The sequence below is a fragment of the Homo sapiens genome, chromosome 8 (assembly GCF_000001405.40).
Source record: "Homo sapiens chromosome 8, GRCh38.p14 Primary Assembly".
Classification (NCBI taxonomy): Eukaryota; Metazoa; Chordata; class Mammalia; order Primates; family Hominidae; genus Homo; species Homo sapiens.
Window position 1 is genome coordinate 142,684,136 of NC_000008.11, and position 135,630 is coordinate 142,819,765.

The window sequence follows — 135,630 nt, forward strand, 5'->3', positions numbered from 1 at the left end:
CACCCTGGTGATAAAAACTGGGAGAAAAAAAGGAAAGCAAGGAAAAAGGATCCAGAATGCTGAGATGGCCAGGGAGGTGGTCTGGAGGCCTGCAGTGCAGAGGCAGGTGCCTCAGTGATAAGAGCGGCTGTCCTCACTGAACAGGACTCAGCCCACTCCAGTGCCCACACAGCAGCCCCTACCCCCTGGTGGAAGGGGGTCCTTCTCCCTGGGGCTTAGGTTCAGAGACACAAGGCAGCGTGCTCCAGGGCTAGGGCCCATCCACATCGGGCTGGGGGTGTCCAGAACAGAGCAAGACAGGACCCTCACACCCTGTTCCCCAGAATTCCTCGCATTGGAATACCTTGGACCAGGTGAGGAGAAGAAGGGCAAGGATGCGGGAGGCCTCTCTGGACTCTCGATGCCAGGGCCAGCCTGAAACCTGTGGCCCCCTTTGACCTCCTGAGCTGTCCCTCAGGTCACGGGGCCTCTGAGCTAAGGGCCTGTGAGGATGCCCCGCCCTGCCCCTCCCTCACACCATGAGGATGGGGCAGGAACCTGCTCTGGCCACGTGGCACATGGGGGACAGAGGTCCTCCCTGTCCTGCTGCCTCCTCAAAGGACAGACGGCTGACCTCTCCAAGGGCAAGGACCAGCCAGGGAGGGCCACCTGCACCAACAGTGCAGGTCGCAGCCCTGGTGCACTCAGGCTCCAGAGGTTGCCTATTCACTCAGGGCCCCACGGCTCCATCTGGACTAGAACCTGCACCTCCCTGTCTTCCCACTTCGCCTCATCTTTAGAAATGATAGAAAAACAAAAAAGAAAAAAGTGCAGAACTCAAATCCCTAAACCCTAGCATAATACCTGCCAGCATTTCATAGCCGTTGGGACGTTTCCTATTGTAATCTAGAAGACACAAAGTTTACCAAGAAGATAAACAAGCAAGGACTGACAATTAGTAATAACAAGATAGCTAACAAAAGGTCCTAGGAAGGGCAGAAGCAAGTGAGGCTCAGGAGGCTGCTTCCAATGGTTGACCAGATACAGTGGAGATCAGAGCCTTGGCTATATTTATGCAACCGGGCAGCTCAGGAGGCTGCTTCCAATGGTTGAGCAGATACAGTGGAGATCAGAGCCTTGGCTATATTTATGCAACCGGGCAGCTCAGGAGGCTGCTTCCAATGGTTGACCAGATACAGTGGAGATCAGAGCCTTGGCTATATTTATGCAACCGGGCAGCTCAGGAGGCTGCTTCCAATGGTTGAGCAGATACAGTGGAGATCAGAGCCTTGGCTATATTTATGCAACCGGGCAGCTCAGGAGGCTGCTTCCAATGGTTGACCAGATACAGTGGAGATCAGAGCCTTGGCTATATTTATGCAACCGGGCAGCTCAGGAGGCTGCTTCCAATGGTTGACCAGATACAGTGGAGATCAGAGCCTTGGCTATATTTATGCAACCGGGCAGCTTGCTCATACATTTTACGCGCATTTTCTTCTATTTGACCTGAGGTGTTTACATAAATGCGACAGGTTTTATTGATTATAGCGCACATTTTCCTTTGTTCAAGCAATAATTAATCTCATGCTAATCTATCATCCATTATTGTATCTGCAAAGGAATCAAGGGAGAGTTTTAATGTATCTAAAGTGTCTCCTGTTTTATGAGACAGTGCATAGAATGAAGAAGTAAAGTTTTGAAGAGTTGCCTCATGATAGGCAAATTTTCCCTATGGGGTCAGTAAGCCAATGGCAGCCTCAACCCCAGCCAATATAAGGCGAATTGCCCGCTTAGCTCTCAGGTAAGTGATGTTATATAATTGTATATTACAGGGCTTTGCCTGTCTTATTGTACATTGACCCCGAACCAGATGTTATTGATACACTGGTAACCATTGGGTTCATGATCCCAAATGAGAGACAAGTTATTTATACCTGATTGAATAGGTGACCACATGGCCATAGGTATCTACTGGGGGTGCAAACCTGTATGGGATGGGAGTTATTAAGGAGGCTGAGTAGGAGGCACTAAGGATGTTAGTTATCTGTTTATTTCTTTTTCTTTTTTTTTTTTGAGACGGAGTCTCGCTCTGTCACCCAGGCTGGAGTGCAGTGGTGCTATCTTGGCTCACTGCAAGCTCCGCCTCCTGGGTTCATGCCATTCTCCTGCCTCAGCTTCCCAAGTAGCTGGGACTACAGGCGCCCGCCACTGCGCCCAGCTAATTTTTTGTATTTTTAGTAGAGACGGGGTTTCACCGTGGTCTCAATCTCCTGAACTCGTGATCCGCCCACCTCGGCCTCCCAAAGTGCTGGGATTACAGGCGTGAGTCTGCGCCTGGCCCCATTATCTGTTTATTTCTAAAACAACAGCTTTAGGTATTATAAGGGTTCACAAGTGTAGGCCATGGTGTCCTTCTCAGGTGCCTGTGGGGACTCATAAGAAACGGGCTTAATCTTGGACAGGTGCACAAGAAGCCAAGTAAATTTGTTTTTCAAAATTTTATTTAAAAATTATAAAATTTTAATCTTGATCATAAGATACAACTTCCATAAGCCTTTCATAACCTTTACAATCTTTATATAGGAGACAGTTAATACTTCAAGAAAACCTTGTTAATTTGACTCAGGGGCCCATATGCTGGTCTTGCTTCAGTGTGCCTTCAACATTAATGATTAATTTATAGAGAAATTGAACTTATTTTATCTTTAAAATCAGCCCTTACAATCTCACGCACCCTCCTCTACCGAGACAGTCCATGGGCCTTGAGGAGTTGAATAGCTTTAATTTCTGTCCCTGTGTTTCAGGAATGCAGTTGATTTTGATTGGCATCTTCTACTGGGCCCAAAGATGGGGCTTTAATTGCTGTCAATGTTTAAAAATTGAGCAGGACTTGGTGTCCTTTTCAGACCCAGCAGTCAAAGCCCTGTAACTCAATGTCACAAGAACTTTAAAAGCACATACAGGAAGATACACAAATGTAATAACTTTAATTTAAAAAATTAAATATCAGCGGGGTGTGGTGGCTCATGCCTGTAATCCCAGTACTTTGGGAAGCCAAGGGGGGACGGATCATGAGGTCAGGAGTTCAAGGCCAGCCTGGCCAATATGGTGAAACCCCATCTCTACTAATAATACAAAAATTAGCTAGGCATGATGGCGTGCACCTGTAGTCCCAGCTACTCAGGAGGCTGAGGCAGAAGAATCACTTGAACCCAGGAGGTGGAGGTTGAAGTGAGCCGAGATTGCGCCACTGCACTCTAGCCTGGGCAACAGAGTGAGACTCTGTCTCAAAAAAAAAAAATTATCCTTTTCCTAAGCAAACCAAATTTAACAATAATGGCATAGGAATTATTTCAATAAAATGTTAAATCTGTTAGGTCATTTACCAAAAGGCAAAAGAAAAGACCTTCTGCAGTGCACAGAACATTATGTTGGAAGAAAACGTTTCCTTAGACCTTTAGGAAAACGTGCCTTTTAAAACGGGAGAAAAAGCCAACAAATGGTGAGATGCAATAAAAGCTGAATTTTCAGTAAAAAAAATTAAAATCTATTATAATTTGTTAAGAGTAAATCAACCCCTTAAGAAAATTTCATTGTTCTAACCAATAATTTAGTGCGTAAGTGTTTTTTTTTACATCAAGCCCAATCTCTAGGAAGAGCAATATAATTTCCCATTACTTATAAACAACTTGATCATATACAAATTTTTGTTTTTTTTTAAAAAAAAAATCCTCTTACTATGACTTATACAGAGCATTCATCACATGCCTGGACTTTGTCTTTTGTCCTGAACATGCTCTTTCTTAATCAGTCATTTTATTTTAGGACTAAACTTAACATACAAGATTCTTTCTCATATAAAATTATTTCTCTTTAAGCTTTCTTAACACAAAAAATACCTCTTTATTTTTATAACTTTCTTTACATCTCTCTTATTTTCTGGTTCTTTTACCTCGTTTTATATATAACCTTTAAATAAGCTTTAAATTAGATAAAACTTGTTCACCTTTTTTTAAAAAGGACACACCTTTTTTTTTTTAGCAAGAATGTTTTCCTACAATATACTTTCATTGGAAAATACCTAAATAGTGAAATATCTATTATTTAATATAACTTTCTATTCTAAATTATGACAAATTTGTCTACAAGTATGTATCACATTACATTTACCTAATTACCTTGTTTACCTAGATTGTTTATGAAAACTGTGATAGTCATGATTTAAAGTTATGAAACCATCACTGCAAAATTATAACTGAGATAGGGAAAAAAGATTTGACTAACTAACTCCAACTTGCTTCTAACCTCCAGGCTGTCCTTGTTCATTCCTGGACTTTGGGAGGAACTTAGTTTATAGTTTAGCTTTGAAACAAACACTATAACAGTCCTTTCTCAAAACAAACTTCCTTACTGCCTGTGCACTAGACTGCCTAAAGCCACAGAATTAGAAGTTATGATAATCTTACTAAATTCAAAATGCAACTATATTCATTAAATCAATATCAATGACTTATTTATTAAAGATTACACAAGCAAATATCATTATGTTTTGGGCCGGGTTTATAGTTTTGTAAACCCTCTGCCAAATTTTGACAACTTATACTATTTGGCAGGGGTAAGTATGAAATTGCTTGATTAATAATTGCAAACAAAAATGTATGCTGACATTTCTAATATTACTTTACCAATAATTTTAAAGCGAGCTCATTTATTAATAATTTTACTTAAGTTATGCAAACTTGAAAAAGCATTTGACTAATCTTTCCTTTTTTCCTGATAAAGTATTTACGTATTAAGTATAAATCATTGATATTGATTTAATGAATATAGCTGCTTTTTGAATTATTTCACTTTGAGCCAATTAATTAGAGCTCTTTTATATATTTTTCATAGTGAAACATTGTGTACACAACACATAAATACAGACATATTAGGCATGCTGATAAAAGTACATCTTATAGATTCATAAAAACCTCTTTTTTCATATCTTAGACTTTCAGATTCTTGATAACCTGTTTCAGAACCCTAGACAGTTGTCAGCTAAATAGCCTTAAATCTGCATATCAGGTGAAAGTCAAATAGCAAAATTTACATTATCAGGTACACAGAGAAAATGTCTGGTGGTGCTAGAGAAAGATTAAAGATGGATGCCAACTCAGTAATAAAATTACAGAAATTTATTGTTGGATTACATAGGAAGACTGATTTTATTTAGATAGAGACTACCTGTTTTTCTTTTTTTAACCAGATATCTGAGCTCTGGGTAGAGCCCACACTGAATCCTGGGTCTCCAAAAAGGGTGAATTATTATGAGGCTAGACAACGTGATGCTTTTACAGTGCACTTAAAAAATAGTTTTAAACAAAGACATTTTTAAGTGTCTAAACTACACTCTTCCTTAAAAACCCCAGAGTAGCCTCTGTGCAGTATCTATTTTAGTCAAACAATCAGGTAATAACAGAATTCAGTCAACTGAGAAGAAAAAAACTTTTGCTAAAAAAAAAAGGCAAGGTCCTAGAGGAGAAAAACAACCAAAAAACAAACACATGAAGACCTTTCAAAGACAAACATACACATATGCGTGCACGCACACACACACACACACACACACGTACATCTTGGATGTTAGCCTTTTAATTAAACTGACTTTTAACCATTGAGCTCTTTTTAAAATAATCCATTTAAATTTCATTACCGTATTTTAGTCAGAAAAAATTGCTGCTATTTCAGAGGTACCAAGTATCAAACCAGAAAGGGCTTGATTTAGGAACCAAACCCACCAAACCCAGGCTCTCATGGTGAAAAGAAAGCAGAGCCTTAGGTATGGAACTACAGCGTGGGGCAACTGCCATTGTTTCAGTTTGGCCTGCTAGCAAAAAAGTGGCCTTGTTCTGTAAATAAAACCCCTTTAGTAGTCAAAATCAAAAATCTTTCCTTTTTTTCTCCTTTTGCTGGCTGTTTTTCTCCCCCAACCATACCACCTTTTGTGTGTGTGTGTGGAGGGGAGGCGGGGGGTGGAATTTAGTCACTTCAGAGGCCTTGTTCCCCATAATTTGGAACTTCCCTTCAGAGTTGATCAAGTTGGATAGAGTTGATTAAACCCAATGGGCAAAAGACTGAAACAACAAGAGAAACAGTAGGAAAAACAGAAACAAACAAACACCAAAAAAAAAAAAAAAACCCTTAAGCAAAACAAACAATGGCACAACTTACATGATCACTGAACACTCTAATGGTAAAAAGAAATTAAGACCAGCTGGTTGTTAACTTTAACTTTAGCCAAGACAAACCCCAATTCAGTTACTTACCCAGGGATGGGTCTCAGGCTGAAGACTGCTCTCCACCATCCTAGAAGCAGGAAAAATCTCATCTTCGCTGTTGGAAGTGAGCTCAAACTCCATAAAGGAGTTACCTGCCTTCCATTATCACGGAAGCAGGAAAACTTCCCTTCCTTGTTGGAAGAAAGTAAAACTCCAAAATAAAGGAGTTGTACACCAAAATAAACTTGAGATCTTGACCAAATTTTGGGAGAGCAGGGATTCTCTGGAGGGGCAGCTCGCAGACCTCAGCAAATTGTCCTATTGATTTGAGCAATAAATTAGTTCATGATGTACCAAGCATCAATACAAGATTTGTCAAAGCTCAGGGGCACCTCCACTCAGAATCCCCCCATGGTTACCAAATATGAACCCAGAAAATTTGAGACAGGTCCCAGTTAATTTAGAAAGTTTAATTTGTCAAGGTTGAGGACACACGCCCATGACACAGACTTAGGAGGTCCTGATGACATATGCCCAAGGTGGTCAGAGCACAGTTTGGTTTTCTGCATTTTAGGGAGTCATGCTGGTTCCGTCTGGAAAGGTGGGACAACTCAAAGCAGGGAGGGGGTTTCCGGGTCACAGGCAGGTGAGAGACAAACAGTGCATTCTTTTGAGTTTCTGATTAGCCTTTCCAAAGCAGGTAATCAGATATGCATTTATCTCAGTGAGCAGAGGGATGACTATGAATACAAGCAGAGGGATGACTATGAGGCAGGTTTGCCCTGAGCAGTTCCCAGCTTGAATTTTCCCTCTACCTTAGTGATTCTGGGGGCCCAAGATATTTTCCTTCCACATAGACATAGAACAAATTATATTATTTCAGATAAAGGCAAAATTATGAAATGAATCATAATGTTTTGGAATACAGACCTGTCCTTGTGTCTCATGAAAGCAGTTTACGTTGTCCCCTTTGCCCAGGTCTAAAGACGAGCCTTCAGTTAACTTGAGTTTTTGTCAGATACTGGTAGAAGTCAGTGCCATCTTTAGATATGTGTGTCCAGGAGTCAAAGCCCTACAACAGGTTATTAACTAAGCACAAGCATTGGTTAATAACTCTTGATAAGGACAGCTTCAAGGGGGCTGAGGGAATCCTTTAACTGATTTTTCTTCCAATATATAATTTTCAGGCTGGAGGTGGTGATACTGGACTTCATGGTCTGCCAGAAAGTTCTAGAAAGAGTCTATGACCTTGCAGAGATTAATTTCTATAGGCTTAATAAGCCCCAGCAATAAGACTAAATCAGAGACTAAATTTAAGATTTTGATTTTGAGGATATTTCTCTAAGATGTTAAAAGGCTCAAAACATTTTATTAACATAAAATCACAGGTCATTGTAATAGTTATACACTTAACCAAGAGTAATAATCATAAAGACTTTAACAAGCAATAGAGAAAGTCACATGGAGGTAAAAACCTTAACCCTTTTAACTTTCAGTTTTTTTGCAATCATAAAGCTAATAAAGACAGTATAGGAATTATCGTGAAAAAAACATAAAATCTTGTTTTTTTTTAAGCCAGCTAATAAAAAGGCAGGGAAAACCTTCTGCAGTGAGACCGCTTCTTCTTACAGGAAGCCCATTTAGATAACCTGGAAGACAAACTTGAGGAAAGAAGTGCTTGAATGCAATCAGACACAGGAACAGTGTTTAAGGTTATGAGCATATGTGACCCTTAGGAACAGCATGAGAAGTTTTCTGATTACACTGAAAATTTAGACACAGCAAGAAAAGCCAAGAATATAAAATCAAGTTATACTAGAAGAAAACATTGCTTTTCTAGACCTTCAAGATAAAACTTTAGCATCAGGTCATTCCAACAGTTAAAACTGGAGGAAAAAAGGGGTGCAGGAGCTGACAAAAAATGCTGAAGGAGAAGGTCATCATCTCAGGCCTGCTCAAGGGGGAAAAAGCTGAAAGCAGTGAGACAGAAAAAATGGAATGTCGGAAATATGGATCTGAGAAGTTTAGAAGAGAAACGGGGTATAAAATTGAAAGTAAAATTTCTTGTAACTTCATTCACAGCAAATCAGTACCTCAAGAAAACTTTGTTTTAACGTAGGCGACCAATTTTTAGAAAGACTGTTATAAATGGCTTCCTTTCAATTATAACCAACTTAATCATATACAAAATTCCTTTCATAAATTCCCCTTCACGAACTTTATCCCAGTGTACACAGACCATCTTAGATGTGCTTGGACTTTCTGCCTTGCCCTAACCTTCTCTCTTTCCTAAATAATCATTTAGTCATTAATGACTAATAACTAATAATAATAGTCATATTAATGGCTAATGACTAATAATCATTAGTCATTTTACTTTAGGACAAAAATTTACCACACGAGATCCTTTTTCATACATTATTTGCTATTCTTTATAACCTTCCTTACCAAAAATACATCTTCATATCCATAACTTTTATTCACATCTCTCGCTCCCCTACTTACTGGCTCCTTTCTACCTTGCTTCATAAGTAACTATTTTCAAGTTCATCATTTGAATTGACCTTTAGATAACTTCTGAATTAGACAAAATTATTTTTCTTCTCAATAAGACTAGTTCCTGGGAGGCTTTTGGCCTCCAATGCTGCCCAGAGACATGCTGAATTAAATAACCCAAAGAAAGAAAATCACCAGGAGAAGGAAAATGGCAGGCATAAACTTCAGAGCATGCAAGCTCAGGATGACGGGCATCACTAGTGAGGCACAGACAGCAAATATGCAGCCAATGAAGGGGACGAGGGAGACCCAGCAGGACATGCTGGCAAATATCCCTCTGAGTCTCAAATGGGCTTTCCACTGGGGTGGCACTGCAGCCCTGGGACCCGAAAGGCTGAAGAGCCCCATGTAACAGGATGGTGGCTGACCTGGAGGATCCCCGGCTCCAGGCTCCCCAGCAGACAGAACCCAAAGGATCCCACACCTCTGGGTGAGGTCCACTAACCCCTAGTCCCTAGGGGAACATAAAGGAGCATGAGCATCCCTGTGTGTCCCAAGGCTTGGAAGGCTGAGCACATTGCATACAGGAAACCAGAGCGGGAAGGGAAGGGAAGGGACAGCTAAGCGCACTCGCTCATCCGTGAGTGGGAAAACTGAGGAAGCAAGAGATCCTGCACTGTTTGCCAGATGTTAGCACTTTATAGATAAGACCCTTCCACAATTCTAGAAACATGTTTCCCATAGCATAAACTTTTCTTAATTGGAAATGACCCAGACATCCAACACGCAATCCAAGGAAAGCTGTGGACCAAAGTTTTGGTAAAGTAGTCTTTAAGGAAGTTTGGTTTAAAAAAAAAAAAAACCTTTTCATCATTTTTTTCTTCAGTTTTAAATGAGTTTTTAATGTATACATTTTAGCCAGAACTGGCTGAACTGTACAAGAAAAGACAATCTCCAGGTAGCCTTGAATTAGTAATACCAAAAACAGTGAGTCTCACCTCAACACCGTGAGATAAGCAGAGTTGCCACTCGGCAGCAGATTAGTAACAGCAGATCCAAAGCAGGCAGAAAAGAACAGAGAGAAACACATAAAGAACATTAGAATCCGCCACTGGAAGGTGGAAACCTCTGGACCAGCCATTTGGGGCTGCCCCAAGGCTGCAGTACAGCAAAGCAATGAGCTGGGAAATGATGAGAAGTAGAGCTTTCCCATCCCCAGCAGAGGGCACAAGGTGGATTAGTTCAGATCATGTACTGACAAACATCTTGCAAAGAGACTTCCATTGTTCCAGATATACCCCAGGGCATCTAACCTTGTGGGCTGAGCCTCTAACCTGAGTTTCTAGGCGAGCATCCTTGTCTAAGCATGACATAGGATGCCAAGAAGGACCCCATTTACCAGAGGTGGCCAACTGGTGCTGCAGACAAAACTTCCCCAGCACATAGTCTCATCTTATGGTCCCTTAGTGCATCGCCAGAAAGATGTTGCTGGAAGAGGGTTTTTCAGTCTTGCACAGGAAGGAATTCAGGTGAGTCACAGAGTGCAGTGAGAAGAGATCATTTATTGAAAGCTACTCAGATGCAGAGTAGGGCATCCTCAGAAAACAAGAGGAGGAACGCATTGTCTTTGTTTTAAACTCCTCTCATGTAGGGGTCTTATCTATGTAAAAGCTAAGTTAAGTCTATGTGTGGGTGGGTTGACAGCGTGACAAAACTTATTACTTTGTTGATTTAAAGTAAACTATCCTTGGGATTTTAGTGAGTAAGTACATCAAAGCATGATTCTAATTATTTTAAAAGCACATATTGTTATTAGATATTGGCGCATTTGGACATTTTGTTGCTGTAGGAGTTAGTCCTTGCAGGCATTACTAAACTCCCTCCTTAGCTGTCAACACCTGTGACCATGGGCTGTGACTGGCAAGGAATTGCCTTGCTTGTTTTAAAATGGAATTGGCTTTAAAATGGCGTCACTCTGGCTCTCCTACACTCCTGTTTCTCTAGTAATCCCATCAAAAGCAATGTACAAATTCAATGGGATCCCTATCAAAATTTCAGTGGTATTTCTCACAGAAATAGAAGAAAGATCTGGCTGGACACGTTTGCTTACGCCTGTAATCCCAACAATTTGGGATGCCGAGGTGGGTGGATCACCTGAGGTGAAGAGTTCAAGACCAGCCTGGCCAACATGGCAAAATCCCAACTCTACTAAATACACAAAAGTTAGCCGGGCATGGTAGCACACGCCTGTAGTCTCAAGCTACTCAGGAGGCTGAGGTGGTAGAATCCCTTGAACCCGGGAAGCAGAGGTTGCAGTAAGCCAAGATTGTGCCACTGCACTGCAGCCTGGGCAACAAAGTGAGACTCCATCCCTCCCCATCAAAAAAGAGAGAAAAGAAAAAAAATCCAAAATCGGCATGGAACCACAAAAAAAAAAAAAAAAAATAGCCAAGGCAATTTTGAAAAAGAAAAACAACGGTGGAGGCATCACACTTCTGGATTTGAAACAATGTTATAAAGGTGTATAATATGGTTTGCCCTGCCTTTCTCTGGCAAAGACAGACTGTGAGGTCTACATGGCTAATTTCCAAGCAGCCACATGCCCTGCAGACATGAACTCCTAGCAGGGAGCTCAGAGGCCTGCTTGGCTTTAGCTGGGCTCCGAACACACAGCAGCCCTTGAAGGCTCCTCCCTCTGCTCTCCCTCTGCTCTCCTTCTGCTCCTCCCTCTCCTCTCCTTCTGCTATTGCCTCTGCTGCAGAAGCCACAGGCTCCCCTAACGTCCTCCTGCCCCCTGCTCTGGAATATACTCTCACCGTTTGATGGACTTTGCTGGGCTGCTCCTCCTCTTGGTAGAATGGTTCTCTGACATCAAGACATGAGAGGCATTTCTGGTTTGAAGGCTATCTGATGCTGTTTCCTGGTAAGGAAGTCGTAAGTTGCTATTGTCTTCCAGAGGCATTTGAGGAGCAGCTGCAACACACCAGAGGTCCCTGCTGGGTGGCAGTGCTGGCCTCTGCCAAGGGTTCCCAGGCAGCAAGTGTCCTGATAGCAGACATTCCTAACCACATCTGGACGACTGGCTCAGGAGGCCTGCATGAAGCTGCATGCACCACCTCTTGAAAATACATTCATGCTTTTATTGGTTCAGGGACCCATTTGAATTCAGAATAGCAAGGGCGGTGTATTCCTCAATGGGGAATGTTGTGTCTCCAGATCTCTCATAGGTCCACATGGCTCTGCTTCTTGTTTAGCAAAGGGCTCAGTAAGAGATAATAATTTGCTTCTCTCTGTTTGAGGGACATTCCCGGTTATACTGGCACAGGCATTCCAGAGAAGTCCCCAGACCGGACTGGGCCTTGCATTTGGCCAGGCTCTGTTGGGTGTTTGGGCGAATACAGCCCAGTGCTACTCTGAGCAGGCCATCAGCATGACGGCATCCACATCTCTACTAACTCACTCTCATGGTTAGCTAGTCCAAGTCCCGCCACTCCTCATGCCAGGAAATTCAAATATCCCTGTGCCAAATGGCACATGTTTACCTAACCACATTCTCCTAAAGTTATGCCTGGCTGGACTGCAACAGTGGGTGGAAAAGAAGGAAATGTGCCTTTAGACCAATGGGGTGTACTACAGTATCCCACCTGCAACCCTTACCTCCCGCTTGTTGAGTTACCTGGACAGTCTTTACAATATGAGGTATAGCTGAAGAAATGCAGCATACTGCACTGTTGAACCCTGCACATCTGCTGTCAGCCTCCACAAATAATCTCTCAGACAGGATGGTTAAAAATAAAATCAAGGTCAGGTGGAGTGGCTCACGCCTGTAATCCCTATACTTTGGGAGGCTGAGGCAGACGGATCATTTGAGGTCAGGAGTTCGAGACCAGACTGGTCAACATGGTAAACCCTGTCTCTACTAAAAATACTAAAATTAGCCAGGCATGGTGGCTCATGCCTGTAATCCCAGCTACTCGGGAAGCTGAGGCAGGAGAACCACTTGGACCTGGGAGGCAGAGGTTGCAGTGAGCCGAGATCATGCCACTGCACTCCAGCTTTGGTGAAAGAACAAGACTCTGTCTCAAAAAAATTAAAAAAAAAAATCAGTGGGAATCAATTCCTCCACTTCAGCCTTTTCCTTGAGAGTAGTGAGGTCTGGCGCCCTCCTGAAGTTGTGCAGGGCTCAACGTCGATTACAGAGGAAAGTCTGGACCATCCAGAATATTCCAACACAGCATTCATGAATTAACCACAGAGGGAAGACTTTGTTCATATTCCTTGAAAAATTACTCCCAAGATCCATTGTAATGAGCCTTTTTGGCATCATATATGAACCATATAACTTCTGGGTCATTGCCATGGCATTTGTAAATTGTCATGGTGCTGATGTGGTGTCTTATGAGAATGTATTATAATTAGCATATAATGAGCAATGAGGGCAACTAGAAGTCACTTATGTCACCATCTTGGTCCTAGCTGGTTTGGGCCAGTTTCTTTGTTATATCCTGTTTTGATCACAGGGTCATGATCAAGGCTCGGAAAACAAGTCCTGCTGATATCATACCTCACAACTATTTCGGGATTGGTCAGCAACTCAAATATTGTCTTCTGTTAAGCAATGTCTGTTAAACGGGAAAATGGACGAGAGACATAAATAGAGAGATCACAGGAAAATGCAAATATCCACTAGCCATATCAAACATATCAAACCATATCAAGTGCTCAAGCTCACTTATAATTTAAAAATGCAAATTAAAAATACACCCGGATACTATTTTCATTTTCATCTGTCACATTGGTGAAAATCCAAAGAGTAAATAAGAGGACATTCTTTCTGACACCACCATGAAAACAAGCACTCACTCCTCAATGACAAAATTGTCCAAAGACCAGATAGAGCAACTGGGCAATACTCATATAAACTGCAAATATATTTAACTTTTGTCCCTTGATCTCATTTCTGGAAAGCTGTGGTATAATGGTATATGTAAGGAATGACATTAGGGACAATTGCAGCGTCATGTATATGAAAGTTGACTTCATAAATTGAGTTATTCTGGTCATACCCGACTAAGTCAAGGCAGAGGGCCAGAGGAAAACCACTCAGGCAGACAGCACCTGCTCCAAGAACCATCTGCAAGCCCAAGTGCTGAAACGCCTGCTGCAACTTTACAATCAGGTGCACCTAACAGCTGCTGGAACGACCTGCCGTGACTCAAAGACAAGGTCTACCTACTGTGTCACTCACCCATCAGAGCCTGCCAGCTCCCCAAACCTCTACCAGGGCCCACAAGTTTTCTTTCTAAACAATAGGTAACATTTCTTAAATAAAACTTTCAACCTTCTCTTTGTTCGTCAGACACACCAAACACATTTCTGGTCTGTGTACGCCCAGAATTACAATTCTGTGATTCCTGAATAAAACGTTTAGAGATTCATCCTATAATGTATTTGACTTTGACATGTGAGATATAAAAACACTGTGAACAACACAAATGTTCATTCAAGGAGGCTATTTAAATTAACTATGGTACATCCAGGCCATGGAATATGATGCAACTTGTATTAGTCCTTTCTCCCATTGCTATAAAGAAATACCTGAGGCTGGGCAATTTATAAAGAGAAGAGGTTTAATTGTCTCACAGTTCCACAGGCTGTGCAGGAAGCATGGTGCTGGCTTCTGGGGAGGCCTCAGGAAACTTACAATCATGATGGAAGGCAAAGGGGAAGCGGGCACCTCTTACGTGGCCTGAGCAGGAGGAAGAAAGGGAGTTGCCTACACACTTTTAAAAAAAACAGATCTCGTGAGAACTCCATCACAAGAACAGCACCAAAGGGATAGTGCTAAACCATTCATGAAGGACCACCCCTATGATCCAATCACCTCCCACCAGGCCCCACCCCCAACACTGGGGATTACAATTCAACATGAGATTTGGGTGGGGACACAGATCCAAACTATATCACAACTGTAAAAAAAAAAAAAAGACAAAGAAGAAAGCAAAGAAAGGAAAAGAGTGTGAAATTCCTGCTCCTGCCTGTGTTAACAGAGGGCCTCTATACAGAGGGTTGAGAGGAGAAAGCAGGGTGGAGAACACCACCTGTGGATTGCCCTTTGGGGCCTACTCACATGGGCCCAATTTCTCGTAAAACTAGTATTTAGGGTTTCTTTTGAATAAACATAGAAATTGGCCCACCCTGTCTTAAAACTTGGGAAAGTTACATTTGTCTTATCTGAGCTCCTTTCTCAGGAAACCAACCATCGGGCCTCCCAGACAGTATCAAGGCGCTGAAACTCAGTAGGTCCTTGAGGCCAGACCCCTCACCAGTCATGACTGCCTAGCTGCCTCCTCACTCTCCCTAATTCCTGTTTTCCCACACAGGGTGACATTTCTTCCCTGCTCTGGAAACTTCTAATTTTAGTGGGCTGAGGAGAGGGATTTGTGACTGAGCGCCCATCTCTGGGCTGTAGCACTTGAATGAGGCCTTCTTCCCTGGCACTGCTGTTGGTGATTGGCTTTCTGTGCAGGGCAGGGGGCCTAGATGACAACCCTGATGTTTGGGTAGCACTGTCACTGTGAGAGGCATGGAAATCCTCCAGTTCTTAGTCTTCTTGGAGGAAGGAATTCAGACAAGAGATGCCTAGCAAGAGGTATAGGGTTAAGTAACCTTTATTTAAAGAGTCAGGATCTCAGAGAGACAAGACAGAACCTGCCACTCAGGAGATAGAGCCAAAAGCTAGTGACTTAGGAGGAATTCTTTTCTTTCTCTTTTTTTTTTTATTTTTTTGAGACAGAGTCTCGCTCTGTGGCCCAGGCTGGAGTGCAGTGGCGCGATCTCGGCTCACTGCAAGCTCCACCTCCCGGGTTCACGCCATTCTCCTGCCTCAGCCTCCCGAGTAGCTGGGACTACAGGCGCCAGGAGGAATTCTTATTTGAGCTTTTAGTTAAGGAAAACAGTACAGCTTGAAAGAGGAACTGCTCAAAAGAATGAGTCAGTCGCTACTCACGCTGGGGAGACCCTCTTGATGAGAGTTTTACAGGATTACTCACGAACGGCCCAGGCAGGGGCCTTACTAGTAAGCACGTTTTGGGAAGTCCTCAGGGCACGCAGGCACCGTGACCTCACACACTAGTGCGCTGGAGTGTGTCATTAGCATCTGGAATCTCTCCCCAGGGATGTGGTTTTTGTTTTTTTTTTTTTTTTTGGTATTATAATGAGCTAAAAGCTATTCAGGGGCGAGTTATCAGAGGTGAGCCCGTGCTCTTCAGCGGAGAAGATCCCCTACCTGGCCGCCGGCCACTTTCTGTGGGCCGTGGGGTCCTCAAGGAGACGGCCCTTGGGCTCAGGGGCTGCGTTTCCACACGCGCCTTTCCCAGGGCTCCCGCGCCCGTTCCTGCCTGGCCGCCGGCCGCTCCAACAGCAGCACAAGGCGGGACTCAGAACCGGCGTTCAGGGCCGCCAGCGGCCGCGAGGCCCTGAGATGAGGCTCCAAAGACCCCGACAGGCCCCGGCGGGTGGGAGGCGCGCGCCCCGGGGCGGGCGGGGCTCCCCCTACCGGCCAGACCCGGGGAGAGGCGCGCGGAGGCTGCGAAGGTTCCAGAAGGGCGGGGAGGGGGCGCCGCGCGCTGACCCTCCCTGGGCACCGCTGGGGACGATGGCGCTGCTCGCCTTGCTGCTGGTCGTGGCCCTACCGCGGGTGTGGACAGACGCCAACCTGACTGCGAGACAACGAGATCCAGAGGACTCCCAGCGAACGGGTGAGCCTGGCTCGCCCTCCACAGCCACGGGCCGAGAGGACAGGGCCGGGCGGCGTCTGCCTGGCACCGCGTGGCCACCGCCCCGACCAGGCCGTGAGAACGGAGCGTTCAGGCGGCCCGTGGCGCCTGGAAGCCTCTGGGGAGCCTCGCCTCGTGCGGCTTCCACCAGGGCGGCGGGGCAGCCTGAGCCCGGCCCTTCCCCAGCCCTTGCCCCGCTCCGGCCGCGCTTCCCCGGGAGCCCTCAGGCTGCAGGCTCCCGCCGGCCTGGCCTCCGGGGGCTTCACGGGCTGAGAACCGTTCAAGCTGCGGGAGGAGGGCCGGCTCCTCCTGCAGAGCTAGGCCAGGCCCAACCCAGACCCAAGGGAGAACTCCTTTGAGGGAGTCGGGGGGCAGGACCTGGGAGGTGGGTGGACCTGGGAGGTGGGCGGGAGGGCACGTGGGAGCAGACCCAAGCCCCAGGGTCACTTCCACAGCCGTCGGCCGGGAGATGCCAGGGCCCGTGGGTGCCGCGTGGCCGACCTGGGGTCAGGGTGCTGCGGCCGAGTGGGGGTGCGCTGTGCGCTCATGTTGTGTGCTTGGATGTGGGAGGACGGGGGAGCCCCCAGGAGAGAAGAAAAATCACTCAGAATGTAAAGAAGTCCGGGGGCTGGGCAATTTATAAAGAAGAGAGGTGGAATTGGCTCACAGTTCCACAGGCTGTCCAGGAAGCGTGGTGCTGGCTTCTGGGGAGGCCTCAGGGCACTTACAATCATGGGGGAAGGCGAAGGGGAAGCGGGCAGCTCTTACGTGGCCGGAGACCCCTCCTGCTTTCTCCCCATGCGGCTCACTCGAGTCATGTGGCCCCAGCCACTGCTCAGGGGGAGAAGGATGGGGACCCGCCGAGTTTGTGCTGGTCGGATGCCGGCTGTGTTCATCAGATAGGCACGGAGAACTGGAACATTCTGCTTTCTTTTTTATTCCTCCTTTCAGACGAGGGTGACAATAGAGTGTGGTGTCATGTTTGTGAGAGAGAAAACACTTTCGAGTGCCAGAACCCAAGGAGGTGCAAATGGACAGAGCCATACTGCGTTATAGCGGCCGTGAGTGAGTATCTTCGCTCTTGTTGGGGACCCAAAGGCAGGTGAACAGAGGGCTTTCAGGAATCAGGGCTGTCTAGTTTTCCTCAATGGGGAATAACTAATAGAAAGTAGCCTTTTTTTTTTTTTATTTTCTGAGACGGAGTCAGGCTGGAGTGCAGTGGTGTGATCTCGGCTCACTGCAACCTCGCCTTCCGGGTTCAAGCGATTCTCCTGCCTCAGCCTCCAGAGTAGCTGGTATTATGGATGCGCGCCACCACACTGGCTAATTTTTTATTTTTAGTAGAGGTGGGGTTTCACCATGTTGGTCAGGCTGGTCTCGAACTCCTGACCTCAGGTGACCCACCCGCCCTCGGCCCCCCAAAGTGCTGGGATTACAAGCGTAAGCCACCGCGCCCTGCCTTTTTTTCCCTTTAAAATGTGAAGAGCAAAGTCCTCAGAGGCCAGAGAGAGGTGTAGGAACTGTGCTAGTGTAAGGCAGTGCCTGCTACAGTGGGTCCAGATGAAATACTGGGAGGTAGGAAGAAAATCTGGATTTCATATCATCCATTTTTAAATGAAAAATTAAGCTTTAATAGTGTTAAATGCGCCACAGAGAACAGTGTCTATGTCACTCTTACAAGAGATGCACAAAACCAAGGTGTACAGCCTTCAAGTGTGTTCTCAAAGGAGGGTGCATGCCTTAAAAATTGTGGAGACCACTGCTCTGTCATCTGTGATTCCCCTGAAAACCTCTGGGTACATGAAGCCCTCCCCAAGGGGAATCTGGACACCCAGCACATTCTGCCCACAGGGAGATCTTCAGGGCTCGTGAATTCTGATTCCGCCCAGCAGTCACTCTCCAGCCCTTCGGTATCCACGAAGTTGGTGGGGTGCTGAGGTGATGCTTCAGACTCAGTGTGGCCCACATCGACTTTATAACTTAATATGGCAAAATGATTTGTACAGTGATGTATAAGATGAAGTGTGGTCATGAGACAAGACCCCCAGCTCAGAGTCGAGCCAGGCCCACCAAGAGGCCAGCTCCACACCCTGGGTGATGGCCAGAATGGCTGGGAGTCATGTGTCTGTCTGTGGTCACAAAGGCCTGAGCCAACCCTGTGTTTGAGAAGTTGAGACCTGTTTGTTCCCAAACAGCAACCCCTAGACCCGCATTCCCAGTGCATATGGACAGGCCATACCACGCAGAAGCCAGCCCTTCCCTGAAGCAGCATTCAACACACAGGCCTGGCCCTCGTCCTCCCGACTCCCCCTTGGTGCCCCAGTTGACTGTGCACCTTTGAGCAGGGCCGCCAGGGGTGAGGCTTTGACCCAGACAGAAGGGCCTCGGTGTCAGGCATTGGAATTGCGTGATTGCCTTCTCTCGGTCTTTATTTCCTATTAGAAATATTTCCACGTTTTTTCATGGTTGCGAAGCAGTGCTCCGCTGGTTGTGCAGCGATGGAGAGACCCAAGCCAGAGGAGAAGCGGTTTCTCCTGGAAGAGCCCATGCCCTTCTTTTACCTCAAGTGTTGTAAAATTCGCTACTGCAATTTAGAGGGGCCACCTATCAACTCATCAGTGTTCAAAGAATATGCTGGGAGCATGGGTGAGAGCTGTGGTGGGCTGTGGCTGGCCATCCTCCTGCTGCTGGCCTCCATTGCAGCCGGCCTCAGCCTGTCTTGAGCCACGGGACTGCCACAGACTGAGCCTTCCGGAGCATGGACTCGCTCCAGACCGTTGTCACCTGTTGCATTAAACTTGTTTTCTGTTGATTACCTCTTGGTTTGACTTCCCAGGGTCTTGGGATGGGAGAGTGGGGATCAGGTGCAGTTGGCTCTTAACCCTCAAGGGTTCTTTAACTCACATTCAGAGGAAGTCCAGATCTCCTGAGTAGTGATTTTGGTGACAAGTTTTTCTCTTTGAAATCAAACCTTGTAACTCATTTATTGCTGATGGCCACTCTTTTCCTTGACTCCCCTCTGCCTCTGAGGGCTTCAGTATTGATGGGGAGGGAGGCCTAAGTACCACTCATGGAGAGTATGTGCTGAGATGCTTCCGACCTTTCAGGTGACGCAGGAACACTGGGGGAGTCTGAATGATTGGGGTGAAGACATCCCTGGAGTGAAGGACTCCTCAGCATGGGGGGCAGTGGGGCACACGTTAGGGCTGCCCCCATTCCAGTGGTGGAGGCGCTGTGGATGGCTGCTTTTCCTCAACCTTTCCTACCAGATTCCAGGAGGCAGAAGATAACTAATTGTGTTGAAGAAACTTAGACTTCACCCACCAGCTGGCACAGGTGCACAGATTCATAAATTCCCACACGTGTGTGTTCAACATCTGAAACTTAGGCCAAGTAGAGAGCATCAGGGTAAATGGCGTTCATTTCTCTGTTAAGATGCAGCCATCCATGGGGAGCTGAGAAATCAGACTCAAAGTTCCACCAAAAACAAATACAAGGGGACTTCAAAAGTTCACGAAAAAATTGAATTAAAAGATAAAAATTAAAAAATGTTTTATTTCTCAGCATGAGCTCCATCAAGGTCGAGACGCTTCTGCAAGTAATGGTACCAGCCATTCAGTTCATCCCTAAAGAATTGGGCACCCTGGGAATTTAACCATGCCACTTCAGTCTTTGTGACGTTATTAACTGAAGAAAAGTGGGTGCCCTTTAAAGATTTTTTAAAATTATAAAACAGAAGTAACCAAATCAGGCCTGGAAGGTGTATGCCTAGTGATTTCCCATTGAAACTCTCACAAAACTGGCCTTGTTTGATGAGAGGAATGAGCAGGAGCATTGTCATGGTGGAGAAGGGCTCTCTGGTGAAGCTTTCCGGGGTGACGATTTCCTGGGTGTTTTCCTGCTAAATCGTTGGCTGACTTTCTCTATACACTCTCATAATAAGATGTTACTGTTCTTTGGCCCTCCAGAAAGTCAATAAGCAAGATGCCTTGAGCATTCACAAAACGGTTGCCACGACCTTTGCCCTTGACATGTCTGCTTTTACTCTGATGGGACCACGCCCACCTCTAGGTAGTCATTGCTTTGCTTGTGCTTTGCCTTCAGGAGTGTACTGGTTAAGCCACATTTCATCTCCGGCTATAATTATATGAAGAAATGCTTCAGGATCTTGATTCCACTTGTTTAAAATGGCCATAGAACGCTTTTCTCTTATCTGCAGCTGAGCTGGGAGAAAGTTTTGGCACCCACCGAGTGGACAGTTTACTCAACTTTAATTTCAGTCAGAATTGTGTAAGCTGAACACCTTGGGATACCTACAGCGTTGGCTATTGTTTCTGCTGCTATTAATCAGTCCTCTTAAATTAGGGCACAAACAAGATGAATTGTTTCCTCACAGACTGATGTGGCTGGCCTGCTGCTGTGGACTTCCTCTCCAACATCATCTCTTCTCTTCTTCCAATGAGTTATCCACTTACTTAAATTGCTGATTTCTTTGAGGCATTGTCCCTATAAACTTTCAATAAATCATCAATGATTTCACCATGTTTCCAGCCAAGCTTCACCATCAATTGCATGTTTGTTCTGGTTTCAATTTTAGCAGAATTCATGTGTCTGATAGGAGCTCTGTTCAAACTGTTGTCTTATACTTCTTAGGGCCTCAAACTAGATCCTGTTCGGACGTGTTTTCACAAGTTAGTACAAGTTTATTTTGTTGCAAAACAATTTGAAATTCATGCATTCTTTTTCCCAATATGCATTTTCCATGAACATTCTAAAGATCACTCATCCTTCCTCCCCATGTTGTCTATTCAATGTCAGGGAGGATGTGACCCCACCCACTGCTCACCTTTGTCTCCCTTCTGTCCCCACCATCCTGGCCAGCCACTGCCTGGTCTAATACCAGAGGCTGCTGGGTGGGGAAGCCTGGGGAACCTTCCAGATAGAGTTTCTTCGCTATTCCTGAGGCATGGGGAAAAGGCTCATCTCAGTCACATCTGAACACTTCGAACCTGAGGCCAAAGTCCATTCTAGGGGCAGTGGGCAAGGAGGGTCCCAGCAACTCAGGACCAGATAGGACCACCAGCACCTGTCAGGCTCTGCCTGTGTGTCCATCTTTTTGCCCGTCACAGGCTGGTGTTCACATCCTGCCATTCACACCAGCACCCAGAAACAGTAGCCCCAGCTGCTTCCAATTCGCAGCCCTGGGCTTGAGTTTGGGGAGCATTACTTTCATTAAGGCAGGCAAAAGTGGGAACTTCATTCAGAAAGAGCAAGTGAGGTAGGAGGTCAGCCACATGAGAGAGTTTCCATGGCAGCCTTCCATTAGAGTCTCTTCAAATGAAGGATGTAATCTGTGATGTAAAATCATAGCAAGTCAAGAAATGTGAATACGGAAAAATTCGAAATTGGGAACTGCTGGGTCTCTGGTAACACTAGGAGCACTCCCAATTACTTGAGTAAGGGAGATAGAAAATTATTGCAGGGTTAGGAATTAGAATGGATCAAGGAGTTTGCTGTCTCCAGTGTGATAGATGCTCTTTCTAGAAAAGTCACCATGGATGGAAGACAGAACGGAGGGTAGTGTCTAGAAAAGAACAAGGTTCAACACAGATGCTCCATTATGAATGTAAAAGCTCAAGTATTGTTGACCAAAGGTTAAGAGTCAGTCTAGAGTGAGGGATTGGAGAAGCAGGAGATGGTGGCCCAGCTGGTCAGGGAAGGTCCTTACACAGGCAGAATAGTCTAGGGGACAGATCCAAGGCCGAGACACTGACAAGGAGAACAGACACTTCTATCAACATGGAAGAGCAATAGGCAAGAATACAGAGAAAGATCATGTATAGGAAGAGGCCAGGAAGTTGAAAGAATTATCCCCAGCAGTCACATTTTCTCTGTGAAACAGAATACGGTGGTGTCTGCTCAGAGAATGAGGGTACAAATAAGGTTGGACTTTGAGTGCCATGATGGAAGCTTAGGACTATCCCCAAAGGTAAGAGAGAAGGGATATCTTAGGGGACATAACATAGGATAGCCCAGCATTGTGGAGGTCATGGCTAAGACAGGGCATTAAACATTTGCAGAGACCTGCAAGAGTTCGGTAGTGGATTTTCCCCAGCAGCAGCCCATGTTTATGAGGGGGAAAGGCAGATAACAAAAGTACATCTGGGTGTGAGCTAGTTCAGAAGGTCACGATGGAAAGAGAGCAGTTGAGTGATGAACTATGGGAACTTCACTGAATGGAGAAGTCAAAGTAAGGTTAGAAATATCAGTTTTGAAGCAGTACCAAGGCCAGAGGCTATAGATGGCACAGAAACACAGAGCAGATATTGGCAATCCCATGATTAAGAGAGTAGGAAAGAAGGAGATTACAACCACTAAAAATAACCAGAACTTAGTACACAATAAATGAAGGCTCAAAACTAATGGGGAAAGAATGGATTATTGAATAAATGATATTGCTAAAATAGGCTACTGTGTTACTACTAGATCAGGTGTGTGAGTAATGGAAATCCCCACATCATAATGACTTAAACAACACAAGAATGTGTATTTCTTGCTCTTGTAAATGAAGTGAGCAAGTAAGCAGCCCAGGGCTGTGGGCCACTGCTGGAAGGACCCCTTTTCACGTGCCACCACAGCTCGGAGCACACACGGGGAAAGGGGAATGGATGGGTTCCATAAGACCAGCATTGTTTTCAGAATTATAAATTCTCCAAAATATATATGCATGTATATATCATCACCTATGTGTAGGCTTTAAAAACAAAGAAAATTGAAAATTTGAGGTTCCACTTTGAGTCCGGAAAGCAGTCTTCTAAGAATAAGTATGTCAGGGTTTCCAAGAGCTGCTGGTAGCCTGATGGCTGGACTCAGAGGATCACATGAAGACACACTGGAAAGTATCTTGAACATGGGTTTCATGTCTTGATCTCTGAAAACAGAAAACGACCCTCCTGTAATACACATGAAGTAATTCATAAATTTCCAAACAGCTAGACTTTCTGAAAGCTCTGCTTGGTCAAACAAACATGTCCAGGTCTCTGAAATGCCTTTCTATCTCAAGCACTAAAAAACTATTACTGACTAAATTCTTTTATGGTCAAACACAAAACTGATACTATAAAACAGAAACAGCACAAGAAAGGAAATTAGAAGCCATCATAATTGTGAACAAAAGATAAATAAAATATTGGCTAATCAAATCCAAGTGTATGAAAATACTAATACATTATGATAAGTACAATTTATCCCAGAAATGCGAGAACAATAAAAATCTTAGGAAAAGATACCACTCACCATAGCAAGAGAATACGCAATAATAACCAAATGATAATCAACGTTCAGTTATAACATTTTAAAAATCCTGGATACCTAAGAATAGAAGGCAATTTCAATATTTTGAAAAAAGTTACTTACCAGAAACCTCAAGCAAACACCATACTTAGTGGTGAAGCATTAGAAGTGTTCTATCTAAGTGCAAAAACATGATAAGCCTATACATTGTTACCACTGCAATAAAACATTAAAGTGGAGAATTTAGTCATGTAGTATAAGAAAAATAAAGAGTATAGAAACTTGTTCCCAACAATCTGCCCCATTAGATAGCCACCTATAACAGAAGACCTTAGACTAATTAATTTGTAAAGAACAGAAATTTATTGCTCACAGTTCTGGCGGTGGAGAAGTCAAAGATCAAGATGCCAACAGATTTGATGTCTGGTGAAGGCCTGTTCCTCATAGATGGCACCTTCTATGTGTCTCTGGAAAGACCTAAAGAGGCAAAGACATTCCCTTCAGTCTCTTTCATAAAGGCATGAATCACATTCATGAGGGGTGCCTCCCAAAGGGATGCATCTCTTTTTTTTTTTTTTTTTTTTGACATGAAGTCTCGCTCTTGTCACCCAGGCTGGAGTGCAGTGGCGAGATCTTGGCCCACTGCAGCCTCCTCCTCCTCCTGGGTTCAAGCTATTCTCCTGCCTCAGCCTCCTGAGTAGACAGAATTACAGGCACCTGCCACCACACCCACCTAATTTTTGTACTTTTAGTAGAGACAGGGTTTTGCCATATTGGCGAGGCTGGTCTCAAACTCCTGACCTAAGGTGATCCGCCTGCCTCGGCCTTCCAAAGTGCTGGGATTACAGGTGTGAGCCACCACGTCTGGCTGGGTTGCACCTCTTAATACCAACACAATGGTGATTAGGTTTCAATATGAATTTTGGAGGGACACAAACATTGTACCACACCATTCTGCCCCTGCCCGTCCCCAAACTCATGTCTTTCTGACATTTAAAATAAATTCATTCCATCTCAAAACTCTTAACTTCAGTTAAGTCTTAACGTAGTTCCAGCATCAAAAGTCTAAAATCCAAAGTCTTATCTAAATATCACGTAAAACAGATATGGATGAAACTCAAGGTAAGATTTATTCTGAGGCAAATTTGTCTCCAGCCATGAACGTGCAAAATCAAACAAGTGACATGCTTCCAAAATACAATGGTGGGACAGGCGTAAGATAAACATGCTTATTTCAACATAGAGAAATAGGAAGGAAGGAATGACAGGCCCTGATCAAGTCCAAAACCCAACAGGGCAAACATTAAATCTTAAGTCTCCAAAATATTTTTTAATCCATGCCCCACATTCTGGACACACTGGGGTGGGGCTTGAACCCCCAAGGTTTTTGGCAGCCCTGCAGCCCTCCCTCCTGGCTTTGCTATATGCACCTCTCACAGGCTGGAGTTGCCTGCTGGTGGCTCTACTGGTCTGGGGTCTTCAGGGCAGCCCTGCTTTTATGATGCCACTGAGTAATGCTCTCTCCAGTGACCCCTGCCACACCTGTGGCTGTTTTCTGCCTCTGTCCTACGTCTGTCTGAGGCATCCTTTGAAATCTAGGTGGAGGCAACCACATCCCTCCAAAGCCCGTGTGGAAATGATACCGTACAGATGCTGCCGAGGTTTACCGCATATGCCTTCCAGAGGGGCACTCTGAACTGGTCCTGGGCCTGCTTGAGCCAGAGCTGTAACAGCCAATGCAGGCCCAAAACTGGAATCCTGAGAGCAAAGCCTTGAAATCATTCTGCTCCCAAGACCCTGGTGTTCTGGACCTGTGGTGGATGAGACATCCATGAATGTAGGGTCCAGCCCCACAGGGTCGGTGGGTTTTCTCTCATGTGTGGAGATGAGAGAGTGTGGAAATAAAGACACAAGACAAAGGGATAAAAGACAGCTGGGCCTGGGGGACCACTACCACCAAGACGTGGAAACCAGTAGTGGCCCCGAATGCCAGGCTGCACTGATATTTATTGGATACAAGACAAAGCAGCAGGATAAGGAGTGTGAACCATCTCCAATGATAGGTAAGGTCACGTGGGTCACGTGTCCACTGGACAGGGGGCCCTTTCCTGCCTGGCAGCCGAGGCAGAGAAAGAGAGGAGAGAGAGAGAGAGAGACAGCTTACGCCATTATTTCTGCTTATCAGAGACTTTTAGTACTTTCACTAATTTGCTACTGCTATCTAAAAGGCAGAGCCAGGGATACAGGATGGAACATGAAGGCGGACTAGGAGCATGACCACTGAAGCACAGCATCACAGGGAGATGGTTAGGCCTCCAGATAACTGCGGGCGAGCCTGACTGATGTCAGGCCCTCCACAAGAGGTGGAGGAGTAGAGTCTTCTCTAAACTCCCCTGGGGAAAGGGAGACTCCCTTTCCCGGTCTGCTAAGTGGCGGGTATTTTTCCTTGACACTGATGCTACCGCTAGACCAAGGTCCACTTGGCAGCAGGCGTCTTCCCAGACGCTGGCGTTACTGCTAGACCAAGGAGCCCTCTGGTGGCCCTGTCCGGGCATAACAGAAGGCTCGCACTCTTGTCTTCTGGTCACTTCTCACTATGCCCCCTCAGCTCCTATCTCTGTACGGCCTGGTTTTTCCTAGGTTATGATTGTAGAGCAAGGATTATTATAATATTGGAAAAAAGAGTAATTACCACAAACTAATGATTAATGATATTCATATATAATCATATCTATGATCTATATATAGTATAACTATTCTCATATATTGTATTATACTGGAACAGCTCGTGCCCTCGGTCTCTTGCCTTGGCACTTGGGTGGCTTGCTGCCCAAACATGAAAGTCTCAGAAATGCCCTCAAGATCATTCCTCCATTGTCTTAATAAATAACACACAGTTTCCTTCTGTCCATACTAATCTCGTTATCAAACATTTGCTTGACCACACCTTTGGTGTCTCTCCTGGACACACTTTCACATTCTTTACAATATTGTCAGGCTCAGAATTTTCCAAATATTCAAGTTTTGCTTCCCTTTTGATGATAAATTCTGTCTTTAATTCATGACTCTCTTCTTGCATTTCACTAAAAGCAGTCAAGAGAAGCTGTGCCACACCCTGAACACTTTGCTAAGAGATTTCTTCTGCCAAATATTCTACCTTGTTGCTGATAACTTATTCCTTCTACGAAAGGCTAGAACATGAACACAATTCAGCCACAATTTGCCACTTAGTAACAAGGATTGCCTTTCCTTCAGTTTCTGATAATCTGTCCCTCATTTCTGTCTGGTACTTCATAAGAATGGCCTTTACTGTCCATGTTTATACCCAGATTTTGATCATGACCACTTGGATAATCTCCAAGAAGACTGAGGATTTTCTCTATAGCTCTCCTCTTCTTCTGAGCCCTCACCAGATTAGCCAATGTTTGATTAGAGCCTGTTCCTCACAGATGACACCTTCTATGTGTACTCATGTGGCAGAAGGAGCTAGAATGCTCCTTTCAATCTCTTTTATAACAGCATTAATCCCATTTATGAGGATGGAACTTTCATGATCTAATTACTTCCCAAAGGGCCCCACCTCTTAATACCAACGCAATGGAGATTAGACTGCAACATTTTGGAGGGACATGACATTCAGACTATAGTAATAGCTTAAAACTCTTCTATTATAAAACACTTCATCTGATTCTCTGGCTGTTCAGGTTTTAAAAAAATTAAAATTAAAAAAACACTTTTAAATCCTGAATGAAAAAATATCTTAAATCCTTTCCCACTCTATGCCAAGTTAACACGAACATTTCAGAGGCCAAAAATAAAATGGGAACTGGATCATGATTCAACATGGTAGTTAAGTCAGGAGGCTGAAAGCTTCCTTGAGAATGCTTGCTTTTGTCTAATTATCTTGTGCCACATGTAGGGGATAAGAGACAAGGCAACGGATGTCCATAAGATAGGAAGTTAAAATAAAAAAAACACATAAATTAGGAGCTTAGGAAGGGATATATCTTAAATACTGAACTAGGAAGAAAGACACACTCTGCACAACCCTGTCTGCCTCACTATTGGCTCTGCATGAGGTACAAATAGGAAGAGAAGTTTCACCTCAGAATCCAGAAACTTCCAGAGTACAGGGTTTGTATTTATATTACTAGTTAAATATACTAAACTCTAAACCAAGAAACAAATGTAAGGTAATAATGGATTGGTTTCACTCTATAGATGCCTGGAAATCAAAGGAAAATTCTCTCTGAAGGGATAGACTCTGAGTCCAGAAATCATAGAATTCTCACAGATACTATCTCCATAAATCTGCTATAAATCAAAATTTACAAAAGAAAAATAAAAACAAGAAGCAATGAGTGAGTAGAATTAGAGCATAAAAGGTTTTAAACATTGGAAAAAATAGATACCAAATACAAAATAAGTTTCCTTAAAGAAATAAAAGATCAGCTGGGCATGGTGGCTCATACCTGTAATCCCAGCACTTTGGGAGGCCGAGTCGGGAAGATCGCTTGAGCCCAGGAGTTAGAGACAAGCCTGGGCAACACAGGAAGACCCCAACTTTGTTTTATAAAAATAAAATAACTTTAAAGAAAGAAAAAACATCATAGAAAGCATCAGGAAAGAATACAATACCATCAGAAAAATATTGGGCAGACTTGACCCCCCCAAAATTAAAAAAAAGTCTAAAGAGAACATCCAGAAGTAAAAAAATATATAACCATCATATGTTAAAACTCAAGGGATAAATTAAATAACAGATTAGACACAGATGAAGAGAGAATAAGAAACTGGAACATGAGCTGAAGAAACTACTCAAATGTGACCCAGAGATAATAAGAGTTGGAAAATACAAAGAATAAACTAGAAGACAGGGAGAATAGAATTAGACAGTCTGATATAGAAATAAGCAGAATTTCAGAAGAAGAGAGTACAGACAATATTTGAAGAAATAACAATGAGTGGTTTTTCCAAAATTGATTAAAGACATGAATACTCAGATAAAGTAATCATATTGAGGCACATTCAGAGTATCACTTCAGGACTCCAAAGCCAAGAGGAAAATTTAAAACCTGCCAGAGAGAAAAGACATACATCTAAAAAATAAAACAATTACACTTGCACTGACTTCTCAATTTGATTATGGAAGTTAGAAGATGGTGTACTAGTGTCTCCAAAGTGTTGAAAGAAAATGACAAGAAATTAAGGTAGAATTGAATATTTGAATAAAGGCATTTTCTGATAAATACAAAACTGAAATTGTTTACCACTGCTCAGCCATTACTAAAAGAACTCCCAAAATATTCTTTAAAAGGAGTGAAAATAATATCAGACAGGCAGATGGAATGAAAGAAGGAATCATAGAAAAAGATATATTAATATGTGGTGTTATGGATTGAGTTGTGTGGTTTTTCCTACCCACCCCACAAATTCACATATTGAAGCCCTAACCTCCAAAATGGCCGCATTTGGAGTAAGTAATTAAGGTTGAATGAGGTCATAGGTGTTAGCCTCCGATCTGGTAAAATTAGTCTCCTAATATGAAGAGCCACCAGAGAGCTCCTTCTCTCTCCACCATGTGAGGACATCATGACAAGTTGCCATCTATGAACCAGAGAGTGAGCCCTCACCAGATACTGAATCTGCCTGCACCTAGATCTTGGACTTCCCAGCCTCCAGAACTGTGAGAAATAAATGTCTGTTGTTTAAGCCCCCCAGTTTGCGGTAATTTATTATGGCAGCTAAAGAAGACTAAGACATACGGAAAAATCAAAACTATCACTGAATAGATAGCACAATAAGAATTTCCAATTTATGGAGGCTTAAAGAAAATAAGAGTGATAATACTAGACACATGTGGCATAAAAGGAAAGAGGGAGGTGATAGAGTTGTTCTGTAGTTTTTGCAGAGTTCACAAGGAGGTTCAGATATACTGAAAAAATGTGGCCGGGCGCGGTGGCTCATGCCTGTAATCCCAGCACTTTGGGAGGCCGAGGCGGGAAGATCACGAGGTCAGGAGATCAAGACCATTCTGGTTAACACGATGAAACCCCATCTCTACAAAAATACAAAAATAGGAAAAATACAAAAAAACTAGCCAGGCGTGGTGACACACGCCTGTAGTGCCAGCTACTCAGGAAGCTGAGGCAGGAGAATCACTTGAGCCCGGGAGGCAGAGGTTGCAGTGAGCCAAGATCGTGCCACTGCACTCCAGCCTGGGCAACAGAGCAAGTATCCATCTCAAAAGAAAAAAAAAGAAAGAAAGAAAAAATTAGACATAAAGAGCAAATTCCAAAATGCAAAATGATAGAAATCCAGTTTTAAACTTCTATGTATGTGTAGAAAAATAAGAGATCAATATTGAATGGTGAAAAGCATAAAAGAAATAAAAAGAACTAAACAAGATGATAGAAATATATCCTTATTCCTTAGCAGTGACAACAAATAAAATCACCAGTTCTAGCCTGGGCAACATGGCAAAGCCTCCTCCCTACAAAAAAAAAAAAATACAAAAGTTAACCAGGCATGGTGGTGTGTTCCTGTAGTCCCAGCTACTTGGGAGGCTGAGGTGGGAGGATGGGTTGAGCCTGGGAGTTTTAGGCTGCAGGGAGCCACAATCACACTACTACATTCAAGTCTGGGCAACAGTCAGACCTCATCTCAAAAAAGAAAACAAAAAATCACCAGTTTGAAGCTAATTATTATACTGATTTTTTGTTTTAATCCATAAAAAGATACACACAAAGCATAAGACCACAGAAAAGTTAATCATACAAAAAATGGCAGAAGATATAGTGGACTTATACTATTAATATGAGATAAATAGACCTCAAGGCAAAAAGTATTAATAGACATAAATGACAAAATATTCAAGTCACTATAAAAATATGTTAACAATTTAGAATTATGTCTTCCAGAGGTGTTTCAATATAAGGAAGTAAAAGATGTTGTAAATACGGGGAAAAATTGACAAAACTGACAATGTAATGAAATATTTTAACACACATTGCTCAATAATTGATAGATCTAGAATGCAAAGTATAGTGAAAACACTGAACAAGATAACTGACAAGACTGACTGAATATACATATGTGGGACCTTGCACCCAACAATTACAGATCAGGCCTTCTTCTCAAAGATGGAAAACTACCCAGAGCTTTGAGGGGCTGAGGTAGGAGTATTGCTTGAGCCAAGGAGTTTGAGACCAGCAAGGGCAAGATGACAATACCCCATCCCTACAAAAAATTTTAAGATACCTGAGTGTGGTGTTGCATGCCTATGGTACTAGCTATTTGGGAGGCTGAGGCAGGAGGGTTGATTGAGCCCAGGAGTTCGAGTTACAGTGAGGTATGATTGGGCCACTGCACTCCAGCCTGGGTGACAGAGCAAAACCCTGTCTCTAAAACAATTGGAGGAGGGAACCAAACTGAAAATTTTAAAATACTTTAAATTGAACAGTTAAAAATCTATACCAAAATGAAAAAAAAAAAAACCTTCAGGGTAAAGCTAAAGCAGTACTCAAGGAGAAATTTATAAGCAGTTAGAAATTTAAATGTTTATAATAGGAGAGAAGAAAATTGGAAAATTAATACATTAAACATTCGATTTTGCCAAGCGTGTGAGCTCACGCCTGTAATCCTAGCACTTTGGGAGGCCAAGTCTGGCGAATCGCTTGAGCCCAGGAGTTTGAGACCAGTCTGGGCAACGAAATGAGACCCCATCTCTACAAAAAATGCAAAACGTAGATGGGCATGATGGCGCACACCTGTAGTCCCAGCTATTCAGGAGGCTGAAATGGGAGGATGCCGTGAGCCCAGGAGGTCAAGGCTGCAGCAAGCCGTGATCGTACCACTGCACTCCAGCCGGGCGACAAAGCGAGACCCTACTTCAAAAGCAAACAACAACAAAATTCCGCTTTAAAAGTCAGAAAGTAGGTATGAAGAAAATAACAAAGTGGTAGAAGTTAATGAAATAGAAATCAAGGGTATGACAGAAAGGCCCAAGAGGTGAATTTAATGGCATATTAGACAATCAGAGAAAGGAAGAGTAAACAAGAAGAATGGTAGGTAGGAACCATCAGACTGAAGATCACAAAATTTAAAAAGAGAATGGAAAATACAGAAAAAGCCTTGGTACCTGGGACATGGAGACAAGGTCTGGCATAGTTGTATATAAGTCGATGTAATTATTGACTCTGTTTCTTCAGCCTTTGCTATACATCAGCAGTCCCCAACCTTTTTGGTACCAGGGGCCAGTTTCATGGAAGACAATTTTTCCATGGATGAGGCAGAAGGATGGTTTCGGGATGAAACTGTTCCACCTCAGATCATCAGATTCTCATAAGGAGCATGCAACCCAAATCCCTCACATGCACAGTTTACAATACGGTTTGTGCTCCTACAAGAATCTGATGCCACTGCTCATCTGACAGGAGGCAGACCTCAGGCTGGAATCCTTGCTCGCCTGCCACTCACTTCCTGCTATGTGGCCTGGCTCCTCATAGGCCATGGACTGTGGAGTTGGGGACCCCTGCTATACAATACCCTCTGCCATGTAACTTTGCAGTTCCTCCAGCCAAAGACTTGGTTTAGTTCCCTGATATTCACGTTGGATACTGTCACATGACTTGCTTCAGGCAATGACATTAGCAGAAGTGACACAAGCAAAGACATGAGATGAGCTTGTGTGATTGGGATTTCTCTCGTGCCCCCACCATCATCCTGAGAAGAAAATGCTTCAGCTAGACCACTTGTACCAGGAGGAAGAGAGACGTGGGTTGTAGAACCATCCCAGTAGACTCAAGATCTGTAGTGAGAAGCGGAGCTACCCAGCTGAGCTGGGCCTACCCACAGATCCATGAGTGATAATACAAAAATGGATGTTTCACATCAGTGGGCTTTGGGGCGGCTAATTATGCAGCAGTAGCTAACTGATAGACCATGGATCCACTAAGAGAAAGGGACAGACACAATATTTGAAGATACAGGAGATCATTTTTGAAAACTGATAGAAAATAACCACAGATTTGAGAAACTCTGAGAAACTGAAGCAGAATTGATACAAGGAAAAATCATACCTGGATACATCATTGCAAAACTTCTGAAACCCAAGAATAAAGAGAAAGTCTTAAAAGCAGTCAGAGCAAACAGCCACAATACTTAAAGGAGCAACAATAAGAATAATACCCGGGTTCCAAAAAGAGAAAGTAAGCAATGAGAAAAGACAATGGAAGAACATTGTGAAACTGCTGGAAGAAAATCACTGCTAATTCTAGAGCGTTCTACAAAACAAAATACCCTTCAAAATGCAAAAGTAAAGACAAAGTGAAAGAAACACACTCTCATAGAATGTATCACCATCAGACCACACTAAAGGAAATCCTAAAGGTGGATGAAAAGTTATATCAAACATAAGCAATGGAAAGAATATTAGTTAATATAAATAAAAATCTATTGTATAAGACAATAATAACAAGGACTTTAGGGATATAATATATAGAAGTAAAAAATCATACAGCAGATTTAATATAATGAATATAAGTAGTGTGAATAATTGTATGTGACCACAGTAACACAGAAGGTGACAGAGGAATGAAAGGAGTTAAAAGTATTCCAAGGCTCAAGCATTGTGCTAAGAGGCAATAAATATGAAAATGAATTAAAACAGTGTGTCCCAATAAAATGTATTTGAATTTCATATATATCTATGGAAGATGCTTTAAGTAAAAAAAAAAAAATTCACATTTAGATACTATAGTATAGTTTATTATTTATTTATTAATATTCTACTTAATAAATAACATTCTTAGCTCACAGGTTGTAGGAACACAGGACTGCAGCTGGCTGTGGTCTCAGGTTTTGGTTTGCCAGCCCACGTATCAGGAAAATAGCAACCACACAAGGCAGCCACCACCACTCAGTCTGGGGTACAAAGGGGAGAATTAATAAAACTAATAAGCTGGAATTCATGAAAATGAGTCACTCCCCAGGTGCCCCAGGGCGGCTGCCACACTGGGATCTGGCCTCTGAAGAGGGATGGCAGCTGCTGCCAGGGTCTGAGCTGGAAGGGCCTACGGCCTGAAACCCAGACCCCCGAGATGAGGTGTCCCTAGCAGTGGTTTGAGGTCTCTAGCGGGGAGATCAAGCTGATTCTGCAGAGTCGGGAACCAGCAACCCAGTTTTAGCAGCTAGGTGGGGAAGTGCCACTGCCAGGTGAACCAGCAGCATCCAGAGGACACGTGGCCCCAGTGGCAGGTAGACCGGAAGCCTGGGAAAGAAACCGGAAGCAAACTGAAAGGAGCACATTCCCCATCTTCCCCAGCCTTGCGTGCTTTCTCTGGTGCCCCTAGTGGGAGAATTTAGCACAGCACCAGCTGGCCCAGCAGAAATGAGTTTGCGGAGCTAGGGCCAGCCACAGAGGTGGAGTGGGGATGGTTGGTGTGGAGCTGAGTCAACACCAGGCAAACACTAAGTGAAAGAATCTGGCAGAGTTTCTACTGTCAGACAAAAGTGATGTTGATACAGGAAACATTACTATAATGGAGGGCTTTTCATAATTGCAAAAGGGTAAATCCAACAGGTGGATACAATAATTCTAAATGTGTATGCATCTGTTAACATAACCTCAAAATATATAAAGCAAACATTAACAGAAATAAAAGATGAAATGGTAAATTTCAACATACTTCTTTCAGTGTGTGACAGAACAATCCAGCAAATTAATAAAAATATGCAATATTTGAACATCATTAACAACCTTGGCCCACTAACATATACAGGGCACTGCACCGAACAACTAAAAAGTCACAATTTTTTCAAGTGTACATGGAATGTTCATCAAATTTTTGTCCATATGCTGGGGATAAAGCAAATCTCCACAATGTCAATGACTTGAAATCGTGTGGCAAGTTTTTGACCATAATGCAATTAAATAAAACACCGATATCAAAAAATAAAATATCCCCAAAGGTTTGGAAGATAAGAAATAAATTTATGCATATTCTAAGTCTCAGAAGACAGTCACAAAGGAAGTTGGAAAATATTTGTATTAAATTATACTGAGGCAAGGTACAGTGACTCATGCCAGTAATTCCAGCACTTTGGGAGGGTGAGGTGGGAAGGTTGCTTGAGCCCATGAGTTAGCAGCCTGGGCAACATAGTGAGAACCCGTCTCTACAGAAAATTTTAACAACTGGCAAGGTGTGGTAGTGCCCACCTGTAGTCCCAGCTGCTATGGAGGTGGAGGTGGGAGGATCACCTGAGCCCAGAAGGTTAAGGCTGCAGTGAGCCATGGTCATGCCACTGCACTCCAACCTGCATGACATAGTGTCCAAAAATAATTACACTGTTTCTCCAAAAAAGAATTATACTGTTTACATGACCTATTATTACTTGCGGTATAGTGACAAAGATATGCTTAAGAGAAACTTGTGGTCTAAAATAATCCATTCATGGGAAAAATTCTTAAAGACAGAGAACTGAGTATCTACTTCAAGAAATTAGAAAAAGAATAGCAAATATATCCACAGAAAGAAGAAATTCAAACTAATAGAAAATTCATCAAAAAATAAAAATAAAAGGTTGCTTATTTGAAAAAACTAATAAAACTTATAAATCCTTAGAAAGATTGATCATGAGTAAGAAGGCACAAATTATCAATATCAGGAATAAAAAGATGACATCTCTAGACTAAAAAACATAAAAAGATACCATCTAGGGCTAGGTAAAAAGTTCTTAAAATTGACACCAAAAGCTGAATCCATAGAAGGAACAATTGATAAACTGGACCTCACCAACATTAAGACTTTTGCTTTGCTATTGACTCTGTTATTAGGATGAAAAGACAAGCTACAGACTAAGAGAAAATATTTACAAGCCACAATCTGACAAAGAGTTTTATCTAAAATATACAAAGAACTCTTAAAACTCAACAGTAAAAAAAAAAAATCAATGAGAACATGGACAAGGCATATAAACAGACATTTTGTCAGCAAGCAGATGTGAGTGGCAAATAAGCACATTAAAAAATAATCAACATCCTTATCCTTTTTTTTTTTTTTTTGAGACAGAGTCTCACTCTGTCGCCCAGGCTGGAGTGCAGTGGCGCGATCTCAGCTCACTACAAGCTCCGCCTCCTGGGTTCACGCCATTCTCCTGCCTCAGCCTCCTGTGTAGCTGGGACTACAGGCGCCCGCCACTGCGCCTGGCTAATTTTTTTTGTATTTTTAGTAGAGATGGGGTTTCACCATGGTATCAATCTCCTGACCTCGTGATCCACCCGCCTCAGCCTCCCAAAGTGCTGGGATTACAGACGTGAGCCACTGCGCCCAGGCCATCCTTATCCTTTATAAAATGCAAATTTAAGCCACAATGAGATATCACCACATACCTATGAGAATGGCTAGAATAAAAAATAGTGACAACACCAAATCCTGAAAAGGATGCAGAGTAACTGGATCACTCATACACAGCTGGTGAAAATTTAAAATGGTACAGCCACTATGGAAAACAGTTTGACAGTTTCTTATAAAAATGAACATACAACTACCATGCATTTCATAACTCAAGTTCCACCCGACATTTGGAGAAAGGTTCAGAAACTGGAAGCTTACCCCAAGACACCTCAGGTGACGTGGATAGCGGAGGCCTTTAAGGTTTTTAACAATAAGGACCAGGCAGGGGAGGAAAAAAAGGATGAGAGAATGAAAAATCGGGCAAAAATTTTGGCTGCCATAATTACAGGTCTGCCTCAAGGTGACCCTAGGCAGGAGAAACACTCCAGACAAGGGGTGACCAGACCTCAACCAGCAGCAATAGGACTGAGGGACAACCAATGTTCTTATTATAAGAAAGAGGGGCACTGGAAAAGGGACTGTTCATTCCATCCTGTGAAGTCATGACAGCATGAATCTCCCCAACCCACTCCTCTTGATGCTAGTCTCTTGTATGAAAAGGCCACCCTCTCTGCTGGATGTAGCCCAAGTGCTCTCCCAGCTGCAGTCTTGAAGCGTTCTGTTGGCATCACCACCGCAAAGCCTCAGGTCACTCTCAATGTAGCAGGCAGGAAACCTGAATAACTATTGGATACTGGGACCACCTACTCTGTCCTGACCCAACCTGTGGGACCTCTGCAATGCCAACTGTATGGTGATGGGAATAGATGGCCAGGAGAAGGTAAAATGATTTGCCTTTCCTTTGACTTGTGAAATTGGATTTAAGGGTATTACTCATTCTTTCCTATATATCCCTGAGTGTCCCCTTCCTTTAATAGGTTATGATTTATTATCCAACCTGGGAGCCTCAGTTTCCCTCCAGGGGATGCAATATAAGTCTCAGTACCTCCGAGAAGAGAATCCATTTACTGGCCCTTCTGGCTCCCAAAGGTCAGAAGCTACCTCCTGTCCTGGAAGAGATAGTATGTCAAGTGGCAAAGTTTATATGGGATGCCAGTACTCTAAGACAAGCCATCATTGCAGAGCCTATTAAGATAAAACTTAAGCCAAGTGTACCCTACCCATGCAAGCCCCAATACCCTTTGAGGACAGAAGACCTACAGGGAATACAGCTCCTCCTGGAAAAATTCCTACAGCACAGGCCTATTCAGCCCTGCCAGTCACCTTGTAATACCCCAATCTTGCCTGTGGAGAAACCAAAAGGGGAGTACTGGTTTAGGGTACTCCTTTTAGGAGTGAATGGCTTAGGGCAGTGAATGACTCAGTTGTTCCCAGTCATCCTATAGTTCCCAATCTATCCACACTCCTCTCTCAGATCCCTAGGCGCACTCAGTTCTACATGGTGCTGGATCTAGAGGACACTTACTTTTGTATCCCATTGCATCCCAAATTCTCCTACATTTTTGCCTTTGAATGGAAGTATCCAGAGACCCAGGAAACTTCCCAATATACCTGGACAGTGCTACCCCAGGGGTTTCAGGATAGCTCCTACCTCTCTGGGAAGGCCCTGGCAAAAGACCTCAGAGATCTTAAACTTACAAGTGGAATCTTATTGCAATATGTGGATGATTTGCTTATTGCTAGTGAGGGCTTCCATAGTTTTCAAGAACATACTATTAAAACCTTAAATTTCTTGGCTGAATGGGAATATAAGGTCTTCCCCTTAAAGGCCCAGATCTCCCAGACACAGGTTCGATGACTAGGGTTCATACTTACCCCAGAAGCCAGGATGCTTGCCCCAGACTGAAAGCGGGCCATTGCTTCACTACTAGTCCCTGGTAGTAGAAGAGAGCTGCACGGATTTCTGCAGATGGCTGGCTTCTGCTGGGTTTAGATCCTAAACTTTGGCCTCATACTTAAACCCACTCAAGAGTGGAGAAAACCAATTATCCCACTGGGTAGAAGCCTGTCAGCAAGCATATGAAACCCTAAAATCTGAGTTAGGAAGGCCCCTGACCTAGGACTCCCACAATTGTAGAAGCCTTTCTTCCTATATGTATAGGAGAGGTTCAGGCCAGCCCTGGATGTCCTAATTCAGAATCTGGAGTCCATCCAATGGCCAGTGGTTACTTTCAAAGCAATGAGACCCAGTAGCCCAGGGAAGGCCAAGCTGACTTAGGGCAGTGGTGGCCACCAGCCTCCTGGTCAGAGAGGCCTCCCAACTCACATGAGGCCAACCCCTTCAGGTTGACACTCCTCACCAGGTCTGGAATGTGTTAGAAATAAAAGAGCACCACTGGCTGGGGAAGCCTAACTTTATAGCAGGCCCTGCTGCTAGACACCCTCGACTGAACCTTAAAGGTGTGTTAGACCTTGAATCCTGCTGCCCTGGTTCCCTCGCCCACTTCAGAGACACAAACACACTTGTGTGGAGACTTTAGAGCAGACCTATTCTAGACAAATGGACCTGCAGGACTCCCCCTTAGAAAATACAGATAAAGAATTATTTACATCTGGGAACAGCTTTGTAGAAAATGGCATCCAAAAGACAAGCTATGCTGCTGTTGGCTTGAACCACATTGTAGAAGCAAAAGCCCTTGCCCCAAGCACTTCCACTCATGAAGCAGAGCTCAAAGCCCTAGTCATGGCTCTTTAACTAAGGGAAGGAAAATACTTAATGTATATCCTGCCTCTAAGTATGGATTCCTAGTGCTCCATGTTCATGCAGCTGTCTGGAAAGAGAGGAGATTGTGGACTCCTAGGAGCTCCCCCATAAAACATAAAAAAGTGATTCTGTCCCTTCTTGAGGCAGTTCAGCTCCCTGCCCAGATAGCTGTCATGCACCATGAAGGGCCCCAGCAGGCAGTTCTTTAACCAGCCGAGGAGACAGCTGAGCTGGTGAAGCTGCCAAACAGGTGGCCCAGACAGAGCGGCTTGGCCCCTTGGCTCCTGTAACCCATGTTCCTACCATAGGAAGGAGGGGCACTGGGAAAGGGACTGCTCATTCCATCCTAGGAAGCTGGGACAGAATGAATCTGCCCAACCCACTCCTCCTGTTGCTAGCCGCTTCCTAGCCACTTTCTTCTAGACGAAGATTTAAATCAGGTGGTAAAATACATCATTAACTTGGGACAAGTTCAGCAGGCCATCTTGCAATATGATAATAAGATGTGACCTCAGCCGGGTCATGGAGTTTCAGATCATTTCCCTGCTAGCCCAGGTGCACAGGTCCTACTCAAGACATGGCGAAAAGGAAGCCCAGAGGCTTAGTTCACTGAGAAATGAAAGGGTCCATACCAGGTTTCCTTGGCTACTCCATCAGCTGTACAGTTGGAAGGACTTGTCTCTAGAATAAAACCTTTTGCTTCTCCTGATGGACGACAGGCCTGCTTGGAGAAAACAGTCTACTCCCGTAAACCTATAGAGGACCTCAAGTATTTGTTCAAGAAGCTGCCTCTGGAAGACAGCAATAGTTAAGTAACATCCTTATATAAATGATATATACCAGGGGATATGCAGACTATCTTCAGGACCCTGGCTTGATACCCCCAACTGCACAATTCATAACCTGAACCTCTCCATTCTCAATGACACCAGGGGATATGCAGACTATCTTCAGGACCCTGGCTTGCTACCCACCAACTGCACAATTCATAACCTAAATCTCTCCATTCTCAATGACACCAGGGGACATTCGAATTTGGGCTCCTCTTGGAATTGTTTTCCCTCGAGGCCACGCTAATGACCTCCTCAACCACCCTGCTTGCCTAGCTCTTTCCCCCTGCATGGCTCTGTGGGCTTGGACACCCCAAGCCCAGGCCAAGGAAGGGCCAGGTCTGGCACCCAGAAGTCCCCCACTTGACCTTGACTCCTTCAAGTCCCCCAATAAACTGCCAGTGAACCACCACAAGCTGCCCAAATCCATTGCGTTAGACTGATGCAACTGAGTGATGGGGAAGGTGTGGGTCCCTCCAGCTTTCGTGGGTGCTAAGACTGCTGGGTGTCTGGCACTGCTCTGGCCCTGGGACACAGCAGTTAGGAGGCCAACCAGGCCCTGGCCTTCTGGCTTCAGAGTCCAAGAGGGACAGAAGTATTCCTTGCTTATGTATTCCCTGTGTAAGATTGCAGCAAGGCTATGCACCCTGGGAGAGGTTCGCTGTGCAAGGAGAGCCCTGGGGATCTTGCCCAGTCTCTGGGCCCAGGAAGCGGAAGATGGAAGAGGAGGGAACAGCATGTGGGTGGGAGGGGAGCTGGGAGAGCAGAAGTTGGGAATGAATGGGCAGGGGCAGGAGCAGAGGAGGTCTGGAGGGTGGGTAGAGACCTTGGAAGCTCCAACTGGTTTCTCATTCATCCATCTTCACCGGTATCTCCAGGGCTAAGCCTCCAGCTCTGGGTCCCTCCCCTGGCAGGAGAGGACACAGTGGTGTAAACCAAAAATGAAATTCTAAGCACCCCCACCATCTGAATGCACCCCTGCTCTTGACCAAGGGCAGTCCAGGGTTAACCTGAAACACTAGTTCAGACCACGACAGGAAATGGGTGTTGGATATGCCTCACTGTACCCTCCTCCCTTTGGATTTCAGGCCCAGCTGACCAGCAGTAACATCAACACACCCCTTAAAGACTGAGAGAACAGACTCTTTAAGTCTGATGAGAAACATTTACAATCTATTCTCTCTGAAGCCTGCTACCTGGAGGCTTCATCTGATCATGAAACACTGGTCTCCACGACCCCTTATCTTAACCAGACATTCCTTTCTATTAATGCTAAGTCTTTAAAAAATAACTTTTTTTTTTTTTTTTTTTTTGGAGAAGTGAGGTCTCTCTATGTTGCCCAAGCTGGTATCTAACTCCTGGGCTCAAATGGTCCTCAGCCTCCCCATGGCAAGGATTATAGAAATGGCCCACCATGCCCGGTCAACTTAACTCTTTCAATCAATTGCCAATCAGAAAATCTTTGAATCTGCCTATGACCTAGAAGTCCCTCTGTCACTTCCAGTTGTCCCCACCTTTCTGGACCAAACCAATGTCCATCCTGCAAGTATTCATTGATGTCTTATGTCTCCCTAAAATTTGTAAAACCCAGTTGCAGGCTGACCACTCTGGGTACAAGTTCTCAGGATCTTCTGAGGCCGTGTGACAGGCCACAGTCACTTAGATTTGGCTCAGAATAAATCTCTTCAAACATTGCACAGTGTTTCACTCTTTTTGTTGGCAAGGGGACAACATGGGTGACCAGGAGGCTGCATTCTTTGAGCAATGGCCAACAGGCTCAACGGCTATGTCCTCAGTCCCTTCAGCCCAAAAGGCCACCCCTCCCTGGGGCAGAGGGCTCAGAGCCCAGCTACGACAAGGTGACACTTCAGGGACAAGTGTGAGCAATGCTAGGGTGTTGGGAATAGGCCCCCAAAATCTGGCCATAAACAAAATCTCTGCAGCACTGTAACATGTTCATGATGGCCATGATGCCCACGCTGGGAGGTTGTGGGTTTACCGGAATAAGGGCAAGGAACACCTGGCCCACCCAGGGCAGAAAACCGCTTAAAGGCGTTCTTAAACCACAAACAATAGCATGAGCCATCTGTGACTTAAGGACATGCCCCTGCTGCAGATAACTAGCCAAACCCACCCCTTTATTTTGGCCCATCCCTTTGTTTCCCTAAGGGGTACTTTTAATCTATAATCTGTAGAAACTGTGCTTATCACTGGCTTGCTGTGAATAAACACGTGGGTAAATCTCTGTTGGAGGCTCTCAGCTCTGAAGGCTGTGAGACGCCTGATTTCCCACTCCACACCTCTATATTTCTGTGTGTATCTTTAATTCCTCTAGCACCGCTGGGTTAGGGTCTCCAGGACCGAGCTGGTCTCGGCACTGGGGGAGCTGCCCTGATAGGTAGTGAGCTCCCTGTCCCTGGGGCTATCAAGCAGAGCCAGGTGCCGCCCCAGGGAGCTCCTTCTTTGAGGGCGGTCCAGAACCCTGGAACCCCAGCCCAGGCCCAGGCCTGAATCCGGAGCTTGTTTAACCCAGCAATTCCGGGACCCCATCCCCGGTCGCTGGCATCCGCTGTCATTCGAGAGCCTGGGGCTGACGGGGAGAGCTGGTCCGGCCTTCTCTGGGCCGCCTTTCCTCCCCAGCCTCGTCAGGAAGGGGCACAGGACAGCCGAGCTGTGCGACAGCCCGCTGGGCCTGCGCCCCAGGGCCTCCGGCGACACTTGGAGTCCGCAGCTGAGTCACTGACTCTCACCCGGGCTCCCCCGCTTCCGCCCGGCCGTGATTTGCTCCGGTTTCAAAAGGGAGGAAGGGCGGGAATGCTCGGGAAGAGCCTGGGGTTGGCAGGACCTTTAGGGGGTGGAATGAATGTCGTGAGGGCGAGTAAGGAGGTACCGGCTGGGGCTGAAAATGCGCACGGGGACCATGAGCGTGATTCGCCCTGAGCCGCTGCGAACGCCCTGCGAGCTGGGGTGGCCCTGGAGGTCCTGGAGCAGAAGCTAGGTTCCCGCAGAGTCCGCTGCAGCGCCGCTGGCGATCGGGCTGGGTCCCATTTTCCACGAAAAGTCCCGCGGCTTCGGCCGCGGAGGTGCTGGAGCCTTTGCGCTCAGACGAAGGGCCGAACGGCCAGGGCCAGGCCGCGTCTTCAGAGCCTGGCGAGGGTCTCGCGCTGCTGGGAAGGCGGAGACGCCGGGGCGCGCGTGCACCCTCGCGCCTGCAGCGCCGCGCACGGCCGCCAGGTGCCGCTGTGGCGCTCAGCGCGCCGCCCGCCCCGCCCCAGGGAACGCGAAAGTGGCGCGGGCCTGGACGGCGGGACGGACCACGTAGGGCGCTGAGAAGGTCGCGCCACGGTGGGCGGGGCTCCGGGCCCCTCCCCCTCGGCCGCCCTCGCGCTGTGGTTCGCTCCGGGCGCGCTGCGCTCGTGAGTTCCCAGGAGGCCTGGCGGGCACCGTAACCAGCGCCGCGGACACCGGCACCGGCGCCACGGACTCCGCAGGACCCCGCGCCCGCCGCCGCCGCTATGCTGGGGCTGCTGGTGGCGTTGCTGGCCCTGGGGCTCGCTGTCTTTGCGCTGCTGGACGTCTGGTACCTGGTGCGCCTTCCGTGCGCCGTGCTGCGCGCGCGCCTGCTGCAGCCGCGCGTCCGTGACCTGCTAGCTGAGCAGCGCTTCCCGGGCCGCGTGCTGCCCTCGGACTTGGACCTGCTGCTGCACATGAACAACGCGCGCTACCTGCGCGAGGCCGACTTTGCGCGCGTCGCGCACCTGACCCGCTGCGGGGTGCTCGGGGCGCTGAGGGAGTTGCGGGCGCACACGGTGCTGGCGGCCTCGTGCGCGCGCCACCGCCGCTCGCTGCGCCTGCTGGAGCCCTTCGAGGTGCGCACCCGCCTGCTGGGCTGGGACGACCGCGCGTTCTACCTGGAGGCGCGCTTTGTCAGCCTGCGGGACGGCTTCGTGTGCGCGCTGCTGCGCTTCCGGCAGCACCTGCTGGGCACCTCACCCGAGCGCGTCGTGCAGCACCTGTGCCAGCGCAGGGTGAGCGGCCCCCGCCCCTGGCCCCGGAGCACGGCCTTTGTGGGACCTCCGGGGGCTCCTCCTAGTCCCTGGCCCCCTCCCCTAGGGAAGGCCCGCTGCCTGCACCTCTTTCGGATACTGCTGGAGTCCTGCCTCTTACCGCTCCCGCCCCTCCCTCTCTACCGGGGGCATTCCTCACTGATGCCTTTGTTCGTGGGGGTTCCTAGGGTCCCCGAATCAACTCTTCATAGTCGGGCTTAGCGTGCTTCCCTCCTGCCATTTCTTAACCTGGCCCCTCACGGTTTCGTGTTCACCCCTCTCCTCTCTCCTGGTACTCTGTTCTGTGGCTGGAGTGTTGACCTCTCTGGTCCTTGGTCCTGAATATAGGTTGGAGAGGTGATCAGTTAGAAGAGGTTCCTAGGAGTTCCCGAGGACCTGAGCCCCCCTTTCACACAGCTTAGAGCTGAAGGGCTGGGTTCTGGTCACCTGGGTTTGGGGTTGAGGTATTGAGCCGAGTAGCTGAAAGCCTTCTGGCCTTTCTGCAGTTGGAGAGAGGAGGGCCATGCACCTCCCAGGGCTCGCTCCTCCCAGCAGGGCAGAACCGCCCCTGCAGCATGGCACCTGGGGCCCTGGGGACGGCCACCAGGCCGATGTGGCCAGACCAGTTGCCAGAAAAGTTGCCTGGAGCGTCCGTGCAGGAAGCCAGGGCCTGTGCACCCCTGGTGTGCCCTTAGGGCACTGCCCTCTCCGGTCTCGGACAGGTGCCTCCCGAGCAGACGAGGGTCAACGTCTCATCTCAGTCCTGATGTTACAGGAAAGGGATTCAGATCCAGACCTCAAGGGAGGGTTCTTGGATCTTGTGTAAGAAAGAACTCAGGGCGAGTCTGCAGCGCACAGTGAAAGCAAGTTTATTAAGGTAAAGCGGTGAAAGAATAGCTGGTCCGTAGACCCAGTAGCATGTTCCTGTAAGAGGAGGAACGCGTCCACCCTAGGTGCAATGCTTGTATATATGGGGAGATGTGATCTGCTACAAGGGTTTGTGATAAAGGAGTAATTTTCTTAATTACTATATTTTGCAAGAATCAATATTACTATTTTCTTTTTTTTTTTTTTTTTTTTCAGACGGATTCTCACTCTGTCGCCCAGGCTGGAGTGCAGTGGCGTGATCTCGGCTCACTGCAACCTCCGCCTTCCGGGTTCACGCCATTCTCCTGCTTCAGCCTCCCCACTAGCTGGGACTACGGCGCCAGCCACCACGCCCGGCTAATTTTTTGTATTTTTAGTAGAGACGGGGTTTCAAAATCAGGAATGCCTTTGTTCTCCAGACATCGGGATATCTGGACACTCCCAAGTCTGGGTCTCTTTAGTAAACATTATTAATTTGTTCCCTTAACTGTGTTTGAAACGCTTGTTCCCCGGTGCCGTAAAGAAATAGCACGTGAACATAAATTTAATTTCCTCAGCAAGGCCATTTTTACTTCCTGCAGAAAGGGTACACTCGCCAGCAGCTTTGCCATGAGAGTACACCGAACAAAGGAGACAGGCTCATTTATAACCTGATGTGTAACAATCGCTTTTATTTAAAGTGCGAACGGAATATTTAATCCATTTCAGCCAGGGATTTGCATCTTGATACTCTCTCGATGGCTAAGGTCTGTTTTAGATCTCTTATTTTTACAATAGACACCCTAGTTTTATTATTAGATGTAGAAGCAACCGGTGTGAGATCTAGAACTGAGGCTACTGAAGAAGGGGGAGATGGGGGAATAATGCGTATTTAAAAAATACCTAGGGGGTCTTTTCCATTTATGTCAATCCCCATACCACAGAAGCGACTGAGGGCAGGTCTAGAGTTAGTTAAGGTGGAGGTGGTGATAGAGAAGGACAGGGTTACACTGATAAGGCTGACAGTTCGAAAGGGTAGTCCTTTCAGTGAAATAGATGAGGGGTTTTAGATCTGCACAGACCTTTTTCTTGGAAGTTTAACTTTGCTCCTGAGCAGTTGAATGTGTATAGTCCCGTTTACTACAAAGTTGGCAGGCTATAGGAGCAGAACATTGGCATCTTGGCTGCAGGTCATTACGATAATGAGAGCTAGGGGTAACCATGTCCATCAGAGGGCTGGGACGTAAGCATTTGTGTGAAAAGGCTAGCTGTTGTTGATCTTTTACATTTCCGCAAGGTATGACAGAACAAGCATTCAAGGCGGTGGTCTGAGGTGAGTTAGTTACAGTAATAACAAAGGCGCTAGTAACAATAAGGAAAGGAAGCAATATGAAGGTACAGGAAAATTAAGCTTTCTTTAACTTTAACTTAGTAGGATTGGTCCTAGTACAGTCATCCATGATTCTGAGAGAAAGATGTTTTCTTGACTGGAGTGTGGTCGTTTTTTTCTTGGCTCTGCGGATGGCAGTCTCAGTGGTTAACAGCATAAAATAGGGTTCTTCCCAGGCTGGCTCAAGTTTTTTCTTTCTGTCTTTTGATGAGGACGTGGTTTTCAGGCTGGTGCTGGTGTACTGGAAATTCTAGGGGTGGTACCTAGAACTAAAAGTCTTTTAGTTCTGAGGGAAGGGAAACTGGAAGATAAATTAAGTATATCATTTTTGCTGCATATCCTGGGGCTTGAGGCCCCATGGTGATGCCTCCCGCTCCATTCCTGCTCAGCGCCGCCCAGGGGACACTGCGGCCCTGCCTCCTCTTAAGCTCTTGGCCTTCTTGGGGCCTTCACTGCCCCTGTGCACTGTGGCCTTGGACATGAGGGGCCTTGTGACTTACCTGGCCACCTTCAGGCCTTAAGAAAGCTAAACACCATTTTATATTTGACAGTGCTTTTTGTATGATTTTATACCAGATAAGTTAAATTTTACCTTTATACTAATGTGCTATTAATGTTAAACTTAATAAAATCTTTTTTTTTTTTTTTTGAGACAGAGTCTTGCTCTGTCGCCCAGGCTGGAGTGCAGTGGCGCAATCTCAGCTCACCGCAAGCTCCGCCTCCCGGGTTCACGCCATTCTCCTGCCTCAGCCTCCTGAGTAGCTGGGACTACAGGCGCCCGCCACCATGCCCAGCTAATTTTTTGTATTTTTTAGTGGAGATGGGGTTTCACCGTGTTAGCCAGGATAGTCTCGATCTCCTGACCTCGTGATCCGCCCGCCTCAGCCTTCCAAAGTGCTGGGATTACAGGCGTGAGCCACCGTGCCCGGCCAAACTTAATAAAATCTTGTAGACATTATTTATTCAATTTTAATGTCTGACTATAGGGTAAGATTTTTATAGACTCTTTTTAAGCTTTTATAATTTTTGTTAAAGAGCGGGTTAGTGCTTTAAGAAAAATCTATTGTGCTTTTAACATCCAGTTCACAGAAAAACTGCATGATACCCCTTTAGCTTTAGCCAATATGTTTACACACAGAATTTCCTTTACAATTAACATTTTAAAACTTGCTTAAACCTTTAAAACAAAATATATTTTTTAACCTTTTAATGTAGGTAAAAATCCATATTATGTCTCCTTATAATCCTGTTATTAAAAGTATTATTTTATTTTTCTGACATACCTTGTATATAAACTGTTTTTTTTTAAATAATTTTACATTCAGGAGGCCTAATTACTTTTAAATTATACACTATTTCTTGCATAAATTCCCTTTTATAGCTTTTCTTACAACTTTCACAATCTTCAACATGTCTTAACTTTCTGCCTGCCTTTTACGCTATTTCTTTTTCTCAGTTTCACCCTCTATGTCTTCCTTTGATTTCTGTCTCTTCCAGTTTCTCTCTTATTCTTTCCCTCTGTATTTTAATCTCTTTCTGTCTCTTCTCTCTCTTCACTCTCTTCATCCCCTGCTTCCTTCTTCCCTCCTGAGTTCTCCCGCTCCTGCAGCAGCAGGGCCGGGCAATGGCACCAGCCCCTGGGCATGCACTGCCGTCAGTTTCTCTATCCACCCCCACCATTCCCCTTTTTACTTTTTTTCCCCTTTCTTCCTACACTTAGTTTCTCGGGCTGGGTGGGATTTGCATGGCTGCAGTCCGGCCCCGGCAGCCCAGAGGCTTGGCAGATGCCTGCCACAAATTGCAAGAATTATGCCCTCTCACCTCCTCTGCTCTCTTCCTGGCGCCGCTGTGCTTGCTGTTTTTGCTTTCTTTTTTTCTGACTTCCTCTCCTAGTTCTTTTTCCTGTCTGCTGGTCTTTCCTTTGTCTCTGCCAGCCACCTATGCTGCTGTTTTCCCCCCTCTCCTTCCCCTTCCCCTGGGGGACCAACCAGCGGGAGTGAAGCTTAGCCTTTTTCTTTCCCTGTGAAGAGGGGAAAAGGGAGTTTTGAATATATATATATATATATATATATATATATATATATATATATATATTTTAACTACTGGAGGTTTGTGTGAGGTTCAACCCCCTGAAATTAATGGAAGACTTAACCCCTCAAACCAGGGGTGTCTTGCCTTGCCTGCCCTGGGAGGTTGACCTGTTTCCTCCTTTCCCCCCAAAGGTCCCTTGCATACTTCCCACTTGTGTTGTCCTCTCTGGTCGCCCCCCCAAGGGAGAATTAGGCCCCTCTTAGTGTAGGCGTGCTGGTATAAATCCCACAGCAGGACCTGCCCTAAGCCATATGAGGTCACTACAGAACCGGAACCATGGAGGGGACCCACTCACTGTCCAGCAGGAGGACTTGTCACCGTCCACACAAACCACACTGCAAGCAGGGTTGTCTGTGATCATTCACACATACACACATTCAGCCCTCCAGAATTTCACCACCAAGGAAGTACTTTACCAGCTTCTGTGGCTTCTCCTTCCTTGGTCTGTGCACAGAGTTGCAGCCCTGGTATGTGAGCATCCTTTACCTTAGGTTGCTGGCCAGTTTCTTTTTTTTTTTTTTTTCTGCATTGCTGAGAGTCCGGGTTTATTCGTCACACCAGGTGGGTCTCAATTTCTCATCCCTGAGGCCACTGCAGTGAGGCAGAGGAGCGTGCTCCCTCATGAGAGAGGAACAGAGACCGCCCCCGCAGGAGAATGTAGCCCTGTACGGATTGCCACCAAATTGTTTGAAATGCTTGTTCCCCGGTGCCGTAAAGAAACAGCAGTTGAACATAAATTTAATTTACTCAGCAAGGACATTTTTACTTCCTGCAGAAAGGACACACTTGCCATCAGCTTTGCCACAAGAGTTCACCCAACAAAGGAAACAGGGTCATTTATAACCTGACGCGTCCACCCTATTGCCGTCTCTGGTTTCCATTGACTGGGATGGGACCTCACATTCTGTATCTGTCCCGATTGGCTAGCAACGTACAACTTTTTAAAAGAGGCAAAGGCAGAGGAGAACAAAGGAAGGAAGTAATTTGTGGAATGCTGAGAAAGGTAAAAACACCTTCAAATAAGGAAGAGGAACAGGCTATGACCTAATGCCCGCTTGGACCAGTATAAGCATGCCAGGGCAAATATTTAGGCTAAATTGTGGGAGCTAAGAACCTAAAGTAGTACATTGCTTTCTTTATTACTGCTAGCAGATATTTAATAATGTTAGCACAGGTCTTTGAATAAATTTTGCTTCTAAGAGAAGTTACTATTTATTCCTAATTAGATCGGTAGGAAAGTCTTTGAAGAGGAACCTCTACTTTACAACTAAACATCTAGAGGCTCGGAATGCCTCTTTCTGGGGATGCAGCCCAGCAGGCCCCAGCCTCATTTCCCAGCCCTCACTCAAAATGGAGTCGCTCTGGTTCCAGCGCCTCTGACACTGAGAGGTCATGTCAGGAATGGGGAAACTGAGGCTCAGAGGAGCTATGGCACTGCACAAAGCTACACGGCTCCCTGGTCTTCTGTTTCTGTTGAGTCATGTGAACCAAAAAGTATCGGAGATATGTCTCAGTCAATTTAGAAAGTTTACTTTGCCAAGGATAAGGACTCACCAGTCCTGACAACATGTGCCCAAGGTGGTCGGGGCACAGCTTGCTTTTATACATCTCAGGGAGGCACAATACATCTGTCAGTACATGTAAGATTCACATTGATGCCATCTGGAAGGGGGGCTTTCAGGTCATGGTAGATGTAAAAGTTTTCTGATTGGCAGTTGGTTGAAAGAGCTATTATCAGTAGAAAGGCATGTCTGGGTTAAGATACTGGTTGTGGAGACCTAGGTTTTATTATGCAGATGAAGCCTCCAGGCTGCAGGCTTCAGAGGGAATAGATCATAAATGTTTCTTGTCGGACTTAAGGTCTGTGTTGTTAATGCTGGAGGGCATAACAGGCCTGTCCCACACCCTCTTCTATCATGGCCTGGGCTAGTCTTTCTGGTTAAATGTGGAGGGCCCTGGCCTATTGGAGGAAGTTCATTCAGATGGTTGGGGGTACCTTCCGATGTTATTTTTGGTTTACAGTCAGGAACCCCCTAAAAGGCCTAGATCTCTCTCTGTCCCCAGGTGCTGGACTCTATGTCTTTCATGCATCTAGAGTCCAGAGGCAAAGGCCACCAAGGCTGAGAGCCGGGCACGGAGGCCGAGGAGATGGGGAGCCAGGGTTGCTTTTCTGGGAAAGAGGGAGTGATAAAATCAGGCATGGGCTGGTTGGTGAGGTCCCTGTGGGAGGTGAAGGCTGGGACCCAGAACAGCAGAGACTCTGTCGATGATGTGGAAAGACCGCGGCTGCAGTTTGGGCAGGCTGAGCCAGGGTTGGGTCTTGCATGTTGAGAGGCTGGCCTGCGGTGATGTGGCCAAAGAGGAAGAGCTGGGCTGGGGTGAGTGTTGGTCACATGGTTGAAACTAGGTGGGGAGGGGAGTGGTCCAGGGGAGAGTCCAGGCCCAGCTCTGCTGGGACTTGCCATGGGGGTCACGACTCATCTGCAGGGAAGGTCTGGGCTTTATCTCTGAGCACCTCTGTGTGCTGCTCACCCTGAAGTGGGGGTGGGCCTGTGCCTGGCCTGTCCCCTCATCCTGGGAGCTCCCAATGCCCATCTGCAAGGCTGTGGACCCCTCAGGAGTGGCCTGGAGCCTGGCTCCCATTGCCACATGGTGGCTGTGTGTGTGGAGAGGGTTGATAGTGGAGTGGTCAGGCCCAGGCTGCCCTGGGGGATGAAGTGCCATCCTCTGGGTGCCCTGGAGAAAGAAGAGAACTCAGTGAGCCCTGTCTGGTACTTTCCTGGAGGAGGGCTCCCATGCTGGCCCTCCACCCCTCTGTCCCCTGTCACCCTGAGGCCTCTGGATTTCCTCTCTGCCCTTCCCAACCTGCCAACTTCACGGGTTTCTGGCTGGGTTCTGGGGATGGCCCCTAGGGGAGACGGGCCAGGCACAAGCGGGGCTGTGTCAAGGTGGGTATGCAGGGGTAGCACAAGTGTGCAGAGCCTGGGGAGGCATGGGCAAAGCATGGCAGGCGGCGGGGCAGGGGATCTTGGAAGGTCACGGGCTGGGGAGCAGTGTGGGCAGCGGCCCAGAGGTGGGAAGGCCGTAGCTTAGCTGGGTGTCCCCTTTCTGTCCTCTGCAGGTGGAGCCCCCTGAGCTGCCCGCTGATCTGCAGCACTGGATCTCCTACAACGAGGCCAGCAGCCAGCTGCTCCGCATGGAGAGTGGGCTCAGTGATGTCACCAAGGACCAGTGACCGCCACCTTCACACCGTCTGCCCTGGCCACCATCCTGGGCCTGGGGGCTGCCCACAGATGGGCAGTCTCAGCCATACTCTGTTCCAGCTGGAGTAGCCTCCTGACCAGCCTGGCCCACCCTGCTCCACCCACTGGGCCCCCCCAGTTATTGATACCCCTCTGTGCTGGGCTCCACGCTAGGCAGAAGGAGGAGTGGCATTGGCATCCTGACCCAGCTCTGCCCTCAAGGTGGGGATGGATGGGCAAAGGAGAGTCCTGCCTGGCCCTACGATGAGGCCACTCATGTGGGCCTAGGTAGGGGAGGATGGTGCCTGGAGCAGAGGGACCCACAAGTGCCTCCCGAGCCTAGATCCTGGCTCGGACCACTGCAAGGGCCGAGGCAGGGCCAGACCAGAGCATCCTGGGTACAGGCCTGGGCTCTCCAGGGCCTGGGCCTGATTCAGGTGCAGTGGGCACTCCTGAAGGGTCAGAGCGGCATCTGCCAGGCAGCCCCTCTGGCTTCCGCTGAGGTGGTTGCAGGCCTGGGGCAGAGCCTGGGTGGTCAGAGGCCGGGGCTAGAGGCAGATGGAAGGGAGGCATTTGCTGACAGAGGACGGGGCACCCGGGCTCCCCACTGCAGTCGGCCTTGCCTCCTCCTCCTCCTCTACCTCCAGTCAGGCTGGACGGGAGGGTAGCCTTGTGGCTGAGAGGGGTCAGACTAGGTGGCACAGGGGCTCCTGGAAAGACAGCAGGCTTCCTGCTGGGCGTTCCCTTGTTGGAGGGAATAGAGTGGGGGTGGGACTCTGCAGGGGTGTCCTTGTCCACTCGCACCCCTCGCCGCCCACCAGGGCCATGCTCTGTGACTTGGGCTGATCCCCACCCTTTCTGGGCCTACAGCACCACAGGCCGCTGTACCCCCTTAGAGCTGCCCCTCTCTGGCCTGGCCGGCAGGCGTCTTCTTAACTCCTCTGTCCTCTATATTCAGCATGTTCCTTGTCAGCTGCTGGGCCGGCCCTGCCTTGCGCTAGCAGAGCCTCTCCTGGCAGCTTCTCAGGTCTCCCTAATGGAGACACCAGGCTACTAGGACACTGGCTGGGGCCACCCCCTCCTGCCTAATGCCTCACCTTACAGCTGGGGAAACTGAGGCCTGGAATGGCCCAGAGTCACCAAGGCAAAGTTGGGGCTGGTCCCAGCCTGAGGCTCCAGCTGATGCCCTCAGCTCCCAGAGAGGGGGTGCCCCATCTAGCTGGGTGCAGGGGTCACTGCTTGTCAGCTCAGGGCCCTGTGCCCGCTTGCCTGTTCCCCTACATCTGTGCCTGCACATCCAGAACTGCCTCCTTGCCGCTGCCTCCAGGAAGCCCACCTTGAGCCAGAGTCAAGGGCTGCAGCACTGCCCGATAGAACACGCCCGCCCTCACTGCTGTTCTTGCCTTACAGCCACCATGGGAAAGCTGCAACCTTTCTGTTTTATTTAAAGAAAGCCCAACATTAAAGGGTTTTCATTGCAAGCGTGCTGGGGAGGGCCTTGTTTCTGAGCTACCACCACCACCATCCATGCAGGGGCGGAGGTGGGACCAGGGAAGCTGGGGCACATTCCCAAGATGGGTGTCTGGCATGGGGGGCTATCCAGGTTTGTTGGGCTCCCGTGAACTTAGGGATCAGGCTGGCAGGGCAGGGCTTGTCCTCATCCCATGGGGCATAGGACTGAGGCCAAGAAGGTGCTGTCCAAAGCCCCCTGGGGAGCCAGCCCTTCCTGCTCCGGCCCTCCTGGTTCCCAGCTCTCGAGGCTTGCAGCCCCATCTACAGATGCCAGCGCCAGGTTCCCGGTTTCCCTCCTTCAGGGATTACCCTGGCGGTCATGCCTCAGACTCTGGGTCTGGCCCTCCAGGCTCCCAGAGCCTCGGGCAGGGTGCTGGTAGCCATTGGGGGCAGAGGTCAATGGACTGGTGGGTGGACAGGAGGCAGAGAGAGCATGGGGGCTGTTCTGCAGGCCCTTCAAAAGGGGTGGGGAGAAGTGGGACCCTCCGGGACATAAAGTTGAGTGAGGCGGGGTGTGGCCACGTCCATGCTGTGACCACCTTCCTGGGAGGGTCCAGAAGGCTCTGAGGGCCAGGGAAGGAGTGGGCAGTTGGAAACAGCTATGAAACCGGCATTTAGTGATGGGGCAGTAGGGCTGGGGAGGGGAAGCAAACTTGCTCAGCAAATCTGGGGTCTGTAGCCAGACTGGTTGGCCAGAAGCCTCTGTGCTTTCTCTGGGGTCCTTGGGGGAGGTGGCTCGTGGGGTCGCCACAGGTGTGTGAGCTGAGTGTTGCCAGACAAGCTTCCCAGTGGGGCTGCAGATGAAGCTGTAGGGATGCCGTCCAGCTGATGGTCCTGACCATCTGCCTGAGCCCTGGAGCAGGGCGGGGGCCACAGGACAGGGTGCCTGGGCCTTGGGAGGGCACCATGTGATGATGCCACTGCGGTCCCTGGCTCAGCAGCTACCTCTGGGTCGTGGAAGGCACATTGGCCTGGATAGGGAGTAGGGCTCAGTGACTGGACTAGGAATGAGTGTATCCAGTGCGCATATGGATGTGCGTGCCTGTGTGCATTTGTGTGTGTGTGTGTGTGTGTGCGCACGTGCACGCAGGCAACGGGCAAGCTTCAAGGTGGTTGAATGGGCAGCACCCGCAAGCCTCTGGGGCTTCTCTCTCCATGCAGAAGCTGAACACCCTGGGCTGTCATAGGCTGGCTCAGAGGAAGGTTTGAGCCAGCAGGGCCCTCTCTTGGTCTTGTTTTTGGAGGACGGGCTGACGACAGGACTGGCCCGGGTCAGGGAATGGGTGGCTGGGATTGGAAGTGAACCAGTGCCTTGTCCTGGCGGAGCCACTGGAGCCCACTCTGCTCCTGTGAGCCTGCCACTCGGAGAAGTTAGAGGGCAGCAACTGCTTCGGCCCGCGTCCTTCCCCCAAGGCCAACAGCTGCAGAATTTCTGCCCCAGCCGCCCCCACCCCCGGAGGTGTCTGCACAGTGTCCAGGTGTCGGGCCCAGGAAGCCCTTGGTGGATGCTGGTGAAGAAGGGACAGGTACAGGGTATGGGAGTGTGTCCGGAGGTCCTGGGGTGGTGGCTGTGCATGGGTCCGTCGTCCTGGGGGAGGAGGCACTGTGCCCTCTGATGGCCAGGTGGACAGAGTCACGACTGCTTTGGTGGGTGTCCCCGGGGCTCACCCTAGGTCAGTTGCCTGCTCAGTCTCAGCATCCAGCCACCGCCTCTGGGCTCAGTCAGCTGACTGGCCACTGTTGTGTCCCCTCAGGGCCCAGGGACACAGATCCCCACATCTGAGGCCTTGCTGAGTGGAGTTCTACTGTGCCTGGTGTCCGGAATTCTGGGACAGCAGGACCATCGCCCACCTCATGGATAGGGAAACAGACTAGGGCAGGGAATTCCCAGTATGGCCGCCAGGGGCTCAACGAGGCAGGCCAAAGGGGCTGATTCGTCCCAGGCCCAGGCCGCCGCTCCCCGCATGACTTCCCCTCTGGACACCTGCGAGTTGGGGGCACCCTTGGGGAGGTGGAGGGTCTTGCTCCTGAGGGCGGGGAGGGACGCCCTGCGGTCTGCACACCCCTCTCCTTTAGAGATTTCTTAAAGCTGCGGAAGACTAGCGCTGGCTGGTCTGACCTCTCCGCGGTAGTGGGGTTCAGAAGGGCCTCTGCTTCCCCTCCGCGCAGTAGGGCCTAGCGGCACGGGTGGGCGCCCTTCTCCCTCCCCTCCACCGCCACCTCTTGGCGGCTGGCTGCTTCCCCGCCAGCTTTACCCACGTCCTGCGACGGTCACGGATGCGACGCCCACTCACCTCCCTAGACCCCGCGCGCCCGGGTGGTGAGCGCCTGGCCTCCGCGAGCCCCACCCCGTGGGCGCGCCCTCCCGAGGTCCCTCCCTGGCCGTGGCCTCCCCACGCATTTCCTGGGAGGGTCGCGGCGACAGGCAGGGCAGGTGGGCGTCCTCCAGGCCGGCCGAGAGGGCCAGGGCTCTCTGAACTCTGTGCTGCGGACCCCTACGGTCCAGGCGGCCCAGCTGCGCGCGCAGTGCAGGTTCCGGGCAGAGCGCACAGGGTCGCCGCGTGCTCGCGGTGCGCGCTCTGGGACGAGTCTTCCTGGCGCGGGTTCCGGGACTCGGGCGCGCGCCCTCTGCTGGCCGTGCGGGCTCAGCATCGGGGGCCCCTCGCAGGTGCCCTCCCAGGGATAGGGGCACCTGCTGAGCCTTCACCACTGCGCTCCCAAAGAGCCTGGAGGCCTCATCCCCATTGTGCCGCTGGGGACGCTGCCAGAGATGCGGCGACTTCTTGCTCCGTCCCCCTGGTGAGGCCAAGGCCCTGCCCCCTTGGCTCCAATCGAGGCCCGGGTGAGGCCCTTGGAGGTCCGGCCATGACCCAGGGGACGGGCCCTAACCGGAAGCCACGCCGCCGGCCCGGTGCTGGCCAACGGGGAGGCCCGGGGTAGCCCTTCAAGGGGGCCTCTCTGGCAGCTTTCTCTGGTCGGGGCTGCTCCCCAGGGACAGCATTTAATTCCTGGTATTTCTGGGAGGGCGTAGAGGTAGGGGGTGGGTTCTGACATCTGGGCCCTTCATAGACAGAGGTGGGCTCTCACAGGGGTCCTAGGCGACCCCCGCCACTGCCCTGGTTACTCCCGCATGCTCCTCGGGTATGCCCAGCTGGTCTGACCACAGCCTGCTGCATACCGCTCCCACCCCAGCAGGCACAGGTGCCCACAAGACCCCACGGGCGTGACCCAGCTGATGTGTGGGGCCTTAGAACCCAAGACCTAGCTGGGCAGCGCTTAGATGGTGTGCAGCCCAGGAGACACCAGGGGACTGGGGCCTGGAGAGGGGCAGTGTCCAGGGGTGGCTCAGGCCCACAGCAGCCCGTGCTCCCCGTTGGCTCTGCCCACCTGCCGACAGGGGTGACAGTGGCACAGAGCACTGTGACTGTGATGGGACAGCCAGGGCCAGGAAGAGGGGGAAGCGAGCCTGGAAGTCAGGTCTCCTGGGTCCTGAGAACCCGGGGCTCCTCCGCTAATCTCAGCTGTCCCAAGGGGACAGTGGGCAGTTGTCAGAGGAGGTGACTGAAACCGTGGAGCTGTGTGGTACCAGCAGGCCCAGGTGCACACACCCAGGAAGACCCCTTGGGCTGGGCAGGCAGAGCCAGATGTATCCACCCTTGGAGGAAAGTGGATGCCAACTCTGAGCTTCCTTCCCTCTCTAGGGTGGGAGCGATGTCTCCAGGGTTTACAGGGGAGATTCTTAGCGGGAGATGTTCCCTGGGCTAGGGTACAGGTCCTGGTCTGAGATGCCAGGCTAGTTTGCATCAGGAAAGGGGCCCAGGAGGCATTTCTTCCCCTAAGTCTCTGTTTTCCTATCTGTGAAATGGGTCACAGAGGCTCTGGGTGAGAGGGAGGAGCAGGTGCCTAGAATGTGCTGTCCTTCAGCCTGGCTCTCCTGAAGGCCAGTTCTGTAGGGTGTCAGTGCCCAGGAAGGACAAAAGTCATGTCCACTCTTGGCTTAGTTATGTTTTATAAGCGTGGGGTATGGAAGGCAGAGGGCGCCCCTGGTGTGCTTCTCTCCCCTCAGACCCCATGAGTGAGCTGTGCCACAGCAGCAGGAAGCAGGGGGAGGTGATCACAGGTGGAGCCAGGCCCCGTCAGAGAGGAGGTGCCTGAGGAGCACCTTCCGCCCTGCCGCCCTGGGTTCAGAGTTCCGAGTTGCAGAGGTCTCGGAAGCAGCAGAAGATCAGGTGGGCGGCCCCGATGCTGTCGGGGTCGGTGGCCACACAGGAGCTGGAGCAGGAGCGGGTCACCACGGGGCTCTGGTTGAAGGGGTACTCTGCAGGGTGGGCCAGTGTCAGAACCCTCACTCCCCTGCAGCGCCTGCCTGCTGCTGCACTGCTCCCAGCCGCCGTCGCCTGACCTCACCCTCCCTGTGATCCCTGTTCCCAATAGTCCACATCTGTGAAGCCACCCAGGGCCCAGCCCTCCTCTGACTGTGACCTGTTCATGAATTATTAGGCCTTGTCAGACCTCTGAAGTGCCTGCGCTGAGATGGGAGCCCGAGCCCAGAGGCTGTGGCAACACCACCCAGTGGGTCTGTGTCAGAGCTGGGGTTTGAGCCCCCCAGGGTACCCCGGCCATTAAGCCCCACCCACCTCCAGCGCCTGGTGCCCCAGGACTGGGTCTCTGAGGGGGCTGTGCCACCCTCGTGGAAGGCACCCCTGCCAAGGTGTGGCAGCCTGTTCTGCCCATCCCACCTGCTGCCTTTTGGGCCGGGAGGAGCACCAGCAAAGGAGGGAGGCACTTGGGGGAGGTGGCCCTGACTCCAGTGCACCCAGGGCTGCCGTGGGGCCTGGCCTCACCTGCCTCCACCGTCACCAGCGTGGTCATGCAGGCTGTGTCCTCTGGCTTGCAGCGGGTAATGGTCCTGCAGGAAGCACTGGTCATGGGCTCCTTGCAGGTGTAGCACTTGAGGGCCTCACCTGGGTGAGGGATGGGGGCAGAACCTCATCACCTGACCTCGGTGGCCTCATCCTGGAACCAGGAGGCAGGGGCTGAAGGAGTCTCGCTGACATCTTTCAAGGCCCCGGGCAGCCCTTCAAGGGGCCTCTCTGGCAGCTTTCTCTAACTGAGCTGAGCCACAGACTTGAATGCTGCATCCCTCCACCAAGCCTCAGTCTCCCTTCCTGCAGAGTGGAGCCGTGACCCCTGTCCCAGGGTGAAGCTGGGCTCTGGGACCCAGGAGGCTCACTGAGAATGAGGAGGGTGAGCCTCATGGAGGCCTAAGGAGGCTCTCAGCCACAAAGCACCCCCAACAGCCCCATCCCCCTAGGAGGTGGGCAGACAAGCTCAGAGGCAGGGTCCCCACCAGCCTGCGGCCCACTCACCACAGCCCATGCTCCAGGCTGCCACGAGCAGCAGCTGCACAGCCCAGCGAGAGGCCATTGCTCCGTGCTCAGAAGTGATGAGAGGTAGCCAGCCTCACATCAAGGATTTATACCCAGGCCCTTGGGCACCGGCTTCTGGGCGGTGGCAGAACCGGCCGTGTGAGTCAGGAACGTGGTAAAGGGCCCAGTGGGGAGGCAGCTGGCAGGAACATGGCAGACGGGCAGGGAGCTGGATCTGGGAGCTCTGTCTGAGGACGATGGCCAGGCCTCTGCTTGCACACCTCCAACACTGGGGAACTCACTGTTCCTCAGCCATGTCCAGTGGTCCTGGGACAGCTCTGACAGAGAAGGCCTTTCCTGCTGAGCTCAGACTGCCCCTCTGATGAGCCCCCATGTCCTGGCTGTGCCTCTGGGGTTCACATAGGCCACCCAGCCCCAGCCTGGGGGACCCTTAAGACCCAGGTTCAGTGTAGCCTCTGCCCTTGTTGCTCTAGCCCCGCCTGGCACCCCTTCCCTGCAGCCTGGCCTGCAGCCCTCTCCACAGACCTCTACCTGGTCTGTGTACACCTGATACACACCTGCAAAGTAGAAACCAGAGGTAGGAAGCAGGTGTCAGGTGAGGGTAGCATGGGCCAGCTAGACCACTCTCAGGCTGACAAGGTTGGGCCCAGGAGTGGCCCCTCATCACTGCCAGCCCCTTCCCACTAATGGCCTTTAGACCAAACCTGAGTTTCTTGATTTTAGGCGCCTGACAATAAGGTTCTGCTCACCCTCCAGCCTCCTGGCCTGACTGTGTTGTCTGCTCTTTACTGCGTGCCCCCCACGACACCCTGTTCCACACGCATGCCTGCCTATGCCATACCGCTCAATGACCACATTGCCTGGTCTCCCATCTGATGTCCCACATCTTCCCCATGCTGTGAGACCCACTAAGGTGCCCCTCTCCACAGTCCTTCCAGGTATACCAGCCTCTCTGGTTTCTCTGTCCTGTGATGTCCCAATGGGTGGTTGTATAGATGGATGAGTTGATGGATGGATGGATGGGGGATGGATGAATGGGGGATGAATAGGCGATGGATAGGGGATGGATGGATAGATGGGTGGGGGATGGATGGGTAAATGAATGGGAGATGGATGGGTGGATGCATGAGTGGATGGGTGGATGGATGGGTAGATGGATTAGTGGGGGATGAATATGGGATGGATGGATGGATGGTAAGAGATGGATAGGAAATGGGTGAAGGATGTATGGGTGGATAAGTTGGGGATGAATGGAGGATGGGTGGGGGATGGATGCATAGATGGATGGATAGGTGGATGGATGGATGGATGGGTGGATGGATGGGTAGATGGATGAGTGGGGGATGAATATGGGATGGATGGGGGATGGATGGTTGGATGGATGGGGGATGGATGGGAAATGGGTGGAGGATGGATGGGTGGATGGGTGGGGGATGAATGGAGGATGGGTTGGGGATGGTTGGGTGGATGGATGGATGGGTGGATGGATGGGTAGCTGATGAGTGGGGGATGAATATGGGATGGATGGGTGGATGGTGGGAGATGGATGGGAAATGGGTGGAGGATGTATGGGTGGATGGGTCAGGGATGAATGAAGGATGGGTGGGGGATGGATGGATAGATGGATGGATGGGTGGATGGATGGGTGGATGGATGAGTGGGGGATGAATATGGAATGGATGAGGGATGGATGGGGAATGGGTGGAGGATGTATGGGTGGATGGGTGGGGGATGAGTGGAGGATGAGTGGGGGATGGATAGATGGCTGGATGGGTAGATGGATAGATGGATGGATGGGTGGATGGATGGGGGATGGATAGGAAATGGGTGGAGGATGTATGGGTGGATGGGTAGGGGATGAATAGAGGATGGGTGGGGGATGGATGGATAGATGGATGGATGGATAGATGGATGGATGGGTAGATGGATGAGTGGGGGATGAATATGGAATGGATGGGGGATGGATTGGATGGATGGATGGGGGATGAATGGGAAATGGGTGAAGGATATATGGGTGGATGGGTGGGGGATGAGTGGAGGATGGGTGGATGGATGGGTGGATGGATGAGTGGGGGATGAATATGGGATGGATAGATGGATGGATGGGTGGATAGATGGGGGATGGATGGGAAATGGGTGGAGGATGTATGGGTGGATGGGTGGGGGATGAGTGGAGGATGAGTGTGGGATGGATAGGTGGCTGGATGGGTAGATGGATAGATGGATGGATGGGTGGATGGATGGATGGGTGGATGGATGGGTAGATGGATAAGTGGAGGATGAATATGGGATGGATGGGGGATGGATGGGGAATGGGTGGAGGATGTATGGGTGGACGGGTGGGGGATGAGTGGAGGATGGGTGGGGGATGGATAGATGGATGGATGGGTGGATGGATGGATGGGTGGATGGATGGGTAGATGGATGAGTGAGGGATGAATATGGGATGGATGGGGGATGGATGGGGAATGGGTGGAGGATATATGGGTGGATGGGTGGGGGATGGATAGATGGATGGGTGGGGGATGGATAGATGGATGGGTGGGGGATGAATGGAGGATGGGTGGGGGATGGATAGATGGATGGATGGGTGGATGGATGGGTAGATGGATAAGTGGGGGATGGATGGGTGGATGGGTGGGGGATGGATGGGGAATGGGTGGAGGATGGATGGGTGGATGCGTGGGGGATGAGGGGAGGATGAGTGGATGGATGGGGACGGATGGGTGGATGGGCAGAGGATGGGTGGGTGGATGCATGGATGGATGTTGGATAGATGTGTGGATGGATGGATTTCAGAAGGATGGATGGATGGAGGATGGGTGGATAGGTGGGTGGAGGATGGATGGATGAATGGGGGCAAGATGGGTGGATGGATTATTAAATGAATGACATTTGAGAGAGTTGATGTGTGAAAAAATGAATGAATGGATGGGAGAATTCAGGGATGGAGGGATGGGTGGCTATAAAAGTGGCGGCAGACAAATGTGTAGTGAATGGGCCCTTCCGAGGCAGAATTCGATGCTGGAAGGAGCTCTGGGCTGGCACCAGGAGTCCTGGGTTCTGGTCTTGGCCTACTGCTCTCTCCATTTGTGGCCTTGGTGTGGCCCCTTTTTCCTTCCAGTCTTTGGTTTTCTGTTTGTAGTTGTGAAAGCTGAAGTGACCTGGCCTTGTGGGCTGAGGTGAGTTGTGTGAGGCTGTGGGATGGTTGCAAGAAAGCCAAGGGAGGGCGTAGTTACTGCAAATCAAACAAAGGGGCTGACATGGGTTGGTGCACAGATGGCAACCAAGAGCAGCCTCTCCCCAGGGCTTGGTCCACAGACACACCCAGGTGTTTCGAGAGGAGTCAGAGACTGTCCGGTTCTGGAGCCTGAGCTCCACCCGGCCTCCCGTGAAGCCCATGTCTACTCACAAGGACTCTCACCCCACGTTCTTTCATCTATAAACTGGTCAGGGGAACATCTGCCAGAGGGTGGTTGTGAAAACTAGCAAGTATCTGGCAAAGGATGGGCCTCCATCAAGCTTTCAACTCAGCTCTGTGCTGATCACAGTGCAGGTGTACTTGGGGCAGAGGTGGGCGGATGCTGAGGACAGGGGTACTGCTCTCAGCTGCTGCTCACATTGGCTTTGAAAGGGAGGGAAGTCCTCAGAGGGTGCTCTGGGTGGGAGTAGCAGCCAGCAGAGGGGCACAGGCAGCCTTTCCGCTGTGTGGGAAGAGTGGGCACTAACTTGGCCCATCCCTGAGCCCAGCACCCTATTGGCAGGTGGAAAAGCAGCACTGTGTCAGACACAACTCAAGCAGGGAGAATTTATGCCCTAGTTAGGTGACTGCCCTCCCCTCCTCCTGCCTCTCCATGAATCCACACCTTTTCCCGACATGTGGAACCAGGAGACCAGGTTTTTTGAAGGCAGCTCAATCCCCCAAACCCCAGAGTTCTCATCCATGATAGGCCTGCAGCACTGAGCCAGTTCACACCAAGCCCCAGCTATCTGCCATGTCAGCCCGGTCTCTTTCCCAGAGGCCTGGCCCTTTCTCCTTGGCTACACTCTCCACCCTCCACTCAGAGAGACCAGCTAAAATGCAAACTGGCTTATGGCACTGCTCTTCCCAGAAACGCTCCCTGGCTCTCCACTGCCTTCAGCATGCAGTCAAAAAGCCCCACCACCACTGTTGGTGTTTGATGCTTGCCCTGTCTGGGCTGGCCTGAGGGACTACTGGACTGTCATCTCCTCAAGTAGAACATGTTTCCATTCCTCTAAGAATCCTTCTCCCACAGCCTGGGTCTGACCATGCTGACTGTTGAGCAGCATTTGCTGGAGGATGGATGGATGGATGGATGGGTGGATAGATAGATGGGGGATGGATGGAGGATGGATGGATGGATGGATGGGGAGATGGAAGGGGGATAGATGGATGAATGGGTAGGTGCATGGGTGGATGGATGGGGGATGGATGGATGAATGGGTGGGTGCATGCATGGATGGATGGGTGAGTGGATGGATGGGTGGGTGGATGGATGGGGGACAGAAGAGGGATAGATGCAGGGGTGGGTGGATGGGTCGATGGATGGGGGATGAATGGATGAGTGAATGAATGGAGACTGGACAGAAGACGGATGGATGGGTGGATGGATGAGTGGATGGATGGATGGTGGATGGATGAGTGAATGGATGGATGGATAGATAAATGGATAGGGGATGGGTGGATGGATGGAGAGAGTGATGGATGGGTGGGTGGGCATATGGGTAGAAGGATGGATAGGTGAATAATGTATGGCTAAAAGGGGAGATGGATGGATGAGTGGGTGGGTGGAGGAGGGATGGATGGATGGATGGATGGATGGATGGATGAATGGATGGATGGATGAGTAGTTAAAGACAGGCTTAATGTTGTTTCTTCCAAGGTGACCCAGGATGGGTATTTGTGGGCATTCAGGTTGACTTCTCCCCAGGGTACAAATGCTCTTGCAGCCTCTCTGACAAAACTTAGCACAGGTTTGGACACCCCTGGGAATGGGAATCTTACTCCTTCTCAGGGCAGTACCTGCCCCACTGGGACAGACCTGTTTCAGGCCTTCTTCCATGGGAGCTCAGACTTGCCAGTCTGACACCCGCAGCCTTGGTTCTGACCCTGTATCCAGGCTGCAGAGCCAATTACATCTCACAGGCGAGTCTGATAGCTAGTCAAGTTCCTTGGAGGATTGAGGTTTTTTGCATAGACAGGCACTGAGTGAGCTCTCAGGTTTGGCTGCTGATTTAACAGTGGGCTAGGGTAGAGAGGGGGAGGCAAGGAGCTGGAGGTGGCTGTGATAGCTACCCAGGGACATTGGCTGGTGGCTTAGATGGCATGATGACAGTGGGCACAGGGCTGAGGCCGAGGAAGATGTCCTGGCAGTGGGGTGGGGGGATTGCTAATGCTGAGTTATGGGAGGTGGTGGCTGAGGTCCTGAGGGTGCTTTGTCCTCTTGAAGGTTAGTGCTGGGCTCCAGCCTTGTCCTGACTGTATTGTCTGCATTTGAGATCCAGACATCCCTGCCCTGGGGTGGGCTGGGCCCTGCTCCCTGAGGAAGTGTGGCAGGTGTTCATCCTGTTCTGGAAGGTCGCAGCAGATGGCCTTGGGGAAGTCAGGAGTAGAAGAGAAAAAGAGGACGGCTGGCAAGGTGGTCTCATCATTCCTCTGATTTCAGGGCCAGATGTAATGGGGCCAGGGCAGAGGGTGCTAGAGCTGGCAGTTCCTAGAGAGGAGCAGAGCCCACTCCATCAGCCCGCCAGGGGTGGGAGTGGCCTGCACCACCAGACACTGAGTTCAACTGCTCCCCTCGCCTGCCTGCTCCTGGCTCCTCTTCTAACCAAAATCTGGAACCACTGGCTCTTCCTCTTCCCATCAAGCCATGTCCTGCCCTGCCCATTTCTACAGGCTGTGAAACTGCCCAGGGCACTGCACTGGTGGGGCCCTGGGTCCCTGCCCTGGCACCTCACTATAAGCCTCTCCTACCCCACTGGCAAGCTGAGGAGTAAGCCTGGATGAAGGACTTGGGTCATAGGGAATCTCAGGGACAGGTACCCAAAAGGTGGCATCATGGATGGTGAGGTTAAGGTCAAAGATAGGGCTCTAAGGCTTGGATTGGGCCTCACTCATAGCCTGTGCTTGGGCCTGAGCTGAGCCCCTTTCCCTATCATTGACTGAAGCCTTTTCCTGATCACACAATCACACACTGAGCCTGGACCCTAGTTACAGATTGAATCCTGATCCTTGGCCCTTGACTGAGTCATACTCCGTGGCTGAGCCACAGGCTCACACATGGAGCCAGGACATCAATCATAGATCAAGGCCTGGCACTGCTTACAGACTGAGCCCTGATCAATGGCCAAAGACTAAGCCCTGATCCTGATTCCAGGCTGAGCCCTGATCCTGTTTCCAGGCTGAGTCCTGATCTCTGGTCACAGATAGGCCTTGCTCCCAGTCTCTGTGAGGGGTTGTGAAATGCATGTGTGTTTGTAGGGGGTGTGTGTGTATGTGTAAATAGAGTCTCAGCCTAGGCTTTGAGGCCACTTTGTGGGAGTCTTGAGAAAAGCCAGCTGAGAGCTGTGACGTTTGATGGCTGAGAGCATGTCTCCCTCTTGACAAAATCAGAGCTCAGGGTCACAGCCCGGATGGGGCATCCAAGACAGCACTAGAATGTTCCCAGCCTCCCGGGCCCCTTCCTCTCCAGGAGGCTGCCCTCATTTTACCACCAAGGCGTCTCTGACAGATGGTGGCTGTGCTCCGGGTGGTGGGGCCCCTGGGAGCAGGCCCTGGACCATAGCGCCCACTGTGGACTACAGGTCTAGCCCCAGGAGGGTGACACCCAGGGGCCCAGAAACAGCTGCTGGAGCAGGAAGGGTGAGGTGGGTAGGCTCAGTGGGGGTCTGCAGGGCCCAGGAGGAGTGGCAGTTTCCAGGGTGAACATTCTCCTCTCCTAGCCAGGCTGGGGCCCATCTCCTGCCACGACCTCCCTTGGGCAGCCCTTGGGAGGAGCCGGCGCTGGGTAGGAGGGCCACTGGGTCCTGTCCTTCCTCATGTCCTTGAGTTCCTTGTGTGTTTCTAGGACCACGTGCATGTGTGTGCATGCGTGTCCATGCCTGTGATCATGGGGAGTCTCAGCCTGGAGGCTTCTAGGGCAGAGGACTCCCTGGAGAGTTGCCTGGAGGACTGGGGCACTGGCCTAGGGCCAAGGTGAAATGAAGGCCCCTTCTGCACCAGAACTTGTGGCTGCCCTGGGCATCTGACCCCCTGGGCACCTGACCCCTGGGAGCAGAGCTGAGTGAGGGCAGGGATGTTAGGTGGACATGTGGGGTGAGCCTGGAGAGGCAGGCAGTGGACACACTGGGATCCAGCCTATGGTCTCCTCCTCAAAGCAGCCTCCGCCATCAGCCTTGGGGCAAGGCCCTGCTCAGGCTGGGGAGGTGGGTAGTGGGGTGCTCCAGAGGACAACCCCAGCTCCTGGTCACTGCCTTGACCTTCCTTCCACCTGACATGCCTTGCCCTCCTCAAGGCCTGCCAGATCTCTCCATCCTTCAAGGCTTGGCCCTAATGCCCCCTCCTCCAAGGAGATGGCCCTGACTTCACCCTGGTAGATGTGGTGCTCCCTTGCCGAAGGGTCTCAGCTGCTGCCCCACCCTGGTCAGGCCCCCACATCCCCTGAGGGCAGAGATCTGCATGGTTTGTGTGGGGGTCCCAGGCCCAGTGGCTGTTCTCACGATGGGATAGAGCTTAACATCACAGGAAGGCAGGAAGAGAGACAGACACACAGGAACGGGGACATCGACGAGGTCAGAGATGCAGCAGGGCAGGTCTGTGCCCAGAAAGGAGACTCAGGAGTCCTGGTGCAGGGGGCACTTCTTCAAGGCATTCGGGGCTGGGCCGCATAGGGCCATGGGGGTGGGCGGGGACTCTACAGTCGGAGGCTCAAGAGTGGGAGGAGCGTGAGGGCCCCGCAGTGGAGGCTGTTCAGAGCGGGCGCCCCGTCTACATTGCACAGCTCAGTATTGCAGCAGGACACGGGCAGGGTCTGGCCGATGCCATCCACATCCGAGGGCTTACACTTGCTGGCACAGGACTTGGTCACCGTGGAGTCCCCCTGGAAGGGGTACACTGTGGGGTGTGGGAAGAGTCAGCCGTCAGGGCTGGTCACTGCCTCCAAGCCCTGGTCCCTGCCAGTACCACCTCATGCAGGCCCCACTCTGGGGTCACCCACCCGGGTCTCCGTCCCTCCTGGCCCAGTGCCCTCCTCTTCCTCTCTCCTCCCACCGACGTTGTCCGGGTGTCTACCATGTGCCAGGCACCCGGCCTGATGGGGCAGTTCCCGCCCCGAGGTGACTGTTGAAACCAAAGCCTGTAAGTGTGCCCAGCTTCTCCAGTCCCCCCAAAACGAGGTTGCAGATATGTTCCCACCGAAGGACATGAGGGAGAGAGGAAGGAAGGGGAGGGCAGAGGGAGGCCTAGCTCGGGCAGAAAGCCATTTCTGGAGATGGGTGAGGTGGTGGCTGTGCACTGGGGCCAAGCTGGCTGGTGGTGACTGGGCTGGAGGTGGCTCTGACCGGGAACCCAGCCCTGCCCGCCTTCCGTGCTCACTGCCCTATCTCCTGGGAGTAGAGTGTGACTGGGCTGGAGGTGGCTCTGACCGGGAACCCGGCCCTGCCCGCCTTCTGTGCCCACTGACCTATCTCCCGGGAGTAGAGTGTGGTCTTGCACATGGTTTCGTTGGTGGTGCAGGTGGCGATGGTGACACAGTCCGACACTCCTGTGGGCTCCGGACAGACGTAGCAGCGCAGGGCCGGCGCTGGGGAGAAGGGACAAGGGCGGTCAGGCAGGCTCCACCCCTCCCAAGCCCAGAGACAGTCTGTCCTGGAAGCCCAGGTCTGAAGAGGACAGTGACACTGGCCAGGGTAGAGATGCCTACCAGCCAAAACTCAGGAGCAATGCCAGGAGCCTGCAGCTGGGGACAGGCCGGGCTCAGCCTCGGAACCTTGCATCCCAGAGGCAGAGTCGGCTGCTGGGGGTGGGGATCCAGCCTGCAAGGCCTGGGAGGAGCCAAGCCAAGCCCCTTTGGAAGTGTTTGGGAGACTCAGGGGGACCAAGGCCCTGGCATCTTCATAGCAAGAGGCACCTCGGGCAGGAAGCCTTGGGTGGGGGCGTGGCTGGGGGCAGGTTACCCCCTCAGTTTCCCCATCAGGGAAGTGCTGCTGTGGAGGTCAAGGGATCAGGCCAGGAGGCCCATGGAATGCAGGGTGTGCCAGGCTGCATCCGGGCTGTGTCTGGGTGCCCACTCCTCTCCCACAGGGACTTGCAGACCGGCAGGGACGGGGACCGGAGAGGCTCCAATTCCCTCCTGCTCCGGTGACCCCGGCCCCAACCGCAGCAGCCCAGGTGGGTCTGGCTGGTTCCAGCTGGCCAGGGCAGCCAGCTGCACAGCTAGGCCCGACTCCTCTGTCCCCACTGTGGGGATGCAGCGGGGCCTCTGCCCCTCTCTGGTGCACCTGTTTCTGGGAAATGGGCAAAGCCATCTGCCAGGGGCCTCTGGGCCAAGCTGCTTCTGGTTGAGTCCAGGACATTGCCCCTGATGGTTGTTTCAGGCTCCACATCAGGGAGTCACCCCACCCCATGTGTCTGGTTTCCCCACTCCTCTCCATCTCTACTGCCACCCCAGCCTCAGAGCCTCCCTGGGGTTGCCTTCCTTCCCCCGCTCAAGGCCCTTCTGGGTGCCCATAGCCCCCCATAAAGTGTGACACCCAGGCTGGTGCTCAGGGGTGTGGCTGGCTGGGCCCCCGCCCACCTCGAAGGCCACCCTCTGCTCACCCTCATTAGGCGTCCCCCTCACCGCCAGCCCCTCTCTCCGTTTCCACCCTCCCCTCCTTATGGCGGGGGGGCCACACCCCCGGCCCCACAGCTCTGGCTTCTCCTGCCTCTGAGGCCCCTTCCTGGGGCGCCCTCCCGGGAACAGTGTGAATGTCAGTGGGTGGCATCTCCCTCCGTCCCAGCTCCCCTGTGGGTCCCACACCTCACCCAGCTCTCCGCAGGCAGCCAGCACCAGCGCCAGGAGCGCCAGCCGCGTCCCCCGCATGGTCCCGGCCCACTCCTCTGTGCTCTCACCCCAGGCTTGCCTGGCGGGGACAGCAGACACCAAGTGAGGTGGCGACAGACTGGTCTGCTGAGCGGATTAGTGGGGTAGAGTTTCCCCAGGGTGGAGGTGTGAAGACCCCGCCCCTCCAGGGGCTCCCCAGCCTTCCAGGCTGCTCCTCCCACTCCCAGCCTGGCCCTCTAGGCCCACCCCACCCAACTGGGACCCTCCCTGTCCCTTCCTCATTCCTCCAGTATCAGGCCGGTCCCCTCCCTGCCCTTTCCTGACCCCTCCAGCTCCCCGCCTCCGCCACCATGGCCTGGGGCCGCCCCTTCTTCCCTTTGTGGGGACCCTCCTTGACTCCTACACACCCTGTGCTCGGCTCTTCTCCCCACCCCCCTCATCCAGGAGAGCCCCCACTGGCTCACCCCAGGCAGCCCAGGGACCCCCCAGACTGCCTGGAAGGGGGCAGGGGAGTGTTACGGGCCACTCTCTGCTGCTGGCTCCTCAGGGATCCCTCCTGCCTCAGGTCATCTGTGTTCCAAGGCAGATCTGTGTGCTGGATCTTCCAAGATTCTGGGCTGGAATCTTTCCAGGAGGACCTTGGTCCCACCTCCGAGCTCCTTTGAGTGGTCAGGCTGGGTGTTGGGGGCCTGGGAGTGAACTGCCACCCGGACAGCCAGCTACAGGGTGTGCTCAGAGGCTTAAGGAGACAAATGCCAAAAACTACTGGGTCAGCAGAGAAGGTCCTGGATAGAGAGTGGGGTGGGGAGGAGCTGGGGTCTCTTGGGGGTGCTAATCCCATGCCCCCAGCCACCTGCCAGCTGGGTACCTTCATCTCTAACCTTCTGATAAAGCTGCCCTCAGGCAGGGCTTACCACCTCCTTGCAGGTAAGGAAATTGAGGGAAAGTTCCTTACCCGGGGCTCAGACAGGGGACAGTGATTTTGGGTTGGGATGCCTCAGACCATCTCCTGCTCAGCTCCCAGCTCCCCCCAAGGACATCCCCCCAGACTGCCTGCTCCAGCCTCCCCAGGTTGTGTCTGGTCTGTGATCCTGCCACCCCCTGCTCCCAGTCCTGCAGCTGCCAGTGTGTAGGGTGTGGGGGTTGGGGGAGGGATGTGTGACAAGCAGCCTGTGTCTTCCTGGGCCCTGGCGGTCAAGGCCATGATCTCAGCTAAGCCCAGACTCACACTGGAGCTCTTCAGCCTGAGCACCCAAATCCCACCTCATCCTGGTCTTTGCTCCTGCTGTTCCCACTGCCAGGAATGCCCTTCCCTCTTCTGTCCCAGTGTTTGAAATTCTGTCTTTGGTCGACCGCACTCTCCTGCCCGCACCCCCTCCCTGCCATGGCCCTTTTGGTGTCCCCACACTTTCCTGCTGCATCAGCTGTTTGGGATCTGGTCTTCGCCCCAGTGGCTGGGAGAGCCTGTGTCTCTCTGAGACTAGGTGGGGGTGGAGTGTGCAGGGGTGGTGAGTGGGGCACCAAGGATTCCCTAGCGCCCCACTTGTGTCAGAGACTTAGCCTAGCAGATCTCACTTTTCCTCACTGCAGCTTCAGAGGTGCACAGTGCTAATGAATTTATTTTGCATAAGGGAACTGTGGCTCTGAGAAGTAATTGACTTAGGCAAGGCCGCCCAGCCAGGCCTGGGTGAAGGCTGAACAGCAGCAAGCCTGTCTGGTTTTTCATGGTGCCACTCAGCCACGCTGCAACTGGCCATTGATGCTGGGTGCAGCTAACTGGATTAGACACCCCACCCTACACACCCTGGGTTCCTCTTGAGGCCTGACCCAATTCCTCTGCCATGGCATGGCCCAGCTCCTTCCTGTCCTCAGACCCAGGGGCCCCACCTGTGCCTTCTACCCAGAATACACGCCTGGCCCCCAGGCATTCACCTCCTCCTAGAATATCTGCCTGACCCCCATTGGAGAGATCCAGGCTAAGCCTTTCTGCAAAGTTGCAGCTGCCTGATTGGGGTGTGGAAAAATGTGGCCTAGCCAGGGTCTGGGCTGGCTTTGTTTGGGAGGACTGTGTTCCAGGAAGACCACACCCTTCCCTCCTCAGTTCCACCAGGAACTTCTGGGTCAGGGCTCAGTGTGTGACCAGAATCTGGGATCAGTCTATTATTAAGATCAGGGCTCAGCATATTACAAATATCAGAGTTCAGCACATCACCAGGATCAGAGTCAATGTGTGATCAGGAGCAAGGCTCACCTTGTGACCAGGATCAGGGCGCAGTGTGTGATCAGGGGCAGGGCTCAGCACGTAACAAATGTCAGAGCTCAGCTTGTAATCAGGATCAGGGCTCAGTGTGTGATCAGGAGCAGGGCTCAGCATGTAACAAATGGCAGGGCTCAACTTGTGAGGATCAGGGCTCAGTATGTGATTAGGAGCAGGGCTCAGCATGTAACAAATGTCAGGGCTCAGCTTGTGACTAAGATCAGGGCTCAGTGTGTGATTAGGAGCAGGGGTCAGCATGTAACAAATGTCAGAGCTCAGCTTGTAATCAGGATCAGGGCTCAGTGTGTGATCAGGAGCAGGGCTCAGCATGTAACAAATGTCAGAGTTCAGCTTGTGACTTGTATTGGGATCAGTGTGTAACTAGGATCAGGGCTCAGCGTGAGACCAGAGACAGCCTCTAGGGATGACCTCCAACCACAGTAATGCTGCTGCTAAACTGAGGAATTGTCAGGCTGCCACCGGAGCTACTGACTTCAAGAAATTACCCCTGAACTGTGATCCAGGGATCAGATGGGGCCCTCACACCTGCTCCCACACCACTGCCTCTTTTCTGGGCACACTGGACCCCTGCTGTGAAGCCCTTCTCCAGGACCTTCCCCAGATCCCTCTCCATGGGCCAGGGTGAAGATTCAAGTCTGTCACCTAGAGGCACTCTGGTGGGGTAGGGCAGCAGGGAAGAGAGGCCACACCCTGGTCCCTGGCAGTTTCTGCTGACAGGTCAGTGGGTGGGATGGTACCCAGGGTGGGATGGGAGCTCAGGTTCCATGGTCTGCCATGTCCCTTGCTACCAGGGTCTGTCCGTGGTCATCTGGTGTCCCATCATCACCCAGTGTTCTGTGTCTGCTCAGGCCCTGTGGTCAGTCAGTATCCTGTGGCCGCCCACACTTACTGTGTCACTGTTTCTGTTTTGGAGTCTGGGCACGGCTTCATGTTGCTGCCGGGTCACTCCCAGGCTACAATGCAGGCTTTGGCTGAGCCATAATCATCTCAAGGCTCAGCTTGGGGAGGACCTGCTTTTAAACTGGTGTGGAGTTGGCCAAATTCTGTTCCTCACTGTCTGTCTGTTGTTGGAGGCCGCCCTCAGCTCCCGGCCATGTGGACCTGTTCAACATGGCCACCAGCTTCGTCAGAGCCTCAAGCTGCACTAGTGTCTATTGCTGGGTAGCAAATCACCCTACACTTAGGGGTTTAAAACCGAGCCTCAGGCTGCACTAGTGTCTATTGCTGGGTAGCAAATCACCCTACACTTAGGGGTTCAAAACCACACCCATTTTTAGCTCCGGCCTTTCTTGCCTTGTGGGTTCGGCTGGGCTCTCTGCTCAGGGTCCCACAGGCCACAGTCGAGGTGTGGTGGGGCTGGACTCCACCTGGAGGCTCCAGAAGGAATCTTCAGCCTCACTCAGGCACTGGCAGAATCCGGGTCCTTGAGGTTGCAGGGCTGACATCCCTGTTTCCTTGCTGGCATCTGCGGAGGCTGCTGTCTGCTCCAGGGCCCCCATTCCTCCTTGGGTGACCCCTCCACCTGCCAGTCAGCCACGCGCACTGCATCCTCCTCCAGCTTCAGTCTCTGTCTTCCTTTTCTGCCACTGGCAGACATGTTCCATCCCTGGCTGCATCTTGCACCAAACAGTAAAACCCCCGACTTTGTCATTCTCTCCACAAGTGCTGAGGTTCACCGGAGGTGGCTTCTGGCGTCTGCTCTTGCCTTCCCCCTTCCCACCCTTATGATGAAGTGCAGCCACATGCCGTCCCCAAAGCCTCACCTTCCGTGGCCACCTCATCCCAGGGGAGGGATTTGGAAGCTGATTTGTTGCCGCCCATCTTCTCGGCTGATGGGACCCTCAGAGGTCAGATGACCAGCTCCAGAATCTGACCCTCAAGGGTCACTTGTAGGTAATGCCTTCTGATGGCCTCAATGGGTCTTGAGGAAAGACTCCTGGAATGAGACCCCACGCCCACTGCTTATCAGGGAGGCGGTGGGCGGGGCCTATGCAGGAGCCACTGCCTTCACATGTATACCTTTGCAAGGTGGCCTGCGGCCCAGAAGCCCCGCGAGCCAGGACCCCACGCAGCCAGCAGAGAAGTAGGTGCCTTGCCTGGATTCCTGCCTTCCATATTCAGGAAATAGAAGTCGCCCCTAGGCTCCAGGGCCCCTGGGAAAGGGAGCTGTGGTTTTCCAGCCCCTGCAGCACGAGGCGGTGCCCTGGCAAGGTTGTGGGTGGAGGCCTGGGCCTTCCACCAACACAGGCTGGGCTCCCTGCTGGCTCCAAGCCACAGTGAGGTGCCACAGGGGCAGCACTGGGGGCCTCTCCCCTGCACCCAGGTGAACAGCCCCGCCTGCTCTGCTCTTGGTGGCTTCTCTTCCGTCCTCTCACCCTGTTCACGTTTTGTGCTGTGAGCACCTCAGCTTTGGGGCAGGGGTCCCCAGGCCCCATGTGGGAGGCTGTGGCCAAGCCCGGGGCAGGGCAGTTTCTGATCACACTCGTATGAGATGGCCTCATTTGTTTTTTTGCCTCCAAAAGTGGAACTCCTCTATTCGGGCAGCTTCCTGGGTGGACGGGGAAAAGGAAGTGTCAAAAGTTCAGGCCTGGGGCACCCTTCCAGGCTAGATGCCAGCAAGGCTCAGGGAGGGCTGGCAGAGTCCAGTGAGGCCTGGGGGCTGGCTGGAAGGAGTCAGGCTTAGAGGTGCTGAGTGGGCAGGAGACACAATCCTGAGTCTGACACGCAGAGCCCTGTAGGAGCTGGCACTGTTCCCCTCTGTGGCCTTGTCCCCTGCTCAGTCCCTCCCAATTTATGTTGGCAATACCCACCCTCACCCAGAACCCAGAGGAGCTCTCTCTGCCACTGCAGCTCCAGGGCCCAGCGAGCCTTCCTGCGCAGCCTGCCTCAGGGTGGTCTCCCGGGAGTCTCAAGGGCTGCCCCACCTGGGCTCCGGCTCTCCCGGTCATCCAGCAGGGCAGGCCAATGGCTCCTAAACCAGTGTTCCTATGTTGAAAAGGAAGTGGAGGCACAAACAGCGCCAAGCGTTGTACGTTGGAAAGAGGTCTCCCGTGTCCTTCCAGAAGGGATGTGTCCTCCAGTGCCACCCTCTGCACCCACGCAGGTTAGCTCCCCTGCAGCTTCGTGATGGGAAAACTGCAGGGAACATGTGTCTGTGCATGTTCTTTGCCCCCTACCCTGTTAGGAGCAGCGGGTAGGAGCAGGGCTTGATCACACTGAGAACTGGAGCCAACTCCACCCACAGGGCTCACTGTTCATGGGACCACGATCCCCTCCCCTCCCCTTCCCTTTTTTTTTTTTTTTTGACAGAGTCTCCTTCTATCAAAGGCTGGAGTGCAACGGTGCTATCTCAGCTCACTGCAACCTCTGCTTCCTGGGTTCAAATGACTCTCCTGCCTCAGCCTCCTGAGCAGCTGGGATTATAGGTGCATGCCACCACGCCCGGCTAATTTTCATATTTTTAGTAGAGACGGGCCTCACTGCAACCTCTGCCTCCCGGATTCAAGTGATTCTCCTGCCTCAGCCTCCTGAGTAGATGGGATTAGAGGCTCATGCCAGCATGCCCGGCTAATTTTCCTATTTTTAGTAGAGATGGAGTTTCACCATGTTGGCCAGGCTGGTCTTGAACTCCTGACCTCAAGTGATCCGCCCACCTTGGCCTCCCAAAGTGCTGAGATTACAGGGGTGAGACACTGTGCCTGGCCTAGACCATGACTTTCCACCCTGCATCTTCATTCCTGAGCTTCACGCTTCCAGGAAGATAAAGCAGCAAATGGCTATCATTTATTGAGGATCTTCCCGAAAGGCCTATTGACTCTTCAATAGAAACTGTTAGGGGACACCTCAAGACTCAGAACCCATGGCCTCAAAATTCTAAACTACTTTTTCCGAGTCCTGGCTCAACACTAATGGAGCCCCCTCATTGGAAGACCTACCTCAAATCAGACTCAAATCCCAGGAGTGCTGGAGGGAGCTGGGGTGACCTGTCCTTGGGTTTTTGGTGACATTTTAGGGAGCCAGCATTCAACGAAATGCTAGTGGCATTTTGAAGTTTCCTGGACAGGGCTGATTTGTCCTGCGAGGGCTGCATCTGGGACAGCACCGAGGTTGGTCCGTGTCCTTTCTCGCCGCGTGGCCTGGTCGCTCTCCTGCTTGGGGGTTTGCAATTCTGCTTGGCACCTCTGTGATTCCCAGTACGGGTGAATTTCTTCTCCTTGGCTTGGCCACTTGAATGGCTTTTTCTGGAAACCTGCTGCTCATATCTGCTGCTCTTTGGGAATCTCGAAGGATTATTTACTGTAAACCAAAAATAAAATTCTAAGGCCCTCCACAACCATCTGAATGGACCCTCTTCTTGACTAGGGTATTCCAAAGTGAACCTGAAAAACTGGTTCGGATCATGCCGGGAAAGGGTTGGACAGCCTCATCATCCCTCCTCCCTCCTGGAATTCAGGAAAAGCTGACCACCGTTAACATCAACACAGACCTTCAGTCTGAGGAGAAGCATTTACCATCTATTGTCTCGGAAGCCTGCTACCTGGAGGCTTCATCTGACGATAAAACCCTGGTCTCCACCCCCCTTGTAATCCACACATTCCTTTCCATTGATTCCAGCTCTTTAGATAATCTTAACTCTTTCAACCAATTGCCAATCAGAAAATTTTTAAATCTACCTAAAACCTGGAATCCCACCCCCCCCCCCACCCCGCCCCCACCTCGTCCGCTGGAGTTGTCCTGCCTTTCCGGATGGAGAAATGTATATCTTCCATGTATTTGATTGATGTCTTCAGTATCCCTAAAACCAGACTGTGCCCCAGCCACCTTGGGCACATGTTCTCAGGGTCTCCTGAGGGCTGTGTCGTGGGCTATGGCCCCTTATATTTGGCTCAGAATAAATGTCTTCGAATATTTTACAGAGTTTGACTCTTTTTGTGGACGTTATGTGTGGAGGGAATCATCGCGTGTTACATGCGTGGCAAATATTTCCTTGTTTGTCTCGTCCTTCAGTTTGTTTATTCTTTTTTTCTTTTCTTTTCTTTTCTTTTATTTTAGATTTTTAGGTAGTATTTATGAATCCCAATCCCGGTTTTGTGTCTTTTCTTTTAAAAAAAATTTTAACAGCTTTATTGAATATACTTCACGCACCATACAATCCACCCGTTTACAGTGGGTAACTCAGTGGTTTCTCACGCACCATACAATCCACCCATTTACAGTGGGTAATTCAGTGGTTTGTCACGCACCATCCAATCCACCCGTTTACAGTGGGTAATTCAGTGGTTTCTCACGCACCATACAATCCACCCGTTTACAGTGGCTAATTCAGTGGTTTCTCACGCAGCATACAATCCACCCGTTTACAGTGGGTAACTCAGTGGTTTTTCACGTACCATACAATCCACCCGTTTACAGTGGGTAACTCAGTGGTTTCTCACGCAGCATACAATCCACCCGTTTACAGTGGGTAATTCAGTGGTTTGTCACGTACCATACAATCCACCCGTTTACAGTGGGTAATTCAGTGGTTTTTCACGCACCATACAATCCACCCATTTACAGTGGGTAACTCAGTGGTTTGTCACGCACCATACAATCCACCCGTTTACAGTGGGTAACTCAGTGGTTTGTCACGCACCATACAATCCACCCGTTTACAGTGGGTAACTCAGTGGTTTTTCACGTACCATACAATCCACCCGTTTACAGTGGGTAACTCAGTGGTTTCTCACGCAGCATACAATCCACCCGTTTACAGTGGGTAATTCAGTGGTTTCTCACGCAGCATACAATCCACCCGTTTACAGTGGGTAATTCAGTGGTTTCTCACGCACCATCCAATCCACCCGTTTACAGTGGGTAATTCAGTGGTTTGTCACGCACCATCCAATCCACCCGTTTACAGTGGTTAATTCAGTGGTTTGTCACGCACCATCCAATCCACCCGTTTACAGTGGGTAATTCAGTGGTTTCTCACGCACCATACAATCCACCCGTTTACAGTGGGTAATTCAGTGGTTTGTCACGCAGCATACAATCCACCCGTTTACAGTGGGTAATTCAGTGGTTTCTCACGCACCATACAATCCACCCGTTTACAGTGGCTAATTCAGTGGTTTCTCACGCACCATACAATCCACCCGTTTACAGTGGGTAATTCAGTGGTTTGTCATGCAGCATACAATCCACCCGTTTACAGTGGGTAATTCAGTGGTTTCTCACGCACCATACAATCCACCCGTTTACAGTGGGTAATTCAGTGGTTTCTCACGCACCATACAATCCACCCGTTTACAGTGGCTAATTCAGTGGTTTCTCACGCACCATACAATCCACCCGTTTACAGTGGGTAATTCAGTGGTTTGTCATGCAGCATACAATCCACCCGTTTACAGTGGGTAATTCAGTGGTTTCTCACGCACCATACAATCCACCCGTTTACAGTGGGTAATTCAGTGGTTTCTCACGCACCATACAATCCACCCGTTTACAGTGGCTAATTCAGTGGTTTCTCACGCACCATACAATCCACCCGTTTACAGTGGCTAATTCAGTGGTTTCTCACACAGCATACAATCCACCCATTTACAGTGGGTAATTCAGTGGTTTCTCACGCACCATACAATCCACCCGTTTACAGTGGGTAACTCAGTGGTTTTTACCATATTCGCAGTTTTAGCCCATTTTCATCATCTTGAAAAGAAACCTTGAACGCTTCAGCGCTATCTTTGCTCCATTCACTGTGAGAACGTGAAGTGGTTATTTTGTGAGATTGTGAGATGGATATTTTGGTTTTCTGACATTGCTTATTTTGTGAGATTGTGAGATGGATATTTTGGTTTCCTGACATACAGCTCTTAAAACCCTTGGAATCTCTGGAGTGGCAAGGGCATCTTTTGTATGCTAATGAGAGGACTGGTGACTGGGGGTCCCCAGGGAGCTTCAGGATGAGGGACAACGGGATTAGAGAGCTGGGACTTCAGCCCCACCCCCAGCCTTCAGGGGAGGGGAGGGGCTGCAGGTTGGGTTGGTCAGTGGCCAGTAGTTTAATCCATCATGCCTACGTAATGAAGCCTCTGTAAATTTCCCAAAAGGACAGGGCTCAGGGAGCCTCCGAGAGCAGAACATGCGCAGGTGTCTGGGGGTGGCACTGGGAGGGCCTGGAAGCTCTGAGCCCCTCCCTGTGCCTGCCCCACGCGTCTCCCCCACCTGCTGTGCGTCCACACCTTCGTCACAGCCTGTGTCATAAATGGGTAAACGCGGCTCAGTGTGTCCCTGAGTTCTATGAGCCGCTCCAGCAAGTCATCAAACCCGAGGAGGGGGTTGTGGGAACCCTGATTCATGGCAGGTTGGTCAGAAGCACGGGCCACACCTGGGGCTTGCGACTGGCATTGGAAGTGGGGCTCACTGCGTGGCACTGAGCCCTCCACCTGCGGGATCTGACGTGACCGCCACAGGAATGGTGTCGGAATTGAATTGAGGACATCCAGTTGGTGTCCACGGCAGTGTGGCTTGGTTGCTGGTGGAGAGAAATACACACACTTTGGTGATGGGGTGAAGTACTGTATTGTGTGAGAGCAGGAAAAGTACTCTGGCTTTTCCCTATTTCTTTTTGTTTGTTTGTTTGTTTGCTTTTTAAGATGGAGTCTCGCTCCTTTGCCCAGGCTGGAGTGCAGTGGCACCATCTTAGCTCACTGCAACCTCCGCCTCCCTGGTTCAAGTGATTCTCGTGCCTCAGCCTCCCAAGTGGCTGGGATTACGGGCATGCGCCACCACACCTGGCTAATTTTTGTATTTTTAGTAGAAACGGAGTCTCACCATGTTGCTCAGGCTGGTCTCAAACTCCTGACCTCAGGTGATCCACCCTCCTCGGCCTCCCAGTGTGCTGGGAATACAGGCGTGAGCCGCCACACCCGGCCTTTCCGTATTTCTTAATAATCCCTGCCACCACCTAGCAACCACTCATCTCCTTTTCCTCCCTATAGAGCTCCCTATTCCGGCCACTTCTGAGAAATAGAACTGTACACTGCTTGGCCTGTTGTGCGCGGCTTCTGTCTCACTTAGCATCGTGTTTTCAAGCACCCCCCGCGTGTTTTCAAGGCTCTCCCGTGTTTTGGCGTGGGTCGGGGCTTCATTCCTTTATGTGGCTGAATAACATTCTGTGGTGTGGGTCTGTCATCTCTGTGATCCCTCCATCAGTTGATGGGCATTTGGGTTTTTCCCGCCTTTTGTCTGCTATGAATAATGCCACTGTGAATGTTTGTGCACAGGCTTTTGTGTGGACTCGTGTTTACTCTTCTTGGGCCATGCCTGGGCGTGGAATTTGGCCTGGGGGTGGAATTTGGACCAGGTGGGGGGGCGGGGGTGGAATTGCTGTGTTTACAGCAACTCTGTCCAATCCTTTCAGGAACGTGTCTTGCTTTTCTATTCTGAATTATCTAGCATTAAAAAACCTCCTCTTTTTACATCGAAACCTCTCATTCAGTTGGCATGCCTTTGGCTGTAGCGAGAGAGGTGATGATCCAGCCTTATCCTGTTCTCTCCACAGTGCTCCACGGCGGCTGCCAGTGAGCCCTGTCCCTCTCCTGCAGATCTGAGAAGTGCTCCATTGTCACCTCAATTCTTGAGCTTATCTGGGTATCTCCAGCGCACCCTGTTTATGTCTTCTTCTGTGCCCGGGGCTACTCTGAAAGTTGTCCTGCACCTGAGTGTCCGGCGGCCCTGCCTGAGACACCCCCTCCTTGTGGAGCAGCTTAACAATTGCATCAGCTTTCTCCTGTGCTGATTCTTCATGAGAACGTTGCCAAGGTGAGAACAAGAAAGGCCAAGGAAAGGGCCTGGCGGTGTGTTTCTTGGCAGGTGCTAACTCAGTCGGGGGGATCTGGGTGCTGCAGGTATTGACTCACCTCGGCCTCTCCGAGGGGAGTGCCAGGCTTATGTGGGGGTCTCATTCAACCTTGCAGCCCGAAGCTCGGCCATGACGCAATGTTGCCTAGGGAGTGATCAACTTCCACAAACATCACTTACCTAGTTTCCATGTCCACCCTGAGATGGGTGGCCACAGCTGCCCATCACCTCAGTCTGATTCATCCCACTCCCAGCATCTCTCCCCAGCACCCTGCCTTGTGTGCTGGGTACCCAGTGGCCCAGAGGAGCTGGAGGTGGTGTTCCCTGCCAGAACTGGGGGTTTCCTAGAGAGGGGCAGGCCGGGCCACTGGCCCAGGGGCATGTATGAGGGCGAGGGTGAGGATGCCGCCTCACTCTTCTCCCTATTCCAGAAGGCCTGCTGCAGCCGTCTTTGCCAATGGCACCTCCTCCCTTCCTCCACCCCGCACAGCCTCCATGTCTCAGCCGGGGTGTCCTTTTTCTGAGGTTTCCCAACTCACGCTCTGGGGTGGAGGGCTCCTCATGTGCCCCAGCCCCAACTCCCACTCTAGCTGCTTCAGGAGAAGCAGCTGCCCGGGGTGCCTGGGCCCCCGTGCCCTTCAGGCCTGACAGTTGGCTGGAGGCGGGAGGGCCTGTTCCGTGATAAGGGCAAGTGGGGGTGGGGTAGTAGGGTTTAGCCTGGGGTGAGGGAGCGAGGCACCCCCAAATCTACTCCACTCTACTCCCAAGCCCAGGATGGCAGGACTCCACTCTCACTGCATAGCTTGTACCACACGATCCAATCACATTTTATTGTGGGGAGGTCGGGACCTGAAGGGGCGGCAGGCACGATGGGCCCCAGGCTTGGACGGCAGCAGATTGAGGCAAGACTCCACGCAGGACTTCCCTAGGACAAGCGGTGCTGGACGGTGGCTGCAGAGGCCGGGAGAGGTGGGCTGGCCAGTCTCGAGGGAGGGGCAGCTGTGAGCCCTGGCGCCAGGCTGTGGGGGCTGTGGGGGCTGAGCGTCCGGGGGCCTGGAGGAGGGCAGCCGTCAGTCATGGTTGCAGAGGCTGGTCTGGCAGCAAGCGATGGATACGTAGGGGCCCAGGCCCAGGCTGGGGATATCGGGGCAGCCTATGTGGCACATCTTGGTGACCAGAGGCAAATCCTCGGTGTTGCTGAGGACCCCTGAGTGGGCAGGAGAGAAACCATGGAGCTCCCTGAGGCTCTGGTTTGCCCAGACCCTGCTGCCCCATCTGCCACTGAGCTGAGGGTCAGACGCCCCAGGTACATGAAGCATACGGGCCCTCCTGGGGCAGACGTGGCCCTTTGCTCATACCCTTCCCTGGGCATCACTGGCGGACACTCCCCACTATGCTTCTGACTTACTGGGTGCCTGGATCTGGCTCTGTCACCCTCTGAGCCCACATCTTCCCACCTGGGCAAGAAGGACGTGGCCAGCCCACCACTGTTCCCACTTACGGGTGGCAGTGGTGACACAGTGGGTGGAGTCCCTCAGGCATCTGGATCCATGGGAGCACCCTCCGAAGCCCGTGCACTGGTGACACCATATGGCTTCGGCTGCAGCTGCGGACATGGGGACAGACAGGACACAAACGGATGGGAGGCAGGTGTGGGCCACCTTCTGCAGTGACGGCACGCACTCATCTCCACCCAGCAGCCCATGCTCCTTCTCAGCGGCCAGTGTCCCGACCCTGTGATCCAGCCCTCTCAGGAGCTGGGCCCCTGTCCCTCACCTTGGGGTGCCTGGCAGCCCTGCAGCTGGAGCCAGCTGGTTGCATCCTTGCCCAGGAAGCAGCCTTGGGCAAGGGTGGGGCCGGGCAGCCCTGGCTCGCAGTGTGATGTCCCAGGGCAGTGGTGGTGCAGCAGCCTGGGCTATTTGGGGTCCCAGGGTGGGGGGTGGGGAGGAGGTGGAGGGGCTCTGAGACACGCTTTCTGGCCATGCCCATTTTTGCCTCTGGGTACTGAGTGGGACCTGTTAGACCCCCGGGACTGGATTCTGGTGGCTGCGATGATGGGGCCGTTCCTGCCTCCACAGGGAGCCCAGGGCAAGGGCGACCAGGATGTGGTGGAACAGGAATTAAAAGAAATTAAAGAATGTGTAGGCCGGGCGCGGTGGCTCACGCCTGTAATCCCAGCACTTTGGGAGGCCGAGGTGGGTGGATCACTTGAGGTCAGAAGTTCAAGAACAGCCTGGCCAATATGGTGAAACCCTATCTCTACTAAAAATATAAAAACATTAGCTGGGCATGGTGGCGTGTGCCTGTAATCCCAGCTACTCAGGAGGCTGAGGCAGGAGAATTGCTTGAACCTGGGAGGCAGAGGTTGCAGTGAGCCGAGATCGCGCCACTGCACTCGAGCCTGGGCGACAGAGCAAGACTCCACCTCAAAAAAAAAAACAAAAAACAAAAAACAAAAAACAAAAAAAGGCTGTGTAAACAGAAACTCAGTTGTATGTAAGAAAACCCAATTCCCTCTGAGAAAGAGAAAGAACTAGAGTCCTTTAATAATTCCCTGCCTGTTCCTCTGTGGCTAGTGAGCCTTCTCTCTCCTCCTTTCCCAGGCGCTGTGGAGACACCGTTTCTCTAGTTGTGCAGCTGCAAGGTCACAGACAGAGAAACTCAAGTCGTAAAACATGTTTTTCCTTCAAAAGGAAGAAATGATGTAAGGAATGTCTCAATTCATTGAATCACTGTCTTTGTTTCTCGCTTCTGTAACATGCTTCCCCCTGCACCGATCTCCCCCCACCCCGCGAAATGCTTAAAAGGTAACTTAACTCTTTGTTCAGAGCTCAGTCCTTTGGATGTTAACCCGACTGGGCTGGTGCACCTAAATAATAAATATCCTCCTCAACCCCTTGGTCTCTCTGATTCCTTAAAACATCCCGCTACAGTGGCGGCACCCAGGCAGCTGCAGGGAGCGGTGAGCTCTGCCTCACTTTACCCAGGAGGACGGCCCGTGCTCGGGAGACACTGCTCTTCCGCGGGCGCTGCTGTGGGTCTGCCCCACTCCCGAGGCCTGCTAGCCCTCCTGGGCACCCCCCAAGGGCTTCCCTGCCTGCTCTCTGCCCCTCTTCATCCCTGACTCTGTCCTCTCCTCCCTGGCCGCCTCCATCCATTTCTCATTTCTCAGCCTCCAACTCCCTCCCTCCCTGTCCTCACCCTTGGTTCACACACCCAGGACTGGGTAAGCAGAGTCCCTAACACCTGCTGGCCCCAGGCCTGCTCTCTCTGCATAGGAGCCTGCAGGGTGACAAGGCCAATGGTGTGGCCATAAGGATGTGAGGGCTGCTCTGTCACAGGCACCAGGCGCAGGCCCTGGCTTCCTCTTGAGCTGTGCCCCAGGCAGCCCAGCCTCAGGACACAGGAGCCCACGCCTGCCCTATCCCATCTCTGCTGGGCTGCCCCCGCCTCACTGTTGCCAAAGGTGGAGAAGGGCTGGAGTCAGCCCCAGTCAGTGCCAGCTCCAAACCCGGGTTCCTGACAGCATGGCTCTGTATGCACCAGCACTGAGCTGACCTCAGACCTCAGTGCACACCAGGCCCCTGCCACGGGCCAGAGTCCTCTGGTCACCCCTGGGTCCTGTGGGCGGAATCCTCCATCGAGGCACCACGGAGAAGGTGACACAGATGGGAAGTTCCGGCCAGGGCAGGCCCCTGCCATCAGCTTTGGCCCCTCTACCAGCCCCGGAGAGCAAGCTGAGACCCCACCTTCGAGAAAGAAAGGTGGTGACAGCTGCCTCCAAGCCCCTCTCTGCCTTCCCACCAAAGTGGCTTGAAGCTCCCCTTGGCTGTCACATCCAACCTAGTGACAGCCAATAAGTCGGACACGCCTCTACTCAACACTGGCAGCCACAGGCCACAGCTGGCTGGGGTGGGGGGTAGCAGGGAAGATGGGCAGGAGGCTGGGGCACCAGAAGGAGGAGGTGAGGATATGGGTGCCCAAGGGTGCCATGGAGAGAACCAGCTCCAGCCTGTCCACTACACATGCCCACGCTCCCAAGGCCTCCCTGGCTTTGAACTTGCTGTTCCTCCTGCCCTCTGGGCAAAACAAGCCCTGGTGCAAATGCCACCCCCTCCAGGAAGGCCTCCTTGGTTTCCAGGGCAGAGTGAATGGTTCCAACTCTGACACACCCACCGTGAACTGCAGCATCCTGCCCCAGCTGGCATCAGTGTCCCTGCTCCAAGTGATTGTGCTCAGGGCTCCTTCCTCACCCCCACCCAAGCATGAGGGCCTCTGAGGCTGGGCAGGGCGTTCTACCCATTCCTCAGTGCTCCCTCCCCTGCACTTAATGAGGCCCAGGAGAGGCTTGCAGAATGAATGAATAAATGAATGAATGAATGAATGAATGAATGAATGAATTCCGGGGGTGGTTGCAGGTTGGGTTATCAAGAGAAATAATAATTCTGTCCCTTATCAGAGGGTTTTTGATTTTCAGCAATGAGATCCTGAGGGAAGCAGATAAAATGTTAGCTCCAAACCGGAAAGGCTGCTCGATGGTGACTGTGAGGACACAGGGACAGTGTTCAGACTGGCGCCTGACACACGGGAGGGAGGGGAGATCAGGGGGAGAAGAGGAGAGAGGAAGGGAGGGAGGAGGAGAGGAAGGAAGGAAGGGAAGGAGGGAGGAGGAATAGAGAGGAGGAGGGAGGTGGGGTGGGGGGGAGGGGGCAGGAATAATGGAGGGACAAACAGGATGGTGGGATGGGCTCTGGGTGTAGCTGCATGGCTGGGGGCAGGTCTCTCCCACTGGGGACCCCCGTGCTGGCTCTGAAGCAGGCTGGCCCCTCGGGGAGATTGTGCTGTCCATGTATGGCAGAGAGCAGACACCAAGCAATGACAGGGGATGCAGGTGCCCCTGAGAGAGGCTCGCCAGTCCTCCAACCGGAAGAGCAGTGAGGCAGCTTGGGGCTTGTTCCTCGAGGGGCAGGTGGGATTTCAGCAGAAGGAAGGGCTCCAGGAGCCCTGGTGCAGGGAAGGGCCTCTGGGTCAGAGGGGAGTCCGTGGGCACCGGGCACCCAGGCAGAGGCTCCTGTGATGTGCCATCCCTGGCCTGGATGGCCACCTGACTGCCTGTCCAGTCCTGATGGTTACAAAGGCCTTCTCCAGGTTAAGTCGAGTCCCCAGGCCCCTGTGTGTCTCGGACCTTCAGCACAGAGCTGGTCTGCCCTCATGACCCTGGGGCAGTCCTCAGGGTCAGCGGCTCAGCCTCTCATAGGCCAGGAGGGTGCCCCTGGGGATGGAGACTGGAGGGATGTAAGAGACACCTGAGCCAGCGCCAGGGACTCACCGACGCTCCACCCCCTGCTCATTCAGGGCCTGGGAGGCAGGGGCTGCCCAGGTCGTTCAACCCACAGCCAGGGACGCAGAGGCTTGGCCCCTGGGGGGCTGGGCTGCTTGGGCTTGGAGGTGCAGGCCACCGGCAGATCAAGGGGCCAGCTGGTTTTGTTGAGGCCTCAGGGTGGGGGTGGAGATGCCCTGCCAAGAGAAGACGTTCAGGCTCTGCTGGGGGATGCCAAGGCCAGGTGTGCACAGCTGTGCTTGAGGGGTCATCCCCTTGGAGCCCTCAGGAAGGCCCTGGGCCAAGGGATCTGAAGCTGGGGGGACAGGGCCAGCCGTAGCAGACGTGGGCACTGCGGGGGTCGAGGGTTGGGGGATGGGGAGGGGGTAAAATCACCCAGGAAAGCGGGGAGCAGAGGAGAGGACCCGGGAGCAGGAACTGGGGATGGGAGAGCAGAGGGACTTGGTTTTCCCAGGCAAGAGGGAAGAGGGAGTCCCGGGAGGGTGGCCCCAGGAGACAAACCAGCTGGGAGGCCAGGCCCAAGAGGGCTGGAGGGGGGCACATTCAGAGTGTGTGTGTGCACGTGCACGAAGGTGCGTGTGTGAGGGGTGTCGCGGTGGACTGGAGAGGTCTGGGGGCTGGGCAGAGGAAGAGGGGGGTTTGAGCCAAGGGCTGTGCATCCTGAGAAGTGTGGGGGCCAGTGTCGGGGGCTGGGGCTGAGCTGGATGGACCTGCAGGATCGCAGGAGGCTTTCGGAGGAAAGCTGCACCTGGTAGATGGTGGGGGGACAGGAATGGGTTCTCCCGAGGTGGGCAGTCACAGCCCAGGGCTGGAGGGACGGTGGTTGGGCTAGAGTGATGGGGGCCTTGAGCAGGAGGTGGCCCCAGCCCCTGGACTCACCCAGCTGCAGGCTCAGGACGGCGGCCAGCAGGAGCCCAGTGCCGAGCTGCATGTTCTCCTGGTGAGGTCGGGCTGTCGGCGCCCTGGCCGGCTGCCTTATACCTGCTGGCACCCCGCCCTGGCCCTCGCCCGCTCAGCAGACTCTGCGGGTCTGAGTCACCAGGCAGCCGGGCTCAGTCAAGGAGCCGGGCTGGGGTCCGGGCGGTAGGGGCCAACCTGGCCCCAAAGCTCGCTGGTTAGGCCTCTGAGCGGGCCGGTGTCATCTCATGAGCCATCTCTCCTTGTCCATAAAGTAGGGATAGCCCTGGCTGACAGGATTGAGGATCTGATAAAATGGCCTGGCACCAGGCAAGCAATGGCCACAGGCCACTCTCCCTCAGTGGCTGGGAAGGAAGGCCTGGCACCAGGCAGGTGACGGCCACAGGCCGGTCTCCCTCAGAGGCTGGGAAGGAAGGTCTGGTGGGAAGGAGGGTCTTGGGCACCAGCCACCAGCCCACCCCTTACGCCTCAAAATGCACATGAAGCTCAGGGCTGGGTGGAAGCCACAGGCCTTCATCTGTACTCCCACCCTAGAATGAGTTCCATGACAAGACCTCCTCCAAATAAGCCAGAGCTTTCCCATCCTGACCCCCGCAGGGCTGGGAGAACACAGAGGGAGCATGGTTGTGAGCCACCTCTCTGTCATCCGTACAGGGAATCATGGCCATTGTCACACTGTGACTAACGCCCCAGGATCTGTGCAGAGGAGTAGGGGGGACAGAAAGGCCCTTGGTACTAAAAGGGACCCCAAGGATAAGGTAAGAGCCCAGAAGGGACACCCTGGAGAGCGGGAGCCATCAGCTGTTCCTCCAAAGGCTGGCCAGGGGCTGGGGCCCCAAAGGGCCTGTCCGTAGCCAGTCAGCCATGCCAACCCGGGGACCCCTATGTGTCTCTCGGGCTGCCCACATGGCTTCTGTCTACCCCTCCGTTTCGGGGGCTCCTTATGGCTGGGAGGTGGGCCCAGGAGGAGGGAGATCCTGAAAGAGGGGCTGGCAGATCCAGGCCCTCCTTCCTGGGGCAGTCGAGAAGCTGGGGTCAGGAACCAGGTAGGCAGAGAGGTCAGAGATGGTGGGATGGGGTCCTGGGGGAGTTCCCGCCTCCCTTACCCCGCACACCCAGACTTCCTCAGGGGTTTGTATGCCCCTCAGGGGTGCTGGGTGGGGGGTGGCCTCTCTCCCACGGAACTGGGAGCAACTCTCAGCAAGCCCCAGGAGCCCTGCCTGTCTCCCTCCCTGTGCCTGGCTCCGAGGACAGGTCAGGCCTAGAGGCCAGAAAAGTCCAGGACCTGGACCGGGTAGGGTAGACAGGAAAGTGGCTGCATGCAGCCTGGAGTGCCAGCCCAGCCAGGCTGGAAAGGTGAGGCCCGAGCTCAGGCCGAGGCAGTGGGGCTGGAGAGAAGCGCAGACAATGCGAATCTGTTGATTTATTTACGGCTCGGTGAGACGACGCTGGACGCTGGTTAGGGTAAGGGTTAGGGCAAGCATTAGCAGCAGGGGCATGGCCCTGGGAAGCACCTGGACCCCAGAACATAAGACAGGAGGGAGAGATGCCATCCATTCAGCGGGCACTTATGCCCACGACCAGCTGAGCCAGACCAGCATTCCCATTTCACCACCCCTTACTCCTCAAGATGCAAATGAAGCTCAGGGCTGGGCGGAAGCTGGCAGGGCTGTCCACAGGGAGGACCCCCGTGTGTCTCTCGGGCTGCCCAGGTGGCTCTGTCCACCCTTCTGTCTGGGAGGCTCCTTAAGGCTGGGGAGGGCCCAGAGGGAAGGAGATCCTGAGGGGCTGGCAGATTCAGGCCCTCCCTGCGAGCTGAGGTTTGAAGAGGAGAGCAGACCACCCAGAGTAGTGGGAGAAAGCACCGGCAGAAAAGCTGGCATATCCACCGAGGGCCTCTCTGCTTCTTTTGACCTTTTTCAGAGTTTCAGAGTTATGAACCAAATCGCCTTCATGAGAGATGACGAATCAGATGCTACATAGTGGGGGAGGCGGCAGCTGGCCTGGCTCCCCCACTTCCCCAGGACCTCCGCCTGGAGGAAGCCTGCCCAGGGCCGCAGCCCTGCCCCCAAAGACCCCAGGACAGACCAGAGCTCCTGCTGGAGCCGGGTGTCCCCATGCTGACCTGGCCATGTCCCCAGGTCCCACCCCAGGGTCACTTCCTGTAGCTCCGACTTCTCTAGTGGCTGATTGCAGTTCCCAGAATGTATAACATCCCAGGGTGCCAGAGCCCACCCAAGCAGCCACTCCTGTCCAGTTCCCAGAATGTATAACATCCCAGGGTGCCAGAGCCCGCCCAAGCAGCCACTCCTGTCCAGTTCCCAGAATGTATAACATCCTAGGGTGACAGAGCCCGCCCAAGCAGCCACTCCTGAGTCACTCGGGCATGTCCAGGACTCAGGTCCACACAGACAGTGGCAACAGCTAGCCCTGGGCATCTACCCCCATGAAGGGGACCCTCGGTTCTGCGAGAGAGATCCCCGAAGTGGGAACTGGGCCCCCATGGTGCCCAGTGCCTCTCCCCCTCTCCTCTGCCACTCTGCCCTGCACCCAGAGGCAGCGCTGGAGGCCTTACTCTACCACTCAGGGCTTCTCAAACCTCTGGTTCCACTTTTCTCCTTTTAAGCTTTCCATTTTGTAAACTCACCTCCCCCTTCCCAGGCTTGGGGGTCCAAGGAACCCCAGCTGGTGGGAGAAGCGGCTGCACTGTGGTGCAGGGGGTGGTGAGTGAGCGAGGAGGCACTAGTGTGGGGCAGCTACTTCACCTCCCTGTGCCTCTGTGTCCTCCTCTGTCAAAGGGGCAAGATAATGGCTCCCATTGCCGGGCTGCTATACAGTGCTCAGGGCCACAGTGCAGTGGGGGGACCCACGTCCATCGCCACCTTGATGCATACAACCCGGACAAGTTTACTGCTGTGATTTCTGCCGGCGCTGCTGTGCCGGTTCCCTGGTGCTGCACAGCCACGCACTCCCCATGAGTGGGCCTGCCCAGCATTAGCTGAGTGCCTTCTGTGTGCTCTACGCCAGGTGCCAAGGGCAGGCCAGCCAGGCAGAACCATGTGTGGGGCTGGGACAGGTCAGGGTGGTGGAAAGGTGGACAGAAGGAGGCAGGAGGCAGGTGTGAGAAGCTGCCCACCCCACCCCTCAACACCACAGCACTTCCAGCTCCAGCAGGTCCTTGTTCTCAGCTGCCCCTGAGCCATGGGTGGCCAGGTCTCCTCCCCATCACCCCACTGAGACTCGAGACAGGGAGGACCTGATCCTGGAGTCCCTCCCAGCCCTGGCTGAGGAAGCCACCCAACCCGACAATGGGCTTGCGCAAGCCGCGCAGTGACTGCTCCCAGCCTCTCCCAAGGACTTAGGAGCCCAAAGCCGCCTCCCTCCCGGTAAGCATCCCAAGGCATCGCTGGCTGCAGCTGAGAGGGCCTCATTTGGGCACTGCCCTGAGGCTGGCACTTGCAGGTGGGGGCCCTTGGGAGCTCTGGGAGGCACCTGGCAGCCTCCCAGACACCCCGGGCCGGTCCTGCTCTCCAGGCTTAGGGCTACAGCCACAACCACTGGGGGTAGGGGCGAGGGGAGTCCAGGCCCACCCTGTGCTGGCAGCAACTCCTTCCCAGCTCTGGGCCCAGTATGATGCCCATCTTCCCTCTGGGGAGTCACGTTCCTCCCGCTCCGGGCCCGTTCCCACCCAAGGTCCCTTTGCAGAAGACTGGCACTGTCCTCCTCCAGCGGGAACTGGGTGTGCCCTCAGCAAGACTCTGCCCCCTCCCATCCTCATGTTCTCAGGAGACTGAAGCTGGGCACTCAGAACCAGCCCCAGGAGCAGAACGCAGGCCTGCATATAGACTCACTGCAAGGAGACCCCTGGGGTGGAGACCCTCATTCCCTGATCCCCCAGGGGTCCTGCATCAAAGCTCTGGAGATGCAATTTCCAGCAGGGGCTCCCCTGACCAGGGCCATACTTTGGGGCCGGGACAATCCTACCACATGGATATGTCACCATCCTGCCCATGCGGGATGGCTTGAAGGGTTTCTCAGGACACCAGAGCTGGGAGCACTGGTCAGGTGGGGGCCTCAGGTGCAGCGTGACCGCTGGCACCAAAAGGTCTCACGCCCCCGAATGCCCCATTCACAGCAGGGGCAGGTGCTCCCTGGGCTACCTGCATCGGGGATGGATTGGTGCGTGTTGGGCTGACCCCTGCTTCCCAGGCCTGGGGTGGGGTCCCTGGGAGTCCACACACCCAGCTGGGGCTTCCACCCTGCCCTCCCAGTGGGTGCATCCCCAGGTGGAAGGTGATGGAGGGACCCACTCACTGTGCGCATCCCGCTGCGGGGGAGGGGCTGGGTCTCCGCCCTCCCCACCCCACCCTCCCCACTCCCGCCCCCGCACGGCCACGAGAGGGTGGCATGCTCCGCCTTCCCACGCCCAGGCCCGCGCCGGCCCCAGGCTGCTCCCAACCCCCAGCCTGTGCGCGCATCCCCCAGTCCTGCGTCTTTTGCCTTGCTCGGCTGGGTCCTGCTGTGGTTGGGGACCAGGACTCGGGGGACCACCTGCTCTGCCCCTTTCCCTCCCTGCCCAGAATAGCGCTGGCCGGGTCAGCGTCCAGGACCCACCAAATATAGCATGGCCCTAGCTCCTGCCAGCTTCAGGCCTGGTGCCCTCCCCGTGAGGGGGTGGGAAACGTCAAGGGGTTTGACTGAGAGGACACACACCCCTTGCTGGACCCGAAAAAGCTTCTGTGACTTCGGGGGCCCTGGGGCCTGCTGAGGCAGAGCCGCCCCCTCCCCTGCAGGGGGTGGCTCCAACTCGGGCCTGGCAGACTTCCTAGCACAGGGGCCGGTGCCAAAGGCCCTCCTCCCACAGCCCTGATCCCGTACCGGTCCTGGCAGCTCCTGGCCTCAGTAGGAAGCGTGACTAGGCCTGGAGGAGCCTTTCCTCCTAAGAGTCTCCCCACCACCCCACCTGCGGGCATTCCTTGTCTTCCCCCTGCCCCAGCACACCAGGGGCAGACTGAGGCAGGGGCCTCTCCTAGGGCTTCCCAGAAGGTGGGCTTGGCCACAGCTCCCATCTGCTCAGTGCTCCCTGCCTGACTGGGCCCCTCCCCATAAATAGCCCTGGACAGGCGAGGGGCTGATCAGCCCATCAAAGCCGGACACTTTTGGGATCCCACACAGCATCGAAAGGTCAAGGCCTCGAAGTGAGGTCGTGTGGTGGTTGGGGGAGGTCGGGTGTCTTCTTGCCCACAGTCCTGACCCTGGGCATGGCTGAGGAGGTCGCAGGGAGTGTGGAGGGTGAGGCAGGGTGAGCTGGGTGCGAGGGTGTAGCAGTGTGTCTCGAGAGCTTTGTTCTTGAGTGGGTCTGCCTCGGGGGCTTTAGAGGAGACCCCAGAGGGTGGCCAGGAGGATGGGGGCCAGGGCCAGGGTGGCCGGGGTGGCAAGGCCGGTGCCGTTGCAGAGGTCGTACTGGCAGCAGGAGGTGGTGGACGCGTGCTTGGAGTAGCCATCATACACAGTCTCGAAGCAGCGGGGCACGCAGGACTTACTGACCTTCATCCTGGTGGGGGTGTAGTCTGCAGAGGGGCGGGGCGGTGAGCCAGCTCCGCTAAGAGGGGCAGGAGACCCAGCTGGCCCCACCCCAGCATCCACAGCCATCAGGGCAGGGCCCCTCAGCCTGGAGCTCCCAGACAGGATCCGGGAACAGGAGAGCCTCCTTCCTCAGGACCCCCGCATGCTCAGGGGCAGGGCAGAACCTCCCCTTCGTGCTCCCCAGGCAGGGCCACGCAGGGCCCCCAGACTCACAGGTGCGCGTGGTCATGCAGTAGGCAACCATAGCCGGGCAGCGCATGGGGTTGAAGCAGTTGTCTCCGTTGTAGGCACACACGTGGCAGTCCAAGGCCTGGGCTGGGGTTGGCAGATGGGCGGGAAGGGAACGGGGGTCACAGAACATGAGAGGCCCCTCCTCCAGCCCATCAGGCCCCCAGCCCGTCACCTTCCCCGGGGCAGGGGGCTAGAAGGAGGGGTTGTCGCTGGGAATTCTAGCCTCCTTCCCTACTGTCAGCCCATCTGCCCTCAAAGTGGGTCTGCCCATCCCTCTGTCCTTTGTCCATCTTACCCAGAGGTAAGCCCATGAGGACCACCAGGATCAGGGTGAGCAGGGGCGTCATGGCTGCAGGCAGGAGGGCAGCGTGGGAGTGGGGAGGTCAACAGCAGCTAGCCCTGGATCCAACTCAGGGGTGGCGCACAGAGGATCCAACTCAGGGTGGTGCGCAGAGGACGTGGGGCCGGCCCTGCCTCCCGGAGCTCCTGGTCTACTGGGAGTGCTGCAACCCTGCACAGCAGGTGGCAAAGACAGGTGGTCAGTACTGGGCCTGAAGGACCCATGGGGGCCTGGGCAGGGATGATGGTGGGCAGAGGGGCCACCTAACTCAGTGGGTGTCAGGGAAGGTTTCCTGGAGGAGGAGACACTTGGGATGGGACAAGAAGGGAGAAGAGATCAGGACATTTCAATCAGAGACCAGCACCTGCAAAAGCTCAAAACAGCCTGTAGCGCTGGATGGAGGAGAGATGGGGGGAGGATGAGGGGCAGTGCTAGAGAAGGAGTAGGGATGGGCAGAGGGGCCTTAAATACCAGGCCTAAACAAGGATTTTACCCAGGGGATGGTTGGTGCAGAGGTCCCATGGGAGGTGGTCTGCAGCCCCATCCCAAGCAGGGCCCTGGGGGCCGGATGGCTGGCCATGGCAGGACTGGGCCCAAAAGCTGGGTCTCTTCTCGCTGTTCCCCTCCTCTCTGCTCCTGGGGTGTCCCTACTTGGGGTTCCTTCTTCCAGAAGACCTCCAGAGCCCTGGTTAGGGTTGTCTGAGTCCTCGGCCACTGCAGAAGCTCCCCAGCAGGGATGAGCTGTGCCCAGCTTGGGGGGAATGCATTTTGAGCCCCTCCCAGGAGGGCACTTGGGCCAGACAAGAAGAAGCATTTCCCCGGCTGGGTCTGGTGTTTGGAACGGGAATGCCCTCTCTGGAAAGAGGTTTACAGTGGGGAGGTGGGGGTTGGATTACGGCTCTCCTACCCCTGCCGGGATACTCGGCCCTCGGTCTCCGTCCTGGAGGACTAAATTAAACTTACGCCTTCCCGAGAACAACAAATCCGTCTCTCACGACACATTTGCCCAGGCCAACCCCAGGATGCCAAAGGCCAGAGTCAGGCCTGCGGCTTCGAGCTTCCCAACCCCCTCACGGAGAGCCCCGCCCCAAACACTGCGGTCCCAGGTCGAGGGGAGGGCTCTCGGCGCGAGCGGGACTATCAGGGTGACCTCACCTGTGACCTTCACCACCGTGAGGTACCGCCGCGCCTGGGAGTCACCCGCGGCCGCTCGCCGGTAGGTGCCTGCCTGAGTCTAATCGTAGGCGTGTCTGTGTGTCCCGCAGCACCCGTGCCGCATCGCCTGATGCTCACCGCAGGCCCAGCCCAGTCCCGCCCCCGGAACAGCCCGCCCAGCGCGAGCTCACCGCAGGCCCCGCCCCAGGCCTGCCCCGGCCCCACCTCCTGAGCAACCCCCCGAGCCGAGCTCACCGCAGGCCCCGCCCCGGACCCGCCTCCTGGGCTACTCACCAAGCCGCGCTCACTGCAGGCCCCGCCCCTGCCCCGCCTCCTGGGCACCCGCCGAGCCGAGTTCACCGCAGGCCCCGCCCCGGACCCGCCTCCTGGGCACCCGCCGAGCCGAGTTCACCGCAGGCCCCGCCCCGGACCCGCCTCCTGGGCACCCGCCGAGCCGAGTTCACCGCAGGCCCCGCCCCGGACCCGCCTCCTGGGCACCCGCCGAGCCGAGTTCACCGCAGGCCTCGGCCCGGACCCGTCCCCGGACCGCCGGCTCGCCGGGCAAGCGCTGGGACCCCGAGGCCAGTCCAGGCATCTGGATCTCCGACACAGAGGCAGCCACGCAGTGATTCCCTGGCGACCCTCAGACTCACGTGTTCAGCCCGGACACTCCGCAGGCTATCTTCACCGCGTCCCGCGGCAGCCCAGCCTTCCCCGCAGCCGCCTCCGCCCACTCGCCCGCGCCGCGTCGTTTGTCGGCCGGCACCAGCCTTGCGGCCCCAGCTCCGCCCTCCTGCAGCCCAGGCCCAGCAGCTCCGGAACTGGCGCCCTTTGGCGCACCCGCCTCGCTGCCCATGGCCTCCGCCTGCCTCCCCTGCGCTCAGCTCCCGCTTCTGGTCCCTGTAGCAAAGCTGGAAGGCAGGCCTGCAAGGCAGCCCCTTGCTCCGTGGTCCCTCTCACCATCATAATGTTCATATTAAATAATTATCTTTACATAACTTTGAATACTTATGTTATTGGTTCTGTTTTTGGCAAAATGTAATAAAATTTCATGGGTCCGAAAGTTTTCATTTTTTCCAATGTGAGAAAGAAAAATAAAACCTTTTCTTCTACCCTAAAGCTCATTTTTTTCTTTAAAACATTTTTGCGGGCCTGAGGTACAGAATACACCATGCCTGCTGGGCAAGCGGGCTCCGGTTCCAGGAAATCCTTCGGTCCCCAGCAAACTAGGCCAGTTAGTTGTTCTGTTTGCCGAGAGGTAATGCGCACCCTCCTGTGCCAGGTCCTAGTTGGGGAGAAGGCAAAGAATAAAACCAGCAGACGTTCCAGAATATTCCCACCCCATGGAGCTCACACTCTGGTGGGATAAGGGGCGTGGAAGGAACGCATAGGTCAGAACCAGAGTATGTCGCGGTCTTCAGCCTCAGACCACGATGAATTAATACGGATGAAACTTCCCTTGCCCGCCCGCCAGCGCTCGCCTCCTGCTGTGTGGCGTGGTTCCTAACCGGTCTGTGACCCAGGGGTTGGGGACCTTTATGTTAAAGGAAGTTCTTCAGGCAGAAATACGGATCTACACAAAGGAATAAATGACACCAGAAATAGGAAATAGAAGGTAATTTTTTTCTTATTTTTGAATCAAGTTAAAAGATAGTTGATTACCTAAAGCAAAAATAATAACAATGTATTAAGGAATTTATAGCAAATGTAGAAGTAAATTGTATGATAATAGTAGTGCAGGCTGGGCACCGCGGCTCACGCCTGTAATCCCAGCACTTTGGGAGGCTGAGGCGAGTGGATCGCTTGAGCCCAGGAGTTCAAGACCAGGCTTGGCTGGGCAACGTAGAGAGACCTCATCTCTAAAAAAAAAAAAATACCAAAAAATTAGCTGGGTGTGGTGGTGCACACCTGAGGTTGCACCCAGGAGGCTGAGGTGGGAGAATCACTTGAACCCAGGAGGTGGAGGTTGCAGTGAGCTGTGATCACGCTACTGCACTGAAGCCTGGGTGATAGAGCAAGACGCTGTGTCAAATAAATTTAAAAAAAAATAGTAATACAAATAGACCAGGAGAGGGACAATGGAAGTTCACTGTTGTAGATTTATTCTACTCTATGTGAAGTGGCCTACTATTTCTTGGAGGTAGACTAGTAAGTCAAAGGTGTATGCTAAGACGCTAAAGTGTCACTAAAAAAAGACAAAGAAAAAAGCAAAAGTCAAAGCACTGTAGTTAATAAATCAACAAAAGTGATGATACAGAATTATTTATTTATAAAAGCACATGTTACAGAGACTGCAGAAGAGGAGAAAGGAAAAAACAATGAGACAAATAGAAAACAAATAGCAAGATGACATATATTTAAACCCAGCCACAGCAATAATGACACTATGTCATCTAAACACTTCAATCAGGCTGAGCACGGTGGCTCACACCTGTAATCCTAACCTGTAATCCCAACACTTTGAAAGGCTGAGGAAGGTGGATCACTTGAAGTCAGGAGTTCCAGACCAGCCTGGCCAACATGGTGAAACTCCCTCTCTACTAAAAAATACAAAAATTAGCTGGGCATGGCGGTGGGTGCCTGTAATCCCAGCTACTTGGGAGGCTGAGGCAGGAGAATTGCTTGAACCTGGGAGGCAGAGGTTGCAGTAAGCTGAGATGGTGCCACTGCACTCCAGCCTGAGCGACAGAGTGAGTGAGACTCTGCCTCAAAAACAAACAAAAACATCTCAATTAAAAACAGAGGTTGTCAGATTGGATAAAAATAGAAACAGCCAAGTATATGCTGTCAGTGGGAAACTCACCAGACATGTAAAAACACAAATAAGATAAAAGTAAAAAGATGGAGAGAGATATACTATGCTAACACCAATTAAAAGAACACAGACATGACTACGTCAATATCAAAGTAGGTTTAAAGCAAAGACTATAATCAGAAATAAAGAGGAGCATTACTGGCCAGGTGTAGTGGCTCTCATCTGCAATCCCAGCACTTTGGGAGGCTGAGGTGGGAGGATTGCTTGAGGCCAGGAGTTTGAGACCAGCCAGGGCAAAACAGCAAAACACTATCTGTACTAGAAAGAAAGAAAAAAAATTTAAAAAGAGGGACATTACCAAATGATAAATTGATCAGTTCATGAAGAGGACTCAGCAGTTCTAAATATGTATGCACCTAACAATTAAGCTTCAAAATACACAAAGCAAAACAAACAACATCTGATAGAACTGAAAGGAGAAAAAGAAAATCCACAATAACAGAGATTTCAACACTCCTCTTTCGAGAACTGATAAAAAATAGACAAAAAGTCTGTAAGGATGAAGACGTGGATCACATTACCAGTCAACATGACCAACTTGATGTTTGTAGGACACTCCACCTCACAGAAGGGGAACACACCTTTATTTACCAATAATGTCCTCCAAGGCAGACTGTATTCTGGGCCATAGAACAAATCTCAGTAAATTTATACGGATTAAAATCATGCAGATTATTTGCTTGGACTACAATGGAGCTAAATTAGAAATCAATAACAGAAATATATCTAAAAGATCATCAAATATTTAGAAACTGAGTAATAACATATTTCTAAACAACTTATAGGTCAAAGGAGAAACCAAAAAGGAAATCAGAAAATATTTCCAACTGAATGAAAATGCAAACACAATTCATCAAAGTCAAAGGATGCAGCTGAAGTGGGCCCTGGAGGGAAATTTTGCACTAATGCTTCTTTTAGAAAAAAAAGAGCTAAAACTTCTTTTGGAAGAGAAAGAAGTTCTCCAAAAAAAACCACCTAAACTTTCACCCTCGGAAACCAGAACAAAAAGAGCAAATCAAACCCAAGGTAAGCAAAATGAAGAAAATAGCAAAAATAAAAGCAAAAAAAAAAAAAAAAAAAAGTGAGGTAGAAAAAGAAGATAGAGAAAAATCAATGAGAGCAATGTTTGAGAATGCCCCTCCAGGAGGAGGACCTCAACAACCCTCCCCAGTCCGGCTTGTCCATGGCAGGACCAGAGAAAGGACCTCTTGCAAACCAAAGCTAGCTGCCTCTGAGTTGGGGGCTGGCCAGTGGAGTGGGCGGCTGGGGCTGCCCCTCCAGCCCTCCGTGGGATCTGGCTGTCGAGACTGGGCGTTAAGGGAGGCTCTTGGGCCCCCCTGATCTGACTGAATAATGCTCCTTTCTTTCTCCCACCTGGCCTTTCAGCCAAGATGCTGTCAGGCGTCATCAGCCCCACACAGGGCCTGCAACCTTGTAGGTGGGGACAGCGCAGCTGGCCAGAGGGGGCCGGGTGGGAGCTCAGGCCCGACTGGACGGTGAGGAGAGCAGAAGTTCCGAGCAGGTGGAGGGAGGATCCCTTTTCAGAGGACCTGGTCAGTTGCTTTTGCACAGTCTCCCTGACAGCTGCCCTCTGTCTGGACATTGTGCTTTGACTGCTTTTAGCATTTCCATTTTTAAGGCATAGAGAAAATTGCATCCGGTGATGGGCCAGGAGAGTCAGCCATGCACCCCATGACAGGGACAGTGCCCCACCCCTGGGTGCTGGCCAAACCTCAGTGGCTGTGCCTTGGGGCCCCACCACTCAATCCTATGCCTAAGCATCTCCCTGCAAGTTCTGAGCTTGGGCTCTGGCAGAGGGAGCTCCTCCTTCAGGGGCACTCAGGACATGGGGGCAGGGCTGTCGGCCCCCTCTGGCCAGCTGCGCTGTCCACACCTACAAGGTTGCAGGCCCTGTGTGGGACTGAAGATGCCTGACAGAGTCTTGGCTGGGGCTGGGGCTGGGGTCAGGTTGTGTCCAGGACAGTTGAGGAGCTGTCCAGCAGGGTCACAGAGAAGCAGCCTGGAGGCTGGGAGACTGAGCTAGGGACCCCTGGAGGCACAGGGCAGAGGGCAGTGATGGGCTATGAGCTGTGACTGTCCTTGGGCTTGGTCTGGAGTCCTGCCAGCTCCCAGGCCCCATTGCAGCCACATGGGCAGCCTAGCCCTCTCTGGATCCTGCAGGTTCGCTCCCACTCCTGGGCCTTTGCCCAGGGCCCGCACGCAGCCTCATCCATGCTGCCTTCGTTGTCCCTGTACCTGCTGCTGCTTTGCAGTCTTCCCTGACCCACCAGCAGAACTCCCTCTTCCTTCATTCCTGGAGTTTGGTGGCCACAGCCCCCGTTTCCTGCCTTTCAGGGGTGGGAGTGGTAGGGGAGGTGGCATTCCCGCCTGCCTCCAGGCTGCACTGGACACAGAGCACTCCCGTTCCCTGGGCCCTGGATGAGGATTCCTGCAGCCAGCCTGCCGTGAAGTGGCAGGAGTCACTTTCCCTTGCCCAGCCTTAGTTTCCCCATACGGAAGTGGGGATGGGTGGGCCTGCGGCCTAGGCACTCCTACCCCTCTGCTCTCTGCCCGACTCCCATGCCCAGGTGCCTTCGCACACCCTGCCCTGGGCGCTTGGCAGGCCTCAGGCCACCTGTCCAGAGTGGAGTGGAAAAGGGCACAGATGGGGCCATGAGCGGCACTGGCCTGGGCGAAGGCGGATTTTCCCTGTGCAGGAGCCCCGGCACCCGGCTCTCCGGTGGCCACCAGAGGGCGCTCATACTCAGACCTCCAGGAGCACTCGCAGGCCCCTCCCACATGCCAGCACTCAGGGGAGAAGGGGCGCCCTCACCCCTTCACCCTGGGTCATGTCCCTGAGACTGGGGTTCAAGAGCCTCCAGAGAGGCCGGCTTGGAACACCCCAGGCCCAACCCCAGCCTCGGAGCCATGTGGACACTGACTACCCACAGCCACCACCCAGGGCAAGTCCAGCTGCCTGGGCCCATCCCCATCCATGGGAACCCAGCAGCCCCTTGGCCAGACCTCACCAGGGTGAAGCTGGACTGGAGGGGGCGGGGAGCATGACGCAGGGAATATGGGCCAGGTGAGGTCGCCCAGAGGCAGGGAGGGTTCCGCACCCACTGCGTGGGTTCTGGTATTTCGGGGATGAGGCTGTGACGTGGAGTGAGATGAGGCCCCCGGCAGATGCCCCAGCAAGGGGCCCTTCCCCTTCTGGAGAGGGCCAGAGGCTCCTGCAGGCTGACCCCACGCCCCCGGCATGGGAAGTCTCAGGCCTCACCTGGGTCAGAGCAGAGCTCTGCCTTCCCCCAGGGCAGCTCCCTCACAGGTCTGGCCTGGAAAACTTATGGTGACCGAGCCCCCTCCGGCCCCGGCCAGCAGACAGTGGTGTAGCATGGGTGGCAGCTGGTGAGGGGTCAGTGGTGCTCCCTGGCCCTGGGTCCAGGCACTCAGCTCTTTGTCCCACGCACCATGAGACCAGCAGCATTACCACCCCCAGTTCCAGCCAAGGGCAGGAGCACTAGGTGGGGTCTGAGGCCCCAGGAGCGCACGGAAATGCCTGCAGCCCTGCAGTGGCTGGGAGGGGGGCTGAGGGCCAGGGCCACCATTTAGTCACAGGCAGCATGTGGGGTGCTGGCTGCACCAGGTGGGTGCCCAGTGGAGGAAAATGGAGGCTCCCGGAGGTGGAGTGCTTTGCCTAAGGTCTCTCAGTCAGGGCAAGGAGTGACCCACCTTGGCCGCCCTGGGGAGATGGGCCTTGGGTGTGGAGAAGGGTGATCCCAAGGTGGAGACAGTGAAGCTCACCCAGACCCAGTCCTGGGTCGCGGTGCCTTGGCTGGGCAGGCAGCCCTCCAGGAGGGGGTTGCACAGTGGCCCTGGGTCCCAGGGGAGGCAGGATGGACAGGTGGTAAGAGCAGGCCTTCCCAAATCACGCTTCACCTCCAGTAACCATCCAGCACCCCACTCGCCCCCAGCCCCTCAGCTGGAACTGGGGGTGGTGATGGTGCTGGTCTCATGGTGTGTGGGACAAAGAGCTGAATGCCTGGACCCAGGGCCAGGGAGCACCACTGACCCCTCACCAGCTGCCACCCACGCTACGCCACCGTCTGCTGGCCGCGGCCGGAGGGGGCTCTGCCACCACGGAATTTCCAGGCCAGGCCTGCGAGGGAGCTGGCCTGGGGGAAGGCAGAGCTCTGCTCTGACCCTGGTGAGGCCTGAGACTTCCCATGCCGGGGACATGTGGTCAGCCTGCAGGAGCCTCTGGCCCTCTCCAGAAGTGGAAGGGCCCCTTGCTGGGGCATCTGCCGGGGGCCTCATCTCACTGCACGTCCCAACCTCATCCCCGAAATACCAGAACCCACGCAGTGGGTGCGGAACCCTCCCTGCCTCTGGGCGACCTCATCTGGCCCATATTCCCTGCGTCATACTCCCCGCCCAGTCTAGCTTCACCCTGGTGAGGTCTGGCCAAGGGGCTGCTGGGTTCCCATAGATAGGGTCCATGGGACTTTCCTGGATGGTGGCTGAACTTTCCCTGGGCAGCTGGACTTGCCTTGGCGATGGCTGTAGGTAGTCAGTGCCTACTTGGCTCCAAAGCTGGGGTTGGGCCTGGGGTGTCCCAAGCCGGCCTCTCTGGAGGCTCCTGAACCCCGGTCTCAGAGACATGACCCGGGGTGAAAGGCTGAGGGGTTCCTTCTCCCCTAGGTGCTATGTGTGGGAGGGGCCTGCGAGCCCTCTTACCCTGTGCTCCTACTCAGGCCTCACCCCAGGAGTGCCCTCCACCTCTGGGGCGGTGGGAGGCATCTGAGCAGCCTGCCCCTTCCAGGGTGGGGACGGACGGTGCCACCTCAGGCATCACCCCACGACTGGCCCCAGGGGACATGTGCTGGAGGCTCAGGGTACCTATGTGGCCTGATATCCGCCCCTCAGCTCCTCCGTCCCAGAATAGCACAGCCACAGCCACACTGGTTTAAATCATTTATCTCCATGTAGAGATTTGAGTACAAAAATAAACGGCAACAAAACAGAAGGAGTGTGAAATCCGGGGATCCACAGGGCTTCTGTCCTCCACCTTCCATGCAGCTGGGGGCTGCATCCTCTGTGGGGTGGCTTCATCCTCTGTGGGGTCTGTGGGGCCTGCTCCAAGTCATCAGCATTCCATGCCCACCTGGACCTGGTCCCAGACTTTCGGGGAAGCCCTCAGCCTGGGGCTCCTGGCACCCCCGTTGCGGCTGGGGAAGAGAGGTGTGGAATCCCCAGAGAAAGGGAAGGAAAGGCATGAGGGGCCTTCCCTGGGGGGAAGGTCACAGGCTGGGGGCTAAGATGACGGCCAGGAGGCTCAGGGCCAGCCCCAGGCTGAGGGCACTGTGGGCGAGGGCGGTGCGGGTGGGTGCAGCGTTGTGCAGCTTCTCATTGCACAGGTCCTCCTGGCAGCACTGGGTGGAGCTGGTGCCGCTGCTGACCTGGCCTTGCAGGGTGTAGCTGGGTGTGCACGACTCCGCACAGTCCTTCTTCACCAGATTCCCCCTCAGAGGCTCCACTGGGCACAGGTGAGTGTGGTCAGGCCAGGCAGCCACCTCTGCCCCCCACCTCCCCACAACCTTCCAGCCAACACCCACAACAGCCAGGGATGTCCCCCAGCCCCAGGGACACCTGGACAGATGCTACCCACCTGTGTTCGTGGTCTTGCAGAAGCGAGAGCTGGCCGGGCAGACCACAGAATGCTTGCAGTTGCTGGAGCTGGTGCACACGTGGCAGCGCAGGGTAAGGGCTGGCGGGGAGGGAGTCCGGCTCAGCGGGCCCAACAGAGGCCTCCTGGTGACTCAGCAGGGCCTGCTCCCCCACCTGCAGAGACCCCTCCTGGACAGAGGCCCTGCTGCCCTTGCCCTAGGCCCCCAAACCCGGGCTCTGGGTCCTGGCAGGGCATGTGCCCTGAGTGCAGCCTCAGGGGACATGTATTCCAGCCTGGGCCGGCTTGGAAGAGGTGTCCTGCCCTGCCCCTGTCTAGGGTGTGTTGCAAGCCTTTCCTCCAAGGTCTCAGGGAGCTCTGCGACTGCCAAGAGGACACTGGCTCTTGTCCCCACCCCAGGGGATGTCCCTGGAGGAGATGGCTATGTTTCTGAGGGCCTGACGGAGCTAAGGCCCCGGGGGCAGCCAGCTTGGCTGCTCTGAGCCTATGACAGGAAGGGCTTGGTGGCCTTTGGGCTGTCCTGGGCTGTGCTGGGGGAGACCTGGGGACCGGGAGGGGCTGGTGGCAGGGACTAGATGGCCGCTCTCCCAGTGAGAAGCATCTCAAGACAACCCCCTGCTCCACTCTCTCAGGGTCCGTGACTCCAGGAGTCAGTTCTAAGATCCTCAGATTCTGAAACATTGTAAATCTGACACTCGTTAAGATTCGGGCTCCATGTTGTTTTAAATTTGAAGAGTCTAGCACCCACAGTGTCGGGGTTCTCTGTGCCTAGATGTCGTCAGCTCCAGGCTCCTAGTATTTGGTGACCACACAGGCCACAGCCGCCCACCCGCCCGTCCCCTTGGCCCAGCCCCTCACCTGGCCCTGTAGCCACAGCCAGGGCTGCAAGGAGCAGCAATGCTGTCCTCATCTCTGATGTCGTCTGGGAGCAGTGCGGGCCCCTGCATTGCCAAGGCCTTATAGGCACGGGCTGGGCGGGGGTGGGCAGTCCGCCAGCCAGCGGCATTCTGCAGGGCTCTGTGCAAGCGTCAGCCCAGGACGGGCACCTGCCCCACCCTGCCTGGCCCACGCCCACCAGCCTGGCTGTCGCTGGGCGCTGCCCCTGCTGCCCCCCGCCAGGCAGAGGTCTGCCCTCCGCAACGGGGCCCAGTGGCCTCCTGGCCCTGCTGTTCCTGCTGCTGTGCCTCCATCTCTCCCACTTTCACTTCTCTGTCTCTGTGGGTCTTGTTCTCTCGCTGCCGTCCGTTCCTGGGTCACTTTGTCTCTGACCTGCCACCCGCTACCCCCCGCCCCCCACCCCCCACCATCCATCACCATCCTGTGTCTTTGTCCCTGCATTCCCCCCATAGTTCCCTCAATAGAGTTGCAGCCTGTGCCCGGTGCCCTGTGGGTGCCCGTGGGTGTCCAGGGCAGGGGAGGTAGGAAGGGCAGGTGCTGGTCCTACTCTCCTGGCTCTGGGCTCAGGGTTGCTGCCGGGGATGCAGAAGGTCCTTGAGCTGCAAGGGCTCGGGGTGGCTGTGGGCTGATGGGGTGTGTGAGGCAGAGGCAGAGGCAGAGGCCACTCCGAGGCAGGGAGGGCAGCTGGGGCAGCAGTGAGGTGAGCACTGGACAGAGTGAGGACTGTGAGGACCCGGCCCTCGAAGTTGCCTGGGGAGCCCTGTGGGCAGAAGGCCCGGGCTGTGGAGGCAGCAACTCCACCCTGCGTTGTGCAGGGAGAGACTGAGCCCTCCTGGTCTCCACCAGCCCTGCCTCCCGCCCTCCAGGGCCCCAGAAGCCCTCCCCGTGGGATTCCTTCCCCCACTCTCCAGGCCCCTCCTGCTACGTTGGGGGCAGCGCCATCCCGGCCACTTTGTAACTATTGCTCTAGGTGTCCCGGCTCCAGTCTCCCCAAAATCGTGAACTCTTTGGGGCTGGGCCCCAGCACCCAGGGCCTCAAAGCAGGTTCTTGGTCTGCTGCCCGTTGAGTGGAGGCCAGTCCCCGCCTTCACCCTCTTTATACTCACAGGAGGGACTTTCTTTCCCTGGAGACGGGGTCTCTGAGCACCCACCGCCTCGCGCAGGAGCCCACCTCTTGGGGCCCCCATCCACCTGCTCAGCCCAGCACGCTCTGCCGCTCGCCTGTGCTGGGCAGCACCCACCTGAGTGGTGTGGAGGGGCCCACAGACTTGCTTTGCCCCTGCCCTGGCTAGGCTGAAGGTGAGTGGGAGCCGGGGCACAGATGGAGGTCAGCCCTGGGCCCAGCCTCCTGCCGCCGCTGCCACGTGGCTGATGAACAGACAACAACAGGCCCAGGGCAGGGCAGGGCCGGTTCCGAGGAGGGTGGTCCTGGGCTGGGCTGAGGCTTTTGGGAGCACCGTGGGTACTGGGGCCAGTCAGGCCTGGGCTTGAGACAGACCCTCTGGCCCTTCCTCCCGGCATCTCTCCCTTGCTGAGCCCCACGTCTCAGATGCCGGGGATCCCAGCAAATGTCTCCTGAGAATGCTCCTGGCCGGGCTCTCCCTGACACAGTGCCGGGGCCTGGAGGATCCACCTACAGGAGGGGTTGCCTGGTGGTGCCTTTAGAAACCAGGGTGCAGGCGGGAGCCCCCTGGGGCAGCCCCACATTTGCATCTGGTGCCTGGCCCTGGCTGGAGCTTGGTGGGGACGTGTGTAGTCTCACTTGCCAAGGCAGGTGACCCAAAGGTCCATGCCCCCACCCAGAGAGAGGAGGTTTCCTCCAGCTCCAAGGCCCTGTGTCCATGGGTCACAGTGAGAGGCATGGGCAGCTTGGGGGAAGGTGCTTCCAGGGGCCTTGGGAGGCAGAGCTCAGGGCTTGGTGGCGGGGTGATGACTCGGTGGGCATGGCAGGTGGGGAGGGTGACTCACTGTGGCCAGGGGCATGAGAGCTGCTGGAAAAACAGGTTTGGAATTCCTGCTGGGTCTGGTGGAGCTGGAGGGTCCGGGATGTCAGGTGGCCTGAGAGTGGGTTCTGAGTGTGGGGCCATGGGGGAGTGTGCTCCCCACACCTGGGGCTGGAGGAGGGCCCTGCACACCTGGCTCACCCCCGTGGGACACCTCAGGCATCACTGTGGCTGCGTCCCTGCCAGGCATGGGAGCCGGAGCGGGGTTCCAGTTTTGTGGGATGAGGGCCTCTGACCTGGCAGGGCTGCCCACGAGGATGAGCTGCCCATCCCAGGTGGTCCTAGCAAAAGCATGAACAGCAGCCCTACACAGTTCACTTTCAGGAGAAAGCGGGTGCTTCTGATGCCAGGAGCCCTTGGACAGCTGAGCTTCTGGGGACAGTGCAGTCAGGGAGGGTTTCTTGTAGGCAGTGACCTGACTAGAGCCTCAGAGCCAGGGATTGGAATGTGGAGAGGAGACACTGTGGCCCCTCATGTCAGTCCCTGCCCAGTGCTTGTTCACTGGTGAGGAAGTGAGGGCCAGAGAGCTCCAGGCACGTTCTGGGGCAGAACCTGGTGGGGTCTCAAGCACTTCTCACTATCACCGCCAGCCTTTCCCCCCTCCTCCCTCCTCTGTTCTCTAGGGCCTGGGCCCTCCCCCACTCCACCCCTCCCACTCAGCCCCTGGAGCTGGGGCCCTGGGCCTGGTTGGTACCATCAGGGTATTGGCAGCAGAAATGACACCTGGGAGAGGCGACGAAGGGGCCTGGGGCAGGGAAAACCACCGCCCCACCCCGTTAGCCTTGCCCCCTGCTCCCTGAACCAGGAAACCCGGCACGGGGACAAGCCCAGGCTTCTGTCTGGAGCCGAAGTTCCTTGCTCATGCCCCTTCCCCCACCTTCTGCCCCCTCTACCTTATGCTGGGCCCCTAGGAACACACAAGGGTGTGGTGGCTCAGAGAGGGAAGCGCCTGGCTTAGGGCGGCACAGCACCGTACTCCAGGCTTGCACCAGCCCAGCCCTGGGCCCTGTCCTGGCTGAATGGGTGCCTGGTGGACAAGGCGGGGCCCCGGGCTGGAGAAGCTGGCTGAGTGGGTGCCCGGTGGACAAGGCGGGGCCCTGGGCTGGAGGAGCTGGCTGAGTGGGTGCCTGGTGGACAAGTCAGGGCCCTGGCCTGGAGGAGCTGACTGAGTGGGTGCCCGGTGGACAAGGCGGGGCCGCGGGCTGGAGGAGCTGCCTGGGCTGGAGGAGCTGCCTGGGCTGGAGGAGCTGGGAAGCCCCAGGGCACAAGGAAGGGCTTCTTCACCCTCAGGCTGTTACCTGGGCAAGCCAGAATCCCAGCCACACCCCAGGGGTTCCAAAATGCATCCGTCTGCCTTGAGGCACTCCATTCATTCATTCATTCACTCACTCATTCATTCATTCATTCTTCAACATTTTATAAGGACCAACCATATGCAAGGCACTTTGGATATAATGGAAACCAGGAGAGAAGAGAGACAGGGCCCAGGTCCCAGGGCCTGCAGACCAGTAGGGAGTGGGAACAGACAATTGCTGCCTCTGTGGGACCCACAGCAGGGGTGTGATGATGTGGAGGGTGAGGATCTGGGGCTGAGAAGCCAAGGGAGGACCAACCTTGTTGGAGCTGTCTAAGCAGGGAAGGGTGTGTGGCCATTACCTGGTAAGCAGGTGGGTGTCGGGCAAGGGCATTGGGGCCCAGGTGCCAGGCCGCTTTTCTGTCTCTTTCCCCCGCAGGGGCAGGTGGCTGCCCCAAGCTGAGCGGCTGAGTGTGTGGTGTCTTTCTAGAGGCTGCCCTGATCCTCTCAGCCCCCTCACCTGCACAGATGGGGCCTCAGATGGACAGCAAGGGCCCGGCCTTGCCCGGCATCACCCAGCAAGCGGGAGCCACAGCTGGGCTGGGCCTCTGGGCCTGGGCTCTTCCCTCACACCTGGCCTCCCCACTCCTCTTTCTAGTGCCGGAGTCACCTTTACACATAGCACCACAATCTCAGGCAAAGTCTCTTTCACCTGCTTCCCAGGGCCAAGCCTGGCCCTGCCCTAGTCTTAGGTCACCCCCTGGGACCCTGGCTACCAGCCACCCCTCCCAGGGTACACCTAGTGTCCATGGGCCGGGCCGGGCCGGGCCAGGGGCCGGGGATGGAGGCCAGCTCTGCCCCTCCACACAGGCCCCTCATCCTTGCCAGGTCTCTCTTTCCTGCACTGCCAGGGGGGCAATCTAGGGAGCAGTTTCGTGGATGGAGAAACCCTTCTACCTTGGGGCACAGCTTGTTCCCAGCAAAGGCTGGACTGGGGCTCTAGGTTCCTAAGGCCCAAGAGAAACAAACCTGTTCCCAGGCCTGGCTGGTGGTGCCCACAGGCGGGGCTGGCACCTTCCCTGGGAGAGGCACCATTTCAGCACCTAGGACCGGCATGGTCCCTGCGAAGCGCTGGCATTCAGGGGGCTAGTCAAGGGTGCCCAGTGCCAAAGTCTGGGCGATGAGGGAGAATCCCTCAGGGTGTGAACTGTGTCCAGCCTGTGGTAGGGGGAGAGAGGTTGCAGCAGAGTGCAGCCCTGGAGCCACGGAACCATAGCGCAAACAACTGTGGGGACCTCAGAGTCCCAAGACTGCAGGCTGTTAGCATGGGCTTGCAGAACACAGAACCCTAGAATTGCAAGACCTAAGGAACCTGGATGAGAATCAGGTGCCCTGGACGGGGGTTATTTTCACACATTAGGACATGCTCCCACCAGCATTCTAGGGAATGTCAGAGGGTTTGTGTTAATGCTGAACTCCTGGGTTCTCCCCTCTGCTAGGCCACAGCTCAGTCTACTTCCTGTTGTGGCCTGGAACTTGTGGCTGCCAACCCTTAGCTCCATGAGGTAGGTTCAAGGCTGGTGAGCACAGGGCCCACCTCACTTTCCTCCCCCACTCCCCTGCCTTCATTTGCTCCCAATACATACCTGCTCATCCATCCTCTATCCTCCATCCATCCATGCATCCATCCATCTACCATCTGCCCACTCATTCTCCACTCATCCACCCACCCATCTATCCATCCACTCATCTGTCTATTCTCCATCCATCTATTCATCCCTCATCCAGCAATCAATCTACCATCTGTCTACCCATCCATTCATTCACTTATCCATCCATCGACTCATCCATCCATTCTCCATCCACTCATCATCCATCCTCCATCCATCCAGTCATCCATCAATCAATCTACCATTTGTCCACCCATCCATCCATCCATCCACTCATCTGCCCACCTTCCATCCATCCAGCCTTCATCCATCCATCCTCCATCCATCCATCCTCCATCTTCCATCCATCCAGCCTCCATCCATCCATCTTCTCATCCATTCATCTTCCATTCACTGATCATCCATCCTCCATCCATCCACCCACTCACCCATCTGTCCTCCATCCATTCATCATCCATCCATCCATCTATCTACTCATCCATCCATTCTCCATCCACTCATCATCCATCCTCCATCCATCCAGTCATCCATCAATCAATCTACCATTTGACATATACACCATGGAATACTATGCAGCCATAAAAAATGATGAGTTCCTGTCCTTTGCAGGGACATGGATGAAGCTGGAAACATCATTCTCAGCAAACTATCGCAAGGACAAAAAACCAAACACCACATATTCTCACTCATAGGTGGGAATGGAACAATGAGAACACATGGACACAGGAAGGGGAACATCACACACCGGGGACTATTGTGGGGTGGGGAGAGGGGGGAGGGATAGCATTAGGAGATATACCTAATGCTAAATGACAAGTTAATGGGTGCAGCACACCAACATGGCACATGTATACGTATGTAACAAACCTGCACGTTGTGCACATGTACCCTAAAACTTAAAGTATAATAATAATAAAAAAATCTACCATTTGTCCACCCATCCATCCATCCACTCATCTACCCATCCGTCATCCATCCATCCATCCACTCATCCGTTCACCTTCCATCCATCCATCCTCCTTCCATCTACACTTCATCCATCCGTTCTCCATCTTCCATCCATCCATCTACTCATCTATCCATCTTCCATTCACCCATCATCCATCCTCCATCCATCCACCCACTCACCCATCTGTCCTCCATCCATTCATCATTCATCCATCCATCTACTCATCCATCCATCATCCATCCAGCCATCATTCATCCTCCACTGATCCATTCACTCATCCATTCATTCTCCATCCATCCATCCTGTATCCATCCTCCATTCATCCATTCACCCACTCATCCATCCATGCTCCATCCATCCATCCTCCATTCAGCGATCCATTCATTCAACCTCCATCCATCCTGCCTCCTCTGGGCAAGTGAGTCAGACATTTTGACCACCTTGGGAGACATGGGATGAATTTAGTGCTGATGGCGCAGTGTGACCTTTCCCTTAGTCGTAAGGAAAATCCCCAAGATATTGAGTGCATCCTTCCAGAGGGTCTCCTGATAGGTGGGCTGTTTCACTCCTGCTCTCCTGTCCTCAGGACAGGCATTCTTCTTCTTACTCTGCCTGTGGTCCTCCCTTGCCCTGTAGGAGTTCCTGTCCCACCAAAGGACTCCCCACCATGAGTCAGTGCAGACCAGCTCCCTCACGGGAAGTCCTAGCAAGACCTCGGACCAGCCTTCCGCGCTTCTCAGGCAAGGGTTACTTGGTGGTCTGCAGTGGCTTTGTCCCTCCAGGGCCTGTCCCCAACTCAGTGTTCCCACCAGTGGGCACTGCCCTTATACCACTTATGTGTCCTCTAGGAGTTAGTTAGAATGATGTCTCTCTGTCTCTCTCCCCGCTCTTCCTTTTCTATTCACCCACACCTGCCCCTGACAAAACAGTAATTCTCAAAGGCCAAGGAGTCCATCCTGGCAAGGGTTCCGAGACCCTTGGGTCTGCAGCAGGTCATAGCAGCTTTGGGGCTGGCAACACCCAGACCATAGACACATGCTTTTTAAAGGTTACAGGATAACTTGGGGGGACATCATGGATCCTAGCCCTTAGGAATGAAAGAACTATCTTCCATGCACTGCATGCCCTGTCTTCAGTCTGTTGCTGGCACCAGCACCTCCACAGGGCCATGTGAGTTGTCACCACATGACTTGGGTGGAGGAGGCTTGTCTTTGCTCCTCCTGGGATCAGGTGACTGCTGAGCTTTGAGGCTGGAGCGTCCCAGCATGGCTGCTCCCTGCTCAGCTTGGATGTTGGGTCCTGGGCAGGGCCTGGGGTGGGCTGTCCCTGCAGGAGGTGTGCGTGTTGCTGCAGTCCTCACTGGGTACCGGGCCAGGCCAGGCTTCCAGGGGAGGGAAGAGAGGCCCATGCTGGGCCCTGCCAGGGAACTCACCAGGACCCCAGGGGCTTAAGGGATCAAGAGGGTGTTACATAAGAAGGGAATCGGGTGGGTCCTTGGGGAGCAGGAGATGCCGAATGGAAGGAGCATGGAGGCCCAGGAGCCCCTGAGCCCATGCAGCTGTGCCCGGGACAGAGGAGCAACTCTGACGGGCAGCCCAGGTCACAAGGAGCCAGGTCGGCACTGAAGGGACCTGAGAAAGCCCCACCCACCTTCATTTCAGAGCTGGCACTGCTGACAGCAGGGTCTAACCACAATGCTGGCTCTGGGTTCCACTGTCCCGCACATCTCAGCCTGAGCCCTGCTGAGCCTGGTGGCCTCTCCTCCCTGGACCCAGACCTCCCTCGGGCATTTCAGGGGTAACTCATTCCAACCCATTCAGCCCCACCTCTCCCCCAAACTGCTCCTCCTCAAACCCGCAGAGGCCATGCAAGGGCCCCCAGAGGCCTACATCTCCACCCTCCCTCTGCCTCTCCCTTGGCCCCAGTCTGGCCCTGCCTCCTCCTGGCTGGGGGCTGTGCCTGCCTCTGCCTGCACCGCCCCGCCCTGCAGTCCTCACTCCTTACCCTGCACTTGGGTTGGATGCAGTCCCTCCCCTGGACCCCCTCAGTGCTCTCCCACACTCTCAGCCTCCCTGTCCTGCCTCTGGGCCCTGACTGGGCGGTCTGTGTGCTCTGTCCATCTCGGGGGGCTGGGTACCCCCTTCTGTCTCGGTGCCCGGGTCTCCTCTCAGGCCATCAAGCCCTGTCCTACCTCCGGGCCTTTGCACATTGACCTCATTGTCAGAGACACTGGTGCCTTCCAGAGGGCCCCAGCCACGGCCCCCGAGGCCTGTCCCTCCTACCCTCCTGCCTCCCTCACACCTTGGCCAGGCGCTGCAGCCCACATGAGCTTGTCACTTTGCCTGCTGTGCCCACTCTTACCTGCCCACTCGAGGGCAGGGACAGTCTGTCACTGTGGCATCTGAGAGCCATGATGCCTGGTGTGCAGGAGATGCCCTCCAGAGCTGCTGACTTAGTGATGTGGAAGCCGGAGGGCCCAGGGGTGCAGCTGAGCACTCACCAACCCAGGAGTGGGGCTCCCTGTGCCCCAGCTCTTCCCCTGTGGCGAGGGGCTGTGGTCAGCTTTGTGTGGAAACAGCCTCCTTGCCATGCCTGGCTTCTGGACACAGAGGCTCCTGCAGGCAGAGGCTGTGGGCTGCTGGGTGGCATCAGATGCGGTTTCTGTTGGGACTTGCAAGGGTGGGGCCTGCCCTGAAGGGTGAGCCCCTCCTGAGTCAGCCTGCCTGGGAAAGCTCCTCGGGCAGGAGTCAGGATTCCCACCTTCCTTGAGAAAAGAAAACTCCAACTTTACTCTCAGGGTGGCTGAGAGCACCTGACCGCACACCAACCTCCCCGTGGATCCCTAGAGCCCAGCAGGCTGGGGCCTGTGGAAAGCTATGCTGGGGAGCCCGTGGGAATCCTGACAGCCTGGCTCCCAGGGGGTTCACTCAGGTCCCTTCAACCCACTCGGCCCTCTACTGGCCTCCAGACAGCTCAAGGTGCGATAACGGGGGAGAAGCCCGCTGAGGCAGCAGGAGCTTCTGGAGCTTTTCCCGCTGACCCGAGCTCCCTGCTCCTGGGTGCTTGGGAGCACAGCGCTCCCTGCAGAGTGCTTCTTTAGCACGGGCACGGGCTCGGGAGACCAGTGGCAGGCTGGGTGGGGGCAGCGGCCCCGGGAGGCTGAGAGGAAGCACTGGGCAGGCCGAGGGCGCTGCTGGGAGGCCTTCTTCCTTCTGGAGCAGGAGTCCAGCGGCAGGCAGCAGCCCCGGACCAGGGCGGCTGTGGGAACATCCTGCCTGGCTCACTGCCTGGAGGCCTGGCAGGTGCGGAAGGTTGAGGCCGAGGGCCGCAGGGGAGGCTGGGCATCTGGCCTGCACACCTGCCTGCTCAGATTCCCAGAAAGGAGGCAAACACCTGCCTAGGGAGGCTCCCAGCCAGCACGATGGCTCCTGGCTTAGGCGCCTGGGCCGTGGGAACCAGCTCTGCCAGGCAGGAGGCCCACCGTCACTCATCTGGCCTGGAAGTTTGTGCCCATCACCTGGGGAAGGGAGGCCAGGGATAAAGGAGTCAGGGAAGGGAAAGGGCATCTCTTCCTGGCTTCCAAGCTTGAAAGGGCAGAACAGCAGGGCGAGGACTCAAGACCTGGATGGAGGAGGCCTCTGGGCCAGGGAAGGGCCTCTGGGCCAGGGAAGGGCCCCTCCAGGCCACAGAAGCAGAGAAACCCTGAGAACACTGTGGGCGCCAGGACCTGGCTGGCTTCCTGAGGAAGGGCCCTGCGTCTGTCCCTATAGCCAAGCCCTGGGCAGAGGGTGGCTCTGGCCTTGCCACCCTGGAATAGCCCCGGGAGGAGACATGGCCCTCAGAGGCCTGTCCAGGGTGGTCGAAGCAGTCCCGTGCCCCCACCAGAGACGTAGGGCTGCGGGGGTGTGGGGGCACCCTGCAGGGCTGAGGACCAAGGACACAGGATGTGGGCCTGTGGTGGGGCTGCATAGACAAGGGACACCAAGGCTCAGAAGGGCTTCCCAGAGGACCCCAGGTAACCCGTCCACCTGGGACTGACTGCATGTGTGTTTCTGCCTTGAAGGTCAAGCAGGGCTCAGTGTGGACTCAAGATTCCCAGGTAATAAGGCACGAGCATTTCTCCCACACCTGAACCTCGACACCAAGAATTCCATGCTCTCCTCTGTAAAGCGCCCCCTGCCCACCTCTAATTGCAGGGGCCCTTCCCTTTTTCCAGGGCACAGTTGACTAGGGACAAGAAATACCCCTTGGACCCGGCATCTCTGAGAATGAGGACAGGCAGAGCTCGCCGCTTTATTCTGGGGTGGGCTGGCAGGTGTCACTGCCTGGAGAGCCAGGACGATCCCCCCGCACAGTGAGAATGGAGACCACCCCCCAATTCCAGTGCCTGACACTCAGCCCCAAGGTGACTTGCCCTACCCCGACAGTGCGCAGCCAGGGGACCATTTAAAATGCCGGTGTTCACCTGGATGGGGCTCGCAAGGGTCCCTGGGCTGGGGACACTGACCAACAGACTGAACCCCCAGTGAGAGCCCTGGGGACAGGCCCCTCCTCAGGGTATCTGCTGCAAGGATACCCTGGGCAGGTTTGTGATGGATGGAGGGAGGGAGGAAGGGAGGAAAGGAGGGATGGGGTGAGAACTGGGTGGCTGGCGGAGAGGATAGAGTCAAAGGGATGCAATGCCTGAACCCCTGAGCCACGTCCTTTCTTTCAGGGCCGCTGTGGGCAGAAGAGGAGGCCCAAAGGGTCTGACGGCTACACGCACGGGAGTTCTGTTAGGCTGGGCATGGGAGAGGGGGAGAAATCCCCGGCTCCAGTCCCTCAACCCCTAGCCTCTGAAATAGTGATAGAGGGTGCTGGAGAGAAGTGGGGGGCTCTTCCCACTCGCAGCTGGCAAAGGGTCCCAGGACCCCAGCAAAGGGTCCTGCAGGTATTGATCTTGAAGCAGGCGTCCCCTCTGAAGCATCCCATCAGCAATTCCCTGGGGTGGGGGTAGAGCTCCCTCACCAGGGCAGGAGCCCAAGGGGGTGGGGTCCTTCCTCTCTCTCCAGGGCCCGGGGTGGGGTGCTGGGTGTGGCCTGGGCAAAGGAGGGAGGGGGGCGTGGCAGCTGAGACTAGGACCCTGCTGCCCCGGGTGGGGTGTGTGGGAGCTGGTCAGGCTGAGGGGACCCACGCTGAGCGCTCCAGGCGCAGGGCCTCAGCGGGCTGCCTGCAGCAGGGCCCACAGCTGGCTGGCTGCGATGCTGGCCCACAGGGTCCCGGGGCTGCCCACCAGGCCTGCGGCTGCACTGCGGTTGCACTGGCTACCCTGGCAGCAGGACACAGAGAGGGCGCGGCTGTCGGAGGACACAGTGCTGTTGGGGCACGTCGGGGAGCAGGACTTCATGACCAGGATGCCACCGGGGCTGGCTGTGGAGAGAGGAGGAGGCTCTGTGGGTACCCTATGTTGTGTGCCAAGCTGCCCGGCCCCGGGAAGGCCCGAAGCCTGGGACCCATCGATCGGCACCACGGGCACAGCCTGTGTGTGCTGGGAGACCCTGGGGAGGCCCCTGCCTGCGGGGCTTGGGGTGGCGGCTTGGAGGAGTGGGTTTCAGAGAGACCTTCTGCTGCGGGCCAGGTCCTTCCTCTGGCATAAGGGGACCTGTCTCTCCTCAGACCAGGCTCCTCCATGACATCTGGGGCCAGGAGCAACTGAGTGGCTCCTTCCTCCCCAGTCTCACTGCAGAGTTTCAGGGAGCAGAGGAAAAGCCCAGGTCCCACGCTCGACCAAGTCGGGAAATGGCGGGGGATGAGGACGGGGCAGGCTGTCAGCTGCAGAAGCTCATGTCCCGTAGGGAAAGGGAGGCAGGGTCGGCCAGGGGCCCCGGGGAGCAGGTGAGAAGGAGCGGGCTCGCGGCCTCAGGCAGCACTGCTGTCTGTGTGAGACTCCGCCAGCTTCTGCACCCGCGCTGTGGGGGCCGCTCAGAGCCCGGCAGCCTTGGGTAAAGGGGAGCTGCTTCCCTGAACCTGCACTGCTCAGAACATTCTGGAAGCTGTGACCCTGACCCAAGGGTCCTCTTGTTGAAAGCTGGGTGTGGGGATGGGGGCTTCTGTCTCAAGATGCTCGCTAGGTCTATGCCTCTGTTTCCTCATCGCCACTGTTTTCGGTGAAAGGAATGAATTCCTGACGAGTGTTCAGGGCAGCGGCGCTGCACGGCTGAGGCCAAACGCACAGCAGTCATAGCTGCGTGTAGCTAGGAGCAGGGTTTAGTGCCACGTTCTGTCCAGCCCTTTCCCGGCCCTGGCAAAGCAGAGAGACAGAGCTGCTGCCAGGTCTGGATGAAAGCAAGCTGCTCCTGGATCGAAGAGAGCATCGCGGAGGGACCCCTTACCTCTTGCCCAGTGTGCAGTTCTTTGCATAAGTCCCATGGTTAGTGAACCTACACTCCGTTCTTAAGTAAGGAGCTGCGTTTTTATGGGTAAAATGGAGTAGAGGCAGCATTAGCTGGCCCCGTCTCTGAGTAATCCCCCGGGAGACCTGGGACGGGCCCAGGCACCAGTCATTGGCCAGATGGTTTGGAGACAGAAGGCCCTGGGCTCCAGGGAGAGTGAGGCCGCGTCAGAGCGTGGGCCATAGGCTCTTGTTTCCTCGCTTGTGAAATGGCGACATTCAGCTGGCCTGCTAGGGAGCAAGCAGAAGTCAGACAGAACCACTCGAGGCCTGGCGCTCTGCGGGGTTGGTAGTGGCACCCGTTGGTGTTGAACCCAGGGGCCCTTCCCCGTTTGCCCCCAGACCCTCAGGGGGCCAGGCAGCCCCTGCCCCTCCACCCACATGGAGTGACTCCAGCAGATCGAGGGTCTGTAGTCACTGGCTGAAGTCACTGCCGGTGGGTACAAGGGCACCTGGTAGATTTCCTCTGCCCACCCATGCCTGGATGTGCGCCTGCCAGAGGCTTTCGGCCCCTGGTGCATGCTCAGGATGCCTTCTGTCCACACTGTCCTCCCGGCTACCCACCCCGTCTGTCAGTTCTGCCACCCCATTACCCCATGTCAGGCTTGGCTGTAACCTCTGAGGCCCCTGGAGGATGGGCCCTGGGGATCTCTCTCAGGAAATGCTGCCTGGCCAGACAGACAGATGGACAGACAGAAGCAGGCACAGTGAGGGGCCAGCTGGAAGAGGGGCAGGGTACGGACAGCAGCCCTGGGGGTATGGGAGGAGCGCCAAGGCTTCCAGCGAGGGGCGCCCGGGGAGGAGAGTGCCCCTGGCCCCTCTCTAGCTGGCTTTGCCTGTGGCTTGGGGGTTGTTTTCTGACCACCACCCACAGCAGGCCCTCCACGGGGCAGGGCTTCGGGCTTCCCTGTTCCTGCCCAGTGCCCACTGCAGTGTGGGGCCCACATTAGGCGCTCGACGGGCAGCTGTTGGGGGATGGAGGCAAGAGCAGCTTCTCGCCATGCCGCCCCCTGTGTCAGGTGTGGCCAGAGTGGGGAGGGAGCGTCCCCTAGCCCTTGAGAGCAACAGTTGGTGTCTCTGGGCAGGGCCAGGCACCTTGGCATGCTGGGAGGGACGCTGTCTCCCCGTAAAATGGGGTGGCTCTGAGTCCAAGCTGGAGGGGACTTTGTGGTCATTGGGATTTGTAGAAAACCGGCCCAGAGGATGGGTCCTCAGGACCACACAGGGAGGCTGCCCTAACACCCCTGCCCCTGCACAGAACAGGGAGTCCGGGAGAGCTGCGCGAGAACCACAACTGCTGTGATTTATGGGGGCTAGAGGCCCCCACAGACATGATCCCAGTGGTGACAGAGACCCACCAGGAGAGATCCCTCATCCCCTTCCCAGACATGGACACTGAGGCTCGGGGGTGACTCTGACTCCAGGGTCTCACAGGGCATATGTGGCCGTCCTGGGTGTGAGCCCATCAGTCTGCCCCCTCCAACCATATCCCCGGCCTCTTTCCTTCTCAGGGGCAGGACCTTCCTCAGATCAGGGTCCCCCCTGTCTCCAGCCCCACTGCCCTTTCTCAGGCTTCACACTCTCAGGGTCTCCACTGCCTCTGCAGAGAGCCTCCTCCCTCCCACCCTCCTCAGGTCCTCAGGATTCAGATATGACCCCCAGGCTCCTCCAGCCTTTGAATGCCGACCCTGCCTGTCACTGCCACTGCCCTACATGTGAGCTCTGGGACCCCGCTCAGCCTGCAGCTCAGAAGAACCAGACCTAAATGAAGAAGGGTCCACAGGAGGCCAGAGGAAAGAAAGGGTGTGTCGTCAGGAGGGCAGAGCTCCAGGCTCAGCTAGAGACACCCAGGGCAGAGGCTGGCGGAGAGGGACATGCGGGCACCTCCCAGGAGGGCTGCGTTTTCCAGGCTTCCACATACACGCCACCTGCTCTCTCCTGCTATTTTAAACGGGCACCCTTTGGTTTAAACTGTAAAGCCCCTTCTTGGCCCTATTTTGGCAATACTGCTGGGGAGCTGCGGGGCTTCCTCTAACACTCGCAGAAAGATGCGATGATGAACGTAGGTGCATTAGCCACTGCCACTGACAGCCTGCAGGGTGTGGATGCTGCAGGTTCCTTTTGGGAGGGCAGTGGTGTCCTGGGGTCTGGACCAGGGCAGGGCAGGGGCACCCAGGTGGGGAGGTGCCCAGTGGGGCAGGGCTAGGTGGGCGGGCCTGGCCCGGGTACTCACTGGCCCGTGTGATCACACAGTATTTGTCAGTGGGGGCACACTCCACCAGGGACTCGCAGTGCTCATGGCCGCAGCACACGTGGCAGTGCAGGGCCTGAGCTGGGGGAGGAAGAACAGGCCCCTCAGTCTGAACCTGGGGCTGGCACCGAGCGCCAGGCTCCCAGCCCACCCAGCTTTGCCCCTCTGAGCCACCTCCTCCGCCTTCCCTCCAGGGGAGCCTCTGGGTCCCTGGGGATGGGCCAAAGGGCTAGGGACTTCGTGGTGGTGACCACTCCCTCTGTCCCTTCTTGTCCTGTGTGTGTGAATGTCAGGCTGTCAGCATGAGGGAGGGATATGTGTGGGGCAGGTGTAGGCTGCCCCAGGTCTCACGAAGGGTCTTCCCAGCCACTTTTCTTCCCACGGCTTCCCTAGCACCTGTAAACTCATGCACACATCTGCCTCCCTGCCCTCTGAAACTGCCACTGGGTAGAGGACTGGGGATGCTAGAGAATGTAGTGGAGCCACATCAGCTAAATCAGGAGAAAGATGGATGGATGAAGGGGTGGTTGTTAGGTGGGTGGATGGGTGGGTGGGTGGGTAGGTGAACGAGTGGAAAGGTGGATGGGTGGGTGGATGGATGGAAGGGTGAACGGGTGGGTGGTGGGTGGGTGAGTGGATAAAAGGGTGGGTGGGTGGATGGATGGATGGATGGGTGGTCGGAAGCATGGGTGGGTGGATAAGTGGAAGAGTGGATAGTGGGTGGATGAATGGAAGGGTGAATGGGTGGGTGAGTGGGTGGAAGGGTGGATGGGTGAGTGAGTGGATGGAAAGGTGGATGGGTGAAAGGGTGGATGGATGGGCAGGTGAATGGGTGAAAGGGTGGGTGGATGGATGGGTGGGTGTAAGAGTGAATGGGTGGGTGGATGGGTGGGTGCGTGGATGGATGAAAGAGCAAATGGATGGATGGAAGGGTGGATGGGTGGGTGGATGGCTGAGTGGGTGGATGGGCAGGTGGACGAGTAGAAGGGAGGAGGGGTGGGTGGATGGATGGATGGGTGAATGGATGGGTGGATGGGAGGGTAGATGGGTGGGTGGATGGTGGATGAATGGGTGGGTGGATGGATGGAAGGGTGAATGGGTGGGTGGGTGGATGGGTGAGTGGGTGGATGGATAGAAGGATGGATGGGTGGGTGCGTGGATGGTTGGATGGATGGATGGAAGGGTGGTTGGGTGGGTGGGTGGATGGGCAAGTGGGTGGATGGAAGGATGCATGGGTAGAGTGGCAAATGGTGGAGAGAAGGGATGGGGCAGCATGACGCATACAAGGAGGGGTAACTTCAAGGTGACCTGTGTTATACTTCTTACTGTCCCCATCTTCTGTCTGAATCAAAGTTTCCTCACCTACCAAATGGGAGTAATAACAGCCCATGCTGTGGTCTTTTGGGAGGATGAAATGATGAAATGCACAAAACATTGGCCCCTGCCCCACCCTTCTTTACTGGAAAAGGATTGCAGGAAGCTCCAGGCAGGGAAGCCAGAGGCAGCTGGGTTGCCTTTCCTAGGGCAGGTGTGGCTCTGGGGACTTCACATACAGAAGGTGCTTAAGGGCTGTTGAGAGGGCTATCTGCCTGAAGCCTGCTGGTGATGCCCATACCCCAGCCATGTAGGGATCTGCAGCCAGGCCCTGGTCCAGGCTGCAAGTGGGAGGAACATGGGTGGGCTGTGTTCCTGGCTGGCACCTGTGTGCTGTGTGGTTGCCCCCAGCTTCCAACGACATTGAGGACTGGGTCCACGGGCTCCATGGACAAGGCTGAGATGTACAGTCATGGGGACCTATGGAAGAAGGGCAAGGTACAATGGATGCCCTGGGGAGACACTTGGCCAAGAGGGAACACAGTTTTGATAGAGGGCAGGGAGATCTGGGAAGGCTTCCTGGAGTGGGTGGCCCTGTAGGGACATGGGTGGTGGATTTCTATTTGTAGTTGGAGGAGAGACATTTGGACAGAAGGTGCAGCAAGGAAGAGGGAAGGCCAGATTGTTCAGGGTGTGAGGCCCCAGGAGCTGTGACAGGGCGTGACAGTGGGTGGAGAAGCCAGAAACACCACATCCTGGTGTGGAGGCTGTGCTGCCTGGAAAGGCATCTTTGAGCCTTTTGTACCAGGACTTGGGGGTGGAGGTAGTGAGAAAGGTGCCCTATAGGGGGTATCCTGTAGGTGGTGTCCTGTAGGGGTGTCCTGTAGGTGGTGTCCTGTACGAGTGTCCTGTAGGGGATGTCTTGTAGGGAGTGTCCTGTAGGGGTGTCCTGTAAGGGTGTCCTGTAGGGGGTGTCTTGTAGGGAGTGTCCTGTAAGGGTGTCCTGTAGGGGGTGTCCTGCAGGGAGTGTTTTGTAGGAGCGTCCTGCAGAGTGTCCTGTAGGGAGTGTCCTGTAGGGGATATCCTGTACAGGTGTCCTATAGGGATCGTCCTGTAGGGGTGTCCTGTAGGGGGTGCCCTGTAGGGAGTGTCCCGTAGGGGGTTTCCTGTAGGGAGTGTCCTGTAGAGGTTTCCTGTAGGAGTGTCTTGTAGGGGTTTCCTGTAGGGAGTGTCCTGTAGGGGGTGTCCTGTACAGTGTCCTATAGGGGTGTCCAGTAGGGGTGTCCTGTAGGGGTGTCCTGTAGGGAGTGTCCTGTAGGGGGTGTCCTGTAGGGAGTGTCCTGTAGGGGGTTTTCTGTAGGGAGTGTCCTGTGGAGGTTTCCTGTAGGAGCGCCTTGTAGGGGTTTCCTGTAAGGCAGGTCCTGTAGGGGTTTCCTGTAGGGAGCCTGTAGGGAGTGTCCTGTAGAGGTTTCCTGTAAGAGTGTCTTGTAGGGAGTGTCCTGTAGGGAGCGTCCTGTAGGGGGTGTCCTGTTCAGGTGTCCTATAGGGGGTGTACTGTAGGGGTGTCATATAGGGGTGTCCTGTAGGGGTTTCCTGTAGGTGGTGTCCTGTAGGGGGTGTCCTGTAGGAGGTTTCCTGTAGGGAGTGTCCTGTAGGGAGTGTCCTGTAGAGGTTTTCTGTAGGAGTATCTTGTAGGGTTTTCTTGTAGGGAGTATCCTGTAGAGAATGTCCTGTAGGGAGTGTCCTGTAGAGGGTTTCCTGTAGGGAGTATCCTGTAGGGAGTATCCTGTAGGGAGTGTCCTGTAGGAAGTTTCCTGTAGGGGTTTTCTGTAGGGAGTATCCTGTAGGGAGTGTCCTGTAGGAGGTTTCCTGTAGGGGTTTTCTGTAGGGAGTGTCCTGTAGTGGTGTCCTGTAGAGAGTGTCCTGTAGGGAGTATCCTGTAGGGAGTATCCTGTAGGAGGTGTTCTGTAGGGACGCCCTGTAGGGAGTATCCTGTAGGGGGGTCCTATAGGAGGTGTTCTGTAGGGGTGTCCTGTAGGAGGTGTTCTGTAGGGGTGTCCTGTAGGAGGTGTTTTCTAGGGGTGTCCTTTAGGGGTTTCCCGTAAGGGGGGTTTGTGGGGGTTTCCTGTAAGGGGTGTCCTGTAGGGAGTGTCTTCAAGCAGTGCCCCTGTACGGGGGTCCTGTAGGGGTGTCCTGAAGGGGTTTCCTGTAGGGGGTGTTCTGTAGGGGCGTCCTGTAGAGATGTTCTGTAGGGGTGTCCTCTAGGGGTGTTCTGCAGGGGTGTCCTGTAGGGGTTTCCTGTAAGGGTGTCCTGTAGGGAGTGTCCCGTAGCAGTGCCCTGTACAGGGGTCCTGTAAGGGTGTACTGCAGGCGGTGCTCTGTAGGGAATGTCCTGTAGATGTGTCTTTTATGGGGTATTCTGTAGGGGATGTTGTTTAGGGGGTGTTCTGTAGGGGTGTCTTTTAGGTATGTTCTGTAGGGGTTTTCTATAACGGGTGCCCTGTAGGCTTCCTGTAGGGTGGTCTTGATGGGGGTGTCCTGTAGCAGTTCCCTGGGCAAAGCACACCTGCTCTGACTTCAGAGCGAGTGCCTGCTGCGTGGGGTGATTGCATCTTCCGCACCTGTGCAGCTGATATCCATGTTCTTGGGGTCTGACCCTGACCTTTCTTGCTCTCCCTGCCTACAGCTGGGTTCCTGGTGCTGGTGGGGCCGGGAAACACTCCTAGGTTCCTCTGAACAAGGACCTTACATTACCGCCACTTCTCCGTAGGGATCCTGGTAATCCCTAAGCCCTCGGGCTGTGATGGGAATGAAGGGGTCACCCTCATTAGATCCTGGGAGCAGTGACCAGCTCCCAGCAGGTGCTGTCTGACCGTCAGCATCATATGGGCCAACTTTCCAGAAAAGCAAAGTAAGCCCCAGAGAGCACAGGTGTCCCAGGCCAGTGTCCCCATGTCCTGACTTAGCACCCTTGGCCCCTTCTCTCCCATGGTTGTGCCCTGATATATGGAAGGGTTGTGCCCTTCCGTATAGGGGCTGGAGGGATCCGATCAGCTTGGGCAGCCTGACCTTGACTCCTGCCCTTTCCTGATGCCCCCTCCATCTGTCTTTCCAGCCTTCCCACTGCAGGCCCCTCCTCAAGCTGGGGCTGCTCTCCAAAGTCTCCAGCCCTCCCCACTTCCCCCCTACCCTCACCCCACGCTCAGGAGAAGCTGATGGGGCTAATTATCGCTAGATGATAATTTTTCAGCTGATAATCACATGCTCTGTCCCTCCCACCCACACCCCCTGCCTCCTGGCCCCTTTTCAGGCCCCAAAGCCAGGTCATCAAGGTCAGGGTAGAGTGGGGCTAGGGCGGTGACCAACTAGCCCTGGTTTTCTTAGGACTTTCTTTTTTAGCACTCAGAGTCCAACATCCCAAGAATTCCCCTCTGTCTTGGGAAAAGGGGGATGGAACCCAGGCTGGAACCCAGGACCAGCATCGGGGCTTTCCCCACACAAGCCACAAAGACACCAGAAGCTGTGCCCATAGGAAGAGGCCTCCCCCAACTCCCTGCAGCCCGCAGTCCAGGCTGGTGATCCTTGGCAAAGCCTGCCCTGCCAGCGCCCGGTCCCGGGGTGCCCAGCCCAGGAGCCACCTGCCCCTGTCCCTCCCCTGGTGTGGCCAGCGTCTTACCCAGGGCAGCACACACAGCAGCCAGAAGCAGCAGCACCAGGAGAAGCCTCATCGCGGGGTTGTCCGCCAGGGACTGGGAGCCACAGTGCAAAGGCGCCTTTATATGGTGGCCGGCGACTGAGCCAGACCTGGTAATTTAGCCGGAAGATGCGCTGGGGAGAGCAGGGCCGGCCTGACTCATGCCACTAGGCCTCACTCTGCCCCACCTCCAGGACTCTCAGAAGGCTCCTGTGCCCCCCTCTCTGCTGTCCCTTGGTCCTGAGCCTCTGGGCCCCTACTCCCTGCAGCTTGGGCCCTGTCCTGGGTGTTCTCAGAGGGTCATGGCTCTACCTCTGCAGCCTGGGGGGACTGCCCAGCGCACTTGTGAGTACGTACAGCCCCCTCCCCGCTGCTTCTGAGTATGTGCAGCCCCTCCCCGCCGCTTCTGAGTACGTACAGCCCCCTCCCCGCCGCTTCTGAGTAGGTACAGCCTCATCCCTGGTGCTTCTGAATATCTATGGCCCCCTCCCCTCTGCACTCTCCCTTGCACCAGGGTAGGCAGGGGTCACCAAACCCATTCTAATGGGGAAACTGAGGCACTGGAGGCTGGAAGCTTTGAGCCAGTGCTTCTTAATCTTCAGTGTGCACACAAATCACCTAGGATCCGGTCGAAATGCTGGCTGTGGAGGCCTGGGCGGGGCCTGGAATGGTGCAGGCTCCTTGGGGTGGTGTTGCCTGTCTAGGGTAGGCTTAGCTTGGGCCAGTGGCAGAGCCAAGGTGCACAGGGCAGCCTGGCCATGTCTGAATCACTACCCATCCAACCCCAGGCCAGGCCTGGGGGACTGTGGGGTGACAGGGATATTCTAGGGTCACGGGACATGGCCTGTTTACAGTGGGGCTGGCCCCATTTCTATCCTCAGGGTCTCTCTGGGGTTCTGGAGGCTGAGGGGCAGCAGCTCACAAGCTCAAATCCCCTGGGAGTCTCTCCTCCAACCCCCAATGTCTCCCTGCTTCAGGATGGCTCCCCTTCTGGTCTCCTTCCACCTCCCCCTCCTCATCCTGTCTGCCCTCCCCACTGGGATTGGCTCCAGTCCTCTCTACCCCTTGCATGAGACACTTACACTCACCTTCAGCCTTTCCCAGGCCTTCCCTTGTACCCTGAACACGCTTCTCCCCTGCTGCCCCATCAGCAAGATTGCCTTGTCTGGAGCACTCTGTATCCCCTCTGTCTGGACCTGTGCCCTAGAGGTGCCCCTGAGGGCCTGAATCCCATTCCCGACCTCTGCACAGACCCAAGAGCCCAAGGGCCCTCTTCTCCATCCACCCTCGGAAGCTAGGCCAAGCTGCTGGGCACCCACCCCAAGGCTGGAAGGTGGGGCTGGATGCCCAGGTCGGGGCCATGCAGGATGTCGGGGGGTGGGGCAGGCAAGCTCCAGGGCTGGGACTGGCTCTCTCTGCAGCCATCTCCCAGCATGAAGGCCAAGGAGTCTGGAATTTGAATGAACACCAGGCTTTCCCTGTGGTGTTGATGTTATATTTGTCAACAGTATTTTATTTTAACTGTTTTTTAGCTCCTTTGAAAACTTACATATCTGGGGACACACATGGCATGTGGGCTCCCATTGCCTTGACCCCCAGTGGAAAGGAAGGATCATTTCCTTTCAGCTCCTCTTGCTCCGCTCACTCCAGGTCACCTCTGGGCTTAGCGGCTTCCTGGCCATGGGTCATGGCAGCGTGTGAGCTGCAAAGCTGCCATGGGACAGGGACTGGACTCTGGGGCGGGCACCTTTGCAGACACAACCTCAGTCCTCAGCCCAGGCCTGGGAAGGTTTCCTCATCCACCCCTTGGTGGGGTTGAGGGTCAGGGCCGGTGGGAGGAACCGAGACCCGTGGTGTAACAGGACAGCTGGGCGTTGCAGGCCCTGACACAGCCTCTGAGGGGAGGGGAGGGGGCTCCACACACACCTGCCAGGAGGCCCCTTATGGGTACTTTGAGGCAGGGAGCATTTCTTCAGCTTCCCTGCAGGGCCCTGCCCCAGGAAGAAAGGCATGGTGAGCTGCCAGTGCCACCGTGGATGGCACAGACTGTGATGTGCCCTTCCTCCCCCCATCCCAGTGCCACAGGGCTCTGAGTCTGTGAAAGCAAAGAAGGGGCAGGGTCGCAGCAGCAGCAGCAGTGGGCTGGGGAGAGATCCCCGGTGCTGGGCTCCACCTGCCCTGAGTAGTAACCAATCTGCACAAGGCTGGGCCCCTTCCGCTGCAGAGGCAGGACAGGGGCTGGGGCGGATGGGTGCCTGTGTGAGTGTGACTGTGTGTGAGGCTGTGTGTGAGTGTAAGACTGTGAGAGTGTGAGTGTATGAGAGTGTGAGACTGAGTTAGTGTATGAGCATGTGTGTGTATGAGTGTGTGTATGAGTGTGAATGACAGTGAGTGTATGAGTGTTAGTGTGAGAATGTGTGAATATGAGTGTGTGTTAGTATAGTGTGAGTGCATGTGTATAAGTATGTGAATGAATGAGTGCATGTGAGTGTGTTAGTGTATGAGCTTGAGTGTGTGTGAGTGTATGGGGATGTGTGAGTGTATGAGTGTGTGAATGACAATAAGTGTATGAGTGTGTGTGAGTGTGTGTGTAAGGTGTGTGTGGATGTAAGTGTGTTAGTATAGTGTATGAGTGTGAGTGCGTGTGTATAACTGTGTGTATGTGAGTGAATGAGTGTGTGAATGAGACTGTGTAAGACTGTGTGTGTGATGCTATGTGTGAGTGTACAAGTGTGCACGAATATGTGTGTGAATGACAGTGTATGAGTGTAAGTGTGAGAGTTGAGTGTGTTAGTGTGAGTGTATGAGTGCATGTATATGAGTGTGAGAGTGAATGTGAAAGTGTGTGTGCAGTGAGTGTATGTGTGTGAAAGTGTGAGTGTCAGTGTATGCGTGTGAGAATGTGAATGAGTGTGAACGAGTGTGTGTGTGTGTGAGTGAGCATAGTGTATGAATGTGAGTGTGCAAGTGTGAGTGTGAGGATGCGAGTGTGGTGCATGTGTATATGTGAGTGAATGTGAGTGTGTGTATAAGTGTGAGAGTGAGTGTGAGAATGTGTGTGAGTGTGTTAGTATAGCATGAGTGTATGAGTGAGAAATGAGTTCATGTGTATGAGTGTGTATGTGAGATTGAATATGAGTGTGAAAGTGTCAGTGAGTGTATGAGTGTGTGTTAGTATGAGGATGTATGTGAGACTGAATGTGTGTGTGACAGTGTGACTAAGTGTGAGAGTATGTGTGTGTGCATAAGTGTGTGTGTGAGAAACAGTGTGAGCGTGTGTGAGAGGGTGTATGAGTGTGTGTGTGAGGGTGTGCGGGTGTATGAGTCTGAGTGTGTGTGTGGTGGGACACACATTAGCATAAATCGTCACAGCCAGATGACACCAGTGGGATGGCAGTTTGCAGTCTGGCTGTGCAGGGCCAGCCGCCGCTTCCTGGAGAAGGCCAGGTGGGCTCGGCTGCATTTTGAAGTACAAGCACAGAGAGGCGGGAACTTGAGAGAGAGGACTAGCTTGTGTAGATGGCACACCAGGGCACAGTGAATCCCAGAAACTCAGTATGGGCATCAGCTGGATTTTACCCCGTGCACACCACGTGCACCCGTGCACAGTTCTCAAACTGTCGTCTATATTCTTGGGAGTGAAAGCTGTTTTTCCTTCAGCAGAAGGCTCTGACAAATGCTCAACTCAATGATTTCTCAAAAGGCCTTTTAGGAGCAAGATTCTGCAGCCCCCACAAGGTGGGCGTATAGGAGAGGGGCCATCCTTCTGGGCTCTCAGGGAAGGCTCCGAGGGAAGAGCTGAGGGCAGGGGCTGCCCTGGGCTGGGCTGGGGGTGGGCGTTGGAATGAAGCCTTGCCGCCCACTGCCAGCTGCCCTACTGCCAGCTGCCCTGGCTTCCTCTGCCTGGGGGAAGGCTTGGGCCATTCCTCTTTAAGCTAATCAGGCATTTTACAAGCCGAGTCCGAGTCTTTTATAAGCTAGGTGTTCTCCAAATACAGCCCAGGCTTTCTCTCAGGGCCATAATTAATGGGGCCTCCCCAGCCTGGCATTAGACTCAACTCCCTAGGGTGGCTGAGAGGGGACTCAGGGATGAGCAGGGCAGGTGAAGGAACAGGGGCACGGGTGAGGTTCCACAGGAGCTACATCCCAGCAAGGAACCTGCCAGCCCGGAGGAGCTCGATCCCGCCTACAGGAAGGGACCTGGGACCCCGGTTAGGAGCCCTAGACCTCTGAGTGAACCAGTGGATGAGTCCTGCTCCCGCTCCCTCCCTCTGAAAGCCCTTCCCTCCCTCCAGCCCTCCCTCCACCCCTCTCTCTTTCCCACCCTCCAGTTTTCTCTGCCCTCCTTCCTCCTTCCCTTCCTCCACCCTATTCCCTCCCTTCACCCCTCCAACCACTCATTTTTCTTTCCTTCCCTTCACGCCTCCCTCCACCCCTCCCTCTTTCTCTCTCTCTTTCCCTCTCTCCACCCCCCCCTCTTTTCCTCCCTCTTTCTTTCCCTCCACCCCTCCCTTTTTCCCTCCTTCCATCCTTCCCTTTCTCTCAGCCTTGCCTCTCTCTAGCCAGTGCAGGGGGCAGGGGCTGGAGGGGCATTAGACCCAGGCCCCAGAATTGCAGTGGGCACATGCCAGCCACACTGAGTCTCTAGAGATTTTCAGGACCTTGTTCTCTTCATGCCCAGTTCGGTAGCTGGAAACCTGCATTCACCTCATAGCAGCCTCTAGCCAATGGGCGGAGGGCATCCCTGTCCTGTCCTCTAGCCAATGGCGGAGGGCATCCCTGTCCTGTCCTCTAGCCAACAGGCGGAGGGCATCCCTGTCCTGTCCTCTAACCAATGGGCGGAGGGCATCCCTGTCCTGGCCTCACAGTGAGGAAGCGCTTCATAGATCACAGCTCAAGGCCCACTCGGGCCACTCCTCCTCCACCTGATGCCTGCAGAGCCCCACAACACCTCCTTGAGGCTGCCCAGGGCCCCTTACGCCCTCTGGGGCCCCCCAGTCACTGGCCCAGAGTGGGTGAGGCCCAAGTGGTGCCCTAGTGGCATGAGCTTGTCCGAGTAGAGGAGGATCCTGGGAGTGTAGCCAGTGCCACCTCCCTGCCCAATTCACACAGGGAAAACTGAGTCCGGGTGCAGGTGGAGGAGTCAGGATTTCAACTAAGGCCCCTAAGCCGGCAGCAAGCGCAGGAAAGGAGCTGTGCTGGGGACTCAGATGCTGGCGTGGGGCTCCCGTGCCCATGTGCCCCATGAGGGCCCCTGTGCCAGGGGAATGTGGGGTCACTCGGGAGTTCACGGCCTGGGCTCGAACCAGAGAGAGGACGCAAGGAATCCCAGTTCCTTCCGCAGGGAGAGATGGGGCCACCTTGAAAGGTATCTACACCCACCAGCCCCAGTTCAGGTCTCAGCCCCACTCATGCCCATGCTGTGGGGTGTTGGGCCAGCCCCTCAATCTCTCCAAGCCTGCAATTGGTTGTCTGAAGAAAAAGAGTGACAGCAATGCTGACCAGCACAGAAGGCTGCTCTGGGGTGGGCTTAGCGGTGGATGGGGAGGCCCAAAACCCAGCCAGCAACCAGCAGTGCCCACCCAGCACCCGTATCTTGACTCCTGACATCCTTCTTCACTCACAGGAATGAGCACTACTTGGAGAAAGGGCTGATTCTAGGGATGGAATGCGGGAACACAAGATGAGCCTGAAGTAGTTTTTTTTTGTTTTTTTTTTGAGACGGAGTCATGCTCTGTCACCCAGGCTGGAGTGCAGTGGCGTGATCTCAGCTCACTACAAGCTCTGCCTCCCGGGTTCACGCCATTCTCCTGCCTCAGCCTCCCGAGTAGCTGGGACTACAGGCGCCTGCCACCACGCCCAGATAATTTTTTGTATTTTTAGTAGAGATGGGGTTTCACCGTGTTAGCCAGGATGGTCTCGATCTCCTGACCTCGTGATCCACCTGCCTCGGCCTCCCAAATTGCTGGGATTACAGGCGCGAGCCACTGCGCCCAGCCAAAGTACCTTTAAAAACAAAACAAAACCAAAACCAAACTTCTTTATTGAGATATAATTCATTTCATGAAACTCACCCATTTAAAGTGAACAGTTCAGTGGTTTCAGTACTGCATAGTTGCAGGGTTGTGCAACCATCACCACAATCTAATTTTGGGATGTTTTTACTCCGAAAAGAAACCTGTGCCCATCAGCCGTCAGTGCCAGCTTCCCTGCTCCCAGCCCCTGGCAACCCCTGCTTCACTTTGCCTCCGTGTGAATTTGTCTGTTCTGCACTTGTCATGCAAAGGGGATCATATACTATGTGGCCTCTGTGTCTGGCTTCTGTCCCTGAGCACCAAGTTCTCAAGGCTCACTGCCTTGTTGCCTATGTCAGTGCTTGATTCCACGGAATGTACTCCATGTGGATAGAGCACATTTGTCTATCGGTTCATCAGTTGAAGGACATTTGGGTTGTGGAAGACCATGTGGGGCCAGAAAAGAAGAAAATCCTAAAAAAAAGACCCAAAATGATGCGGACTGTGAAAGGAATAGATCAGGCAGCTGAAAACCCTTCCAATGGCCAGAGCTGGAACAATTTGAGCAGCAAAATAAATAACAGTATTGGATTATACTCCTGTGCATAAAATAAATGTTTACAAGTCCATAATGATATCAATAAATGATTGAAGAAAGAAGGATATTGGAAAGAAAAGACCAATCTTCTGCATAAGAATTCCAAATAATTTACATAGATACTTTGCTTGAAAAGGTGGAGCTTAAATTGCCACTCCTCAGATGTGGCTGCACTTAGTGACTTCCTTCCAACCATGACAGCATGGAAATAGGGTGGGGGAATGTATGAGTGTGTTTTCACGCTGCTTAGAAGGCATACCAGAGACTGGGCAATTTACAAAAGAAAGAAGTTTAATGGACTTACAGTTCCACGTGGCTGGGAAGGGCTCATAATCATGGCAGAAGGCAAGGAGGAGCAAGTCATGTCTTACAGGGATGGCAGCAGGCAAAGAGAAAGACCTTGCGCAGGGAAACTCCCATTTTTAAAACCACCAGATTTCATGAGACTTATTCACTATCATGAGAGCAGCATGGGAAAGACCTGCCCCCATGATTCAATCACCTCCCTCCAGGCACCTCCCACAACATGTGGGAATTCAAGATGTGATTTGGGTGGGGACACAGTGAAACCGTATCGGGGAAAAAACAGGCTTCTCCTGGTAGGAGAGAAGCCTGGCAGATACAACACCATGGAAGTGGTCAAGGTCAGCATCAACAGTGGTGAATCCCAGTGTCAGTGCCTACTGTTGATGTGGTGACAGAAACAGTGATTCACTTCTGCTTCAGTCTTCTCAAAACGACCATCCCAGTCTAACCACCAGGAAAACACCAGGCAAATTGAGAGACACGCCACAAAATATTCAACCAGTACCTCTGAAAACTGTCGAGGTCACGAAAAACAAGGCAAGTCTGAGAAACTGTCACCGCCCAGAGGAGCCTCTGTAAACATGAGTATGTACCACACAGGCTCTTGGAGGGTAATAGATGAGAAAAAGACATTAGGGGAGAATGAAGCCAATCTGAATCAAGTGTGGATTCAGCTCATAATAATGGGTCAATATTGGTTCATTAATTGTGACAAATGGACCACAGGAATATAAGATGTTGAAATAGGGATTTCGGCTGGGTGAGGTGGCTCACGCCCATTATCCCAGCACTTTGGGTGGCTGAGGTGGGAAGATTACTTGAGCCCAGGAGTTTGAGACAAGCCTGGGCAACATAGTGAGATCCCATCTCTACAAAAAAATGGCAAATTAGCCAGGCATGGGGGTGCATGCCTGTAGTCCCAACCACTTGGCAAGCTGAGGCGGGAGGATCACTTGAGCCCAGGAGGTTGAGGCTGCAGTGAGCTGTGATTGCACCACTGCACTCCAGCCTGGGCAACAGAGTGAGACCTTGTCGAAGAAGAAGAAAAAGAAGGAGAAGGAGAAGATAGCAATAAGGATATCTGGGTGTGGGGAATATAGGAACTGTCTGTACTATCTTTGGCAACTTTTCTGTAAATCTAAAACAATTATAAAAGTAATAAGCTTCTATAAAAAATGTGGCAATGCCTATAGAAGTGAGGGGCTCGATGGTGGGGTTTGTGTGGCTGGCAGAGCTCTTCAGGGCAATCGCCACACTTCCTAGGCCACATGCTTAGAGCAGCTGTTCTCCTGGTCCCCAGAAGACCACATCTTGGGTCTTGTTTGCCATGCAGGCAGTAACATTCTGTCTTTGGTAACCTGAAGAAGACCTGCGAATAGCTTGTCTCAGGAGATAAAATGCCAAGATAATGAAGCTAAGGCCACAGGTCACGCCCTTCAATCATCATTGCACAGTAGACGTTCTCACAGGCATGGCTTGCACCTAGACCCTGGTCACACCCTGAGCCCTGACCCTAGACACACACTTAGGTCTGACCCTGGCTACACACTGAGCCCTGATCGTGCTTCCACTCTGTTTTGACTCTGGACATACATTGAGCCCTGATCCTGGATATATATTGAGCCCCGATCCTGGTCACACACTGAGCCCTGATCTGACACTGAGCCTGGATTCTGATCACATACTGAGACCCATTCCCACACTTTGGGTCATGCTGTCACACTATATATGACTCTGGACACACATTGATCTCTGACTGTGGTCACAGGCTGAGTCCTGAATGTGACCCCACACTGTGACCTGACTCTGGACATAAATTAATGCTGATCTTGCTGTAAAAATTAAGTAATTCGAAATCAAAGCTGTTGGAACTTTAAATTATTTTGAGACTTAAAGGAGTGTGACTATAAGACCTGAATCATGTAAACAGGCAGCTGTAACCTTTGTTCTTCTCATTATAGATTAGCCTCTTCTTTACCTGCATCATTGTGCAGTATGTTGTAAAAGACAACAGGGTGCCAAAGAAGACCACTTTCCCTCTTCACTGTTGATCTCTTTATACACTGACTTCCCTTTTACTTCTCCCAGACAAAGACTTCACGACTATCACGTTGTCTAAGATGGAATGTTAAATATACTTTTAAACTGGAAAAGGAAAACAAGTTGTAATCAAATTGCTGTATCTCATAAACTGGCCTTGTACGAAAAAAAAAACATAAGCCTGTTAAATGTCTTTGTTTTATCTGTCTAGAAAAGCAAGACCTTAACTTTCCAGCTTCGGAGCACTGACCTCATTCTTCTAGGGTCTGTGTTACCTGGATGGTCATTCTTAGCTTTGCACTTGAATAAATTTAGACTGGATTCTGATCCTTTCTATTATTTCGGGTTGCCATGGCTCACATTCTCAGCCCTGGCCCTGGTCATAGTGATTGGAAGATGTATTAAGATCTAGGAACAGAGTTTGGGGGAAGCAAAGGAATGCCAGTTTGCTCAGAGACACAGAGCACTTCACAAAGGGATCAGAGAGCAGCTGGGGGCTCAGGCTGATGGGGCTCTTAAAGGGGCATGAGCCGGGAGGCACCGGGAAAAAGCTGGGCATTGCAAGGTGCCCCAGCACCTGCTCTTGGCCATCCTGCTTCTTTCCCTCTTTCCTTCCCACCCAGAACCTTGCCCTGCAACCCCTTTCTCCCTGCTGCCTCTGGCCTCCTGGAGCAGGGAGTACACCAGCTTTTGGAAACCCATTTTGAAGGATCCCAGCCTCTGGGCTCCAGGCTCACTGAGTGTGGCACACAGCTGCACCATGAATGCTTGCCCAGGCATGTCCAGGCTGGTCCCTCCCTGAGCTGTGCTGGCTCCTTTGGGAGCAGAGACTGGGGCGGGGAGGTGGAGGACACAGATGATTCACTCTGGGTTCCCAGGCAGGCTGGGTGCACATGTTTCCAGCTGATCTGGTCAGCCAGGAGCCAGGATGCAAGGATGCCTGTGTTCCTGAGCGTGGGGTGTGGCTGGTATTTTCCAGGAGCAAGGAGGTGGCAAACTGGATAAACAAGGGTGTCTAGGCTTCTGTCTCAGCTCCCAGCAGGCTGCAGGGCTCACCCGGGACAGCTCAGTTTGCCTTCCCTGCAGACTGGGGCTGAGCCATGCCTTGCTCCTGCAGGGCCTACAGCTGGGGGCACTGGAGGTGGCCCGGGAAGGGTCATTAGGAGCTCACCAGCCAGGCAACACCCGCAAGGGCTTCCATCTCCGAACACACTGTCTTGAAGTTCTCTGCCCGCGAAGTGGGGTGGAAATTCAGCACCCCCCCGAGCAGAGCCTGGCCGTGAGATAGATGACTTGCCCTGTTTAAAGCGGTGCCCAGGGACAGCCTCCACGTCACCATCACTCAGGCTCCCTCTTGCAGCCCCTGCTGGCAAAGTGGAAATGTGGCTTGCAGAGTTGCATCTGAAGCCAAGCAGAGGGTGGGAACGGAGCCAAACTCATAACTGAACCACCAGCACCCCCGCTGGGCAGCCCCGGCAGTGCACCCTCGGGGTCCTTCAGCGGAGAGGAGCTGGCCCCACCTGCCAGCCCCATGGTGCTCCCAGCCAGTGATGAGGCATGGCGGGGGCTGCTCCTCTGTGGCCTCCTATTAGGGCAGCTTTGGCTGGGATGTCTCTGAGGCCAGCCGACATCTCAAAATGGCCCCGCCATCCAGGAGGCCCCCTCCTTCCGCAACTGTCAGAGCTATGCGGAGTCCCACAGCTCTCGCCTCCCACTCCTGTTCCCTCTCATCCTTCACAGGCTTTTCTGGCAAAATGTTCTTGCACATAGAGTCCTGCCTTGGCATCTGGTGTGAACAACAGAATCCAGTACACCCAAAGCCCCTCTACAAGACAGCCCCCATCTGCTCTGCAGACGCCCCCGGCCTCAGCCCTGCACCTCTTCCTGTCTCACACACATATACGATACACACACACTCACACACACACAAAATACACTCACACACACAAAATCACTCACATACACAAGACACACAGACGTGTACTCACACACAAGCACAGGGACACACGTACACACATACCCACACATGTACACACGCACACATTCACACAAAATACACACAGACACACATTCACACACATAGACGTTACTTACACAAGCACATGCACACATGTACACACACTCCCACACATGCACACTCACACACAGACATGCACTCACAAGCATATGCATACATGTGCACACATATGCACACTTACTGATGTGCACTCACACACAATACACAGACACACACACGCACTCACACACAACACACACACAGACTGCACTCACATGCACATTCACACACATTCACAATACAGACATACACATGCACACAGGTACATTCCCGCACACGCACACTCACACAGTGCATTCATACAGTACACTCACACTCGGACAAGCACTCACACAAGCATATTCATACGTACATCTACTCACACACGTACACACACAAGCACACTCACATCAGTGACACACACTGGCTCACATGTGCACTCACACATAACACATCCTCTTTCACACATGCACTGACATTCACTCTCAAACATTTGCACACACACACATTTACATTTACTCACACACACATTTACATTTACTCACATACAGTCACATTCACACTCACATTTGCATGTGAACACACCTGTAAGCACACATACACTTGTGCACACACCTGCACACTGTTTGGACTGCACTCACACACCAACCCCAGAGTGCACCAGGCTTGGTCCAGCCCCCCGGCGCTTCCCCCGCGACTGACCGAGGCTGGTGTAGGAGGGAGGGAGGAAGCTGTCCTGCCTCCGGAGGGGAGATGAGGGCCATTCCAGAGCTTAGCTGCTCCGCTGCCTCTCATCAAGAGCAGGGCCAGGGAGGCCCAGCGGCTTCGGGGAGTCAGATTCGGTGGACCAGGCAGGAGGAGGGTAGGACCTGTGGCTCCCCTGCCACGACCACACTGTGTGCTGAGGTGCCTGGCTCTGGGCTCTGGCAGACCAGGTTTTGCAGTGTGGGCTGCATGGCCATCTCCTTCCTCTCCTTAACATTCTTTTTCCATGAAGTGGGAATCATGATCCCTCCAGCCCTAAGTTGTCCCCAGAATTAAAGGGGCATGTGTGTGTCTGGCAGAGTCCTGGGACCAAGGAAAACCCCAGAGAAACAGGGGGACGGTGCTGTGAAAAGGAAGTGTTGGCTGTGAGGGCCTGATCCAAGTCACCTAGGAAGATGGGGGCAAGAGGGACCCGGGCCCAGGGAGCCGCGGAGCCGGGGAGGATGGGGCGGAGGAGGTCTGTGGCTGGCCGGCTTGCACCAGGCCTCCTCTGCTGCCTGCCCACTGCTCCCCAATGCTGGGCAGGACCTCGAGTTTCCTCACCTGCAGGATGGGACCACCCCACCGGCCTCTGCTCGCCTCTCCTTCTCCTTCCCAAACTGCGCAGCTCTCAGCACCCTCTTCGTACCACTCCCAGCACCCAGCAAACACATCTAAAACAGTGTAGCACAGCTCACAGGCCCTGGCACGCTGTGGGGGCTGTGACGGGGCCCAGCAGACCACGGGGACGACGAACATCATCAGAGAGTAACCTGCAACCTGGCCATGCTGGGTCCTCCTGGGGACCTGACTAGCAGGAGGCACCCTTGAGGTCTCGGTGGTTCTGGGGCCCACAGGCTTCAGATCTGGCCCATCTCCCATCTTCCACTCTTCTCCACGGCTCACTTTGCCTGAAAAATAGGCTAATGCTGCCTGCTCTACTGGCCAGCTGGGGAGGCTCTGTTGGTGAAATGAGAGCCCATAGGCTGGAAAGTGTTTGAAACATTTGAAGGCCCAAGTCTGGAGGGCAGGTCCCAAGGTCCACTCAGATCCTGAGTTCATTGGCTCAGCCTTGGGGCGGGGCTCTCGCTCCCGGAAGGGGATCTGCCTGGTGAAGCCCAGGGCAGTGGATTCAAGTCTAAGTCCGCCCCTGTGGATGTGGGGCCTGAGCGAATCACTCAGCCCTCTCAGAGGCCCTCATGAGGCTCCCAATTTCTGGCCTGCCAGGGCATGACCTCCCTGGAGACCCTCACTCCAGACGCCTAGAAGTCAGTGACCCTGCAGCAAGAGGGAGAGGAGCCCACAGCCAGGGCTGCTCTGATGGACGCCACAGGGCCGTGCCGACCCATGGCCCAGACTCCTTTTAGCAAAGGCCTCCTCTAGAAGTGTTTGCCAAGTGCTGGGGGTGGTAAGAAGGGGGTGCCAAGAGCTGCGCAGTTTGGGAGCGAGAAGGGGTGGGAGAACTGAGAGGGGCTGGGTCCCAAGGGGCAGTTGTACTGAGGAGGAGGCTGCCGACAGCGCTGGGCCCCCAAGCCTCTGCTGGGCTTCTGGGAAGCAAACGGCTAAGTGTCCTGTTCCCTGTAGCCCAGCTAAGAAAGACCCTTGAGGGAAGCAGGCAGCCACAGAGGCTGCACAGTCTTGGGAACCGTGGCACAGCCCAGGGTGGGCCAGGACAGTCCCCGTGCCCCTCACAGGCCTGGGGAGGGTAAGGCAGAGCCCATCAGGCTGTCCCCAGAGACCCCAGCTGCCTCCTGGGCCAGGAGACAGGAGTCGTACAGGTTGGCTAGGGGAAGCCCTGGGGGAGATGGGCAGGAGGAGGACGTGGCTAAGAGCTGGGGTGGGTGTTGCGGCCTCTCCAGGAGTATTCTGGAGAGAATTTCCTAAACGGAACAGGCTCTGTGAGGCCACCCACACTTGCTG

At 53.5% G+C, this 135,630-nt stretch overlaps 8 protein-coding genes and 3 long non-coding RNA genes across 21 annotated transcripts, besides 10 other annotated features; 3 read left to right on the forward strand and 8 right to left on the reverse strand.

Annotated features, from left to right (window-relative positions):
- Positions 2,463–15,549, reverse strand: LOC124902032 (uncharacterized). The gene is made up of 2 exons (XR_007061133.1): positions 7,170–15,549; positions 2,463–6,557 (listed from the first exon to the last, which is right to left on the reverse strand). It is a non-coding gene; the product is annotated as an uncharacterized LOC124902032 (long non-coding RNA).
- Positions 15,550–15,975: 426 nt separating this feature from the next.
- Positions 15,976–20,992, forward strand: LY6K (lymphocyte antigen 6 family member K). Of its 5 annotated transcripts, none has more exons than NM_017527.4 (3): positions 15,976–16,495; positions 17,465–17,578; positions 18,956–20,992. In NM_017527.4, exons 1-3 carry the CDS (start codon positions 16,393–16,395, stop codon positions 19,234–19,236), a joined length of 498 nt encoding a protein of 165 aa, NP_059997.3. In that variant the 5' UTR covers positions 15,976–16,392; the 3' UTR covers positions 19,237–20,992. The 5 variants fall into 5 exon arrangements, with proteins under 5 accessions (NP_059997.3, NP_001153826.1, NP_001153827.1 ...); NM_001160354.2 differs by having other exon boundaries at positions 18,709–20,035; NM_001160355.2 differs by having other exon boundaries at positions 18,988–20,035.
- LNCOC1 (lncRNA associated with ovarian cancer 1) lies at positions 18,117–42,838 on the reverse strand. The gene is made up of 3 exons (NR_038925.1): positions 42,587–42,838; positions 24,180–24,283; positions 18,117–23,444 (listed from the first exon to the last, which is right to left on the reverse strand). It is a non-coding gene; the product is annotated as a lncRNA associated with ovarian cancer 1 (long non-coding RNA).
- Positions 42,594–42,813: an enhancer, noted in NCBI's record as "active region_28066". NCBI's record gives its function as "activates an Ori minimal core promoter by ATAC-STARR-seq in GM12878 lymphoblastoid cells {active_cell/tissue: GM12878}" and the evidence as "EXISTENCE:reporter gene assay evidence [ECO:0000049][PMID:35858748]".
- Positions 42,844–43,283: a silencer, noted in NCBI's record as "silent region_19604". NCBI's record gives its function as "represses an Ori minimal core promoter by ATAC-STARR-seq in GM12878 lymphoblastoid cells {active_cell/tissue: GM12878}" and the evidence as "EXISTENCE:reporter gene assay evidence [ECO:0000049][PMID:35858748]".
- On the forward strand, positions 43,088–52,792 carry THEM6 (thioesterase superfamily member 6). Of its 3 annotated transcripts, NR_156431.2 has the most exons (3): positions 43,088–43,724; positions 44,826–45,355; positions 51,191–52,792. NR_156431.2 is itself a non-coding variant. In NM_016647.3 (2 exons), exons 1-2 carry the CDS (start codon positions 43,212–43,214, stop codon positions 51,302–51,304), a joined length of 627 nt encoding a protein of 208 aa, NP_057731.1. In that variant the 5' UTR covers positions 43,088–43,211; the 3' UTR covers positions 51,305–52,792. The 3 variants fall into 3 exon arrangements, 2 of the variants coding, with proteins under 2 accessions (NP_057731.1, NP_001349929.1); NM_016647.3 differs by lacking the exon at positions 44,826–45,355; NM_001363000.2 differs by lacking the exon at positions 44,826–45,355 and having other exon boundaries at positions 43,088–43,565.
- Positions 43,584–43,833: a silencer, noted in NCBI's record as "silent region_19605". NCBI's record gives its function as "represses an Ori minimal core promoter by ATAC-STARR-seq in GM12878 lymphoblastoid cells {active_cell/tissue: GM12878}" and the evidence as "EXISTENCE:reporter gene assay evidence [ECO:0000049][PMID:35858748]".
- Positions 54,254–54,820: an enhancer, noted in NCBI's record as "H3K4me1 hESC enhancer chr8:143819807-143820373 (GRCh37/hg19 assembly coordinates)". NCBI's record gives its function as "activates a minimal SCP1, AML or CMV promoter by ChIP-STARR-seq in naive and primed H9 embryonic stem cells {active_cell/tissue: H9 hESC(naive and primed)}" and the evidence as "EXISTENCE:reporter gene assay evidence [ECO:0000049][PMID:30033119]".
- Positions 55,069–55,348: a silencer, noted in NCBI's record as "silent region_19606". NCBI's record gives its function as "represses an Ori minimal core promoter by ATAC-STARR-seq in GM12878 lymphoblastoid cells {active_cell/tissue: GM12878}" and the evidence as "EXISTENCE:reporter gene assay evidence [ECO:0000049][PMID:35858748]".
- Positions 55,389–55,468: a silencer, noted in NCBI's record as "silent region_19607". NCBI's record gives its function as "represses an Ori minimal core promoter by ATAC-STARR-seq in GM12878 lymphoblastoid cells {active_cell/tissue: GM12878}" and the evidence as "EXISTENCE:reporter gene assay evidence [ECO:0000049][PMID:35858748]".
- On the reverse strand, positions 56,814–58,271 carry SLURP1 (secreted LY6/PLAUR domain containing 1). The gene is made up of 3 exons (NM_020427.3): positions 58,193–58,271; positions 57,668–57,787; positions 56,814–57,141 (listed from the first exon to the last, which is right to left on the reverse strand). Exons 1-3 carry the CDS (start codon positions 58,248–58,250, stop codon positions 57,008–57,010), a joined length of 312 nt encoding a protein of 103 aa, NP_065160.1. The 5' UTR covers positions 58,251–58,271; the 3' UTR covers positions 56,814–57,007.
- LYPD2 (LY6/PLAUR domain containing 2) lies at positions 66,015–68,397 on the reverse strand. Its single transcript, NM_205545.3, has 3 exons — positions 68,259–68,397; positions 66,916–67,035; positions 66,015–66,347 (listed from the first exon to the last, which is right to left on the reverse strand). The coding sequence occupies exons 1-3, from the start codon at positions 68,314–68,316 to the stop codon at positions 66,148–66,150; spliced, it is 378 nt and encodes a 125-aa protein (NP_991108.1). The 5' UTR covers positions 68,317–68,397; the 3' UTR covers positions 66,015–66,147.
- A 10,532-nt stretch (positions 68,398–78,929) lies between these two features.
- Positions 78,930–82,292, forward strand: SLURP2-AS1 (SLURP2 antisense RNA 1). Its single transcript, XR_007061134.1, has 2 exons — positions 78,930–79,360; positions 82,003–82,292. It is a non-coding gene; the product is annotated as an SLURP2 antisense RNA 1 (long non-coding RNA).
- On the reverse strand, positions 80,203–85,693 carry SLURP2 (secreted LY6/PLAUR domain containing 2). Of its 2 annotated transcripts, none has more exons than NM_001356372.2 (3): positions 85,620–85,693; positions 80,901–81,005; positions 80,203–80,452 (listed from the first exon to the last, which is right to left on the reverse strand). In NM_001356372.2, the coding sequence occupies exons 1-3, from the start codon at positions 85,669–85,671 to the stop codon at positions 80,325–80,327; spliced, it is 285 nt and encodes a 94-aa protein (NP_001343301.1). In that variant the 5' UTR covers positions 85,672–85,693; the 3' UTR covers positions 80,203–80,324. The 2 variants fall into 2 exon arrangements, with proteins under 2 accessions (NP_001343301.1, NP_803253.1); NM_177458.3 differs by having other exon boundaries at positions 80,203–80,606.
- LYNX1-SLURP2 (LYNX1-SLURP2 readthrough) lies at positions 80,203–93,737 on the reverse strand. Its single transcript, NM_023946.5, has 5 exons — positions 93,624–93,737; positions 91,771–91,986; positions 91,458–91,559; positions 80,901–81,005; positions 80,203–80,606 (listed from the first exon to the last, which is right to left on the reverse strand). The coding sequence occupies exons 2-5, from the start codon at positions 91,820–91,822 to the stop codon at positions 80,470–80,472; spliced, it is 396 nt and encodes a 131-aa protein (NP_076435.1). The 5' UTR covers positions 91,823–91,986; positions 93,624–93,737; the 3' UTR covers positions 80,203–80,469.
- LYNX1 (Ly6/neurotoxin 1) lies at positions 87,062–93,737 on the reverse strand. Of its 4 annotated transcripts, none has more exons than NM_001356370.1 (4): positions 92,309–92,396; positions 91,771–91,986; positions 91,458–91,559; positions 87,062–91,228 (listed from the first exon to the last, which is right to left on the reverse strand). In NM_001356370.1, the coding sequence occupies exons 2-4, from the start codon at positions 91,820–91,822 to the stop codon at positions 91,032–91,034; spliced, it is 351 nt and encodes a 116-aa protein (NP_001343299.1). In that variant the 5' UTR covers positions 91,823–91,986; positions 92,309–92,396; the 3' UTR covers positions 87,062–91,031. The 4 variants fall into 4 exon arrangements, with proteins under 4 accessions (NP_001343299.1, NP_803252.1, NP_803430.1 ...); NM_177457.5 differs by lacking the exon at positions 92,309–92,396 and adding an exon at positions 93,624–93,737 and having other exon boundaries at positions 87,067–91,228; NM_177477.4 differs by lacking the exon at positions 92,309–92,396 and adding an exon at positions 92,971–93,067 and having other exon boundaries at positions 87,067–91,228.
- Positions 98,515–98,564: a silencer, noted in NCBI's record as "silent region_19608". NCBI's record gives its function as "represses an Ori minimal core promoter by ATAC-STARR-seq in GM12878 lymphoblastoid cells {active_cell/tissue: GM12878}" and the evidence as "EXISTENCE:reporter gene assay evidence [ECO:0000049][PMID:35858748]".
- On the reverse strand, positions 100,747–102,404 carry LY6D (lymphocyte antigen 6 family member D). The gene is made up of 3 exons (NM_003695.3): positions 102,330–102,404; positions 101,454–101,552; positions 100,747–101,321 (listed from the first exon to the last, which is right to left on the reverse strand). The coding sequence occupies exons 1-3, from the start codon at positions 102,379–102,381 to the stop codon at positions 101,086–101,088; spliced, it is 387 nt and encodes a 128-aa protein (NP_003686.1). The 5' UTR covers positions 102,382–102,404; the 3' UTR covers positions 100,747–101,085.
- Positions 130,770–131,969: an enhancer, noted in NCBI's record as "MED14-independent group 3 enhancer chr8:143896321-143897520 (GRCh37/hg19 assembly coordinates)". NCBI's record gives its function as "activates an origin of replication core promoter dependent on BRD2, BRD4, P300/CBP and CDK7 cofactors, and independent of MED14, by STARR-seq in HCT116 cells {active_cell/tissue: HCT116}" and the evidence as "EXISTENCE:reporter gene assay evidence [ECO:0000049][PMID:35650434]".
- Positions 130,770–132,013: a biological region, named in NCBI's record as "MED14-independent group 3 enhancer GRCh37_chr8:143896321-143897520".
- Positions 131,177–132,013: an enhancer, noted in NCBI's record as "H3K27ac-H3K4me1 hESC enhancer chr8:143896728-143897564 (GRCh37/hg19 assembly coordinates)". NCBI's record gives its function as "activates a minimal SCP1, AML or CMV promoter by ChIP-STARR-seq in primed H9 embryonic stem cells {active_cell/tissue: H9 hESC(primed)}" and the evidence as "EXISTENCE:reporter gene assay evidence [ECO:0000049][PMID:30033119]".

Coding starts and splice junctions, on each gene's coding strand:
- LY6K (NM_017527.4), top strand. CDS start 16,393: ATGGCGCTGCTCGCCTTGCTGCTGGTCGTGGCCCTACCGCGGGTGTGG. Junction 16,496..17,464: donor AGAGGACTCCCAGCGAACGG/GTGAGCCTGGCT, acceptor TCCTCCTTTCAG/ACGAGGGTGACAATAGAGTG. Junction 17,579..18,955: donor CTGCGTTATAGCGGCCGTGA/GTGAGTATCTTC, acceptor ATTTCCTATTAG/AAATATTTCCACGTTTTTTC.
- THEM6 (NM_016647.3), top strand. CDS start 43,212: ATGCTGGGGCTGCTGGTGGCGTTGCTGGCCCTGGGGCTCGCTGTCTTT. Junction 43,725..51,190: donor AGCACCTGTGCCAGCGCAGG/GTGAGCGGCCCC, acceptor TGTCCTCTGCAG/GTGGAGCCCCCTGAGCTGCC.
- SLURP1 (NM_020427.3), bottom strand. CDS start 58,250: ATGGCCTCTCGCTGGGCTGTGCAGCTGCTGCTCGTGGCAGCCTGGAGC. Junction 57,788..58,192: donor AGCCTGGAGCATGGGCTGTG/GTGAGTGGGCCG, acceptor TCCCTCACCCAG/GTGAGGCCCTCAAGTGCTAC. Junction 57,142..57,667: donor GCTGGTGACGGTGGAGGCAG/GTGAGGCCAGGC, acceptor CCCACCCTGCAG/AGTACCCCTTCAACCAGAGC.
- LYPD2 (NM_205545.3), bottom strand. CDS start 68,316: ATGCGGGGGACGCGGCTGGCGCTCCTGGCGCTGGTGCTGGCTGCCTGC. Junction 67,036..68,258: donor GGCTGCCTGCGGAGAGCTGG/GTGAGGTGTGGG, acceptor CCTTCTCCCCAG/CGCCGGCCCTGCGCTGCTAC. Junction 66,348..66,915: donor ACTCTACTCCCGGGAGATAG/GTCAGTGGGCAC, acceptor CACACCCCACAG/TGTACCCCTTCCAGGGGGAC.
- SLURP2 (NM_177458.3), bottom strand. CDS start 85,671: ATGCAGCTCGGCACTGGGCTCCTGCTGGCCGCCGTCCTGAGCCTGCAG. Junction 81,006..85,619: donor CGTCCTGAGCCTGCAGCTGG/GTGAGTCCAGGG, acceptor CCATGTCCGCAG/CTGCAGCCGAAGCCATATGG. Junction 80,607..80,900: donor CTGTGTCACCACTGCCACCC/GTAAGTGGGAAC, acceptor CTGCCCACTCAG/GGGTCCTCAGCAACACCGAG.
- LYNX1 (NM_001356370.1), bottom strand. CDS start 91,822: ATGACGCCCCTGCTCACCCTGATCCTGGTGGTCCTCATGGGCTTACCT. Junction 91,560..91,770: donor CCTCATGGGCTTACCTCTGG/GTAAGATGGACA, acceptor TGCCAACCCCAG/CCCAGGCCTTGGACTGCCAC. Junction 91,229..91,457: donor CTGCATGACCACGCGCACCT/GTGAGTCTGGGG, acceptor GCCCCTCTGCAG/ACTACACCCCCACCAGGATG.
- LYNX1-SLURP2 (NM_023946.5), bottom strand. CDS start 91,822: ATGACGCCCCTGCTCACCCTGATCCTGGTGGTCCTCATGGGCTTACCT. Junction 81,006..91,457: donor CTGCATGACCACGCGCACCT/GTGAGTCTGGGG, acceptor CCATGTCCGCAG/CTGCAGCCGAAGCCATATGG. Junction 80,607..80,900: donor CTGTGTCACCACTGCCACCC/GTAAGTGGGAAC, acceptor CTGCCCACTCAG/GGGTCCTCAGCAACACCGAG.
- LY6D (NM_003695.3), bottom strand. CDS start 102,381: ATGAGGACAGCATTGCTGCTCCTTGCAGCCCTGGCTGTGGCTACAGGG. Junction 101,553..102,329: donor GGCTGTGGCTACAGGGCCAG/GTGAGGGGCTGG, acceptor CCTCCCCGCCAG/CCCTTACCCTGCGCTGCCAC. Junction 101,322..101,453: donor CTGCAAGACCACGAACACAG/GTGGGTAGCATC, acceptor ACCTGTGCCCAG/TGGAGCCTCTGAGGGGGAAT.